The sequence below is a fragment of the Vitis vinifera genome, chromosome 15 (assembly GCF_030704535.1).
Source record: "Vitis vinifera cultivar Pinot Noir 40024 chromosome 15, ASM3070453v1".
In the NCBI taxonomy this organism is placed as follows: Eukaryota; Viridiplantae; Streptophyta; class Magnoliopsida; order Vitales; family Vitaceae; genus Vitis; species Vitis vinifera.
The window spans coordinates 21293249-21433279 of NC_081819.1; the positions used below are offsets into that span (position 1 = coordinate 21293249).

The window sequence follows — 140031 nt, forward strand, 5'->3', positions numbered from 1 at the left end:
CTGAATTATACAATCACACACAAAATTCAATGAACTTGAATGCCTTGTGTACTTAGTCCTCGAATATTTATTCATCTTTCAAACTCCATGCCCCAATTTTCATTGTCAATCACAATTCATCTCAAAATTGAAATCTTGGGCTTTTTAACAAAAGTTCAAGAAAAATCTAACCAATTAGTTCTCGATCATCATCCTATCATCTACGATATATTTTTTAAAAGATTAAGAGTGTGTTTGATAATGATTCTAATAAATATTTTTAATTTTTTTTTTTTATACTTGAAAGATAAAAAAATTTTAATATTAAAAATATTATAAACACTTTCTAAAATTATTAATATTTGATGATGATTTTAGAAAGTGTTTTTAAACTTTTATACATTTAAAAAATTTTATCTTTCAAATATTAAAAAAATTACAAATACTTATAAAATTGCTATCAAACGCACATTAAGTTTATTATAAAAACAGATAAGAAAACATGGCATTTGATAGTGATTAAAGTATCATATTTTTATATTTATTTTTAATAATATTTTTAAAAAATATTTAATTAATATAAAAACAATTATGATTGTTAAAAATCACACATATAACCTTATTTTAACCTATTAATATATAAAAGACGTAAAAAAGAATTAAAAATTTATAAACTTTAAATCTATTTTTGATATTTTTGTTAATCTTTTTTGAAATGATGTGTATTGCATTAGCATGAAAACAACAAAACTTTTACATGACCTGTACACATCTGATAAAGAAAGCTTATAAATGGCCTGTACACATCTAATGAAGAAAATGAACCCAATCTTGCAGTAGGGTTCAAAAAAATTTCTAGCTGTCTGGTTTTTCATAGGGATACAGCCATCATGGGACCATGAGGAGGACGCTCATTCGGATAAGGAACAAGTTCGATTTCGAAGTGATTCTTAGAAAGAAAAACGTTTAAAGTGTGTTTGGTAGTTTTTTTTTTATTGAATGTGTTTTTTTTTTAATAGATAGAATTACTTGTTAAATAATTTTTTAAAAATATTATAATGATTTTTGAAAATTATATTTGATTTTTTAAAATTTTAAAAATATTTTTTAATTTTATTTTTTAAAATTAAATGTTTCCTAATTGTACCCTAGGATTTGTGTGGATGGTGAGGCCCTATGCCATGTATTTGTGCCACCTCAAGTCCGGGTTTTCTTTAAGAGTAGTGTATTTTTTTAGAACTCGAAGCATAAAAATAATAATAAATTTATAATATTTTTAATTTTAAATAAAATTTGTTTTTTCAAAAGATAAGTTCGGTATAAAAATTAACTCTTCTCTCCAAAAGATGAATTCAATGTAAAAAAAAGTGAACTCAATATCTTTTTTTTTAAAAAATGATATCATCTTTTGAAAAGATGAAATCAATGTAAAAAGGGAATTCGTCTTTTCAAAAGAGAAATTTAGTTACAAAAAAAATCATTGACGGTAGTTTTGTTTTTATTTTTTAAATAATTATATTTCAATAATATTTTAAAAATAACATTTTTATTATAAAAAAAAAAAATCCCATCCTATGTACATGAAAGGGATTTTATTTCGTAACAAATTTTTAGTACATTTTTCTTCTTTTTCATTTTTATTTTCTTATGCTCCTTCAAATTAATACTCAAATATTATGGATTTTGCAGGAGAAATTAAAATAAGAATAACTGTAGACATCTCCACTGTGAAAAGCAAAAGCGTGACAAAATCAGTCATCACCAAATCATATATTGAAAATCTAGATAAACTGGGCTCGAGAGACCTCTTTCTTACTTAATAAATAGTGCATAGATCTGATTAACAATCAGTTGAGAATCGCCATACACTGTAAGAGGATCAATCTTCATCTCCAAAGCTATACCAGCTTCCTACTTTTCTGGTGAAGATTGGACTGGTTGAGCTGCAAAAATTTTCATATGCTGTGACCCAGGATTCCCCTAGAAGGGCACTCACAGGGCATACCAGGACTCTGGAAGTAGAGCAACTCTTTTGTGGTAAGTCGCTTCGGGATGAACACGTTAGAATACAATTTTATGAGGTTCCATGAGGAGAGCATCTGTGGAAGTCAAATGCATGATTCCGCAACCTGTAAACTATTTGGTATTAATCATGACCCCTCTAGCTGGTATGACGATAAACAACCAAGTCGTCACTTTCATCTACATATATAAAGTGCAATCGAGCAAGCAGTCTTTTATGTAGTATGATCAATCAAGCCTCCCGCTGATTGCACGGCCATTGATTTTTCATTTTTAAGAAGCCCCTCCAAACTAGAATTCAGGAGTTTTTCCAACTATACCCAATCTAAAAAAAAAAATTGATCATAAAATAAAAAGAAATAAATTTAAAATAACAATAATTTCTTGACTTTAAATCTTTTTTTTTTTTTTGTTCTAACAAATTTTCTGAAAACTAGACATAGCTTAAAGCTTTTTCAATCTTCCCTTACCGGCCTAGGATTGCTATTGAATCCATCAATGTGGTCATAACCAAAATGAAGTGTTGAGGTAGTGCAAGCTGATCTAATGAGCCAAATGTCACGGACTGTTTGTTTGGTGTCCGTGACTGTAGCGAGGTGCTCATCAAGACTAATATGTTGACTAGTTTGAGCTGAATGTAATGGGAATTACTCTAGGGAAAGGATGTGTATGCGATGTTAGAATGCTTCTTCAAAGTTCAGGCAGGCCGACCCAGTTGAGTTTGGGGAGTTGTCGCTAGTCAAGGACTTGACAATGAAGAGGAGCTTAGTCATCTCCTACACAAATTGGTCGGGAGCTAGTGTCATTCCCCTGATGAGTCCATGGCAGGACGAAACCAATCAGCATAGTGGCATGAAATGCATAGTGTGCAGGCTGAGCCCCTTTGATTATTGCCCATGGGGTCGTCGCATGGGTCATGTCGCTGCATTGGAACTCTAGGCCCGTGACAAGTTGGTACCAGAGCCCAGTTGCGAAGCGAGCATTGTGAAGGAAGCATGTCGGGGTCCACCGTTAAGGACACTAGTGAGCAAACCCATGGAAGGGAGACCGAGCCTACTGCACAAGACAAGGGTAGGAAGGATAAGTCTCATGATGTCGTTGCTAACATGGAGACAAGGTTAGTCAAGGTGGAGCTAGCTATGGCAAATACTCAGGAGGGGTTGGACTTAATCAAGCAAGGCATGGAGAAGGGTGTAAAGGATCTTAAGGAACATATCCAAGACTTTCGTGAGGGGATGCTAGTCTCTCAAGTTCAACCAATGTCACATGAGGAGTTTGTGTCCTTCCAAGAGAAAGTCTTGAGCATATTTGCTAGCATGGAGTCAAGGATGGAGGCCTTGACCACCCGAATAGAGTCCCGAGACCAAGAGGTTAGGCAAGAGTTGGCCATTTACAAGGTTGTTATCTTGGCGCGGGTCATGGCCACATGGGAGGCATCTAAGGTGGAGGTGTCGAAGCCACAAGGGTTTAGTGGCAAGCGAGATGCCAAGGAGTTGGATAACTTCTTATGGCATATGGAGTGATACTTCGAGGCTATCGCACTAACTAATGAGGCGAATAAGGTAAGGACTGTGACCCTCTACCTTAATGACACGGCTACTCTATGATGGCATCGGAGGTTCGTCGATATAGAGAAAGACATTTGCACCATAGAGACAGGAAGACAGGAAGACTGTAAAAGGGAAATCAAAAGGCAATTCTACCCTAAAGATGTAGCCTATCTAGCTAGAAAAAACATGAGGCGTCTCAAGCACACAAGCTCAATTCGTGACTATGTCAAGGAGTTCTCTTCGCTCATGCTTGAGACTCCTAATATGATTGAGGATGAGTTGCTATTCAACTTCATGGATAACCTGTAAGGGTGGGCCGAACAAAAATTAAGGCATTGAGGTGTTCAAGACTTAGCCACTGCTATGGCAGTAGCGGAGTCTTTGATAGATTATAAGAGGGAAGACTCCTCCAAGATTAAGTGTTCGGAGGATAGCCACGTCACGGGTGGGAGAAACAAGGTTTCGAAAGGCCACAATGCTCCTAAAACGGGATCAGGCAAGACGCCTAACGTCCGAGAAGGAAGGGGTAAGGCGGAATGAATGAGTTTACGCCTAAAATCAAATGCTTCCTATGTTATGATCCACATTGGGCACAAGATTGTCCAAAGAGAAAGGCGTTCGGTGCCATGATTGAGGAGAAATAATAGGAAGATGAAGCACATATGAGTTCAATGCAACTACTGGGTGCCCTCCAAGTCAACCCAAAGCCTAGTACGCTTAAGACCTCCCGTCTATCAGGGGTGCAAGTAAAGGAGGCAAAAGGGGAGCGAGCTGAGGTAGCCCACCCACACATAAACTAGGTCACCAAGGGAAAAGTGAACTTAATGGGCATGAGGAAGCAACACTCCAAGTGTCGAAAGCGCAGGTGCCTGCATCCATCTGAGGCCTCACGGGAAAAAGAGATGAAGGATATCCTGGTTGAATGGGTCACCAGGTGTTAAGGGGTCCCTCCTATGATAGAGTATCTAGTTCGATGGAAAGGACTACCTAAGCGAAAAGCAAACTGGGAATGTGTGGATGCCTTAAGAAAGTTCTGGAAACACATTAAGAGGTTTCAAGCTGAGGCAACGACGGGGATGTCGACGGCATGGGTGGGGGAGAGTGTCACAAGATGCTCCAAATGACCCTCCCCTATGGGCTTATATAGGGGCAGGAAGCTTCTAGAGACCCCTAGAACCATCTACACTTAGCTATAAGGTGGAAGAGTGTGGAAGCTTCTAGAAAATGCTAGAGATGTCCACACATCTCTACACTTGGCTAGGAGATCACTGGAAAAGTGTGGCGTGTAATAAAATCTTCCAAAGTCAACTTGTACATAGCCTTATACATAGACTAGTGTAGGAACTTCTAGATTATTCTTGATTTACAAGGAATCCTTCAAGGTTCTAGAAACTTCCTAAGGTGCCTATAAATAAGTAAAGGCCTCATTTGGCCAAGGCATCACCAAAATCACTTTCTAACCAAACAAGTGAGCTTCCAAGCAGTTGGAAAGCATAGCCTAACAAGCCAAGCATCGGAAGTACAGTTGACTTAGCAAGATAAAGTGTCTTAACTTATCTAAGTGTCGCACGAGCTTAGAAAAATACTAAGTCCGTGACATAAAGGCTAGAATCCTCTTATAAATTTAAGGCAAATGGAGTTGCAGCTTCTCACAACCTAAGGGTCCAAATTTGGGCAAGTTGACCCCTAACCTAAAACGATTTGGATATTTGGATGGGCTTAAACAATTATTTTTTTAATATTTGAATTGGGTTTGAGTTAGGTTCTTTGAACCAAAACTCAATTTGGATTCAATTGAAAGTTCTATATTAATCCAAATCAAATGTAATGTTTTTATAATATTTATAATCTATATTATCTTATATAATAATATTCATTTTTTTTAGTTATAGTATATCATTTTAAAAAAAAGATATATACAATTATTTTTATTATTTTATTGTTATCACAATTTTTTAAAAAGAAATATTATAAATCAATTTTGAATCACACAACCTAACCAACACAAATTTAATTTGAATTCAACCTGAGATTAGAGAAATGATGTTAGGTTGAACCTGTGTTGAGTACCCAAACCAACCCAAACTCAACCCTAGTTGAGAGAAATAATGTTTGATTGACTTTGTGTCGAGTATGTTAGATTGGGCTTTTGTTGAATACCTTGGATTAGAAGTCAAATTGAATTCGATTGGATTTAGATTGATCATTTATTAATTTGTGTTGGACTAAAAATAACTACCAATGCAACCAATCTAACCAAGTTGCAACCTTATTTCATACCAATGGTTGAGGACTGATTATTAAAAAACTTCACTCTTAATCGTATGTTACATGAAAATGGAGAATAGTTGAAAATAAATTCCCTAATTTTTTTAGAACAAAAATCTATTTAAAAACTAAAAATTCACACCTTATTTTATGAGGTTTTAAATATTTATTAAAAATAACTTTTATATATAATATTTTTAAAAACTAAAAATCCACATCTTATTTTATGAGGTTTTAAATATTTATTAAAAATAACTTCTATATATAATATTTTATTTTCCATCAGACTCCACATTTATACAATTATTTTTTTAAACATTGAAACCAATTAAAGCATGTCATCAGAAAACACCATATTTTCAAAATAGTCCTCAAAAACCTATTTTAGAAACAATTGACTTATTCTATTCTCAAAAAAAAAACAAACAAACAAACAAACAAAAACAAAAACAAAAAACATCTTGAGCACTATTTCCGAACTCTTCTATTATAGTATTTCCACAAGCTTGTATTGTTCTCCTAGTTCGAAGGAAAAGGAAAATGGTGGAAATCAAGAAAGGAGTACATTTAATTCTTATTTAGGCAATCTATGAAGAAGAAGAAAAATGTCACCATAACAAAAAGGGGAAATAAAATGGAAATGATCCAACCAATTTGAAAAAAGGCAAGCATTTGTTTTAACTTTACAATATGCCTGAGATTTTTGAATAATGATGTCTAACATCCACTGTGTAGAGAAGGCACTACGCATAAAAAAATAAAATAAAATAAATATATGAAAAACCAAGATGATGATAAAAATAAGATAACCAGCCTCCCTGTAGACATGATAATAAAAAGACAACTAAATGAATGTTCAAATGGTCTAATTTGTCAATGGCTAGAATCCAGAATTGACAGTAATTAGATGATCAATGGTTCAGTTTTCCCGTCTAGATTTTGCTCTTACATGAACCTTACCCTAGTCTAGTTATTCAAACAGAGAAGGGGTAGGCATCACCTTATTCTAGGACTTCTCCTCATCTGATTGGGCATTTGGCGGCCCTGGGACAGAATCGACAAAGAACTCCTCGACTGGAACAAAATAAAGCAATTACCATAATATCACACATCAAGATCATGAAGAGAAATTAGCATGTACTCTTAGTATGGCCGGAGTCACTCAATGAGGTTCACCAGATTTTATTTTGTAGTCTCAAAATTCCCCTTTTTTTAAAAAAAAACTCCTCTTGAATTGCTTATAACCATTCCATTTAGATACAAAATCATGTGTCTTCCCAGATGGAGAATTTGCATTGTGAGAAAGAAAATAGGACAGAGATGCAATTTCAAATTACCTATATCCTCTTGCTCCGGAGAATCAAGCAAAATGTCTGAATCAGAACCCAGAAAGGGAGAACCGGGGTAGTTTCCCAAAGCTCCTAGATCTGCAAACGATTTCACCACAAATTATCAAAACATGAGGTTGCTCATAATGGATTACAAAATAATCCATGCAGCAGCAGTGATATACCATATACCTTCTCATACACAGATTAAGTAGAAGTGTTTTTAGGAAAGTTACCCATCAAGTGCTTCTCCAAGAAGCGCTACAAGTAATTTTTCAGCTTTATAAAAGTGCTTTCTGAATTTCTCTAAACGCCTGATTTTTCTTCAGAAAATTTTTTTATACTAAAAGAAAGCCCAATCAAATAGACTCTAGATATTAACTGTTTCTACACATGTAGGATATCAGGATCATAAATCTATCATGCCACACCAGTATCAAAGCTATTTGTTGTCATAATAAAACCATAAGAATGAATTTGCCACCAATGGAAAAGCAAAGTTGGTACTGTGCTACTAAACATTTTTTGAGGATTCATATAATATATATACATACACAAAATATAATGGACATCTAATCATTTTACACAAGGGTAAAATGATGCAACATTAATAATGAGTAACATAACTTACATTGCACAAGCATGTAACTGAATATCAGATGGTAGTTTCCATTAAGAACAAGCAAAATTTACCTCCTAAGTTTGATAAATCTGCTGTTAAATCTGAAAGACTGAAATTCCATGGAATCGGAGCCAAAGCTCTGAGGGAATCTCTAGAATTCCCAGGCCCACCATCTGGAGGAAGCTGCAATCCTACTGAACTGGCCACATCAGATGTAAATGCTGTCTCAAGTGCTGATGCCTCTACTCCCATTCCTGATATATCTGATGCAGTGAAGGGGAAATGGCCACTTGATGCAACTGAAGTAGGACTAACAGGCATCTCTGACATGGATGACATGGCACTGCTTGGTGGAATAACAGGTGCTACATCTGCTGTGCTGGTGTCCCTCACCATACTTCAAAAACAAAAAAAACAATTGCCATTAGCAGAACTTCAAGGAAGCAAAACATAAAACATGTTAAGAAAAACCAGGATTACGTTTCCATTAGCAACATTTTGAACATGGACCAGCCAATGTCCCCATAGGATGCAGTTTATAAAGAAGATAACATTTAACAAACGATAACATAGAAAGTTTTTTTTTTTTTTTTTTTATTGTACAACATCACAATTTCTAATTTCTAATGGAAAACCATCATATCAGATTATCTTTTCCATAAGCTGCATGCTTCTTGTTTAATACCAAGGAACATGAGTCACACCTGGAAAGGGACTCTTAAGCAGTCTGATATATGCATCCCATGTTTACATAATTATTTCAGTGTCCAGCTGACTTTATTCATTACTTAGAAAGACTAATTTATCCATTGAGCTATTGTTGACTGCTACAACTTTGACATACAAATGAGCACTACCCTTTGCATAGGCATTTACAAGCACAAAAGAAAACATGGTTGTTTAGCAGTATTAATGCAGTTGTTAATTGAATGCAGTCACATGCTAGTCGCATGCTAGAGTACAAAGATATCTGTATATCAAGAGAGTTGGTAGACTACCAAGCCTTTCCTCTTTCAATCCCCAATTCTCAAGATCCAAAGGGTAACCCCAAGTAAACTCTATCTTTTGTTGCATCCCATTATTATTTGAGTTTTTGTGAGTTCTCTATTTCTGTATTTCATGCATGGCATTGGTGGAACTGGGAAGATTTAGGATCATCCTTGACTTCTAAGTTATGAAGTTTTTAAATAAATAAGGAATCTCTCTCTCATCCCTCTAAATAAGTAGGAATCATATGGTTAATGTGTGTAAATTTTTTTAATTGACTCTGAATTTGCCACTTTTATCATCCATAAATAGATCAATAGAAATACATAATCAAAATAGACGTCAGCTGAAAAATATAAATGGAAAGGGGATGGGAAAGCCTTCATGATTTTGGGGTAAAATATTGTTCATTAAGTGGGTACTCAGAGCAAAAGGTGAAGGATGGGTTTATTTCTGCTGCATATTTGTTTTCATCCAACACAACTTGTCTCTCTATGCACCACTAGTTATCTTATAACACAATGGTTAGGGCAAAAAACTGGAGCACTTATTAACATACCCTAAGGTCAAGATGGAAAATTTTCTTACTCATTTCCGGAATTCATCCGCATAGGGTGGAAATTGCCTGGTGCAGGGACTCCATTTACAACATGACAGCTGGATATTCCACAACCCATGGAATCAATATGAGGTTGACCAGGAGCCGGGATAGGAGGTTGTTGAAGAACGGGATATCCCATTGGTAAGTTGTTAACTGCACCGAAAACAAGCAGTCTTAAATAATAATGATAAAAATCATAAAATGATACCAAAATGCCTAATAACCATATTAAATTGGTGATCATCACCAAGAGAGTTCAGCAATACAAAAATTTCATAGATAAGAAACTTATGACAATATGATCAAAGAGCAATGTGTCCATAGTCAAGGAGAGGTTTTATTGATATTCCATAGGCTTAAGGATACACAATTCAATTAAACAAAAAGTAACATCGAACATGAGGTTAACTTATCAAACAGTACAAAGGACTAATACTACAAATTTCCCTCAAAACAAGTTGTCAAAATAACTGCAAACCAAAGATATTTTGCATGCAGGAAAACAAGTGCAAACTTTTAGAACTGGTATCAAGGAGTTTGAGTAATGAAACCATATTGGAATTGAAGGCAACATGTGCAAACTTTTAGGACCAATATGGCTGAGTTGAGTATGAACACCATATTTGAAAATCACCACCAGCTGGCCTGCATAAGTGCATGACACACTTTAAATGGTCCCGAATGAGATTGAATTTCGTAAGCACTGATCTATAAATCAAGATTACCTTGTCTAGTCCATAAATTTGCATAACTAATAAGCACTCTATCTCATGAGACATGAAAGCATCCTGCCTACCCTCCCTTGCATGACTAATGAGCACCATATCTCATGAGACATGAAGGCATCCTCCCTACCATCTCTCACAAACTGGAAAAAAATATTAGCATGCAAATGACAACAATTTATAAGAGCATCCAACTGTATTAGAATGTTTTTTTACTTCTTTAACTTGATTAGAATTTTGGAAGAGAGGTTACTGTTGAACCTCCAAAACCCCACAAAGGGATACTAAAAGGGAATATGAAGTTCTGTTATCATTTCTGTTCATCTGGTAAAAAATTTCATACATGTTAAAAAGAAATTTAGTTCATGGTTTTCTTTTCTTTTATAGGAAAATAGATAATATATTAAGAGAACAGCACCTAACAATAAGAGGTGCACCCAATGTACACTGGTGGTATACAAAGAGCTCAAAAATTACAGAAAACGTCTGATCAAGATAGCCCACAAGAAGACCTATCTATTCACATTTTAAGGCTATACAAAAAATCAAGATTTTCAAATTAAAGTCAACACAGCAATTAGTGTTTTTTTATGATGCTATGGATCATGAAAATAGTTTATATAACAGTGCTCACACAAGCATTGAAATAGTATAGGTAATTTGAGCTTTTGCATGACTATAAAATTGTAAAGTCAATACTTACCAGGCATGGGATGGATTCCATTCTGTATGGGCGCCAAAGGAACTTTTGGAGAAACATGATAATTCGTGAGATGAGCCTGATGCTCAAGCAAATGATTAAACAAAATGATTTGTTTCTTCAATTTTAATCTTATGTAATAGGCCCTGAAAAAATCAGCATTTTCTTCTTCCAACTTCTGCCATACTGAGTTAACAAAGAAAGAAGAGGACATCAGAAAACAATGCTTGCTTGGAAGCATTAGACAAACAAATATCATATTTATTAGGCAGCTAAGCTTCTCAAAAGACAAGTTTATCCTTTATAAGAAAACAAAGGATAAACTTCTTATCACGTCAAATTTAGTTTTCCATCACATCAAAGAAGACATCAGACAATATCTATATTTTTTATCACATCAAATTTAGTTTCCACTTTATTGACTCTTGGGCCAATTTCATCCAAACACTCTAATAATGGGAAACCAGCCACTAGTTACAAGGCTCCAATAAGACTAGAAGAGCCCTATCACAGTCAGATGCAATGCAACTCCACCCAGTTGGAAAAGTGCTCGCCTTCCTAAGCAAGAGTGAGGAAGAAAAGATTGACGAACCATTAATTTAATAACAAACAGAATTTCTTACATGAGCATAGATTTAAAAGAAATGGACATAATAGTTAACCAATTAAGATGATAAAATATGTGGATGTTAATGATTTTGGACTTTATGGAAAGGCCTGCCAATGCCTACCCAAAGTTGTAAATCCAGGATCTATCCTTGCACGACTCAAGAGGGTCTTCACCACTTCATCCCTGTTCATGTACAACTGTAGGCACCGTTCTATCAAATTCTGGACCTGGAGGAAAGTTTTTGCAAAAATTATTAAGCCCGACATAAGAAACAGATTTGTTGAGCTCCCTTTTGGAGATCAACACAAAAAAAAAAAAAAAAATCCATTAGTAGAAAGCAAATAATGTCTTACAAGTTCAATATCTTCACGCGAAACTTTCCTGCTATCATTGCTTGAAATGCATATTGAACCTGAGTCTGCCACAGGAGCCTCTGCTGTGTTGTTCTGGTGGTCACTTTGGGACTCATGTGAAACTTGGGTTGAGGACTGTATTTCCTGTGCACTCTGTGAATCCTATGGAAGGTTTCTTAGTGTTGGTCAAGAACACAAATGCAGATCAACAAACCATTTTAAGAAAAGGTTTTAAAAAATTATGCAAAGAATTGCACCATGACTGGGGTCAACAAGCAAAGCTTAGGAGGTTTTTTTTCCCTCCTTTTTAACCAAGGGGTCACAAATGCTAATCTTCCTAATCACATCATGTGTGTATATGAATATTATAGCCTGATGACATTCCTAAAAATGTTGAGGTCTGAGGATCATGTTCCAACTCAACTAAGTTGTTTTAAGTCCATTCATCAAGGGATAGCATCTAGACTAAATGAGTAACTGACTCCTTAACTCAATCATGTGAGAAATAAAAATGCAAAATTTGTACTAAAGACTGGAAAATATCAATGCAGAACCTGTAAGGTCTTCATTACATCTGAATGCAAGTTGAACTCATCTCTCTGTTTAGCTCAGGTATCTCCCAGCTGCAGCTAAGGTTGTCTGATTCACTAAGTTCAAAAGTTTGCATCTAAATCTCTAATACTTCATAAAGTTGAGACAGTTTTCGCCTGGAAATAAATGAATTATGAATATATATATATATATATATATATATATATATATATAGCACCATCAGGAGAGAAGCACATGGAAAAGCAAAATATGCAAGTATAAAATTATAAATAGCAAATCACAGTAAAAATCAATCATAAAATTGGAACACAGAAGAACAAAATACTTGTAAGACTAAAATAAAAGTCAACTTCAAAAACCATGCATTTAATTAGAAACTTTTGCAGGACTGAAGGAAATCAATATTATTTGTTTTGCTAATCCTCACCTGAATTCTCTTTGTGAAAAACCAAGTGAAATTATAAGCAATTAAAAGCCTTCTCCATTTTCCTACAACTTGTAGCATGAAATGCATATTTCCTTCATCTATTACAAAAATGCTTCAAAAGTACGTAAATGGGTAGATAGGGAGGGAGGGAGAGAGAGAGAGAGAGCATTTTAACATGAGAGGCAATAAAAGATAGCAAAATGTGGGGAGGTGATATGCAAGAGAAAGGGTTATCCTGTGATTGACGCATATGAGTGTGAGGTCATTCATGTTGGGTAGCTCATCCAATGAAATGTTTTTCACCCAATAAGACCAAGTAACAAGGCTCACTCATGTCGGATAAAAGTCAATTATCAAAACCATCATTATCACTATTCATCTCCTTCATCACAAATAACACTACTATTTCAAGGTGAAGAACCAATTATTTGCACAAAATCCAAGTTGCATAACAATATTTGATGATAATAATTAAATGGAAATCATGCCTAATCTTTCATAAACTCGATACTAAAAAATTTGAGAAATATAATAAAAGAACATAATGCCACACCCCAATTTAATGTACCATTGGCATCATAAAAGTTATAAAAGGTAATGAAAAAGATGAGGAAAACATTCAGGCTTATGAAAGGAATATTTCATAGCTTTTTAAGTAACAAATCAAGTTTAGAAATTTTGACAAATTCACACACTTATAAGCCCCAGGCTTATGAAAGGAATATTTCATAGCTTTTTAAGTAACAAATCAAGTTTAGAAATTTTAACAAATTCAGACACTAATAAACCAGACGATTAAAATATCCACTGATTAAAACATTCAGGCTTATGAAAGGAGTATTTCATAGCTTTTTAAGTAACAAATCAAATTTAGAAATTTTAACAAATTTAGACACTAATAAGCCAAACGAATAAAATACCCAATCAATCACTCTCACCAATTCACTTTTATAATGAATAAAGCATTCAAGCTTATGAAAGGAATATTTCATAGCTTTTTAAGTAACAAATCAAATTTAGAAATTTTAACAAATTCAGACACTAATAAACCAAACGATTAATATACCCGATCAATCATTCTTGCATGCTGCACAAAAAAATCACCAATTCAACACACCCTATGCTTCATCAACATTGAAAGACAATAATTTAACAAATAAACTGTTGCAAATATATTAAATAATTAGCATTCCGATATCCCAATTAGCAAGCACCGTCTCAAGATAATATCTCGCACTAGTTTTAAATATTAGCCAAACAAGAACAAATTATAATATAATTAAAATATATTTCCTAATAGAAAAGGGCGTGATGAGATATACCGACTGAAGAGCCTACCTAACTTTTTGCTGCCTGAGAAGACTGAGGAAGATAAAATATAATATCATATAAAATTCTGTGCTATTTTCGTCACAAATTTTTGAATACTTGTCTCAACTAACGCAACCATTTCTACTGGCGTCGGTTGAGTGGAAGGTGTTGCTTTCTTTGTTCACAAATTAAGAAAATCTAGGATTCAAATAATTAACTTCTCGGTTGATTGGGTGCTAAGAAATCGGATAAAAAAGAAAGAAAAAAAATAAATTAGTTTTTACGCTGTTTTGCATTTCAAAATTGAAAACTAAATAATTGACTCCACTAAGCTAAATAGTCGCACAAGGCTCAGATAGTCAAGGTTTTTGCTTGCACGTCTCTCAGAAAAACAAAACTGGATTCCAAACTCCAAATCTTTAATTCCTTTCATTTTCTTCCGTTTTCTCAGCAAACAAACGGCGGGTAAAATTAAAACACCAAGCGAAAACAAGAATCAACAACAATTTACCTTTCACCGTGCTTCCGAAAATCTCTAAAAACACGCTTCGTTTCGAGGGATTCCAAAACCCTAGTCCTTCAGAGCTTCGGATTCAAAAATAAATAATAACAAATGCACAACATGTTCCGAGAATCTAGAAAAGAACACAAATTCGAGGCTCAAAACATCGACAACAGCTACAAATCAAGGAACCGCAAATGAGCATGAAAGCTATATGTATAGCATTGAGGTTTCTGCGATATTTTGCGAGAAATCTGAAGATTCATACATAAAACTAAAGAGGAAAAAACAGAGATTTCGATTCGGAAGCGTTTGAGTTGAGATCAGAAACGAAAATTTGGATGAATCGAGCGAAATTTGAGTGAAATGGTTGAAAATTTTTCTCTATGCGTTGTGAGATTTGGTGTGACAAAATGGAGAGAAGCTGAAGAGAAGCTGAAGAGAAACTGAGAGATAAAAATCTCACCAAACAGACGTCTTCTTTGTTTTTGGCCTTTATACTTTTTATTTTCTCGGAATATGAAAATGAAGGAAAATGAGGTGGTTAAGGACATGTTTGGGTCGTGTGTCCGGAGAATGATTTTTCTAAATTGACAAAGGGCCCACTTTGCCAGCTTTTTTATTGCTTAAATGCCCTTTTGCACTAAAGTTTGGTTTCTATCAAAGTAAAATTTATATTTTTATTGAAAATAACATATTTATACGAGACCATTTTCAGGAAAAAAAAATTATAATTTAAAACGTAAAATTCTTTTTATAATATTTTTGGAAAATTTAAAATCGTATCTCACATGATTTTGATATTTTGTGGGAATGCATATACTTGTTTTTTAATATTTTTCTAGATATACATCCTTATGATTAAACCATTTTTATTTTGGAAAGATAATAGGTTAGCATTTTTAATATAAATTAAAATTAAAATTACTTTAAATAATTTTTTTAATTAATTTAAAAATATTTATCAAATATTAATTTTAAAAAATACTTCAAAACATTAAGGTTACGTTTGAGAATAATTTTAAAAAATATTTCTAATTTTTATAATATTTAAATAATAAAAAATTTAAAACATTAAAAATATTAGAAGCGTTTGAAAAAAGTCGAATTTGAAATAAGAAAATAGAATGAGTTTTCGCTTCCAAACAAGGCCTTGGTTATTGAATCGTATAAAATGGGACAAAAGCAGGGATAACGCCAGAACGTTCTTTTACTGTGTCCAATCCGGTTCGGGTAGCATTAGCCAATAATTTCCCAAAATTACGTGGAAATAGCAAAAAAGTAATGGGCAATACTTTAGACACGGCTCAATCGGCTTGCGGCTCTAGCCTTTCAAGCCGACTTTATTAGTCACAAGACTTTTGTCGTGTACTTTAAATCCAATTCACCACCGTCACCTTTTCAAAAAACAAATATTTAATTCACTATTATTAAATTCATTTTTCTTGAAAATAATCAATGACATACAATATTTATAAGATTATAATATTTATTATTTATAGTATTTAATTTACCATGATTAAATTCACATTTTCCTGGAAATAATCAAAGAAAAGACAAATATTTATAAGATTATAATATTTATTATGTATAACATTTGGGATATTTTTTTCGCACAATATAATATATCCTAATAGTTTTTGCTCAAATCTATAGATTTTTTTAGTGAAGCTAGTACCCAAAAAATGCAAAAGGGAAAATGTGAGGACAAATAAATAAAAAGAAATTGTATAATAAAAATAATTTTAAATTTAATAAATTATTTTTATATATTATTTTAGAGTTATTCCATATATTTTTATATACTATTTCATCCCTTGTGATAAAGATGAGTAATTTTATCCCATTTGAGATTTTGTTAACTATTTTTTCTATCTCTCCCATTTGCTAATAGTATGTTTGACAATGATTTTAGAAAGTATTTATAGTATCTCTAATATTTGAAATTTTTTATTTTTCAAGTATTAAATATGTTAGAAATGCTTCATAAAATCGCTGTCAAATACACTTTAAATTAACTCAAATTATAAGTTATTGGATGGAATTTTAAATTAATAGTAATTATATATATATATATATATATATATTAAGATACATGAGTGAAATCATCCCTACTTATTTTATATAAAATTAATAAAATATATAAATTATGTTTTATGTATTATTGAGATTAAGGATTTATTTGGTAATTATATTCAAATACAATTTTTGATAATAATTATTGAAAATTTTTCTTTAATGTTTTATAGAATAAAAGTTTATTTAAAAACTTATAATATTTTTAACATGTTTTTAATAATTTAAAATATGTCTTAAAAATTATTTGTATGTGTATTGTTTTATTTTTAATCAATTTACATGTTTATATAATTATTTTTTGAAATAACTTTAAAAAAAAAAAGTGAAAATAACATAAAACAAATGTTCTCTAAAAGCAGTCTTAAGAAAAAATTAGAAAACAATTTGGATTGTTAAACATGTTTTCATGGTATTTTATTATGAATAATATAAATAAATAAAAATGAAAATAGTTATCAAATAAATCTTAAATAATTTAAAATTTTAAATTAAATTTTTAATAAAGTAGAAAATTTGTCATTTTATCTATATATGGTGCTTATAGGAAACCAAAAGAATATTAAGAAAAAAAAATAGAAAAATTATTTTTTTTTCTATGTTTATCCATTCATCAAGCCTACCAAGAAGGTATTAAGAAACGTATAAAAAAGGCTAAAAAAATATTTTTTATTTTTTTATTTTTTTATGTTTGGTTTTATAATAAAAATAAAGTATATAATTAGTAGCGTATTATTCTATGAAAAATTTATATTTCATATAATCTCCAAAATTAGTTTCATAATATATATATATATATATATATATATATATATATATATATATATGACGTGCCAGTAAATCTATTTAACAATCTAAGGTGACATTTGTTTTTTTATTTAATTATAAATAGAACCTTACTACTTAATAGTATTAAATATTATGTTATTTATTTTTGTAGTATTTTATTTCTATTAAGTATTAAAAAGTAAAAAAAATTATTATATTATTTTTTTCTATTTAGAAAAAGTCACATATTCTGGTTTTTTCTATTTAGTAAAAAGTTTATAATAAGTCATGAAAAAGTAAAAAAATAAATAACCTAAGTTCTAAAATTAAATAGTTTTCAGCAAAAAGCCAAAAAAACAAACACCACCTAACTAAAATCCTATATTCAAAACTCGAATAATTTTCATATTTTTTTAATAATTCTTTGGGATTCCGTAACCACCATCTCATGCTTTTCCACTTAGGATTTAGGATTAATATCCTATAATTTAACCGTCGTAGAAAGAGGTTGTGGCCACGGCGGCGCCACCATCATCAGCACCTTTTTAAAGCATTTAGAATAAAAAAAAGAGAATAAAAGAGTTTTTAATTACGGGATCTGAACAAAATGACAAATAATGAATTTGATGCAATCCAAGTTGGCCATTGTTTTATTCACATTCCACACTTGCATCTACCCAAATGATTTAATATTTCTAACTTTATTCTTAAATTGTTTGATTTATTAACTTTATTGTAAATTATGATTTTATGCAATGTATATGATTTTGAGTAGTGGGGAGAAAATAATTCAAGATTGTAAGTCACCACTTGGGAATGTTTTTTAAAACAATTCTCAAATGATATTTTTTGAATAAATTTCTATTTGAAAAATCAAATATAAAAAATAATATTTTGGGTTTTATTTTTATAATTTTTTTTTTTATAAATATTCTATACATTTTCAATTGTTGTTAATATAATTCTAAAAAATAATTAAAATTTGATCCTAAAAATGATGGGTACAAATTAGATTGTTTATTTTTTTGTCAAAAGTCTATGAAACTTATTTTATGAATTTAAAAATAAATTTATATTCTAAAGAATCAAAAATTATTTTTAAAAGTAGTTTTGGAGAGGAGCCAGGGGTTGTTTGGGGTGGCATTTCACTTTTGTGTTAGCAAAAGAGAAATAGAGACAAGTTATTGGTGCTGAGTGATTGAATTTTTTGTTTGGAATCATATTTTAAAAGGGTCTTTATTAAATATAAGAATAATTTTAATATCTTAAAAGATTGTAATTAAATAAAAATATTGTTTGACAACCATTTTCAAAATTAGTTTTTTTTTTTCCATAACAAAAAATAAATGAAATTTCTTTTAACAATTCATATTCAATTGTATATATATTATATGCTCGAAGTTCAAACATTTATTGTTCACTTTAAACTAGTGTCACAACTTTAAAATATATATATTGGATTAAGAAATACTTATACTTATATAGTGTTTATAAACTTTTTTTTATTTGAATATCACAAAATATTTTAAAATAATATTTTTTAGTTATTTTTGAATGTTTTCACTAATTTTTCTGATTGTTAGATATACAAATCATTTTTAAAACATATTTTAAAATATTAAAAATATGTTAAAAATATTTTAAATTTCTAAATCAACTTTTGTTTTCTAAAACATCATAAATTAGTTTTCAAAAATTATTATTGAAAACAGTTAACAATGAGGGGTTTGACACTTTTGGCAACACTCTATATTTTTCGCTACATTTGAAACAAAATATAAAATTATTTTAATTATTAAATAGGTTCAATTATTTTAATATGTAACACGAGCACAATCTTTCAAAAATTTTATATTTCTAATATAAACTCAAATAAAGTAATTATCCTTATTAATCATTTTCTTAAATATAAAAGATCCCCCCTACATGAAATAAATTACGTCGGAATTTCATAGTGGATTGTTGATGCCTTTGTTTGGCCAAGAATATTGGATACTATTCCAAGTAACTACAAATTATACGTCATATATATATATATATATATATACTTTAATTATATTTTTATGAAGGATGATAATGAGGTGGACTTAGGACGGTTATCCAATCCAAATCCCGCACAAGAAAAAAAACATTTAAATAATTGTAGTGATTATGAGAATATTCCACATTGTTTTTTTTTCGTTTTTCTTTTCAGGTTTTTTAACTTTTAAACCTTTTAATTATATTAATATATTTATCTTTATAAGTCACAATTATAATAAATAAGGCTAAGTAACAATCAAGATTATAAAGTACTAAAGGAAATCATGATAGTAATTAAGATAAATAAGGTTAAAAATGTAAAATAAAAATATGAATTATTTTTAACTTATCATATTATTGAATTATTTTATTAAATATATATTAATTTATTTAATGATTTAAATTAAGTTATTAAATCACTTTAAGTTATTAAGTTGATTTATCACATACTTGCTTATTTTTATGTCGGTTGATTTGTATCTCAAACCCGTTTTATGGATGAGAATGTAGAATACGACAAGTATTAAAAAAAAACCCACGGATTGGATCCTAATTTCTACTTTTAGGTGTCGTCTAATGACATTGGAGGAAGACATTGATAGTTTGATACCATCCCAAAGAATATTACGATACTGGGTACCAAAGATCAAGGGTTAAAAACTTTGGATGCCATACATTACAAAGTTTAGGGCCCACCTTGGAAATCTAAAATGCCTGTCTAGCAGATCCTTGATTGTGAAATGTTATGGATTCTACTGTAGAAATATTGGGAGGACCACACCCCCACAACTAGTGGAGGTCTCTCTCCGCAATTGGGGTAGGAATGACTTTGGAGGTGTTTGGACAGTGAGAAAAAAAGGAAAGTTATTCTTATACACTGGATGACCCATTTTGATTATTCAAATATTTCTCCTTCTAGCATATAATTTATTTAATTTGAATATAAGTATACGAATGAAATCATTTCAGTTTTTTTTTTATATTTTTATTTTTTTTTAAATAGCAATTATTTTATTTTGAAATTATTTAATTTTGGATCCAAAGTCTAAAGAAATGGGTGGATTTCTTGTGAAAATTAGAAAGCTGGCTGGTGAGCCATCACGAGCCAAGAGGCAAACACACACGTGACACTAATTCAACCCACGTGGTCTTGGATTTATAAAATAAATAAATAAGAAGTAACACCAACCAATCATAGTAAGCCACGTGTGAGACGTTCATTTGTCACACCAACCAATGAGAGCACATCACATCTTGGATGAACGACAAGTCACAATCGGAGGTTTGGGCCACGTGGCAGTCGATAAGCGGCGAATCGTGGCGTAAAAATTAGCCGTTAATTAATCAAAAAATGCCAGTGATACCGAAAAGGAACGACTTCCAAATTCCAAGCCCTAAGTTTGTCTTCACCCTGTGACCCTTTCATGGTCCGATTAACCCGGGTGTGTCTCCTAAATATTTATTATATTGTGGGTGTTTTAGAAAATGTTTTTTTGGTGTGTTTGAAAGCTTTTTTTTTGTTTTTTGCTTTTAGAAAATGTTTTTAAAATTGTTTTTTTAATAAGGCTTCTCTTTTATGACTTTATCAATAAAAGCTTTTGGTTTTGAAGCGGATCATAAACTTATAATATTTTGAATTGATTTTTTCTTTGAAAAATTTTTATATAGCATAAATTTAGTATAGTTAATAAAAATTAAAATTTTTTCACGGTGTAATCTATTTGGTCAGGATGAATATTAGTAAATATGATCCTATAAGTAGCAAATGATCCCGATTCAAATCCTACCATTAATGATATCATGAAATTATGGATAGGATAGGACGATGTGACTTGATCATGGCTCCTCGTTTATAAAAAATAAAATAAATAAAATTATTTTGATTTATTAGATGAAAAAATGATATGAAATTGTGTTGGAAATTAAAAAACAATGAAATGGAAATTTAAATTCATAAAAAATAGGGTTTGTTTGGTAAGGTTTTAAAAGTAATTCTTAAGAAATAAATTTAAAAACAATCTTTAATTATTTTAAAAAAATAGAATTTTATTTGAAGTTTAAATATGAAAAATAATTCTTTTAGGCTTACATCCATAAAAGGTAGTATGTGCACTATAAAAAGAAATATTTAAAGTATTTTTATTTTTATTTTTTCCTTTTTTACTCACAATACTATAAAAAATCAATTGAAAATATCTCAAATTATTTTTTTAAACATTTATTCTAAAAAAAATTATTTTCTATTCAAAGTTTGTGAAACATTTTTTTTAAACTAAAAAATTGCTTTTAAAATAGTTTTAAAAAATGTTCTAATTATTTAAATTTTATAAAAGACTTGAAACTTATTTAATAATAATTTTAAGAAACGTTTTTAATATTTCTAATATTTACAAATTTTTATAGTTAAAAAGTTAAAAAAGTTAAAAACGCTTTTTAAAATTACTGTCAAACACTCTCTTAATAAAATAAGTAAATGTATATTATAAACTAAAGACAAAAATATATTGGAGTCAAGTATTTCATTTTTAAATTAATTAAAAAGGGAAAATACAATTTTTGAAAATGAAAGGACTCAAAATATCACAACCTTTTATGCAAAACAGGGTCCGTCAAATGAACGGTTCAGATTGATCCAACACCAAATTCATCACCAATGATCGACCTCCTCTGGTCAATTCATGGTCTTGTGGTTTCCCCAAGCCCTCCAAAAGCTCATTTAAGGTTACCTTTTCTCGGTCCCCAAAGAGCAAAATCCACTGTGGCCCCCACCACAATAATTCCCTACTCGATCGACGTGGCAGTCGAACATTGGCCAAAACGAAAAAAGTCAAAAAAGTCAAAAGGGCAAAACAATTCCTCCAATGGAATGCTGCCACGTCACGAGGGTTAGCATGGACTTGGACCAGAGTATTGTGCAGCTCATTGGATCAAACGTCTAAATCCAACTCCTTAGTATGGAACAAAATTCAAAACAAGTTACTTTGATGAACTGGTCTGCACCTTTGGGAGGGGCCAAGGTGTAGGGCAAAGCCATAAGGGGGAATTATTGGAAGGACCACATGGCATCATATCATCTTCTTCACCTCTCCTCTTCATCTATTTGTCCATACTCCCAAGACTTGAACTCTGTGAGCCACTCGACCCTTGTGTCCACCATTGGACACGCATGTAGGGTAGTCGCCACCTTCAAATCTTAGACTGATTCGTTGGGTTGATGTGACTCTGTCACTCCGCAACTTCTATTACCATTTTGGTCGGTGTTTAGTTAAATGGCGAGGCCACTTTCGATTAGTCACATTATTAGGGCCCAAGTCTTGGTCATGGGTCTCATGTTCTCGACCTCTAAGTTCGAGTTGTTGGGTTGACTTGTGTCGTGTGGGTCGATCTTAAAGTTTGATATAATTTTCGGGTTTTTAAAGATCGTGTCATAAAGAGACTTTATTTACTTGTTGATTGAAAATAGGTTTTTTTTTTTTTTTTTAAATAATAAATTAATGAGTAATAATTGAAAATATGAAAAATATTTTGAGAACTTTTATATTTCAGTGCAATACTTTCATGAAGAATATGTTGAAAAATTCGCTTTGCTTTCTAAACAAAGTTGCTTTTAAAAACTATTCCTAAAAAGCTGATTTTTGAAAATGGTGTCAAACTCTTTGATTCCGTGCTAAAAAATATGGTTGCACCCGAAGCATGGAACGGTTGTTCTCATTGGAGTGGGCTTTTTTGGGCCAAGATAGGTCAGGCCCAAAACACATGTTACCAAGCCTAGCCACAATTTCCAGCCCAATTAGTTAACTGAACAGGACCTACCGATTGTCAATGGATTATGGGGGCCAGCAATCATGGGCCCCAGTGCGTAGCCCATGGGGATTTGTTTCGCAGGCACAAGCTATTGGGTCAGATTCGAATTAGCAGCCTAGAGCTTGTTCTCATGGGCTCGAATGCCAGTTGGGCTAGGCTTGCTAATAAAACATAACCTTTGAATTTTCATGGTAGTGGGGGTTCACATCCTTCGTGTTAGGTTGGTTTTGAGTCTTTTGACTCACCACGAAAACTTAATCAAGTTCATATATTTTCATAAATTGAAACAATATCAAAACCGAAGTAGTTATAGAACCAAACACACCCAATTTGACTTTTGACTTGATTTTACAAAGAGTTGGCAATGGTTTTTATTTCAAATGTTAGAATGATTATAAACACTTTATAAAATAATTATTAAACGTATTTTTAGAGTATGTTTCATAATAATTATATGAAATAATTTTAATATTTTTAATACTAAAGATAAAATTTTTTTAAGCATTAGAAAGTCCAAAAACACTTTTTAAAATCACTATTAAACACATTTTTAGAGTATATTTGGTAGTAATTTTAGGAAACGTTTTTCTCATTTTTAATACTTGAATAATAAAAGTTTTTAGGTGTTAAAAATATTAGAAATATTTTCTAAAATTACTATCAAACAAGCTCTTAGTATGATTTTTCGTTTGATTAAACTTATTCCATTTGAAGCCAAAATTGGACTCATATATTTTCTAGAAAAATGAAAACCAATAACCCTATATTTATATTAAGTGATAAATATAAATAAAATAATTTAATAAAAAAAGTATAACAATATGATATAAAACATCACACATAATATAATTTATCTAAAACATCACAACCATTGTTAAAACAAATTTAATTTGAAAGACCTACATAAATCATCGTTCAAGAGTTCCATTGTAAATGAACAAATTCAACTTTTGTCGGTAATCCATATATTTTTGTATTAACTTTTAAAATGTCGTTCATACGTGTTTTTTTTACCAGCCTTTAATTAAAAAAAAAAAAAAAAGCACTTTTGCATTTTGAGTGTCTTATACTTTAAAAGTAGCTTTTGGGTTGCAATAAAGCAAACATAAATACATACCGGAATTCAAGTGGCATTCCACTAAAAGTCACTAAAATAATAACCATCACCTCCTAAAAACAAACCTTTAAAACTATAAGATAAGTGCATGGGAGTATCAATGATTGTACCATTTCCATCTATGCCACTAAACTGAAGACACTTAATTCCTCTAAACCCTTAATGGATAACGACTTTTTATTATTCTAATCACATTCACAATCAAAAAGCAAGATGGGCCCAAGAAGCCATTAACATTCCACTTATTCCCTAAACGATCTCATTATTGGTGTCGAAAATCGACCATGTGTGATCCCAAGAAGCCACCACATGGAAAGGTTGATAGATTAAAGGGGAGGCGATTAGTTTAATAAAGATTAGGGAGCAAAAAAGGGGTTTTGAGCACTAAATGATTATGCATTGGGTTAAAAAAGATGGCTTGGAGTCTATAATTTTATTGAGGAAAATGTTGGAGGGAGATTGTGGGGGGGGTGTTTGGAAAAGTTCTCATTGGCCACTTGGAAACCCAATAGCAATGGTCGGCTACCACACTTTTGAAGAGCCACAATTGGCTTTTTCTCTAAGGAACTAAAAAAATTGCATGGCTTTTGCTTTCTAGCGTTGGGGACCCCCTTTTGTTGGAACCAATAATTTTGGTGTTGGAGATCCAAACAACTCATGTTATGTCCATTCATTAAAAGGATAATAGTATATAAATAAGTAAAGGAAAATGCTATTGTGGAGTTCATTAATATATTTTAATATGTTTAGTATGTTAATTATTTTAAAAAAATATTAGGGTGTGTTTGGTAATTGTATTCGATAATAGTTTTTTGTTTTCCAAAATAAAAAAATAAGAAAATATGTTTAATAATATAATCTTTTTATTTTATTTTATTTTTCTTACAAATAAAAAATAGACTGTTTTCTAATAACATTTTTTTAATTATTTTAAGTTATTCTCACTTATTTTTAAAATTATTTTAAAAGATAATTATATAAACATATAATATGATTAAAAATAAAGTATTGATCATAAAAAATTATTTTTAAAACATACTTAAAAATATATTAGGTTTTCAAATAAATTTTTATTCTATAAAACATTTTCAAAAATTGTTTTCAAAACTGCTTTTAAAAACAATGACTAAATATGCTATTAATGTTATATTTGGTTATTGTTTTACTTCTTTTTTTTTTTTTTTCTATTTGAGAAATGTGAACTTGATATTTTATTTATGCTGTCTTGTTTATTTTTTCTTTTATTTTTGAATTTGAAACAATGAAGAAGATGTGATGGAAGGGTATTAAGGTAATTTTAAATGTCCTTTTCCTATTTTGGAAAAAAAAAATTGTGGGTTGTTCAAATAAAATTCCAAGTTTGTTTTCAATTGTATTTTAACCTTTTATAAGTATTAAACACTTTTATTAATTTTAGTTTCATTTTTTATACTAAAAACAAAAAAAAATCAAAATCATTTTTTAGCTGGAATTTTCAATGAATTGTTTGATAATTTTTGGAAATTATTTTTTAGGTGCTTGTTGCTCTTTTGATAGAAAAAAAAAAGTTAGAGATTGAATCCCAATTATTAATTCTTCACTTAAAATTTTAATAAAAAAAATTGGGAATAAAAAATGATACTTTTATTTATTTTTTATTTCTCCAATCAAATTTTAAAAATAAAAGGCAAAAATAGGTTATTAAAGGCGACTTTTTATTTTTATTTTTTTATTTTAAAATAAAAATTTGAAAATAGAAGTGAAATCAGACTCATCATAACAATTTAATTCATGGAGTAAGATTTACATAATTGTAAATTAATTGGTAGATAATTATTGGGAGAATTATCTTTTGGGGGTAGATGAGCCCCCAAATTAACAAAAGGTCCATATAACTCTTCAAATTGAGTTGAAGGATATGAAATAGTAATGGACAAATATATCCTTTAAGAACATATATAAAATATTTTATAAAATTAAGTTAAATAATTTTTTTTTTCAAAAATACTAAATTAAATAAAAGTAGTTTTCAAAAATATTAAATTAAATATTTTTTTAAATATTAAATTAAATTAATTTTTTTTCAAAAATATTAAATTAATTTTTTTTTCAAAAATATTACATTAAATTAAAGTATTTAAAAAATATTAAATTAAATATTAAATTAAATTATTTTATTTTAAAAAAATATTAAATTAAATAAATTTATTTTAAAAAATATTAAATTACATAAAAGTATTTTTTAAAAATATTAAATTAAATAAAAGTATTTTTCAAAAATATTAATTTTTTTCTCAAAATCAACGAAGGGCATTTTTGGAAATACTGAAGGATGATATCCTTCAACTCAATTTCCATACTTTCATTGGGTTTTGGGCTCAATTTGAAGAGTTACATGGAACTTTTGTTAATTTGGGGGCCCATCTACCCCCAAAACATAATTCTCCCATAATTATTTTGGGTTACCATTGAGGTGGGCCTAGGCCTTTGCTCCGGCCCACCTAAATTTGGGCCGACAGGACCCACCAGTAGTGGTTGACAGTCGGCATGATCGGCTGGACAAAAACGGTTTCTGCGGTCAGCCGACTTACCTGTTAACGGTTGCTGCCGAGTTTCTAGAAACTTAAGGTTAATTAGTATTTATTTTTAGCCACTTAAATATTACCATATCTCTTTGGTGACCCTTAGAAAATCACTATTTTCACCCATGTGGTTCAATTGAAAGGTTCAAACTGCAAAACTTAAATAAAAAGTATTTTAATATCTTATAAAAAGTGTATAAATCAAAAATGAAAAGAATGTTTTAATCAAGTTCTCTTATATTTTATGCCTAGTATTAGAATTAACCGATTATACATTATAGTTAAATACTTATAATTGGATCAGAAAAAAATTGCGATGTCTCATATCATTTTAAATTAGTATTAATAGTTTTTATGAAGTCATTGGCCCTTAAAGCGGCACGACACATGTTCCATTAGTTTTCAATACTAGAATGAATACATCAATTTATATTAAATATTTATATGACTCGATTTAGAGTCCTAATTTTTAATTATGGAAATCTATTCAAGTATGATATTCGTCAAATTATGGCCGTCGATTTCTATAGTTAACTTAAATATATGAAAACAAAACTTTTTTTTCGATAATTATACGTCATGGAATTAGCATATTTTATTATTTTTGCACTAAACGCCCTACCTAGCAAAATATTCTACTAACTATACAAAATAGGAAAGAAATAATTTCTTTGTTATATTTGGAAAACCAAAATATGCATATAATACCTTTTAAAGAAAAACTCTAGAACAACTGCGAATCATTATTAATTGAATTTTCCTTATAATTATTTTTAAAAATTCTTTTTATTTCCAAAAACAAATATGTACAAATTCCTTTAAGTTTCAAAAATTTTGAATTTTGAGGCATCCTTTTAAATGATAAATATATTTTTAAAGTACTTTACAATAGTGACTTATAAATCCATGGCTTTCCCATTGGTTCCTTGTCTTTTTCAATAGAGGGCAATTATTACAAAACCTTTTCAATTATTTTAATTATATAATTAATTAAATACATTCAAAAAATTTTTTAATACCCTACTTTTTTTTTTAATGAAACAACCATTCTAGAAATAAATATTCCCCTTGAAAAGGTTTCCACGTTTTCCACAAAATTGTCATTTTATTGTATTTATTACATTTTCTATCATAAACTTGCCAAATTAGTCATGATAGCCACCTACTTCGTATCAAAACAATTTAGACCCTAAAACTATTTACTCAAAGTTGAAATATTTTTAACAAAATAAATCAATATTTCCCCTTTTAAGCATTACACATTTTCTAAAAATATTAATATTTTTTTCTAATTTTTCTAATATCTATATATATAAGACAAGTCATAAATTTCATCAACTCTTTGCTTAAACCCTAAAAAAATCTAATTAGATTCTTAAAATAATCATAATGAAATCATGTTTTTTTTTTTTTTTTTTGCCTTTTAAAGCTGAATTATAATAAAAAATAAAAATATTATTACATTCATTTTTAAAATTAAAAATAAGAGACACAGGTGTCATTTTGGCAAATAAGGTAAATTTTGGGGAAGGTTAAAACCTCTTACCATTTCATAAATACCCAAAGTTTAGGGGTATCATGGATTACTGTTTTGTAAATATGGAAAATCCAGGCCGTGAATTTCGAGTTTTCCATAATCTCTTACCAGCTCTTTAAATAAACCCTCTTCTTCTTCATTTCCACTTCTTTTCTCCATCTCTCCATAGCTTTTGAAAAAGCTCCATTTTTTCCATTGAAGCCAAAGCCTTTTCTGCGTATTGGTACGTTTTTCTTCCCTACAATTCCTCCTTTTATATACAAATTCAAACATCTATATCCATTTATGTATATGCATTTGCGTATGAAATCATTTCTCTTTGTGTTATTTCTGTGATCTCCGCCAACTCTTGTAAACCCACTTTTTTTTTTTTGTTTTTTTTTTATCGAAACCCATTTTCAGAAATCGGTTTTCCGAGCACCCATTTCTCGTTTCAATTCAATTTTTGCTGGAATATTTATATTCTGAGATGGTTTTTTTCCTGGAAAATGTCATGGGTTGGTCCTTTCTTGGTGGGTTTTGGTCCTTGTTTGGCTTCGCTCTGCATGCTTTTTTATTCTCCGGTCGTCATGCAGAGACTTCGACGACGACCGCGACCGACCATTGATGATCGGATGAGAAAGAGAGAGAAATTTTTTTCCTTAATTTTCACGGTGAGATTTTGCTAACATGAGCCGTGGTGGCAGGATTGCTAGAAATGAATAAATTTTCCGGTGATCGTGATTCGTGAACTTAACGGAGCTGAATCTTGAGAATCTGAATATCTGATTCTGTTTGATTATTTATTTACGCTTTTTAAAACTATTTTACAAAATTTTCAGTGCAATCTTCTTCATAAAATTTGCCGGGTTCCGCCTCCTACTTGATGTGAGTAGGTGAATTATTAGGATTTTTTTAATAATAATTCGAATGCATTATTTTTTTCTTCACGGTGCATGTTAGCAAACATGATGACGTGGCACCTCTAATTAGAAGAAGACAATAATACCATTGCCATGGAATGAGTTTCAAGTTTCAACGGTTTTGCTGCCTTCCTGGGAAAGGGTGCTAGAGTCATTGCAAGAGGATTTCCGTTTTCTTTATTTCTATTTTTATTTATATTTTTTTTTTTGAGGTTTTCGATTTCCCTTATAATTAAGCTTCTTTGGTGTACGTTTCTTTACGATACTATTTTTATTTTTATTTTTATGAAAAACACTTTTTATTTCAAATTTAGAAAAAGATAATTTGAGCCATGAAATATAATTGATAATTATTTTTTGTTAAGTTAATAGATTTGAGATTAATTATTAATCATTGATTTGTTTTCTTCATTATAGCTTCTATCATTATCTCGATTTGTTTGTATTAGTACGGTATCCAATGTTTTATGAAAGTAATATGGTTAGCATTTGTTGATGTCATTTCATCGTATAATTCATTGACCCTAATATTGTCCTTTTCTTTAGCTTCTTTAGTTATGGATCACTAATTCAAAACTAAAAACTTTATTCTTTTTTATAGTCAAAAAGTAGTTTGATAAAAATATAGTTTTTCGTTTTTTTTGTTTTCTAACAGAAAACGACTTTAGAAATGGTAATTCCTAAAAATGTCATTATCAAGGTATGTTATAAGAAGGATTTTTTATGGTGACAAGATAAAATTTCTCCTATTTATATCTAATTAATTGGAGCAAGATCTCTCTTACGTACATAAAGAAATTGAAAAAAACATATATTATCCGTCGTTAGCTAACAATAATGCACATTATACTTGGTTTGAAGCTATAAATAGATGCTAACTACATCGTATTGGATTGTTTACATAATATTTACTATACCCTTCGAGCTAACAAACATTAGAAGGTTATGACTAATATAGATTCTCAAAAACAAAGTTTCAAATCTCACTTTTTAAGCACCAAACCCTAACATAAAACTAGTTTATTTTTATGATAGATCACATCGATCCTTCTCATTTTTGTTGAATCTTTCATTACGTTGAAGAAAATAATGTTTCGTGTAGGCTCATATACAATATTCTATGTCGCCATATGGTTAACTTTTTTCAATGTATTGAATCAATTCCTAGTTTGATGCTGAAGGCTTTGTTCTTAGCTAGAAAATGGTAAATCGGACACGTACTAGACGTCTTTTAATTTGTGTGCTGTTTGATTTAGGGAAGATCATAAATGTGTGGCTTGAATGAGGCCTAAGGCTTGTTGTCTTTGTTATTAGTCCTCCACCTTTATAATGTGAGTTTCTTGATTGCAACTTGCACATAGTCTTAGATAAGATGATGTTCTTTCTTTTGGTTGGAGGATAAGGTTCTATGTACCTTCTTTGTGGTTCCCTTGAAGAAAAGTATTTTAAGTTGCTATCAGTACCCAAAAGCCATGCTTTAAGCTATGATTTTATGAACCTTTTGCATGATTCAGATAATGTTACTCAACTGTCAACTATTAGTATCAAATATGTCAATTAACAAGGCTAGGGTTTGACCAACTAGATTAACAATTTGACATTTTGCCTAATCAAAATAACCGGTATTTAGTCAATTTGTGACTGTTTTATTAATGGGGTACGTGACTATGATTATATTGAATATAGATTGATATTAATGCTCATACGATATTTGATAGTTTAATTAATTAACATGACTCTATGGTGACAAATTGAGCACTTGACCTTGCAGGCTACATACCATTTCAAGAAGAAAGATTTGGTACATTTCAGGAGGAACAAATCCAACTCTTGAGGGATCTATCTCAATGGGGTTTGTACACCTACCATCACAAACTCTGGACATGGACAGGGAACCCATCCCAAAAACAAAGTTTGATGAGAGGGAGGATGTGATTTGGGATTCATACAACTCTTGGATTGTAAGCTCCCCATCATCATTTATGCCTACCTCAAGTAGTACTTAATATTTGTCTAAATTTGACTTCCTTTACTCATTTTCATAATAAAACAAAATACGAGAGAATAATTTTTCTTAGTATTTTTTTATTTCTTTAACACTTTCTTAGAATTAAACATTACTTAGGGGTTAAGGTTTTGTTATCAATATTATCTACGATTTCTCATGCGATCATAGTCTACTAAAACCATCTTCTACACATTCTACTAATTGTAATAAGTTTAGTTGTGTTTGTTGGCCATTTCCTTTCTTACATTTTGTTATACCATCATGATGAGATTGGCTTATTCTTTGGTGGCTCATGAACAGATGGAGCACCCTTCTGCATTGGATGAATTTGAGCAGATAATGAGTGCAATACAGCATAAGAAAATTGTTGTGTTTCTTGATTATGATGGGACTCTCTCAGACATTGTAGACGATCCCGACAAGGCTTTCATGACTGAAACGGTACCTTTAATACAAAAATTTGCATATCATCACGATAATAATCATGTTGAGCTAGAATTTGGTTTCCTTTAACTATTTAGATCATTGCTCCATTATAATTCAAGTATAGAAAATTTTTAGGGTTATGCTTTTCAACATTAGCCAACAGCTGCAGCCCTACTTATGGAGATATTGGAAATGAATTGCAGATGCGATCAGCGGTTCGTGAAGTGGCTGAATGTTACCCTACCGCCATCATCAGTGGAAGGCGTCGGGAGAAGGTGAATAACAGATGATTAATTGATGGAAAAGTCATGTTATATTCATAAACTTAATGCATTTGCTTAAGCATATTAACATTGTTTTGTACTTCTGTTGTTTGTATTATACCGTTTCTCTCAATTCTAGGTTCAGGACTTTGTCAAATTGGACGATATTTACTATGCAGGAAGCCATGGAATGGACATCATCTCTCCGGTATGCTCGAATAGGTTTGGAGGTCAAGAACACCATCGCAGGGTTGTCGATGAAAAGGTCAGATTGATCTTTACTTACATTTAACTCTTATTGACATGCAAAACCCTTGAATTAATACAATTTTTGGAAACAAAGTACTTTCGAAAAATGTTTTCTTATGTTTGATATGCTGATAATAAGTTTCATTTCTTTGTAGGGTAATGAGATTGTCCTCTTCCAACCTGCTGCAGACTTCTTACCTAAAGTTGAAGGGGTAAGAACATTCCCCTATGTGATTTAATACAAGGCGTTATTAAAAGAGACTCTACAATGCTTTTGTGTGTTTTTTTTTTTGGCAGATTTTCAGGCTGCTGACTACACGAACCAAGAACATAAAAGGCTCGAGGGTTGAGGACAACAAGTTCTGCGTGTCGGTTCATTTCCGATGCGTCCATGAAAAGGTAATTAGACCGGTGTGCTACCCTTGGTGGATGTGTGACTCATAGACTTGAATTTAAGCTTTGTCAAACAGTATCCATTCATATGTGTTAAACTTGATCAGGACACCAACGCCCTTAAAGAAGTGGTAGAATCTGTGCTGGAAGATTATCCAGATTTTCGGGTTACTAGGGGGAAAAAGGTTTAGTAATGATCAGCCATTTCCAATGTGACAAAATTCTAAGCTAGCTATCAGAATTTTTATTTTATTTTATTATATTTTTTTTCTGATTTTGAGAGGTTTTTTGAACAGGTCCTTGAGGTTCGCCCTCTTATAGAATGGGACAAGGGTCATGCCCTTGAGTATCTTCTCGATACGCTTGGTTTTGATAGCTCAGATGTTGTCCCTATATACTTAGGCGATGACCGTACTGATGAAGATGCATTTAAGGTATAGAATCAACAATTATTTCCTAATTTCTTGATCTGCTGTTCTTCAGGATTCATTTTTTATATTCTTCCAATATAAATGCTTCCAGATGATAACAACTCGAGGAGAGGGGTACCCGATAATTGTTTCGTCCATCCCCAAAGAGACAAAGGCTTCCTACTCTCTGCGCGACACCAAGGAGGTGATGCAGTTCCTTCAAAATCTTGCAAGGTGGAGCACCAACTCTTCGCTGGGAAATTCATGAGTTTCAACTTAGTCCAGAAAGGATATAGATTAGAGCTGCCTGTAGGGCTGGTGGAGATGAGCTAATACAGAAGTAGTTCAGTAATTTTAACCTTCTCTTTGTCAGAACTTTGGGGAAGTAGGGGACATTGTCCGCCCATGTTCTAATGGTGACACATTTTTTTCTGTGGTCACTAGTAGGACTTGGGAGATGAAAACTGAACAAAAACTGAAACTTTAGACTTTTGAGTATTTACAGAATCATGAAAAGAAAAGAAAGAATAGAGAAAATGGGGGAGAGGGAAAGGTATAGGGCCTTTTGTTTTTTGAGGGGTGGCCTCCATTTTTCTCCCCATACAGGACTTGGTTATAATTTCTTCAAGGACTGCAACTTTGTTTCTGAACTACTAATTTTTCTGTATATTTTTTTTTTCATGGGAATCCTTTTATTTCTCTGTGATGTATGGCTCATTCGCCTGGAAAATTTGACTTGTTTCTGGGGCCTGAAGTTGTGCTTTCAATGGAGCTGTAAGCTCAAGAATTTTTGGTGGCCATGTCATATGTTCATGTTTAGTTTTAAAAAGTATTAAGGAAAACAAAAGAGCAATATAATTCATTCTTTTTTGACTTCACGAGACTAAAAGTATTCAAGGAGGGAACTCCTTCCCCTTGGAAACGCCTTAATACATAGAAAAGTATATATACATGTGGATGTGATTCGACTCATGTGCAAATGCATCATAGTTTAATTAGATTCAATCTTAGTTGATCAATTTATAACAAATATAGATTAAAAGTAGTCTTGACTAACTAAATATGAACCAAACAGTGAGCTTTGGTTTTTGATCCCACTTGGATTGAATGGTTGATTAATTTGAGTACTAGAAACCATGCTAGGTTCATAGTCTTGTATTAAAGCTGAAAGGACTTAATTTTCTTATTGAGGTGGAAGAATGCTCTACATTACAACTTCTTTTTCAAACATCAATGGTAAATGCTAGGTTCATAGTCTAGCTCAGACATTGTCCCTATATATATATGAGAGAAGTGAAAAATTATTGTACTGGTTAATTTGATTATGATAATTCATATTATTAAATTGCAATCTCATGTCATATTAGTAAACATCTCTTGGAAGTTGTGTTGTTTGAAATGCTAAATGTCTCTTTCAACTTAATCAATAATAACTTCCATAATTATTAGCTTGATGCTATTTCTTTCTTAGTCTTCGGTATTTTTCTCCATACACACTTAACAAATCAATCTCTTTCTTACACACTCTTTCTCTAGGGGCTAGAAGGGAGAGTACATAGGAATAATAATTATTATCACAATCATCTCAATTTCGTTACTTTAGTCACCATTAACTCGTGATGATGTTGTCTACTACAATCACCGTTAGGTTTCTGTCATGTAAGATCTGACCTCTCTCTTTTTCTCGTTTTACTTAGAAGCGAGAGTACATAGGAATAACAATTATTATCACAATCATCTCAATTTCATTACTTTACTCACCATTAACCCGTGATAATGTTATCCACTACAATCACTGTTAGGTTTCTGTTATGTAAGCTCCGACTTCTCTTTTTTTTTCTTTTTACTTAGAAACGAGAGTACATAGGAATAACAATTATTATCACAATCATCTCAATTTCGTTGCTTTACTCACCATTAACTCGTGATGATGTTGCCCACTACAATCATCGTTAGGTTTCTGTCATGTAAGCTCTGACCTCTTTTTTTTTTTTTTCTCTTTTTACTTTTGTCTCCAATATTGTGGAAGAAGAAAAAGAATAGGGGTCTTCTCCTCGCTTTTCTCTTATAAAGGTCTCCTCTCAAGTATCCTCCTTTTTTTCTTTTTTCCTAATTAATCATTCTCTTATAAAATCTATTTTATACCATTTCTAAAATTAAATTTTATACTTTCATAGTTATTCCATTTTTGTTTTTAAATAAAATTTCAGGGTTCATGAGTTTTTGAATAAAGTTCTATATTATTTTTTTCTTTTTACATTAACTTTGTTTTTCCTTCCTTGAACCAAACAAAGGAAAATAAATTCTTTAATAATTTAATTTTTTTTCCATCAATTTTTCATGGACAACCAAAGAAAATAAAAAATTTATATTTTCTTTCTTATCTTTTTCATTTTTCTTCTACCACTAACATGGATTAAAGGCAAATCGAAAATAAGAAATTAATCTCTAAACATATTAACCATCCCAAAGATGGGAACTTTTATTTGTATATTTTCCAAATCAACCAATCAAGAAGAGATATCCAAATCAAGTAAGAAACTTTGGAAATATTTTTTTTAACTTTTACAAACCATTGTTCTTAGCATAAGATGAATAATGTTAAAGAAAAATGATTGAAAAATTGAATTGATAATTTTATACCTTATATATATATATATTATAAAATTAAGAATATTTGTATTGTAAATTTAGTGAGATAAAACATTTAGACAAAATCATTTGATTTTGTACAACATTATTCATCAATCAATCAAATCCTCACATGGGAGAGGAAGGGAACATTGGATTGGATTTGAGTAATTCGACTTGTTTGATGGACATTTGGGCCTACACCTGGCCCATAGACCCACCATTCAAGAGGGCTTAGGCTCAAATCCAACTTCTTTTGACTACACAACCCATCAAATGAGGCTTTTAAGATGTCTTTCTGAAAAGATAAATACGACGTCGTTCCATGTGCATTATATCACTTTTCTTCTTTCCCCTTAAACCCTCTCCGTGGCAGTCACACGACTACCTTAAACCCTAAACCCTATCCTCTCTACTCCATTCCCTCACCAAAGCCTCCGGCAAACCTTCAACTCTGGTCACATTCACCATATAAGCCAACCGGAAAACGGGAAAATCCGGCACTGGTGACTCTGCCATGCCTGTGAAAATCCTCCCACCATTCCGTTTCCTCAATCCTTGTCTTCCGGTGTCTCGTTTCCAATCCATGAACCTCAAACCCGCCAACCAATATTCTCGGACATTACCCATTTTCGGTCGGGTTTTCCCATTTAAGCTTAAATACCTAGGGCTTGCTCCGCCGCCGAGTCACCATTTCGGTCCCCGGAGGCTCTCGACTCGCTCATCCCGACCAAGACCAAGTTCCACATCCGGATTCAGAGGAGAGGTTAAGGTTTCGAAGAGTCTCATGGAGGACGAGGCTGAACTCAGTGACTGGGTCAGCGGGTTGAAGGATGACTCGTTTCGTACTCGCTTTAACGACGATGACTCGGAGGGAGAGCGCGGTACAGGTAGAAGTGGTAGAGATTCAATGAAGAGGACGAGAGAGATTGAATCTGACGAGTTCGGTGATTTTAACAGGAGAAGAGGTCGGAGCTCAGCTGAGTCATTTTCTAGGAGTTCGAGGAAGAATGGGCCTAACTCGGTTGCCAGAACGCGATATGAGAGTGAATCAGGTATAGAGGATGATGACGACGACGATGAAATGCATTCTCGAAAGCAAATTCGCAGTTTTAGAGGTGGGAATTCGACATTGTCGAAGAGAGGTGGGAGAGATTCGGATTTGGGTTATAGGAGAGATTTTGATTCGGGGTATAGGGGTGACCGAGGAGGTTTTGGGGGTTTGAGGAGAGGTGAAAATGAAAGAGGTGGTGGGGGTTTGAGGAGAGGTGAAAATGAAAGAGGTGGTGGGGGTTTAAGGAGAGGTGCAAATGGAAGAGGTGGTGGGGGTTTAAGGAGAGGTGAAAATGGAAGAGGTGGTGGGGGTTTAAGGAGAGGTGAAAATGGAAGAGGTGGTGGGGGTTTAAGGAGAGGTGACAGAGGGCCCCAAAAACAAGCACATTTGGTCTCGGAAGGTGAGGATGAGGATGAGGATGAGGAATTGAAGGGTAGTTTTAAAGGTTTGCTGAGTGAGGAAGATAGTGAAGAAGAAGAAGAAGAGGATGATGATGATGACGACCATGATGAAGTTTTGAAGAAGAATGCAAGTTCTTTGTTTGGGGCAGCTGCCAAGGAAGCGGTACCTAGGAGTTCGACTGGAAAAAGTGACTCTTACCTAAGTGAGACCAGGTATGTCTACTCAAAACACTTCTTTTCGGTTTTTGATTAATTGTATTGAAATAGGAAAGAACGCAGAATTATGGAGAAATGGTGGTTAGAATGCAAACCAATTGAGCAAAGGTTTAACTTCTATGGGAATTATGGTTACAAAGGTTTAAGGGTTGTTGCCTAAACATCTGACTTCCATGAATATTGGCAGGTTTGATCAATGTCCAATCTCTCCATTGTCATTAAAAGCAATCAAAGATGCAGGGTATGAGAAGATGACTGTGGTTCAGGAGGCAACCCTTCCTGTCATCCTCAAAGGTTTGTTTGTCTATGACCTTCGGAGAAGGGTTTCTGAATTGAAGCTATATCTTGTTTGTATTCACAGGTTTTTTTCAGATTGAGTACTAACACAGCAGTGGAAGGAAATTCTGAATTAAAATTTTCATCCCAACTTAGAAACTTGGGAATGAATGTTTTAGTTAAAGTTGCTTCTTAAGATTTATGGTTGAATGATGATGTTTGTTGATTTTCATGACTCATGAGAGATATCAAAGCTTTGTCCTTGAAGAAATGCTATGAAACATAAGTGGAATTGCATGAACTAACTGCAAATGCAACCAAGAGATACCAAAAGATTATATATTTCTATTTTACCGTTGTTTATGTTCCCATTTATTCTATTTAGTATGTTTCTTTAATTCTCAGATTTCTGTGGGGCTTACTCTGGTGAGTTGTGTTTTTATAGGTAAGGATGTTCTAGCCAAAGCTAAAACAGGCACTGGGAAAACTGTCGCATTTTTGGTAAAACACTTAACTGTTATTTATGATTGAGTGCATATATGCCTATGACTGAAGGAAAGATGATCCACAGATCTTCCATCTATAATTTAGGATTTTCATGCTCCCTTTGAGTTTTTGAATGATTCCATACTCCATTTCTTTTGGCATTTTCATTTTCAAAATTATTTGTTAAAAAAACAAAAAAAAAACTTTTTGTGTGAAGAAAGATTCATGATTGGTTGCTTATCATGGTTGCTCAAGTGGTAAAGCACATTTCTTTGTGGAAAATTCCAGATTCGAGCCCCAATGGGAATGAAAAATTTACCTATCGATAAAAAAAAGGCTGTGCTCTATTTTCTATTGTTAACTTTTTCTTTTATTTTAGATATTATTTATTCTTTTTATTTTGGAAGAATTATTGACTCTAAAAGAAGAAAAAAACAATAAACTAGGAAAATTTTGTTATTTTTATGAATTTGGATATCCCTGGTAAATAACAAAAAGAACGAAAGAAAGAACATGGGATTTGCCATTGTCAAGTCCGTAGAAGATTCCTAGGGTGCTGAAATTCCCTGAGCTATAAATGATGGAGATGGATGTACCTTGCCCCTATATCAGTTGTCTCTGATTAATGCCTCTGATGACACTAATTTTTTAAGTTCTTGGTTTCAGCTTCCATCAATTGAAATTCTTGTAAAATCACCTCCCATTAGCCGCGATCAAAAGCGACCCCCAATTGTTGTGCTAGTAATTTGCCCAACTCGAGAGCTTGCAAGTCAAGCTGCTGCAGAGGCTAATACCCTGTTGAAGTATCATCCCTCGCTTGGTGTTCAAGTTGTGATAGGGGGTACAAGGCTTGCTCTAGAACAGAAACGCATGCAAGCAAATCCATGCCAGGTTAGTTTTTCTTGCCATTGAAAGAGAACAAGTTTCATGCATCAGGTGGCCATGCCCCTAGTTATTTCTTTTGTTTGGTTGGAAGCTGAGAACGGTAAAGACTGAACCCAGAAAATAGGAGGAAAAAGGAAGAAAAATAATTCCTTGATACAACCAATCAAAAGCAGGGTCTTTGCCAATTGCATGTGCTGCACATATGCTCTGCAATCTGAAAACCTCAATAAAAGCAAATTAATTTTCATCTTGAAATTGTTAATTGGGAAATATTTTATTTGTGGGCCTTGTGATATTTACAGATTCTTGTAGCTACCCCTGGACGGCTAAAGGACCATATTGAGAATACAGCAGGATTTGCAACTCGTCTGATGGGTGTCAAAGTCCTTGTACTTGATGAAGCTGACCATTTATTAGACATGGGATTTCGTAAAGACATTGAGAAGATCATTGCTGCTGTTCCAAAACAGCGACAAACACTGCTGTTCTCTGCCACAGTCCCAGAAGAGGTTTCTTTCTGTATTTTAGTGTGTGAAATTTGTCTCTTATTGATTTAATTGAAATTCTGAAGATCCTTTTTGGTATTTAGGTTCGTCAAATCTGTCATATTGCTTTGAAAAGAGATCATGAGTTTATCAATACAGTTCAAGAGGGTAGTGAAGAGACACACTCACAGGTAGATCACTTATCAACTGTATTTGTTGTGTCGTTTTTGTACTCTTTAAATTCTATTAGTATCTCAATTCTTAAGATTTTACATGATTTCAGGTCAGGCAGACCCACATAATTGCTCCACTGGACAAGCATTTTTTACTACTGTATGCTCTTCTAAAAGATCATATTGCAGATGATGTTGACTATAAGGTACAGCTTCGTAGGCCAAAAGTTTGTTTCCTATTATCTTCACTAAAGAGGGTTTTTCTTTTTTTGGGTTAAAGAAATGCAAAAATACATCTGCAAAAAAAAAACGTAAATTGTTCTCAAAAAATTAAGGTAGTTCAGAAAGGTTTAAGGATGGATGTTAGATACTGCTGTTCCAGTCAAGACGTGATTGAACCTTTCGTGATTGAACCTTTCTACTTGCCATGAGTATCGATACAGGATTTGGAATCCATACATCGTGGTTTTTCCTAACAAATTTTGAGACACTGAGATGTTTCTTGTGTGCATGATTTTTGTTCTCTTGACACCTATCTGAACTGTATGACCAAGTATCAGGTTTATGCAGGTTCTTGTGTTCTGCACTACTGCAATGGTCACAAGACTTGTTGCTGACCTTCTCGGTGAGCTAAACTTGAATGTTCGAGAAATCCATTCTAGAAAGCCACAGGGTTATAGAACCAGGGTGTCTGATGAATTTCGGAAGTCAAAAGGCCTTATTTTAGTGACTTCTGATGTATCAGCACGTGGAGTTGATTACCCAGATGTTACCCTTGTTATTCAGGTAATATGATGGTAATTTCTTATATTTTTCTTAATAACAATTTCTGAAAATATCTTTTCTCATGCAAATTGGCTGCATTTTATTCTTGAATCTTGGTTCATTTAGAGCATTTCTGTTCCCAAGTTTGCAATGAAGGACCCCGACTCTTTTAGTCTTTGTTTTCTCATTCTTTTATATTCAAACTAGATTTGAACTTGCTTTATACTGTGGATTTAGTATAAAGATTTGAGAATATTTCTTCAGACCGCTATGGGCTTGAACCTAGAAAATATATTTCTGTAATTTCAGGTCGGTTTGCCATCTGATAAAGAACAGTATATACATCGACTTGGTAGAACTGGGCGTAAGGGTAAAGAAGGGCAAGGCATATTGTTACTGGCACCTTGGGAGGAATTCTTCTTGTCTACTGCCAAGGATTTGCCGATAACAAAGGCTGAAGCACCTTTAGTTGATCCCGACACAAGGAAAAAGGTGAGTGTAGGCCATCTTTCTGCTCTTGTTTTTTCATTTTCTTCCTTTTTCCCCAGGAAGGATTCAAGAATACTTGAATAAAAATAATCCAAAACGCATATTGCATTTGGCATGGAAAACACAGCTTTATCTCGTAAAGCAAATTCTCAGTATTGAAATGACATACAAGATTGATCTGTGTTATGACACTTGCGTGTATATGTTGCAGGTGGAGCGGGCACTGTCCCAAGTGGAGATGAAGAGCAAAGAAGCAGCATACCAAGCATGGCTTGGATACTACAATTCGAATAAGAAGGTGGGTCGGGACAAGGTCAGGCTTGTGGAGCTTGCGAATGAGTTCAGCCGAACCATGGGCCTTGACAACCCTCCAGCCATTCCGAAGCTCATTCTCGGCAAGATGGGTCTCAGGAATGTCCCTGGGTTGCGCTCCAAATAGAGAGAGACTCAGCTGGTGGGTGAATCTGTATTTCCCAACTATTAGTAGCTGAATGTCTAGGAGAATACCAATTCACAATTCCTACTGGAGTTCATAGGAAATTAATTTCAGAGTTTTGAAACATCCAGTGGTTTCCAAATTTTAATTTTGATTCTGTGAGCTCTGTGAAAATGTTATCCCAGAAGCTCGTAAAACATGATGCTATTATTTGAACCAATGCTTCCTTACACCATAGAAAATTAACCCTGCTTGTTAGAAATGTCATCTCAAGAGAACCTTGAGCCACTTCATTTCCGGTATGGGTGCAATGGGTGCAATTTGGCCGGCTTGGACCGGTCAAATTTCTGTCAATGAAGATCATGATGTACTTCTTTTGGTTAGGTACAAGAAAGACATAATGAATTTATGGCCTCACTTTCCCTCGTGTTTGAGTTGAATATATTTAGTCCTCATTGGTGTGAAATTTGGTTAAAAATCTTTCTTATGTTTCTTATTATTTAATTTCATTCATTTCCTATTTAATTAAAAATAAGGGAGGTTTTGGGTAAAATTTCAAATTAATGGGGCTTAAATGGATTTTATCCAAATCTTAGGGGAGGTGAGTAAAAGTAATTCTTTAAATTTTGGTATAAATACATAAATAAATTTAATTTCTTTTTTTAATTCATTACTCGATTAACTTGAATTCAATCCAAGATTACAAAAATAAGGTTGAATTGAATTGAACTTGGATTAAAGATTGGTTGAGATCAAATTTACATTAATTATTTCTTAATTAAGATTGACCATCAAACTAACGCAATCCACCCAAAGTGGAGGCATTTTCTTGTATTTTGAAGAGGACAGTGAAAAGGGGTTCTTTAGAGGGCTTCTTAGCCAAATGGGAGAGGAGGTGTGGGAGAGTGTCTCTTGATTCTATGTAACTCAATCCCCCTTGTGTATTTTTTTTTGGCCTTTTTAAGTGCTGCGTATGTTCCATAGGGCTGCTTGGCCATCTCAATAAGGAATCTATAGAATCAACTGCCAATATCAAAAGCGTAGCCTTCTAACTCCATCAATGAAATGGAGATTGCTATGCTGTTAAAATTTTTGAACAAGAATGTAATACAGAGCTAGTACACAGTGGAGAATATGAAACAAAAATGCCTAATGGTACAAACCCTGTACGAGAATTCAAACCTAAAGTTCAAAAAAGGGATCCTTAATACTGCAAAGAGGAAAGGTTGGAAGACAATTTTGCATGATTGTACACTGGTGCATACAGTAAGCCAGTAGAGGAAGGACGCCATTTGTGGAGCAAAATTTTCAGAAACCGTCACATCAGAAGTGAGGGGAGAGCGGCAAGGCCCGTTACTGGAGGGTTTCCAATTATAGTTTCTCTTGTTAAGGGTTTTCCTCACGTCTGGAATTGCAAGAGGCAGAAAATCCTCATTTTTCAACTGATAATTCCTCTGAGCCACTGATCTGGCAAAATAATCAAATCCTCCTGTTAAGATGGTACATTAAAAAGCATCACAAAATGATCCCAGTGGAAAAATGGAAACCATATGATAAAGTATAAAAGAAACAGCTTGCAAAAAACTAATAAGCGAAACTAGAGTTAAAATTCACCAATGGCATCAAATGTGTAATGCACGAGCCATCCAAAGTATAGATACCAACCATTCGCCTTGGAGCAATGACACACTAAGCCATACTAAGTATGATAATGACAACATTCAAAATGGTTAAGCACCCACAGAAAATTTAGGATGAATCTAAAGATCCAGTTCTAACTGAAATAAACATGAGAAACCCTTTAAGCACAAAAGCAGGATAAGGGGCTGCCATTCGGTTAACAAACACTACTATTGAGCATGATAAAAACGAGCTATTGACTCCTCACATGTCTCCATGATAACCTTGTTAATTAACAATGGCAGAGCAGCAAAGTATGTCAAGCCTGGCATTAAAACTACATTGCTCATCCAATGAAAGGAAGAGATGGAAAAGCACTTGAATCCGAAGGGGTCTTGGGGCAAAGGTCCATTCAGGAGGATTCAGTACATCGACTCAAGAATCAAAGAAGACAAGAGTACATTGACTTGAGAATCAAAGAGGACTAGGGTAAATCAACTAGAGAAGCAAACAGTTAGCAAGAATCATGATCAACAAAGAGGCCACATGCAACTTTGTATCAAAGAAGCAGGACCTGCAAGCTTGGACACATTGATACTGTAGCCATATTATCGAGGTAAAAAGAAGATAGGGGATGCCATATGTACCCAAAGCCCCACTCCACACACACCAGCAACTTCCAGTTACACAATTAGAACCTAGTTTTTCTTCTCAAATAACTTATTCAGTAGAGAGTACAAATTGCAACAGCAGAGGGAAACCAATTACCTTTGGCAGTGAGGTGAAGAAGGCTGGTCTGATGGAGACTGTTGACTAACGCCACCATGAAACCTTTGTTCCTCAAACGCACCTGTTCCCTCATTCAGCAGAGCTTCTTCGTTCATACCTGAGAAACCTGCAGTTCCAATGGACCCAAACTCAGGCTGTTCAGCCTGTGAACCATAATTGGTGTTATGTTCATATGGATAGACCATGACTACAGATGGAACATTTGGTCCATTGGATGACACTTCATTGGGGTTCACTGTTGGGATTGGATACATGCCATAAGCCACACTGGCAGAACCACTCCGAGGGGAGTTCACATGCAATGGACCATTCTGGGAATGGTAGGAGGGAAATGAGTCATGTCTGTATGAGCCCCTTGGCCTGTCAGCTCGGCTCTCACTTGCTGCCAACCTATCCAGTCTTGAGCTTGATTTGTCAGCTTGGTTACGACTATGATTGCGGCCAGCAGTTCTTGATTTTGAGTTGATATTCCAGTTCCCTTCTCTGTCACCATTGTGGTTACCCCTATCATAATGATAATTCCCCCTTCTGGAATTTGAAGCATGTCGTTCCCTAGCAGACACCTTCTGAAGAAAACCAAAATAAAATTGCAGCATATTAGAAGTCAAACGCGTCCAAGCTTAAACATTGGAAGAAAAAATATGTGCATGACTCAGATGAAATGAAATACATGGGTTTGAGATATGTGCCAACCATGCTTGCTGTCAGATACATAAACAACAGTTGACTGAGACACTAATGTTATACAGAAATTTTTAAAATGAGTGAATACTTTGTCATAACCAAGGGTGCAGAAGAAGATATATGATACATTAGAACTTCAACAATTAAATCATTTACCCACATCATAAGATTTGGAAATGCATGGCTCATACAACTAAAACACACCTGAGCCAGCATGTCCACCCAGATCCTTGAAAGATTTACAACAGAATACAATTGATGTACAGGCTAATATTGATGGAAAGAATTAGGTGTGAGAAACATGCAAACCAACCCTAGGAAAACCCTATTTTCCAATCAAATAGTACTTGGACTCTCTAGTAGCATAAAAGATAAGCACCAACATATTCAACAGTGAATATACAAGAAATAAAACTGATGAACAACAAAATCTTGTGCAAGACTATCTTACAGGATTTGGTAGGTATGTCCCAGTTCCAGTACGATATCTTGTTGCTTCATCACCATAATGTTGATAAACATTGGCAGGTCTATTAGAAACAGACTGCAGAGGAGCAACAGGAACAAAGCGAGGACCATAATTCATAAGATGAGTGAAGAGGTTCATGTTGGATGAAAGAGGTCTTCCAGGACCATCCCATGGGAAATGACCCTGTAAATACATGGGGGGTACCATAATAGGTGAAGGATAAGAAAGTGGACCATGAGAGTGTGGGCTTTGGCAATACCTCCCATATTGCAAATTCTGCCAATGGCTGGCAAAATCACTGTTAAGAATATCGGACTTTGGCACCTCTGAGGGTTCAACAGGAACTGCCCTTCTCATACAACCTGAAGTGTTTAAATTCCCAGACTGATCAAGCCCCTCAGATGAATCAAAGTTTTGACTAGAATCACTGTTATCCACCCCATTGTCCCCTCCAAAATGGCTTGTCGTTGCATCAGTAGCTCCTGGCTCAGTTGGGAAATTGTAAACTGGCAGCATTGTAAGAAACGTAATAGGCGGACCTGTTGGATAAAAGGCAAAGGGAACCACCCCAGAATTATCCACTGCCCTTTGCTGTGAACCAGAACCTAGAAACACCGGAGAAATGGGTATTAGCGAATCCGATCCGCTCACATGAGCTGGTTCAAAGCCTGGTATGTTATGCCTTGGGACATGCAAAGGAGCCAGAGATTGAGAGGCCATGCTTCTTTCAGCCCTTTCAGAACCCATGGTTGAAGGTGGTTTCCAGTCTTTGTCGTCATCATCTACATGAGAAGGCACATGTTCAGACACAATCTTGCCTTTTCCATACACAGTTGAAGCCTCTGCAGAAGAACTTGTTTTTCTTCCCCGTCTTTCCCTCGTTGGCTTTGAAACCTTTGCTGATGATCCATCCCAGGAACTCTCGGAAGAGGTTTTGCTTCTCAAGGGGCTAGTGGGCCTAGAAGGCGAAAACCTTGAACTTGCAGTTCTGCCATCAGAATGAACTTCATTTTGTCTATTATCTTGATGGTGGAAAGCATCAACATGATCTTCCCCAGCTGATCCTAGGTTTTCTTTAATGAACTTTGGTTGAACTCCCATTGAGCCACTAGAGCCACCCACCTTAGATGCAGGCAGAAAGTTAAAACCTGATGAAGTTGGCTGTTGCTTATTATCTAACTGAAGCACCTCAAAACCTCCATTGTCAGGATCAAACCCTGCAGTAGATCCCCCATCCTGCTCATGCCAGAGATCATGATCAGCCTCCCCTGAGATAATTTCCAAAGAACCAAAATTTTCATTGCCAGTTTCAATCAACTCTTCAGAATTCAAGTTCAATCCAATGCCAGGGAAGTAATGAGTTAATGATGAAGAAACCAAACCTTGAGGAAATTGCATATTTGAGGCCCCCCAAGCAGGCTCGATCAAGGGAACATTTGTAGGAACCATGCCAGTCAAATTTCTCTGACAATATCCCATTGAAGCTAGAATGGAAGGTGAGAATGGAAGAGGTAGGTGAGCTGGACCTAAATTTAGCGGCAGATGGACCTGTACATTGAAATTATGAAGTGTAGAAGATGCCATCATGTTCACAAGATCTTGCTCTTCCTGATGCATCCCCTGAGTACCCATGACAGAAGAAAGTTGATCACCCATGGCACCCAAGGCTGAGCCATGATAATAACTATTTAAAGTAGTGTTTGAATCAGCTGATCCGTCAAGACTTTGATGGGATGAGACATGCCTGACAGATGAAGTATCATCAGTTGATATGGTACTATTGCTCACAAAAATTTCTGAGCCCAGGTTCTTCCTCCTGCTATTGTCCAGTCTTGTAGAAGTAATCTGGTCTTTTCCATTTTCTGGAGCTCTGTTATGCCTGCCTCGAGAAGAGCCCTTGGTATATGTGTCAGTAAGCTCGGGACTAGAGTGTGTCCTGGCAAACAGATACCTTCCCTGAAGGTCATTGACCAATTGATCAGGCTTGAAACTTCCCTGATCTCTATCAGTATGTACCCCCTGATTAGAATTGATTTCTGGACTGATCTGATCAGGGATCCTTGAACTGTTCAGGGTCCCATGATTCTTTTGGCTTTGAGCAGGAGAAACTGCAGAAATATCACTGTTTCTAGACAGGTTTTCCCAGGAAACACCATGTGAAGCATGTGTCCTCTCAACCTCAGCTTCATGATCAGAGTTACTGTTCAATCTTTTGTTGCTTGAAATGTTCACCCAATTTTCAGACCCATGGAGTTGATTTGAATTTGAGAATCTCAAGCGCCACAAATCAGTCCTTGGAGTATCAGGACGATGACCACTGCCATGCCTTTCCCATGTGTTCATGAAAAGCTGATTTACTTCAAAAATTATGTTCTCTTTGGGATCAAGTAGCCTTGCCAGCCTTTTGGCGCCAAATGCAAATGCACTTCGTATCCTGAAGAAATTTCCTGGGATAAAGATATGCAATATAGTTTCATAAAAATACATACAGCCCAATAGAATATTAAGCTAATAAACTATAGCCACAAAAAAATTAATCAGAAAGTTTTTAACAGACAGGATTTAGATGATCATAAAGGCTTAATAGAAAGGAAAAGATATCAAGCATGTAAACAAGTTTGTGCCATCATGTCTTCTTGTGAGTGCTTGCTTGCAAGTGCAAAAAAAGTTTAGAAAGCAAAGAGAACAAGAAATCCATATAGAAGGCCTCTAGATTATAACATTGCCAAGTGGAATCCAACTGAGTGATGGGAATGCCCTCAGTCTAATATGACAAGTGCTGAAGTTGAAAATCCTGGATGCCCTATGTACCCCAAAGGAGGCGACTAATAACTAATTTGAATAAAGAAATTGTAACATATGAAATGGATTCTGATAAGCACTAGTCTAAAACATTTGCCAAGCTGAATAATGCGTATGCTAAAATGTAATTAGTTAAGATAGAGGGAATGAGGCAGCACCTGGTGTAACACCAAATGATGAAAGTAATAGGAGCAGAAGTATGTACTATACATGAAGCATTTTAGCAAGCCTAAGACAGATCTATGACAACATCCAGGTTTATGATGGTGCTAACAAAAATATCAAACATATATCATAAGCTTTGCATATATACCACTTAAAAATTCATCAAGAATCACCATATGGATGCTAAATAAACAAAAGCCTCATTAATTTCTTACTAATATTACACATTACAATACATGCAAATTCAGTCTGATATTCCTGTCCTCTTAAATGCCAAAAATAGATGACATGTCACGCAAGTGAGAAAATGCACGCATTTTTTTTATCAAGATTTTTAAATTTTCATTTATTTTCCTTTTCTGTTTAATTTTCTCTTTTCTCTTGAAGGATTAAAAAATATATATATTTTGATAAAAACCAACATAGTGACAACTTATCAAGGAACAACACAATGGTTGCTTAAAACCAATAAGAGATCATCCCTTGCTCGGCAACTACAATCCAGGCCATACCAGAAGAACAAGATAAGCAAAAGAAATTTAGAGGGGCAAAATTTATTTGATGCGCCAGTATCAACTTATAACCAACAAAACCATGCAAATGCACCAGAGTACCAAAGACATAACATAGCTGGTTAGGAAATAAAGATGAATGACTCAAAAGACTACGACAAAGGTTGAATACCAATTAGATAGAGTTTGAATACCTTTACTAACACTACGACCAAGGTTGTTGTTTACACGTAAAGGATCAATAACATTGAAATGCTTGGAAATGAAGGATTGTCCCTGTTTTTCTTGGCCATGCGGGAAAACAGCATATACTGAGCTACAGGCATCTAGAAACAATTTACTAAGTAGTAGCTCTCCACTATCTTGCCGAGGAGGTTCCGCTGTAAAATATTTCCAATAAGAAAACATTAAAACTAGAAAATTGGCCAATAATTTCTGTGATGGATCAAATGATGAAGTCTTAAAACAACAATTTTGTAGCAAATTACCTGTTACATCTGGAAGTGAACTAATAGGTACAGGACCCCATAGACTAACACAAAAGTTGTCCCAGTCAAAGCTACTAAAGAACTCCAAAAAACGATAAAGGACCTGCAAGTGCAGAGAAAAGACCTCTCCAGAAGTAGGCCAAAGAAATACAACAATACCTACAGAGCAAGATTATTAAAGCACCTCAAGTGGTCCAGTAAAGGAATTGTTGAAGACGTGAAATATGTAGAGAACCAAGGTCTCCAAAGCATAAGTCGAAATAAGTCCATGGTGAGCACCCAGTATTCGGCTCTCATAATAACACCAGGCCTTGATCAATATAATGCTACGCTTGAATAAATGATTTTGATTTATCAAATGATCAACCTACATCATCAGGATTGTGTTTGGTAAAGATGAAGAAACACAATCATAGTTCCCTGTTTCAGACATGAATATTGAGTGCAAGGTGTTCAGAATATATGGCTCACCTCCTCAAGGAAACAAAGAGTGCATAACCCACCAAGCTGGTTGAATGATATGTCTACCACAATGTTTTCAACAAGACATTTTATTATCTTCACCTGTAAATGGATGAGAAACCAAGAGAACTATAATTTTTGGGTAAAAAAGTGTTAGCCTCAAAACAAAAGGTGAAGAGGAAAATTTGAGATAGATTTTTTTTTTATTGAATAAAAGGCGGGCATCATTTTAGGTAAGTAAGTTTAAAACTTGCATAGGCAAATATCAGTATAGCACCTTCTCAGTACAAATACAACCACAGCTAAAAAATATGCTGGCTAGTTTATTCAAAGATCTAGGTTAAGGAAACTGCTCAATAGCATGCAGAAAAGTAATGCAAGAACTTAATGTGTGGACATCAGAACCAAAGGAATCCTAGCAAAGAGAACAGGTAACAAGCAATATAGTTCTCAAATATATTCTTGAGATGGGCTTATAGAAGCACGGTTAAAAATAGGTGCAGAGGCAAATAATCTAAACATATGTATATATATACCATAATAAGCATAGCATGCTTTTATTGCATTGAGACATTTGCTCAAACAAATCAAAAGAAATGCCAGAAATTTAGCAGAAGCGTAACACAGCAGTTTAACAGCAGGAAAATATAAGAATTTAGTATCCCATTCCAGTAGACTAAAAATCCAGTCCAGTCAATCCTATTAAAGTAGAAATATGATTGTAGCAGTTCCTTTAAGCAGCATTGAATAAACAGAAAAAGAGTCGAGGGAACAAGAGAAGGACCTACTTCTGCTTGAATGTACTGAACCTCTTTTACACGAAATTCAGCATTCTCGTTCTTTTCCTCACTCTGTAGCATGTCACGGACCTGATTAGCCCATGTGTCCTTCAAATTTTGATTGTTACTGAAGGCTGTCAAGTCAATATCTCCATCAGGCAAATAAGTCTTGAGGGGAACAGACCCAAAAGTGAACACCTGTAGACAACAAAGAATATCAGTGTATAATGAGGAGCTAAAAAATAACACCATTGAACATGTATATGCATAAATGATGGTGACAAATGACCTCTAGCATGAGGACAGAAAGCATTGTCCAACTTCACTACCATGCAAGAAATGTCCATACCAACTAAGCCTAATTCCAACTATGGGTACTTTCTTAGCTCTTGCACCAGAAATCACACCCTTTCTGCTTTTTCTGTTACCCTTGTAGCACATTTGACTTCAACTTGAGGGTTCAAACAAGCACTCCATCTTTGTGCCACAAAACAAATCACTTTAAACAACTCTAATTTCATCACCTATCAGCGCTTTCTCAAAGTTCTCGCACATACATCTGATCATCCATCCCAGCATTTGCATTAACAATGTGCATTCTATCCTAATGTTGCTTCTTAATTATTCAGCATTCTGTGTTGTGTCGTGTGTGTGGGAACCATAACTTATCATTTCATATGGGACATCCATACAGTCACCACATTCCTTACCTTTTAGACTTCTTTCATGGCTCTTCAAATTCTTCTTCAGCCTATTACACCATCCTACACAATTTTGTCCACAAATTATATTTATAATCAATTTCTTTTTCCACCGATTACATCATCATCCAAATAGCACGTGTACACATCCAATGATGGTAATAAATTTATCTTCTATCCAACTTTTCATCATCAACAATAACTATGCTCCATTTCCTCCATAGTTCAAGCTAAAAGAGCAATATATGTTCAAAAACAAAGGGATAGAAGAATCCATGAAGACAAAAATGTGTTCAGACAAACCTAATTCAAAACAAATAGTGCATATTACTGAGTCATAATCAGATGCATTTAGTGCATTATATTATCAAAGAATGCCACAATCCTCGACAACTATAGCACCATTGTTAACTTGCTACCATAAACAACCATACATAATTATCACAATAAATTTTATCAAACAGTAACAATAGTATCAATAAGTCAGTAACAATAATAACACAATAACACCAACAGTGACAAAATTATTTTTGTAAAACAAAAAATGGAATGAAATAAAATGGTAAATAAACAATAATGGGCACAGAAAGTTACATTCGCAATTTCCTTTTAAAATTCTTTAACAACTTCAAATTCTTCTTTCACCCTTTACACCTCTACAATCAACTTCTTCCATGTATTACATCCCCATTTGCAAAAAGAGCGTGCACAAGTCCAATAATGCCAATAAATTTACCTTTTGCCTAACTTTTCACCTCAACATTATTTTTATTTTTATTTTTGATAGGTAAAGAAAAGTTGTATAAAAAGTAAAGAGGAGACACCAAAAATAGTGCTCTCAGAGTATACAGGAAGTATACCAAAAAAGCCTAAAGGCTTAAACCAGATGGGGAGGGAAAGAAGCAAAAAACATCACCTACCCTTACTTAGAACCTAACCAATCAATGAAACTTATAAGAGAAATAGGGTTCATATCTATAGACACCTTAGACCAAGACCATAGGTTACATACAAAAGAATTTTTCAATATTTGGAATGATAACTCCTCATTGTCAAACGCTATCAAATTCCTTTCCTTCCACATTGTCCAAAATATACATAAAGGGGCGACTTGCCAAGCCTTTTTACGAGCTTTACCCACAAACAACTCATGCCACCCAAGAAGAGTTTTCTTCACTAAACAAGAAAGAATCCAAGATACACTAAAGAGGGAGAAAAGAAAACTCCAAAGAACCCAAGTCTTTGCATAGTGAAGAAGAAGGTGTTTGCACGGTGAAGAAGAAGGTGATCAACCGTCTTTGCTTCAAAGAGGCAAAGAAAACACCTATTTGCCAAAAAGTACCTCTCATTTGAAGTTGGTCCAAAGTTAAAACTCCCCCCAAGAAGCCTCCCAGGCAAAGAAAGCCACCTTAGGAGGTGCACTCGATCTCCACATACTACTACTAGGGAAAAAATGGGGATCTCCAGGTTTCAAGATAGAATAGAGAGATTTGACCAAAAAGGTCCCACACCTCGAAGCTATCCAAATCATTCTATCTTCCACATCTCTAAGAATCCTAATTACTTGAATCTTTTGCAAAAAAAACACTCCACCAAATCTAACTCTCAATCATTAAAGGCCCTAGAGAAAAAAGGGATCCATCCACTCCCTTCTCCTTCAGGGTTCCAAACATCCACCACCCAAGCTTTCTTAGACAAAGAAACGGCAAATAAGGAAGGGAAGAATTCACAAAGTGGCTCATCTACACACCACTTGTCCATCCAAAATCTCACTCTCTGCCCATTGCCCACTTGGAAGGTCAACCTGCCACTCAAATAATTCTACTCCTTCCTAATAGATTCCACAACCCACACCAAACCTCTCACTCACCTCACAGGAACGCCACCTCCCATCATCTTCACATGCTTCCAAAGTGCTTCATTTTCATTGGCATACCGCCAACTCCACTTGCATAAGAGGGTTATATTCATCAAAGAGAGATTTCTCACACCTAAACCATCTTTCATTTTCTCCAAACAAACCATTTTACACCTCACAAGATGCGGTTTCTGCACAAGAGCCCCACCACCCCAAAGAAAATCCCTTTGTATCTTCTCCAATCTCAACCTCTCTTTTCTTGGCATGCAAAAGAGAGACATGAAATAAATAGACATGCTAGACAAAGTGCTTCGAATTAAAGTGAGTCCCCCTCCTTTTGAGATATATTATTTTTTCCACATGGCTAACCTTTTTCGAAATCTCTCTTCAACACCATCCCAAACCGCCACAAATTTGAAATAGGCTCCCCAAGGAAGACCCAAATAGCGGGAAGGAAGGTTGCCCACTTTACACCCCAACTCCAAGGCCAAGTCCTCTATATTATGCACCATACCCACCAGAATTAGCTCACTTTTATCCAAATTGAATCTCAAACCCAAACAAGCCTCAAACCACGTACGAAGCCAACTTAGATAAGTCATGTGGTCTTGAGATGCCACACAAAACACCAAAGTATCATCAGAAAATAACAAGTGCGATAATAGAATCTCATCACCACGCCTACCCCTCACCCACCAACTAGATAAGAAGCCCCCATTAATACCCCTCCTCAAGAGACAACAAAACCCTTCCATGGCTATCACGAATAAATAAGGGGAGAGGGAATCTCCTTGTCTCAAACCCCTCAAACTTTGGAAAAAACCATGAGGAGATCCATTTACTCAAACAAAAAATTTCCCAATAGAGATGCACCATTCTACCCAATTAATTCATCTCTCCTCAAAGCCCATCTTTCTTAGTACTGCAAACAAGAACTTCCAATTCACATGATCATACACTTTCTCTATATCCAACTTGCACAACACACCACCTTCATTACTTTTCAACCTTGAGTCCACAACCTCATTTGCAATCAAAACTGTAACTAAAATCTGTCTGCCCTCCACAAAAATATTTTGGGACTCCATCATCACTTTGCCCATTACCTTTTTAAGTATATTGGCCAACACCTTAGCTAGCAACTTATAGAGGTTGCCCACAAGGCTAACCGGCCTAAAATCTTTCAAGTCTTCTGCACCTCCCTTCATTGGAACAAGAGTCAGGAAAGTAGCATTCGAAGACTTGACAAATTTGCCACCCTCATGGAATTCCTTAAAAAAAATCCAAAACCTCTGCCTTCAAACCATCCCTACAAAAAGGTCAAAACGCCATGGTGTAACCGTCTAGACCAAGAGCTTTGTCCTTGCCTAGATCCAAGAGAGCAACAAACACTTCTTCTTCCGAAAAAAGAAGCTCTAGCCTCTCTACCTCATTGCTATCTAAGCCCGCAAAGGACAACCCTTTAATACTAGGACAACACCCCTCTCTTCTAAAACTGAAAAGAGGTTATGAAACGCCCCAACCACACTAGCTTTTAATTCATTCTCCTTGGTATACCAGCAACTATTCACTTTTACCTTGGATAGCCAGTTCCTTCTACTCTGAGCATTCACCATCCTGTGGAAGAATCTGGTGTTATTATCCCCCTCCTTCAACCACACTTCCCTTGATTTTTGTCTCCAAGAGATTTCCTCACTCATAACCCAATTCTTATAAGACTCCCTAGCCTTTTTTCTAGCTTCAGACTTCTCCAAATTTAGGGCAGAACCTTTCTCCTTCTCATCCCAATACACAATCTAGCTGAGAGCTTTTCCCTTTCTAGCCTCAATGAAACCAAACATTTCTTTATTCCAAGTCTTCAAAACTACTTTTAAGGCCCTCAATTTTGCATCTAAAACAAAGTTGAAAGTCCCAGTAAAATTAAAGCTCACCCACCAATTCTTAACCTGATCCTTGAACCCTTCTTCCTCCAACCACACATTCTCAAATTTGAAAGGGGAGGGTACCTTTCTCAGGCCTTCTCCATCGAGCAAAATGGGAAAGTGATCAGAGACCAGTCTTGGCAAAACAACCTACACAAACCCATTAAACAGGTTGTCCCAATTATCTGACACTATAAACCTGTTGAGCCTAGATTAGGGTTGGTTGTTCATCCCACCCCTCCAAGTGAATGGACCTCCCTATAAAGGAATGTCCCTTAGCTCCAACTCCTCTAATACTTTTAAAAATCTCCTCATTGTTGAAGATAACCCTCCTCCCCTACTACACTCCCTAGGAAATCTTATCATGTTGAAATCCCCACCTACACACCAAGGTCGCTCCATAAACCTCCTACTGCCTCCAACTCATCATAGAAGTTTTCCATTTCCCTTCTGCACACAGGACCATATACACCAGTAAACACCCATGAAACACCATCCTCACAGTTTTTGAATCGGCACAAAATTGAGAACTCCCCTCTTTCCAAGCCAACCAATTCAAACACCCTATTATCCCAAAACACCAGAATGCCACTAACTGCTCCCCTTGAATTGACTGCACTCCAGCCTAAACAACTTCCCATCCCAAGGCTACGCACAAGCCCAGTAGTCATTTCTTTAATTTTGGTTTCCTACTAACACACCATGTCCACTCTTTGAGATTTAATTACCGACTTTATTATCTTCCTTTTATCCCTATCGTTTGCCCATTTAACATTCTATGGAATGTCATCTTCATTTGCACCCTGACATAGAAACCCTATCAAGTTTACCTAATCCAATATCAACCCTGGCCTTTTTGTAGCTCACTATCCACTCCAACTTCTTAAGTTCCTTATCAGATTTTGAAGACAGTGATTTCGCCTTTCTATACGCCCCATCCTACCCTTTTTGGCCAATTATCCTCTTCAAATCCTTCTATCGGCATACCAAGGCACTAACTAAACTTCATGAGGCAACTAGAGTTCCACCCTTCATCCCCCCCCCCCCCCCCCCCCCCCCCCCCCCCTCCCTCCCCCCCTCCCCACACCACTTGCACTTGAAAATCAGTTGACTCCAGCAGAGCCTCACGAAATCCGACCCAACCGGGACAATCGTAAGCTCAGCCACACCATCACTATCTATCAAGAACAAGAAAGCTCCTTCCAGCCATCAAGGGCCAAAGCATCTACTGACAACACTACTTGTAGAGGGACCCAGCCCATTGCCACTGCCTCTGGGCTTTCCAACCCACCAGAATCCCCCTCCCGCACCACCAGAACTTCGTCGGGCCCCAAGAAAGTAGTAGAAGAAGAATTACTGTGCAACCCTAAAGAAAATAGAGATTTAGAGTGAGAAACGGGGTACCTAGAGGCTCCCACCTACAGTGCCTTGTCAGTGTGCATTGGTCGGCCTGAGAGTGACCCCCCGGCAGGCAAGTCTTCGTCGACCAACACCACCAGCTCCTTCCCCGTTGCTTTAGTGACAATCTCTAGGGGAGCCTTAGGAGAAAAAAGCCACCCAAAGAAGATAGATGGGTAGTGGGCCTCTTTAAACTCAGGCCCAATAGGCCACTTAAAGCCCTTAGCACGACCCACACCCATAGGACTCAAGGAGTTAGAGCCCACTGCCCAGCCTGCTCCACCCATGGGCTTTTTCTGCACCCACACACTTGAACCCAAAACCTCTTTTCTCTTTTTCTCCACACAGCCAGCTGGCCTAGGCCCAAGCCCAAGAACCTCTGACTCCATAACAGTACCCTTAGCCAGCCTACCAGCTGCACCATTTGCACCCCTATTCCTTCCACCATACTCTAGCTGCTCCTCTGACCCTAGTTTTTGAACAATAGGCTGACTCTCCCTCACACTTTCACCAATGCATGAACTACTCACAAATTCATCCTTGACCTCTCGCCCTACGCTTCTACACAACTCAAACATTGGCACCACCTGAGAAACCCATGGAGGGGCTTCCCACCACAAACAAACCGCAAAACAGGTGTGATCGGCCACCACCTGTAGTGACCTTGGTAGGTCCTTCCCAGTGGCTCTCACCAAGATTCGGGCCCATTGCAGCTAAGAAAAAAGAGTTATTTCCTCATCTACAGCCACAAAACCCCCACAATTATCCCCAATCCTCTTAAAAATATCTTTGCCCTAAAGGAGGAGTCCTACTATCCTCACCCAAACTTCCTTGGCATGGCTACCATTCCAAAAGCAACCTACTTCAGGTCCCCATCTTTGCAGCTGAAACTCTCTCTCCTTAAACCATTTGTTGCCCCTTAAAAGCACCATATCAACCTCACATTTATTCTCGAACTCGAACAGCAAAAAGGCCCCACCCAACTTGGAGATTCTTAAGCCCCCTTCAAAGCCCACTGGGCCTGCACCAACCCCTTCAAGGATGATAAAGGAGGAACCGAGTCTGGACTGTCACCAAAACATCCAACCAAGCAGTGACTTAATTGCTCTTCCTTGCTAATAAATTCTCAATCCCCTAAATGCAACCATAAAGACTCTCTCGGTTCCCCTGTCTTCACCTTTGTAGCATCTGCATAAGTTCCTTTCACTTTCTCATTGAGACTACACCCAACCTTTTCAGAGGTGGGAATACCAGGGTCAAAGAAAACTTTGCTCATTGTTGGAGTGGAGACTCCTAGGGCCCTTAACTTCTTAGCCAACAAAAACCACCCCCCAACTAAACCTTTGCCCTTTGGAAAAACAAGACAATACTTCTTAGCTTCCACATCTCGCACAAAGTAGAGTAAAAACCTTCCAACTTCATTCAATCGACACTTCAACCTGAACTTTCTTCCCCCATCTTCCCAAACTTTTAAACACCTCGAACGTGACTATCCTCTACACCAGGCTTCCACACCTTCCAGCAAGTAGCTCAAACTACTTTCTCTAAATCTTATCCAAGAAGAGAAGCCTCTACTCCTTTCCAAAACAATCCCTCTAGGTTTTCCTCGAACTACTTCAATGGAGATTTGAAAGGTCTTAGACTCCAATGCAAACCAACATTTACCACCTCTCAAACCTCCTCTCACCTTCAAAGTCACCCCTATCTCACAGTTTACTCGGAAATGCTTCAATAAGTTGTTCACCTCAACATTAATTATTCTCTACTTCCCTCCCCAATTCAAACTAGAAGAAAAATATATCTCCAAAAACTAAGGGGAAAAAGTGTTGATCAACACAATAATGGGTTTATAGGAATCTTTGAAAAAACAAAAAAAGAGGACACATTGTACTATCATAATCATATGCACTTAATGCATTAAATTATCAAACAATGCAGCTTTCTTTGGTAACTATAATGTGATCCATTAACTTGCTACCATAAACAACAATAACATCCTCACTCACATGCACCCGCACATGGAGAAACACATAGCACAATAACAACTATAATAACTGTTAGACAACCAACTTCCCTAAAATCTTAGGCATGTAGGATTTGGACCCACAATATATATATATTGATAAGTAAAGACCCACAATATATATTATGCACTCCAACACCCTAATCCCACCCATGGAGAGTAACATAGCACACACAAGCCCGCACAATAAACAAACCACAAACAACCTCCATTGGGTTTAATAAAGTCATGAAATAAACATGTCGTGAGGTTCAAGCATATGACCTTCTGCCAACCAAGGCTCTGATACCATATTAAACTACCAATCAATTTTCCTAAAAGTTTAAGCTTGTAGGATTTAGCCCATAATGTATATCATGCACTCCAACAATAATAACAGTATTAATAATGAAACAAAGAAATGGTCTCACCTAACAGTGGAATTAACAATCAAAATTAGACACACTTAGTGTATTTTACACTATCAAGCAATATCGCATTCCTCAATAACTATAATACAGATATTAACTTGCCACCAGAAATTACGATAGTATCATTATCAGAACTAATGTGAATGAAAAATGACAATAGTCACAATGCAATAATAACACTGTAAGTGTAAATACTGGAACAGATAAATGGCCTCACCTGACAGGGGAAGCATTGCACAACGATTCGCTGAACATAATCAGCAACTGCATTTCGGAGCTCTTCAGAGGGTTGGTTGGGCTGAATGCAGGCGATGAGCTCTGCAGTTCTCTCCTCTGCTATTAACCATCTTTCCGTGTCGAGGACTCGAATAGCAGAAGACCCTTCATTGGGCAATAGGCCATTCGGCAATAGCCCAGTTGGCTGCGCCCAGCCCTCATGTTGGCCCATGCACTCCACAACAAACTATATCTTCTTGCACCCAGAACAGCCACAGCAACAAAAAAACAAAGAATAAGGAAACTAAAACACTGAAATGGTCATTGTCCAAATGGGTTTTTTTTTTTTTTTGTTGGGGGGTGGGGGGATGGGGTGGGTTGGGTTCAATAGGAACTCAATTTCCACAGTTTTCCCGGAAAAAGGGAAAAATTTTCAAATGGCTTCAACTTTAATATTGAAAATACAACCCCAGAAAAAGATTATATAATTTGAAGTTTCAAATGAAAATTACAGAAAAAGCTACAAAAAAATCTGAGCATTTGCGATAAAAGAGGAAACGCAGAACCCTAAACAACATTGAAAACGCACAATCTATTTTTCAAAGACTTTTTTTTAAAGTTTCTCAACCTGAACAAGCACGAAAAAAGGAAAGAAAAAAAAAATTGATACCCTAGAAATCAAAAAGAAAACCCAGGTGAGGAATGGGCCAATTGTGATTATACAGGCGGTAAGAGAGCCAAAGCCCTCGAGAATTGGGGGTGAGAGCAAGGATACTTTCGGAAATGGGCGAAATATCGGAGAATAGGAAACGAGAAATCGGGGTGGGGTTTGAAATTCTGGAATGAGAAGCAGAGAATTATGGCATTGATGAAATGGGGAATACGAACTTTACGAAGAACGAAAGGAGAATTGCAGAATCAAAACGAAGAGAAAGAGAGGGATAACCGTTTAAATGAACAAAATTCCCATATAATAGCCTCAAAAGTGACCCGTACCCCTCAACCCAGCCCATTGTCCCTTCAACTATTTATATTTTTTTCACATTTTTTTCTTTCATTTTTTTATTTATTGAATATTTTCAAACCTTTAATGAGATGTAATAAATATTTAAATAAGTTGGAAATTGTTTTAATTTTTTGATATCATTTACAACAATGAAAAAAGGAGTTAGAAGAAGGAAACGATCAAATAAACTCGATACCAATGCATCTATACAAAATAAATTCGATACTTATTAAGTTAAGATAAAATATGATAACTATGAAATAGTATTAGATTTAACATCTTTCGTGTTTGTTCACAGTTAACTTGATAGTAGTTACGTTCAAGTGTTTTGTGAAGATTATGGACTTAACTACCTTCAAATTTATATACAAAATGATTTAACAATAATTAAGTTCATATTAAAATGTCAACTATAGAGATAACTTCATATAAGTCTATACAAAATCAACTTGATATTTGTTAAGTCTAGATTAAATATGATACATTGAATAGACTTAGACTTAATAACTTTTAAGTTTGTTCATAGTTATCTTGATAATAGTTACGTTTAGGTATTTTGTGAATAGTATTGACTTAATTACTTTCAAGTTTGTGCATAAAACAACTTGATGACAATTAAGTTAAGTTTAAATTATCAACTATGGACATAACTTCCAATGATTTTATACAAAATCAACTTAATACATGTTAAAATCATATTAAGTTTGATAAGTTTAGAATGAACACAACTTATTTCAAGTATGTCCACAAATAATTTGTTGCCTAAAAAGTCCACAATAATATTATTGATAACTTTAGAATAACATTGTCATTCAATTAGAAACCTACTATCATGAGGCTACGTTTAAATTTATATTGACATATGTCAAAATGTCTAATTACATATATCACAATGTCCAATTACATTAGTATAATTAATAAGAAGGTCATCATTCTCTAGTAATTTAAATTGGTTCAATTTCTAGTCATGTTTAATTCATCTTACTTGAGCATTTTGCCACATAGATTACAGTTAACATACATGAATAAATAACCAAGACCATGAAATTCATTATTACAAAAAATAAAAAATGATAACAAAAAGTCAAACAACTTCTCAACTGAGAAGCAAGTTTGGAATATGAAAATTGCATTTCCAACCATTAAACCATACACTCAAAATTATAAGCATCCAAGAAAACTACTACCAAGAGCCTATCAATCAAGATGGTCTAATTTCCTCAAAACTTCCATCGAAGGTGTTTCACTTGCATTACCATCTTATCATCTATGCGGATGGCAAGGAAAGGGTTGTCTACACCGATTGTGTCACATTCAATTGATAGATTATGGTTTTGGGCATTGTCATGAAATTGAGCCTTAGTGTTATACAACTTATTTCCAAAAATGTGTCCCTTCTTAGTAACAAAAATGACATTGTAAAAACCAAGGGCGACATTAGTCTTTTTGAATGCTTCTTTCCTATTATCCTTAAGAAGTAGAACCATCTATCCATTAAACACTACTGCTAAGTAGAAACCCTTTAATGGCTCATGCCCATATTTGAATTTTGCCAAAGAGAGGTCCTAATACGTGTCAACTTGAATGGAAGTAATCTCAAAACTCTTAGACCATTTTCTTTTGGCAAACAACCATGACTTTATATCAAATTTACAAATACACTAATTCATCCAATCATTGATTTCAATATAAAGGCACTGACTCACCAAGCTTTTACTCCATGTTATTATTATCAAGTAAGATTTGGTTCTTAATTTACATGAACAAACGCACGTGACCAATTTTTTAAGTAGTACTTATAGAGACACCTAAAGAAGTAAAATAAACTACTTGAACCCTATTTTCACAAAAACAAGATAGGAAGTCTCTAACACTAACACAAGAGGAAAAGCCAAAGATCTTCATGTTTCTTAGCACATTGAATGACTATTTGGTCCTTCTTCTGTTGCTGCAACATCAACTCTTTGTTTGGTTGCCCAAAAAATTGAGAAAAAGAAAGGGAAAATCAACTTTGGGTACTGTTTTTTTCTTCTATTTGAAAACTGAAAAAAGAAAAAAAAAAGAAAACCTATGGTTTCCTAACAAATAAAAGGAATCTAATGAAATAAAAAAGGGAAAAAAACTTAATAAAGAAAATAAAAATAGTGTATCGTATGGAATGGAAATCAAAAGAGAAGTGATGAATCCCATGTTGTGTTCCAAATGACCAAGAAAGAATCTGGTAATGGTCTCAAGTCTCGAGTAAGGGTTTGGCTTGATGGAGAAGAAAGATGAGCATTTGTGATAGAAGAAATAATAAAAATAAAAAAGTGAAAAAAGGGAAATAAAATTAGAATAAGAGGGAAAAAGGGGCCGAAGTAATTCAGGAGTATTTGTGTCCAAGTTGAGTCATTTTTTAGGGTATTAAAAATAGGGGGTTGGTTTTGCAATGTGAGGGAATTTTATCCCTTTTAATAAGTTATCCCTTTTTCAAAATGTTGTGCTGAGGAAGGATGATAGAATCACCCAAAAGTAAAATTAATATATATATATATATATATATATATATGAGAAAATTTAAAAAAAATAAAAAATGCCATTATTTAAGTAAAATAATACAATATGAGAAAATTTAATAAAATGGCAATTGCAAACTAGAGTGATCCCATTTCTGGGGTAGTTGCCATGGGGAAAAATGTATATTTTTATATTTAATGTTTGGGATTAATTTTTAAAGATTTAATATTCAACGTTAAAAAGAATAAATAAATCAATATCTTGGCAATTTTTTTTTTCAATGAGTCAAGCTAATTATTATAATAATTGTATAATATCTATTTCTATTTTTGGAAATGAGTCAATTTTCCTTTTTCTTTTCCTTTTTTCATACGGTTGAGTTTAGAGTAGATAAATTAATTATGTCAAATATTTGAAAAAATTACTAGTAATTTTATAAATCAAAACATTTATAACAATAACATAAAAATAGATATAAAATTTAATTTTTCACGGGAAATACAAAAATTATTAGGGTTAATTCTATAGTCATTGACAATTACTTTCACAAGTGAATAACATGTTCTATTTCAATGAAATTAGAATTAATTTTATTATCACATGATCATGGAAAAACGTGTTTTCGTATACCCAAAAAAATTATAAGTTTAAAACTCGTGTGATTTAAAAATAGTATTTTATTTTTAAAAATGGAAAATTATTTTTAAATTTTGATAGTGGATGGTTGTTCTCCATTTTTAAAAGTTATAAAAGCAAATAAAATTAAATATGATATCTTTATTTTTCTCTCTCTAAGATGTCAAAAATCTATATTTCATTGAATTTCCTTTTAACTTTTTTAAAATTTTCGTTAAATAAATAAATCTCAAATCAAGCGATATTGGGTATATAAAATTTATTAATTTTAAAAATAATTTAAAATTCAATAATCAATTTAATTAGTATTAAAAAAAACCATAAAATTCAATGTTTATAACAAAAAAACTTTAAAACATTTTATATGAAAAAAAAGTAATTGAAAGTATTTTAAAATTTAATGAAGAAAAACTTTTTTTTAAATAAGAAAACAAGATATCTTGTACTTTGTACACAAGATTATTATTATTTAAAAAAAAAAATAGAAAACATATGGAAATACCATCTCCCTAATGTTGGCCACCACTAGAATTGCTTTCTTATGGCTACCAAAACTCTTTTTTTCTTTGAATAATTGTTTCTATATAAATTAAAAGAAAATCTAAACTCAAAAAATATTGTTTTTCTATATGAAAGATACCATTTCAAGAGATGTATAAATTTAATTGTATCTATAAATTTTTAAAAAATATTTTATTATATTTAGACTAATGTTGTTTTTTCTTTTTTCTTTTTAAATTTTCTTATTAAAAATAAATTACTTTCAGATTTAGATCTTTTGGTTTTTTTGGAAATAATAATAATAATAATAAATATAATATTTGAATAAAGTTTTCCACAAAGTTTTATTAATCATACTTTGTTTTTACTGTGCATCATATTCATCTTCTCTTTCATCTTCTTCTTGAAAGTTTAAGTACTTTTTAGAATCTCTATCTAAGTTATCTGGGTTTTAAGTGAGACCACTGTGACTCCTCCAGATTTAACTGGGAGATTTCTTCAAAGGAACTTATTGAATTTCAATTTGAAGTGTTTATTTTCTGTTCATTTTCTTTTGTTTAGATTTCTTGTAGTAGGGATCTTCTTTCTGTTTTGAATATTTTTTATTTGAATCTCTTCTCTTTGACTTATGAAAATTTTCATGTCTAGAAGGAGGGGTAAGAGTATCATACCCGTATTGGGCACATAATGATTCTAACTCTTTTTTGGCATATTTGAAGTCCTTTTTTATAGTGGCATTAACTTTGGCAAGGGAACAAAGGTTCAATGCTTTTTGATTGACAAAATTTGCCAGTTGTCCATATGTTAAAGAATCATAAGGAATTATAACATTGTACATTTCTTTGATTCTCAACTGAACTCTTTGACTAAAGACTTTGGGTAACCCATTTAAAAACCTCTCTTTCCAATAGGGTTGGTTACAATCTGTTCTTGAGTGTACTTTGGCAAAGTATACTTCCTTATACCATCTGTAATCACTCAATTTGTCACAGTGTAAATTTTGAAGAATCTCAGAACTTTGAGGTTGAAAAGAAAGGGGGTCTCCTAGGAAGTGTTTGGTTATAGCATAGATTAAAGTATGGATCACATTAGGGTTTCCACTTTCATCTATACTTTTCTGGATGAATCTCCTTTCTTCCTCAGTGAGAGCATTATCCCACCATCCTTTGAGTTGTCCAGTAAATCCTGCTATCAAATGAAAGCAGATTGCTGGATCAAGGTTTTCTCTTGACTTATAGGCTGTGGAGGCCATAATCATTTCTTGGAGGATGTTTAAGACCTGATGGTCACTAACTCCATCTATGTTCCATTCATAGATGACATCTCCATCATACTTTGATTGGACTATTTGACTTCTTTCTTCATACTGAAGATCAGGAGGTGTGGGTCTAGGATGGAAATTCCTAGTCCTACTTTGTTGTTGGAATTTATGAACAATCTTATTTATCTGAGGATCCTTATCCTTAAACATAGCTTGTATCTCATCTACATTCTCAGGAGTGATCTCTTCTATTACATTAATTGTTTTTGTGTTTGAAGATGAGGCTTTGTTTGAAAGATCTAATTGTGCAATTTTACTTGTTAAAGTTTGAAGTAAATCTTGTTGATCATTTGAAAATTTTAACTTATTCCCTACCTCCGCGGGTTTGAAAATTGGACAATTTTTATCTAGATTTCTATCTAGAAAATGTGGAGTAACTATTTGACGAGAAGGTTGATGGTCTTCTAATTTATCTTCCATTCTATCAAGTTGGGATAAGATAGTTTCTAACATTTGATTTGTAAAATTATTCTGTTGTTGAAGATTTTTACAATCTTTTAGAGTTACGGATCTTTTTTCATCATCTTTAGGGTTTATGATTTTGAACGGAGAAGCTATTACTTCCATATTTTGAGTGGTTATGGTTATTTCTTCTAAAAGATGATGGTTTGCTAAAATGTTTTTGGACGCAGTTTTCCAAACTTGTCCTTTATGAAGCATGTTGACTTCACCAAAGGGATAATCAAGGCTATTATTTGAAGCATAAAGTTCCAAATAAGTGAACATAGGAATATTTATTCCATTTCGTTCCATACTCCTATACCATTCTTCTCTAAACTTATGTCTAGTTTGGGTGGTAAGCTTTGTAGAGAAAAACCATTCTCTTTTTTCCCTATGCTTTGAAAGATGTAACTCTTTGTTTAGATAATCCTTATCTATTTGAAAAGGTTTTGTAATATCATCAATTACCATTAATTGATGAGGTTCATCAGGTGGCAACATTTGCGAGGGTGTTGGAGAGGTTGGAGGAGAAAACTCTTGCTTAACATACCTAGGATAAGGAATGTTAGGAGCAAAGTCTACGTTATCCAATTTGACAGGTGGTCTTCTAGAATCCAAAGAATATCTTGGAGGGGAAGAAGTTGTACTCCCTTGAGCTGACTCCTGGACAGAGATTCTACTACTTTGTCCAGTTTCTTTTGGAGGGAATTGGATTACAACATCTCCTTTGTCATCCTGAGTGATATAGAGCGGCTTCCTATGTTTAATAGGTTTTGGAGCGCTTATCTGTTTGAAATTCCAAGTATTTGAATGAGTTAGAGATGCCCAAGGAATCTCTAAGGGTGTCATAACAGAGGAATGTTTTTCATTTGCTTGGAACAAAAGGGTCATTCCCTTTTTTGGTTTTACTAGACACTTTGCATCAATGGCAGTAGTCATTGCCTTATAGTATATTCGATATACTATAAAAATTGTCCAATTTTCAAACCCGCGGAGATAGGGAATCATAAGTTAAAATTTTCAAATGATCAACAAGATTTACTTCAAACTTTAACAAGTAAAATTGCACAATTAGATCTTTCAAACAAAGCCTCATCTTCAAACACAAAAACAATTAATGTAATAGAAGAGATCACTCCTGAGAATGTAGATGAGATACAAGCTATGTTTGAGGATAAGGATCCTCAAATAAATAAGATTGTTCATAAGTTCAAACAACAAAGTAGGACTAGGAATTTCTATCCTAGACCCACACCTCCTGATCTTCAGTATGAAGAAAGAAGTCAAATAGTCCAATCAAAGTATGATGGAGATGTCATCTATGAATGGAACATAGATGGAGTTAGTGACCATTAGGTCCTAAACATCCTCCAAGAAATGATTATGGCCTCCACGGCCTATAAGTCAAGAGGAAACCTTGATCCAACAATCTGCTTTCATTTGATAGCAGGATTTACTAGACAACTCAAAGGATGGTGGGATAATGCTCTCACTGAGGAAGAAAGAAGATTCATCCAGAAAAGTATAGATGAGAGTGGAAACCCTAATGCGGTCCATACTTTAATCTGTGCTATAACCAAACACTTCCTAGGAGACCCCCTTTCTTTTCAATCTCGAAGTTATAAGATTCTTCAAAATTTACACTATGACAAATTGAGTGATTACAGATGGTATAAGGAAGTATACTTTGCTAAAGTACACACAAGAACAGATTGTAACCAACCCTATTGGAAAGAGAGGTTTTTAAATGGGTTACCCAAAGTCTTTAGTCAAAGAGTTCAGTTGAGAATCAAAGAAATGTACAATGGTATAATTCCTTATGATTCTTTAACATATGGACAATTGGCAAATTTTGTCAGTCAAGAAGCATTGAACCTTTGTTCCCTTGCCAAAGTTAATGCCACTATAAAAAAGGAATTCAAATCTGCCAAAAAAGAGTTAGAATCATTCTGTGCCTAATACGGGTATGATACTCTTACCCCTCCTTCTAGACATGAAAAATTTCGTAAGTCAAAGAGAAGAGATTCAAATAAAAAATATTCAAAACAGAAAGAAGATCCCTACTACAAGAAATCTAAACAAAAGAAACATCCAAATAAAAAATATCAAAAACATTCCTCTAAAAAGAAGAATAAAGATGATGTCAAATGTTTCAAGTGTGGAAATAAGGGGCACATAGCTCCTAATTGCAAAGTCAAAGAAATCATAGCAAATTTAGACATAGGAAAACGTCTTAAGAAACAAATGATAAATCTTATCAAATCAGATACTGATTCATCTAGCCGGTCCTCTGAGTCTAGTGATAATCAGTTCTTTCTCCTTGAAGATAGCACATCCAGTGATTCAAATAACTCATCCTCCCAATCCTCATGTGATTGTGTAGGAAATTGTCTTTGTCAAATACACCAGGTTAATATGATCTCTAGTGAAAACAATTTTCTCATAGAAATCATAGAAAACATTCCTGATCAAAATCTTCAAAAAGAATACTTTAAAAAATTCTTAGAAATTCAAAAGCAAAGTAACCAAAAAAAGTTAGAAAATAATCATGACTACAGCCTGAAAACTGTGTTAGATAAATTCTCTAACAAACCAAAGACTGTAGGAATACAAGATTTACAACATGAGATAAGTGAAATCAAACTTCAAATTAAAACAATGCTTGAACATAAAACATATGGAAATACCATCTCCCTAATGTTGGCCACCACTAGAATTGCTTTCTTATGGCTACCAAAACTCTTTTTTTCTTTGAATAATTGTTTCTATATAAATTAAAAGAAAATCTAAACTCAAAAAATATTGTTTTTCTATATGAAAGATACTGTTTCAAGAGATGTATAAATTTAATTGTATCTATAAATTTTTTAAAAATATTTTATTATATTTAGACTAATGTTGTTTTTTCTTTTTCTTTTTTTAAATTTTCTTATTAAAAATAAATTACTTTCAGATTTAGATCTTTTGGTTTTTTTGGAAATAATAATAATAATAATAATAAATATAATATTTGAATAAAGTTTTCCTCAAAGTTTTGTTAATCACACTTATTTCTTTTCTTTTTTTAAATGGTATGAAACTCTAAATCCTAGGTGGATTAAAATGAGGTGAAATTAAATTAAATTACATATAAATTTTTATTGAAAATTTATACCGAAATATATCGTTTTTAAAAAAAATTATAAAACAGAAAAGGGACTATTAAATATAAATCTATACGAATTCTTAAATAGCTAACTTTGCCAATATTTTTTAATTTGTGGGTGTGTGTTTTTTTAAATAATGTAAATAATAATAATAATAATTTTTTAATAAGTGGGTTTTCGATAAATTAATTTGATGATTTAATATGATTTAATGGATTAAATTAAGTCATTAAGTTGCTTAATAATATGACTTAAAATAAAAACCAACAACTGAAAACAACAATTACCTTGCTCTTGATCCCGTATCTTCTTTATACCATTTCCCCCCCCCCCCTATTTGCCCAATTCACCTCCTCCGCATCCACAACGTCCATTGTTACTCGACCTCAGCTACCGCTCCACCTCCACTGCTGCTTCAAATCTCCTTGGCTCTAAGATCTCGCCAGCACGATCACAGCTTCGTCAAGAGGTTAAATTCATTTGTCATTTTTCAATTGAAGTCCTAGATGTGAAAATTGCTTCTCATATTTTTAGATTCTGCTTGATTGTTTTTCTTTCTTCTCTTTTTGGGGTTGATTTTGAGGTCATGTTTGCTGACCGAGAAAGCTACAAGAAAAAAAAAAAAAAAAACTGTGTTTGGTGGCTGAGAAAAATGAAAAACTCGAGACTCTGATAGAAGTGCTTTCAGTGTTTGTTTTAGGGTTTTTTTTGTACTGGTTATTGTTAAAAAATTTTGAAATACACCTCAAATACTCTCTCCTACAAAACATGATGCACAATAGATAAGCGAGAGGGGAAAAAAATCTGTTTACTACGATTACTGTACTTCAATAATTTGATTATTTCTTTTACGACTATTTCCATCTGTTTGAATCCCTATTAACATTCGTAATTTAACGGTTCTTGTTTTTATTTTTATTTTCCTACAATCATGCTAGTTATTTTTTAAAATAATACTTTGGATTTATGTTCTTAAATTCTTTTAATTTATAAAATAAAAATAAAAATCTGTTAGCGGATAGATTTGGAATTTGGGAGATAAGGGTTATAGTGAAGCACATCAAGATTGGTGAAGATGTGGCGGTGTTAGCTTTTGGGTTTCAGGATGCTTTGTTTGACAATTCTGATCGTTGCCTTGAGTTTTCTGGCAACAACTATGGAGCTTTGTGGCCAGGGGATGGCAAGCCTGGGTTGTGGTTGAATGCAATATCAAGAATGGGTACGGTTTAATTGTTGCTAGTGAGGGAGGAGGAGATTTGCATGGAAGAGGGTAAAAAGGGTTTGTGGGGTGTAGAGAAGCAAGTAGAAACCAGAGATTTTGTAAGTTACATTATAAATATTGTTTGATTTTTTTAATATTAATTTTAATATAATATGTTGTGTATTTATTTAATAGTTAGTGCTTTTTACGATTTATGGTTTATTTTGTTATTAGGATTTTGTGGTTTGTTTGATTGTTGTGATTTTTGTGGTTTGTTGGATTATTATGATTTTATGGTTTGTTTGATTGTTGAAACCTAAAGGAAAATATAAGAAAATTTTGGGTTTAATCTTATTGATTTCATATTATAGTTTGTTGGGTAGAGCATTTGCGCTCAAACTGTTTGTTAGGATGCCCATGAGAGTTCTTAGACCTTGTGGAGACCTATCTATAAAAAATAATCTTGCCCATGTTCCTGGAGACCCAACTTTTATTTTCTCTTTGTTGTAAATGGTCAGGGAATCAGAACTTATGTTCCGGGTGGAAAGAGCAGGGAATATGTGATGAGAATTTTCAATTGTTTGATTGCTTCTTGTTTCCTAAATAAACAGGTTCTTTAGGGTATACATGATGGAAAATACATTCTCATTTCCACATGAATGGGAAATCTTTTTCCTCTTTTTTTTTTTCATTGCCACATTTATGTTATTTTGAAATTTCTATTTTATTTATTTGAAACCTGGAGTTTGAAAATTTTGAACCTTGTTATTGAATCCAAGCTGTCTCAAAACTCAATAGGGTTTGACCTTAATGCCCAATTTTTGGTTCTGTGGCGCTGTCAACAAAGCAGAGCTTGCCCCCTTCCACTTTCCCCTCTCTCCAATCACACACATATACCCAGTCATTAACCCACAACAGGTTTCTTCCTAATTTTCACCTTGTTTTTCTAGTTATCCATATTTGTAAAAACATCCAACAGTCCATGCCTATTTGTATTATAAGAGAACCTTTTATTTGTAGGCATGGGAATGGAGCCCATCAGGGTAAAAATAGGAAGGTTTCCAATGAATAGTTTATAGATTCATGGCTACTCTTCTTCCTTGTAGAGAATAGATAGAAGTATACCACCTTGAAGATCTCTGCAGAGCATGCATGATTTTCAAAAGCATGGTGGCAAACTCAACTTTCTGACAGTAGTATGGAGGGTATTGGCATTTTTTTGATCTTTGGAAATGAAGTTAAAAGGCATTTTCCTCTATGGCATATCAGTATGGAAGTTAAGAACCTCCTATGTCTCACTGCTGGTTGCCTCTATGGCAATGTGAAACTATATGGAGTAGCTACTAGTTTTAATGCAATTTCATGAATTCAACTGCTTGTTTGGCATATCAGGTTCTGAAACCACCCACAACCCCTAACAGTTACTCGGATAGTAACAGTACTTGAAATTATTCCAGTCATTGGCCAAACTTTAGGCTACCTGTTGGAAATTTGCAAAAAGTGACTGAGGTCTGCAGCCCCACATACAATAAAAACCAAAAACTCTCCTGGATGTCCTTTCTTCACCAAAGAGGCAATGCAGTCATCTAACATCTCCTGGATGGTCTTGAACTTGAACCCCTAGCTCTTCAACTTTGAAGTGTTGAACTCATAGTATTGTTTGTCCAGGACATCAAACCTGATATTCCCATACAGATAGATGTCCTCAGCATGATAATGGTTTATAGAAACTCCAGCAACCCCAAGAACCCCACATAGTATCTGGTTATATACAAAACAGAAAATTGATACAGAGAATCCTAACCACATGAATATTAATAATTTTTATGTAAAATATAGGAAGTATTTACTAGTCTTATGTGTTTAAAAAAAATTTTTAATTTGAAAAGTAAAAAAATTTAATACCTCAAAATTTTTAACAAATTTTAAAATCTACTATATTTTTTTAAGGTAAATCTCAAAAAATTATTATATTTTATGTAAAAAATTTTGTCAAATTAAAAAATAGAAAATATGAAATATATCCAAATTATTTTATCTTCCTCGCCCCATTTTCAGCCAATCAAATAAAATGCTTGTGTTTTTTTGTTTCTAAAATCAAACGTAAAAATGAATTTGTGTAGGACTAGGATGCATAACCTGTTGGGACTTCACATAAAATGTCTTGTTATTGTATTATTAGCGTGTTTCATCTTTTATCAGATTTTAAAAAAATGATAATGCAACCTTCCATTGGACCCATTAACATAAAAAAGCCATAGATTTGCTAAAAAAACATGTCTTTAGGGCCTGTCAAAGTAAAACCATGTTTTTCATGTATTTATGGGTTTAGTTGAAACATGAAAATCATCCTGCGTTGCTGCTTGAGTTTTTGCAATTTCTAAGTTTCATCCAAAGCTAAAAGCCCGAAATATCAAAACCCATGGTATCTAAAAATCCAACAATAACAGTTCCAACTTTGAACCCAGAAACAACAATTTATTCCATTGCCATAAGTATGTATTATACTCAAAAGTCTTTTTAAGAGCTGTTGGATGCTTCAGTGCTTTTCCTCAACCCATGTTTTTGAGAGTTAGGACAGGAGACCATATCCCATCTTGGTTTATGTTGTAAGGTCCAGCCAGTGTCTTTAAATTCCGTCTGTGTTCTAAAATTTCCAGCTTTTAATGGAAAACCTCTTCCATATTTGTTTCTACAAGTTTTAGAGAGGAGATGATACATTTGGAGGAGGTGGTTTCAGTTGTTTCTATTTAGGATTTGTAGGCTTTGTATGTATCTTCAGTTTCTACCAATGAATATGCTGTTATTGTCATATCTCCAGTAAAACAAAATGAATGCTTCAGTATTCATTTCATTGGACCCAATCAAATATTTAAATTGATGTTGAAATAATGTATGTTCTTTCTGCTTCTTTTTTAGCTTAAAATATTTTTTCTCTTTTGGTGGGCTTTGTTTCCTTTCTTTTGGAATTGGGGTATCAATGTCTCAAAATTTGGTGGGTTGTTCTTGGTGGTTGAAATGGTCTCTGATTTGCTTATTTTCATGTGGACTTTTCATCATCACCGACCGATAGATAGAAGGCATCATCTGATATCATTCTGGGCACTATTTGTTTTTGCAGTGATATACTGTGCTTATTGATGGCAGATTCGGGTGAAATTCAGCCTACTGAACCAGTGGACACAGGAGAAAAGCAGCAGTCCGAGCCAGGTTTGAATCTCTCTTTTTGTGAAGTGATTTGTGAAATTGGGATTTCATTTTTGTTTTTTCATTTGCTTTTCATATATTTATTTGCTTCTTTTTTTGGTGTTCAACAGTATGCAATTTCTTTAGAAAGCCAACAAAAAACAAGAACATTAGGAAAAGGACGCACGACGAAGATGAAAATGAAGACTCAAAAACTGGGACTTCAGTGCTGCATCAGCAGAAGAAGCCTCCCAAACCTGATAATAAGCTGTATTTTTCAACTGGGTCATCTAGAAAATCGACAATGGATGAACCCAACAAAGAATCTGAGCCAATTTTTCAATTTGAGTCTTCAAAGGAGATTCAAGTCCAACATGATAGTAGGGCAACGGCAACTCTTGAGACTGAGACTGATTTTTCAAGAGATGCTCGAGCAATTCGAGAGAGAGTTCTTAAGCAATCACAAGACGCATTAAAGGGGAAAAACAAGAGTGATGAAAAGTTGTATAAAGGGATTCATGGATATACCGATTACAAGGCGGGATTCCGAAGAGAGCAAACAGTTGCCAGTGAGAAAGCTGGTGGGGCACATGGTCCTCTAAGGGCTTCTGCTCACATTAGGGCATCTGCAAGGTTTGATTATCAGCCCGACATTTGTAAGGATTATAAAGAAACGGGGTACTGTGGGTTTGGAGATGCTTGTAAATTTATGCATGACCGGGGGGATTACAAGTCAGGGTGGCAGATGGAGAAAGAGTGGGAAGAAGCAGAGAAAGCAAGGAAGAGAAATTTGGCTATGGGAGGAGATGATGCAGATGAGGGAGGTGGAGGACAGAGCGATGAAGATGACGATGATGCATTGCCATTTGCCTGTTTCATTTGCAGGCAGCCTTTCGTAGATCCTGTTGTAACCAAGTGCAAGCACTTTTTCTGCGAGCATTGTGCTTTAAGGGTAAGCCTTTTTGCACTTTGATCAATCATCAATATAGTAAGCATGATTATGTTTTGACTGTTTATTTTCCATCTCACCTTAGCATCATTATCTGTTAATAATTTTAAACATATAGATTTTTGGAATACTATTGGTTAAAAAAAAAAAAGGCTCCCAGAAATGGTTTACTCTTGAAAGATAATAAAATTGGTCTTTTGCTTGTCCCTGCTCGCCTACCCAGGGAAAGAAACATGACACACATGATATGTGATTCTGGAAATAACAGAAGCTTACTAATGACATAAAAGGTTATACTGTCAGGTCTAGTAATTGATTACATCCACTGATGGCTGCTTATCATTAAGGGATTTTAGAAACAAAGCTTGTCGGTTGTACAATTGCCTAGCCGATGAATAAAATGAGCAAGAAAACTAGGATTGTTTAGAAGTTGACCAGGATCTGTTGGGAAAATCTTATGTTTATTTTGCTTTCTGTTATTGGGTTCTTCAACAAATGGAAATGGCTGAGGTGTTGAAATAGAATGAGGTGGAAGCAATGGTGTTGCTTTTCAGAAATGTGCATTATTCCTAATAATGTTTGTTCAAAGTTTATTGTTTTGTGGGTGGATGATGGCAGGGGTTGTCACACCCTCTAGTGTCAAATATTCGTGCATTTAGTGTCATATATTCGTGTTTCTTATTTTTTGCTCTCCCTTACCTGCCTCTCACTGGATGGCCAGGAGTAGAAACATCAACAATTGAAAACGATTTGATGTGAGAGATCATACTGCTGATACCATGGAAAGCTTATCATTCACTTAGTTCAATTAAATAGAAGAATGAGCTTATATTTTCTTTTATGAAGTATTTGAAATGATTTGTTTCAATACTAGTCCAAGATCATTCTTACAATTTCAAGAAATAAATCTGAAGTTTATGTTATCATTTTTGGTTATGATTCTGTTTCTCCCCTTTTTTTCCTTTACTTCTCTAGAAATTTTCAGTTTGAAGTATGGATTTGTCCATTTACATGTATTAACGGAAGGACATGGAGTCATTTCATTTCCTTCTGGTTGTTGATTGCCTTCTAATGTGATCAATCTATTATTGCCATAGCATCTTTGAGATGGAACCGAGTAGTGGACAATCGTCGTCTCAAGCTCGTTTCCCAGATGATATTGTTGCCTTCTCGTCCCTAGCAATTGATCTTGTATTTTAATTTTGTTTTTGTGTTCAGCAATGCTTTAAATCACAATATTACGCTTCGAAAGCTGAATTCATGCTGTCTTATCATCACGTTGCATAAGTTTCTTCCTGATTTAAGCTTAATCCAACTTAATCCTTTTGGTCCACAGCACCATTCTAAGAACAAGAAGTGCTTTGTCTGCAACCAGCCCACCCTTGGCATGTTCAACACGGCGCATGAGATACGGAAGAAGATGGCTGCAGAGAGAAAATGACAGGTCTGTGAGTTTTGTTTTATCACCTCCTCTTAACCGCGTTTTCTTGGCTACTGTTGCATTATAGGTTAAAGTTTTTTAGTTTTCCTTGAAGTTCTGTAATTGGAATTTAGAAATGTAGAACACTTTTGTTGAGCTGGAGGATATCAAATCAACACATTGATGAGCTCCGTCTGTTAATATGGGCATGCAGCTTGGTCTCAGAAACCATTTTAATTATTTTCGTTCGACTTTTCTGATCAAATAGAAAGAGAAAGATGGATATGATGCTATGGTTACTGCATTATAATATACATTGAGGGTCCAAATTCAAACATCTTCAGTTTTTAGGAAAGTTAGGGGTTAGGGGTCGGTTTGATCATGTTTTTTGAAACTTATTTTTAAAAACTGTTTTTAAGTTAAAGAACAAAAAACCGTTTTTTACTATTTTTTATAAAAGTTACTTTTGGGATAGCTTCTTATTTTTTACTTTTAATTAAAAGCTAAAGTTAAATTTATAATTTTTAAGGGATAAAAGTTTTATTACATATAAAATAGTTTCTTGTATCGAAATAGAACTTTTACAATAAATACTATGTCCTATTTTCACAGATTCGACTTTGACATTAGAAGCCCGAAGGCAATTACCTATCTGATTGTTTCCAAGTTGCTTTGTTCAATGGTTAATGCTAGTTATGTTGTTTGGGTTGGGTTGTTTGTTCCTTGATCTCATAAGGTGCTGCGTTTAAAGTTGAAGTATGCTTGTGATGGGGCATGTTAGGACTATAAAGATCCCCTTGATTTATCTTCTGTGAGGGAAATAAGCATTTTATATAGAGCATCGGAAAATGTACCATAATGGATTGAATATCGAGTGAATACATGGATACAAAGATGATTAATAAGATACAAGTAAATGTACATAAAACAGATGAAAGAACCTAGCCCTATTGTGAGCATCTTCTATGTTTTCCTGTGGAGTAGACTTCAAGCCCCTGTTGTTAACTCTTTCCTTGTATTGTCCAAACTTTCTTCGTGATTCCATGCATGTGGGGAGGGTGAAGTCAGCAGTGGCCACATAAGGTTCCCCTGTCTTCTCACTCTCCGAAGAACCGTCTTTGTATGTTGCCTCAGAACCCCGTTAACTGCCTTGAGATAGTTGCTTGAGTCATGGTCTCTGAGAATTGTACCTTCTGAACCATAGGCTGTAGGATCGCTTAGGGTTTCCAGTGGGTGGGGACAATTAATAAAAGCCCTGATGGCACTTGCAGGACAAGCACATTGGGTCTTGTCGAATGCATAGAGTGCATTCCCTGAAGGGAGTAACGGGTGAGAAGGAGATGACTTCTCATCAGGTTGAAGAATGAAGATTTTGCCCATTGGAGAATACAACAGTTTCTGCACAGGAGGAAGACAATGAGATGAGAAATGACCTAAATATACCATTCCATTAAATTAGGGGGAGGAGGACAGGGGAGTTGGAATTGGAGCCACAACCCCATTATTTTGAGCCTGTAAAGCTCGATAAATAGTGTCAATGATTTTGAATGGGGAAAGGGGGATCAAGAAGATACTTACATTTTTATTTAGGCAAGGGTGGGATCGGAAAGCTCCACTCAAGCTCTTGAGGACTTGGGCCACATGGTTAGGATAGTTGCAGGAGAAGGCTCTGGGCACAATATCCCTATGCATCATCACACAATGGACATGATTGTCATCCAATCCCAACTCCCCAAGGATCCTTTCGCCTCCACAGAACACAAATGGTGATCCAAATGTGACAACTGGTAGAAGATTGGAGGGCTTGACGACCTTCCTAGACAGTAGCATCAAGTTGACTAAAAGAGAGAGACTACCCCCAAGGGAATGACCAGTGAATTGAAGTTTAGCACGATCCCCATATCTGTTAAGATGGTATATAATTTCTGGCATGAATTGCTCGAATATTCCCTTTGCAGCTTCATAAATTCCTCTATGAACAATCACGTCTGTCCCCTAGAACAAACAACAATTCTCGTTGATTTTAGCTTTTTTTCTCTTTCCAGTAACGTTCCAAAGTTTTGCATTTACACATACCTCAAATTGAGTTGGATCAAAGAAGAGGTTTGCCTGCCAAGACGCCAGGGAGTCTGAACCCTGCAAACCATGAACTATGATTTTAAGCATTTTAGAAGGCTCTAACATCATGCATGATTACTTGATCTGGTGCGATATTATTTGCTTGTGATGTAAATTGGATGAAGGTATGATGATTGATTACCTGGATGACAAAGCAGCGAGTATATGTACTTGAATCATCACAAACAAACCATTCACAAGGTGCAGAATGGAGTGATTGAAGGTCCTTTGCTGCCTCCTGCTTTTCCTTCTCCCCTGCGGCAACCACTGCAGTCATAGTAGATGCTGCCACAAATGCGGCCACCTCAGACTTATAAACACGAGAGGGAGACCTCTCTCCCTCATCTCGAATTTGATCTTCACTCTCACATCCATGCACATCATCAGCCTCCTGCTGGGGCTCAGACTCGGGTGATAGAAGGTCCTTAGTGCAAGAATGGACATAAGAGGCAGCAGAAGCAGCTATCTCATAAGCAACAGATGGGCGGAACAGAGGTTTCTGCTCAGAGTCCATGGCTTTCTCTGAACTGGATCCAGTATCTGCAGGGTCAGATATGGGCACACGAGTGGAATCATGATCAAGTTTCGCTTTTATAGCAGCTGCCTCTGCTTTCTTCTCTAGGGAAGATGTCACGAACTTTAGGCCATAATGCCTTCTTAAATCTTGAGCCTACATAGTAATAGGATGGAGTCACTCTTTCTGCTGGAAATACTCAGCAGAGAACCAAAAAGTAGTGCTATTTACCAAAGATTCTTGTCAGTACCTGATCTCAATATCTGGGAAGGTCAAGCTAAAAGTAAAACTTGGCCCTAAAAAATCTGGGCAAATAATGAAATTAAACCAAAAGCGCATCTTGGAAAAATGCCCATATTTTTTACTGATCCAGGTCGAAATTGTTTGAAGACTGCTTGAATACAAAGAAACTCATGGGAAAAGGAATGGAAAATTAAGTAATTTATCCGCCTTAAACTAGGGTGATAGGCTGCAATTAATCACAAAACTATGGATCCATAAAAGAATAAAAGAACAGCATTAAAGGAACTCCATGGATGACCCATTTCATACAAAGCCCATGTGATATTGAACATGATGCATGCAGAATTAAGAAAATAAAACATACCTTGATTTCTGGGATCACGTAAGCCATGTTGCACAAGAAAGCCAGCTGAGAAAAAAATTTAGTATCGGACCATGCCACTGGAGACAATAACCTCGAAAACGTCTCTCGATTGTAGTTCTCTCTTGCTTCAACTTCATCGTAATCCACTTCACAACCTCCCTCATCGCCATCACTGTCAGCAGCACCATCTTCATCTCCATTTAAATTTTCTCTCTGTGGTTTGTTCCTCCAACGACTTCTTAGTTCCAATAACCGCACCACCCAATTAGCTCTCTTCTCTACATCCTTGTTATCAATATCCACCCCGTTCTCCACTATGTTCATATCCTTGCTCGTCTCTGGGTCAAACAAGAATGATCGGAGGCCACTAGGAAGTATGGAGCCTGGTAACTGGAACATTGGGAAGATCTTGACTGAAGAAGAGCTGCTCTTTAGTTTTGGGTGTGCTGATGAAGCCCGAATACGGTTGATGGAGTAACAGAGGTGGGTATCTGAATAAGACCTTCTCAAACCAGCTCGAGCGCATAAGTCCTTGCCGGAGTGTGAACGGTGAAGACTTTTGTGGGATATCTCCTTTGCCACCGAGCCAGTCGGGGAGGCGGGAATGGTTACTGAGGTGCATGCCATGGTCTGTATATAATCCTAGAAACAACCTTGCTAGTGGAGAGGTCTGAGAAAAAATGAAGACCCTCTTGTTAAAAATTCTGGGGTTTGTAGCGGAGTTCTTGGAACCGAAACAATGTAAAGCAAAGGCCCTTATAAGGAACAATAGATGCAACTATGTGGACCTTGTTTACAACGAAAATCAACATCAATATGTCACATGCAGACTTGCAGTAGTAAACAAGGTACAAGAATAATCAAACAGTAAGGATTATAAGAATAATCAAACAGTAAGGATTATTCCAAGGTCCGTATAGAGGTTGTAAGGTACTATGCATTATAGATTTTTTTATATAGTACATAGCTAACAGGCGGCAGAGAACAAACAATTCAGAATCCACCAACCAATTTATTGCAATTTTAACTTTGACCTTATGCTTATGGAATTTTGGACACCATATGTTTTGGCCTCTTAACCTTTTTATGTATCTGTATTCATCTGTAAATAAATTACTCATGGGTTCAGTGTTCTAGATCCTTCCAAGAATTTACAAAAAATATCAGACTGGGGGAAGAACTGTCAATGGGCAATTCTAATTTCATACAAAAAGAAAATGGAGACAGGTAAATGTACCAAATGGCTTCTCTCAGCAAACACATGAGATAAATGGACTTAATAGATGTCAATTATCATACCATATGGAAGGAACACTTAATGGAATTGCTAAAAACGAATTGGAGGGCAGTTTTTGATAAGGATTGCAAGGATTTTCACCCTTAGGAAGAAAAAATTCTTGTCTTGTCCCCACAAGCAGAAAAAATGTACTTGCCGTAGATCACAACGAGAGCCCTCACCTTTGGCGTTCTAAACTAAAAATCTGTAGACCTTGGAGATATCGTCTGCACTATACCTGCCACAAATTACCCATATAAAAAATCACAATAAAGAACAAGTTCACCTACAATCTCAATCTACCTACCACAAATAACAGATATAAAATCAAGAAACGCAAAGAGTTCGTCCACGCACTTGGGTTAAAGCACGTAATTTTCTATTAAATAATTATAAATCACCTAATCAAAATAGGATGTATGGAGATTAATGCTATTAGAATAAATTCTTTACGAAGTTTTAGTTTTAAAAACTACATTATTATCCAACTGTTCCCAGAAAATGATTTATGTTTTGAAAATGTTTTCGCCACAAATTTGATGACATTTCGGATAATAATTTTGTGAAACCTAAATCACATTTCTTCACTCTTGAAAAGTATACCGGGGAGCCTTTTCAATTTTCAGCCATTTTAATTAAAGGTTTAATTCAAAGCTCACACGCGTATATCGGTGAAACACACGCCCTGTAGGGGCAAGTGGCGTTGAAATTTTGTGACAATGTCTCTTTCTTCATCTCTTGGAGTTGCCGGAATGTTGTTGGAATACTAATCTCCCTCAAACTCAAATACTCTGAAATCAACATATTGAAAATCTCAATAAATAATTAGCAATTATCTTCCCTATTAAAAATTGAAAAACAAAAAAACACTCGCACACAGAGATTGAAAATCAGTACCAACACTTTGAATGAAGGCACTTGCATGCTTGCCACGTGGAATCCCCCTAGCAACATTTTTCTGTGTTTCCGCTCTTTTTTCTTCTTTTCCTCTGCCTGAACCAAAACTTCACAGCCTTTTCATGTCCAAAAGCGTCGCCAACTCACTGCTCTTAATTAATTCTTTTTTTTTTCTTTTTCAAAATTACAATCTCCACCGAAAATCTTGCTCTCTGATCCTCCACTTCCGCAACAGGTTTCTCTCTGGAAGAAACCAGAAGATTTCAATTAAACCACAAAACAACTGAAATTCATCCTTCAAGAATAAAAACCTTAATATCCAAAAAAAAATTGAAATGAAACGAAACAAACAGGCATGTCACAAAAACCTGAAAGCATTGGACGGAAGAGATCTCACCGGCGAGCAAAAGGCCGGAGAAATCTACGGATGCCACAACAATCAACCAGGCTGATGACGCAGCTCCATTACGACTCACATTCTCCGGTGAATCGCCGAAGCTGAGAACCGCACTTCCCCTCCGTTAAACGAAAATCGATCCCACCGAATTGTATGAGATCCAAACGATAACGCAATTAATAAAAAATATAAATGAATGTGAGGACTGATTTGCAGCTGATTGTATAAGAAGATTCTAATTATACTTTGGAAAATGCTTGAAATTTTCTCTCGTTTTCTCGCACTTTCTCTCAGTTTTTCTTGCTCTCATGCAGACGCAGATAGTGAGATCTGTCCGAAAAATACTGTTTATATACGGGGAAAAAGTGATTCACAGGAATCTAATCACGTGGAATTTGAGGTTGGGCACATTCAAACATTATTTTCCATTGACGAAAATGCCCTAGCACTTTTATGTATTATCCATTTAGTCCTCTCATACTTTTTCTCTCCTATGCCGCCAAACCCACTTGACTACGATACAAGAAGAAGGAATACTTGCCCTTTTTCATGCAAGAAGTAAATATTGATACCTTATAAATGCAATATATAATGGAATTTAGTTTGTTTTTTTTTTTTAATTCCGAAATGGGGATAAGGGCAATTTGGTCAGGAGGGGTAAAAAAGGAAGGCAGGGGAGGGGAGGGGAGGTGGGGGTGGGGGTGGCCAAATGTGCGGTTGCATGGAGGGGCAAGTGCCTGTAGCCTCCACATTTCGCCACCCTTGTGGTGCGGTCTCACTGCCACCGGCCACCACCTCCTGTTTTCTCCTCAATTCCAGCGGCCTCCAAATCCAATGCTCCTAAAACCAATGGCCCCCCTCGCCATGCAACCACCGCTTCTCCTCCCACTGCCACCCCGCTCCATCCAACGTCCCTGCTTTCTTCATCTATCTCAAATCCATGCGTATAACTGAAAAAAAAAAAAAAAAAAAAATTATTTGATTAAAAGGGTGGTCCAAGATCCAATTTAAAATTTTTAACCCATCATCATTTTTTATATAAAAATAATTTAAAATATGAATTATTTTTCAAATAAAAATATAGAAAAAATTAAATTTATAATTTTTAGAGTTATTTTATTCATGTCAACTAATTAATTTAAAAATTATAATTCAATTTAAAATTAATCGATTAAAAAAGATGAAATAATCCTCAAATATAAATATGCAATGGTTCCATGTTTTTATTTGAAAAATAACTATATTTTTACCATTTAAAATATTTAATTTTTAGAAAAATAAATAGTTTTATGGAAAAAATAGTAAGTATGATTTTGTTAAAATTATGCCAAAAAAGATTGGGATTAAATTTTCAAAATTAGGTTTTTAATGGCACTTGAAAGTGGTCAAATTATTCTAACAACTATAACCATTAAGTTTGGCTCAATTTGGTAATAGTGAAAATAGAATTAGTTTTTGCTTCCCTTAAACAATGTGTGGCAGCTATTCACAACAACAAATTTTTGGTTTTAAGAATAAAAAAATATAAGAACATTGTTTGTTGTTAATTATTTATAAACAAAAAAAAAGATTTTTGAGAATTATTACGACAACATCACTTGTTTTATGAAGTATGTTTTATAAAATTGAAAATAAAATATTATAAATAAAAGTATTTTTTTAAAAATAAATTAAAAACATGTAATATTGATTGAGATGTTTTAAGTCCCCCAAAATAGATTTTTATTTTAAAAAACATTACAAAAATATCTAAATTGATGTGCATTTAATTCATTTTGTAAATTGAATCAAATTTAATTTGATTTGATTTTTACGTCATTAAAAATTCCATCTAATTTTGATTCAAGCGTAAATCTACCATTTGAATATATTTTGAATGTAATGCAATTGTTTTTTTTTTCTTTTTTTTTAAATAAATCTTAAGGTATGTGTGTACCCATAAGAAGCCACAACCTCAGAGTTGATGCGGATTTAGAATTTGAGCTTGGAGTCAACTCCAAACCGCTTGGGTATGAACCCGAAATCTGCAGTATTCCGTTACTGTCATCATCCGTAAGACAGGAGCTTTAAGTCATTTGGATACCTACCACGCACGCGGTTTATCGGCTTCTGATGAATAAAGCAGGTGGGAAAACCAGTGTAGAATCATCTATTTTGGCCTGGACTCCAGATTTTCATCTTCCAATATGAAATCCTCAACTTCTGTAACGAGACAAGTAACATCTGGTTCTTTTCCATCGAGAATTGTGGTGACTTGATGCACCAAACCATGGGACGACTCTTCGTGTTGAGTGGAAGTAACATCATGCGTGGACGCGTCTACCAGCTAGACTGTGGCTACGGGTATATCGGGGTCGTCTTGGGCGATGATGATGGGTATCGTAGGTTAGAAAGATGGGAAGGTGAGTATGGTATGCGAGATGAGCTGAACGGGTAAGTATGGTGTGGCGATCGGGTTCAGTGGATATGAAGAATGGAGGTGGTGAGCTTGCCATGAAGTGACAAGCTGAAAGTAATGCACATGGTATGGAAGATGAATGGTGAGGCAAATAGGAAGTGGGCGGTGACTCGAATGTAGAGGAAGCTTAGCAGCAAGCTAGAGAACGGGAAAGGAATTGGCCAGGTGCCCATGCATGATGATCACATGTGCATGGGGTTCAAATTTGATGGAGGAAGACTTCAAGGGGTTGTGATGGAGAGTATGGCAAAGGCTTTGGGTGGCCGTGTACGCATAGTTCTCATGCGCATGGGTAGGAATGGGAAGGAGTTTATGTTTTCTGAGAAGGTTTTCTTCTGGATTGTAGGCCCCAACATTTATGCAATCAATCATAATTAATTCATCTCTCAAATGATTCAGCTCAAACCCATCTGAGTTTAAACATTGGCAGGGCTTCTTTGCAAGCGTCCCAGACCTTCCTATTTTCATCATTCAGTGTCAAACTTGGGATGTGTGCAGCTGAATGCCACTCCCACACATTAATTTCAGACTTTTTTTTTTAATCCAGAGATGAAGCGAATGCTTCAGCAATTCGAGTCAAGCAAACAGAAGCATGTTCTAACACCTTAGTATCATGATACTTTCGTCAACAGAGGGACAGCCTCCATCACAAAGTCAGCTGCATCTGAAGGGAGTTTCTTGCGCATATTAATTTGCAGCAGTCGACAAGGCCACTCTTTGGACCTCCATGAAGAAGAAATCCAGATATCAAAGCACTGCCATGAGTGCCCCAGCTCGCAAGCAGACAGTCAGGTGTTCCTGAGATATCTTCCTAAGAGCTTGTAAAGACTGTTCAGCCAAATCCATATACTCAGTTGTGAGCAACATAGCACAGAAGCATGAGACTGCACCAAAATGCACTACTGCTACACATGAAGAAAGCAGTACATCACATTAATGGGTCAATGCCTGGGCGCAAGAAGCATAATATCGAGATTGCTCTCATGATTGAGTAAACCCACAAGCACTAGCACGAAGGAATCCAATGAAAATGTACTGAGTGACTCCTCAGTATCAATAGAAAGCATCCCAGAAAGCTGTATCAAGGCCTCTACCTGCCTTCTCTCTTCACTGTTTACCTCCAGAGTATATTTAGATTCAACAACCGATCCAGACCAGGCAAACTACCCAGGCTCAACAGTGCTCATAACCTCCTTCCTTGTGGCTCATGTATTTGAATAAAAACCAGAAACAGAGGAAAACCATAGCAAAGAAACGTCACCAGAAAGAGAGCATAACAAAACAAAAGCACAGGACATCAATCGAAGCTCCACTGCATGGATTATCAGTGAGCTGGCTGATCGAGTGGGGGAGACTAGATCGAATATGAACAAAACATGATTTTCGAGCACTTAGCAGTAAAGACAAAACATAGTGAAATCATCTTTTAGCAAAATCAAAAGGAATAGCAGATATGAAACAATAACAAGCAGCCTAAAATCATCTCAAAGATCAACAAGTAAATCAAAAGTATACACTTAGTCCAAACAATGCAAAGAAACCAGTGAAGAGCAAGGTAAGGTAATGAAGAAAACAGAGACGTAGAGCTCACACTCACCTTTTGATCCTCCTTTCGAACAAGTGTCCGTTTGATTTTGAGCTATATGTGTCTACTCCCAGAAGCGAGTGAGGAAAGCTCAGGAACTCCACCCGCTCTGGTTCACACCCTTTCTCTCAAGAACATTTACTCTTCATCCTCTGCAACTCCGATTCCTCTCTAAAAAAAAGCTCTCTCCTCTCTCACGAACACTCAGCCCCGAATTCTATTCTCTCTGGTTCCCCTTTTCTCTGTTCCCTCTCTCCCCGTTTCTAGCCCCTCAAGAAATATCCACAGACCCACAACTCTCCTGTTTTGTCCTCAACCACCACCATGGCAAGGTGATGGTTTCTTTTGCCACACGTCCATGCAGCCCGCTCCTATGGAAGCCGTCCCCCACTCCAACATGCTGCCATATGCTAACATCTCCTCTAACTGCAGCACGTGCTCTCCAAAAAAAACTTCACCATTTGGCAAAAGCAAATGGGAGCAAAAGAATGGTTTTCCAAATAGGGGTTTTATTTTTTATTTTTTTATTTTTTTCTTTGTTAGAATAGAAAATGGTTTTTAATTCAAAAAATATATTTGATAAATTTTTAAAAAAAAATTAATTTTTTGAAAATTTGTTCTAAAAATATGCATATTTTTTAAAACAAATTTGAGGCTTTTAGGGGTGATTCGAATTTCAAAGCCTTTGAATATTGTATGATGTTATACTATTGGCTGCAATAAAAATAATTCTTTTGAATATTGGTTTTTGCAATTCTGAGTGGGCTTAATGAAGCCCATACCATTTTCTTCCCTCACTAAAGTTTCTACTGTGTTACCAGGCCCAGAAAGGAGGTTCTGGATCACCAAGGCCTGGCCCAGATATAAATGGGTTTGACAAAATTGGTGAGTGGAAAGCCCAAAAGTTTCTTCCATCTTAAATAAACTTTGAATATTTTTTTATTTTTTATTTCTTTTATGGCAATTATTGCACTTGGGTCTTCTCCATAATAATTTGAAAGTATCCACCTAATATATCAAAACAAAAAAATAAAAATAAAAATCCGATATTTGATTTGGAGGGTTGTATTCTTTGCTTTTGCTATTCAAGTAGAAATATGTTTGAGAATAAATTTTCAAATGCGGACTTATCAACATCAAATTCCAAAAGGAATTCGGTTCTTCTTGACAATTATGTATGATAAAAATAAATTCAATTTTTCTTGACAATTATGTACGATAAAAATAAATTGTGAAAAGTTTTGACTAATAATAAATTTTCAAATGTAACAATTATATATGATAAAAATATTTCTAGAAAAGGATTTTCAAGAACTGAATAACATTATATAATGTTTTTTAAAATAAAAATCTATTTAAAAATTATGTTTTTAACCTATTTTTTTATTTTTAATTATTATTAATATTTGTATAATTAGTTTTTTTAAAGCATCTTTGCAAGAACAACATAAAATAATTTAAAGATATTATCATTTAATACATATTTTCTATTTTTAAGAACAAAAAATTATTTTTTATTTTATGATTATTTAATCTATGTTCACAATGGGTTATATTTTTATATCTTATATGATCTTATTTATTCTTAATTATATTTTTGTTTAAACTAAAATCAAAATCAAGTTTATAACCCTACATAATTGAGGCCCTAGAATTTTCAGTATCCAAACTCTAAAAAAATCACACACTTCATCCTTAAATCAACCAAAATTGAATTTGAGAAGCATTTGAATCTACCAATCATTTTCCACTCCGCCAACCATAAAAATCATCACAGGTGGCACCCAAAGGTAACACATACTGTTGACCCCCCTCCAAGAGCCATGTGCTCAAACACAAAGCCCATATAATGGACGCAAGATTCTTCTGACACCTCTCATCAGGATAAGAGGGATAAGACGGACGGACAACTACACTCCATACCCCAGATTCAGTCATTCAGCAACAATTGAAAGTGACCCACTTTACCAAAAACCAGAAAAAAGTGACCCATTTCCATTCTTTTCATGTCTTTCAATTGCCCTCTTTGTTAAGGTATCTATGGCCTGAGTTTACATGATCAAGGGCAACCCACTTCTCTTTTTAGGTCCCTTTTCCATTCCCAAAAGCTCAAAAGTGGTTTGAGGATATCCACACCATAATGGAGGGGTTTATCCAGATGGGTCAGACAGGATAAGTCTGATTTTTTTTTTTCCAGAAATTTTTGGGGATGGTTTCCATTTATGAACATCTTTGTTTGGTCACAAATTTGGGGAGAAAGTGAATGTTGGGAAAGCAAAGGGAACCAATTGGATTTTGTGGAGTTTGGAAATGGAAAATATGGACTAGGTTATACCTTCATAGTTTTCTTCTTTACTTTTTTCTTTGAATGAATGGTGCCTTTAGGAATGGAAAAATGTGGTCTACTGCAAGGGGGAGAAATGGGTATTTTTGTGTTGGAGCCAACTAAGAGTCCATATTTCATAAAATTTAAACAAATTATTAAATAAAAAGGGCAAGCAAAAAAGGAAAAATTGACAAATTAGATAATTTGATGAGTGCATTTAATAATTGTGTTGTTGTTCTAAGCATAAACCATATTATTGAATGTAGACTTTACAACTTATTTATGAATTTTTTAATTTAAAAAATAAAAATGATTGCATATGTCATTATTTTTTATTACTATCCTAAAAAAAAGTGTTTCATTTTTTAAATAATATTGATTTGTATTATTTTTAATTATATATATATATATTATATTTTATAATTATTTTTATTTTAATAATATATAAATTATATAATATAAAATTTATATTAGAGTTTTACTATAATCAAATTAATCATTAGTGAGTGATAATTATTTTTAATAAATAATTTTTTCGATTCAATGATAGATTTTAAAGAGAAGAGGAAAACAAAATCAATCCACCCCTAGAAATTTATTTATTTATTTATTTTTTTTCTCTCATGATATCAATTGTCTGAATGAGTAGTGTTTGCCTAGTTAAAGTCAAGCAAGAAAAAGCTAAGAGAAGTAATCTCTTTTTTCTCTCTTAAGTGGTTTTGTTGGGGCTTAATGTACCCACTTTAGCATCTTCACTTTTTATTCTTCTTTTAAAAAAGGCAATTGGGTTTTTCTTACATGCCAAACACCACTCAAAAATGTTCCTAGGATGTGATGTAGGGGTCCTTGGGAGGTTGGGTTTTAGTCCTAGAAAAGGTGATATGAGAATATATAATCACCACAAACCCACACCTTTCCCATGTGTTGCCCAATTGCCTTCAATCATCCAATGAATGAAATGAAAACCCTCTTGAAATTTTCAATTATAGTGGTGAAACTTCTTTGAAAATGATGGTGACCCACAAATTTAGGGTATGTGAATTGAATTTGAAGTGCAGTTCCCCACCATTGGGAAATCTAGGTGGACCACTTGAGAGAAAGTGAGTACTTTTGCTTCTTGTGTTATAACTTCATTGGTTTGAACCTACCCTCTTCCTAAGCATTGAAGGTCATCTCTTTTTTATTTTTTATTTCCAACATGGGCCCTAGTGACATAAATACCTAACATGTGTGAAATGAGGGCACATTAGGTAAGTGTCATGTTGTATAGGTAACTTAGTTTTCTTCCTTAGTAATTTAGGTTTCTTAATTTAAGCATCAAAATAAAGGTTAGGTAATTATCATCAATCCGATTTTGTTCCTCAATTGTTGTTTTATGGTCGGGAGTGGAAGTCACTTTAGCTTTGACAATTTATCTTACCATGATGAGGATTTGTTGTTTAGTGTCGACATTATCTTTAACAAAATGATTTATAATAAAATCTATATGAAGTTTGATGTAGCTATCAATTAATCAAAATTGTTTCGATTTAATACTAACTTTTTGTCTTCTAGTGTTGGACATTAAAATGACTTACAATGAAATTTGTATTAAGTTTAATGTGCTTATTAATTAATTAAAATTATTTTGACTTAATGTTAACTTTTGTCTAAGAGTACTGAATTGACACGCGAATGCGATAAAATTAAATAATTATGATTGAAACCTAATGTTTACTTTATAAAATCGACTTATCCCTTAAATTTGAATTATACATTATGAAATCAGATCTATTTGATTGAGAAAATATCTAATTAAACATTCACTATTTATGTATTATTTGCACATGTTAAATTATCATTCAACAAAAAAATTTAAATTATTAAATAATGAGACAATAAAATATTTAAGTGGATTTAAAATAAAAGAAATGAACAATGCAAACCCCACCATGACCACCTTTATGTTCTAAGCTCTAGCATGGCCGGTTGGATAATAGCTTTAACCATGTGAAAGAGGTTGTAAAGTAACTTTGAGAGGACCATTGGCTTGCTATGAAATCCCTATCTCTTAACAAGATTTATCCAAAACAATATTAAAACTTTTTTTTTTTTTTTTTGTGAAGACTTAAGAGAGATTTGGCCTTTTAAGGTAAGAATTTATTTTCCAAGGCATTCAATGATATATTTGAAAAATTATCTATAAATTTTTAAATGATGATTTAAATGATAACATATTAAACCAATTTAATTCAAAATTTTACATCCTAAAAGAATAAATATGGAAGAATGTTTTTGCACACTTCTAATGAGTTGGGTTTATCTTGTTTGTTTGGGGGAAGACATCATCATATGCATCACAAAGGTCTTTTCAATGAAAAAGCAAGAAAATAAACATAGACAAAGAGACAAATAAAGCAAATTGCAACTCATTAGAAGCATGTAAACTTGAACTCATTAGAAGCAAACAAACCAACACAACCCAAACTCATTTTAAGAATTTGAGGGTCAAACAAAATGAAGACCCACCAGGACCACCTAGGCAGTTGGGTTATAACTTAGGCATGTGAGGGTGATTCCAAAGCAAATTTAGGAGGAACATTGAACATGGCACAATGGGTTTACTCTGAAATTACCTGATCTTTGAATGGAATATAGCCAAAATAGTGTTGCCTTTTCTTAAAGGGACTTGGTCCATAGGTTTCTCAATAATAAGACAAAGAAAAGATGCCTTCTACACCATGCAAGAATAAAATCATGGTGGATGTGGGGGTGGGCATGGGACAAATTTCTAGTACCTTGCTGCTTTAAATTTCATTTATTGAATTTTCTCTCACTCCACCACTCTGCCCTATGGGTTTTGGACCTTTCTCATTGAGCTTTCTAAGTCCTTATCCACCAAGGTTCCACTCTTTTCTTTGTATTACTTCTATGTTAAGTTTTTCCTTTTCAAATTTTGCCATTCTAAATGTTTTTATAATAACCTTTTTGGGATAAGTATTGAGAAAATCAAGGAATTGTTTAAGATGATAAGGTAGTCTCCATTCTAAAAATAGTGAAAAGAAAATAGTAATCATATTTCTAAAAATATCACTTCTACTTTTATTATTATATATAAAACTTGCCTTCTAACTAATGTGTTACGCGACGTTGACACACTTTTTATCTGGTAACTTTTCCTCGTAAAATCAAAACCATTAATTTAATTTTTTTTTAATTTTATAATGGTCAAATTTTGAGTGTCGCTTTGAGACCAACACCTAAAGTTGATATGTGATGTCTCATCATAATTCCCGTCGATTTAGGGATTTGAGAACATTTGTTGTATTCAACCTTTTTAATTAAGGATCCTAGATGACTCTACACCAAATCGATTATGACATTAACATGATTTGTGTTTTTCTATGGATAATGACAATTCTTTTTTTGATAATGTTGTGAGATTGAGCAAAAAATGTCATATACAAAACCATCGACTTCAAATATAGATATTGATATAGTTAAAATGATATTAGGTCTTTGTGTTATTCATATTAAAAGGTGAATTTTTTTATTTTTTTTATTTTATCATATGACTATTTTTTCCAAAATTTTCCTATAACAAATAATTATCAAATTTATGATATCCATATAACTATTGGATAAAAAATTAAACTGAGTAAAATAATAAAATAATACAAATGTGTAACGACTTTCTCTCTCTATAAAAATATTTTTCACTACACATGTTTAAAAAGAGTTCATTCGTATATAATATAAATCGTTGTAAGATGTCATAGTCATCATCATATCTCATAAAATTATGTCCCGAAGACTAAGTTAGACCCAAGAAGACAATCAAACCTAGAAATTCATTAATAAAAAGTAGGGTAGAAAAGGTGGTATGGAGATCAAACAAAGTGAAACGCATATTATTATAACGAGAATTGGTTCTAATATTATTTATAATATTTGATTCTTATATAGATATTATAAACTTTGAATCCAATGGATGTCGAGAATTTAAAATGGTTATATATAATTAAATGGAGTACTTAGGAATGTCTTTTTTTCGATAACAAATGTAATATAAGACAAAGGAGTAGGTGAATGTTTACGTGGTCCTATTAAAATTCAAACCCTAAATTTGGGCAGATATTCATCCACTGTGGAGTTGACAAGTGGGTGTGGCTACACCCTTCATGTCATTCTAATGAAAACCCCAAAAGTTGATGCTTCAATCTTGGATCTTGGCTTGGGAGGAGTCAGTGGTGGAGTTTGAATGATGGCCCAAAGGAGGCTAAAGAGCATAATTTAAGATAAGATAAAAACTCTTATTTTTTTGTTGGGTGGAGAATGTGGTGGGAAATGGTGAAGATCCCAATACATGGAATAAAAATTATTATTATTGGAATATTTTATTTTGTACTTCATTCTAAGGGTATATTTAATGATATTTTAGATTTTAATTATATTTAATTTTATAAATACTTCTAAAATTTAACTTGGTGATTCGAATTCTATTTGCTTCAACTTAAAAAACTTGCAGTGTAATATATGTGATGAAAAAATTTTAAAAGATTTTTTGGAGAGTTTGCAATAGGCTATAGAATCGGGCTTGGTGTAGGGGTTTGTCCCTACGATATGAACCTGTTTTATGTCTATGTAGTGTTTATTCACTTTTTTTCTTTCTTGTACCAATTTTTGATATAACGAATTTTCTTCTCCTCTCTACTCATAGTTTTTTCCGTTTAAGATTTTCAATGTAAATTTATATGCTCTTACTTTTCACGTGGTCTATTCTCATTTTTTTTTCATAAAATAAGTAATACTCAACTTTTCTTTCTTTTTTATTTTTATTTTAATCTTTTTTTACTGATAAAGAAATCACCGTAAAAAAAATATATATATTAAGTGGAAGTATCATCTTCAAGCCAAGGAACTCTATTAATACATTTAAAAAAAATAAAAAAAATATGTGATGGTGGTGGGAATAGAAGGTCGGCCAGTATCAATCTTATCTCACACGTTAGCAAACATTTAAATAAATATTAAATTATATTTCAATTTTGTCCGTATTTGTTCCATGTTTTTATAAACTATACTTTATGCTTCTTTATTAATTTATGAGATCAATTGAGTGTGACACAAATCTAAACATATTTAGGGTTTAAAGAAAAACCCTAAGTCAAGGATAGAGACCCTTTACAAAGACTTTATTATACAGGTAAAAATTTGACTTAAAAGTTCAAATTATTTGAAATTGACTAATAGTATATATTAAGTTCATTAAAAAAAATCAGAATATATTAATGTGAACATAAATTTCTCTAAAAATATATCACAAAATAAGATTTTAAAATATTTGAAATTAAGTCATAATTTAATTTATATTTTATAAAACCAAAAAGAGTTCTTATATGAGCATTATTTTTTTAAATTGTCAAATATGATTTAAACAAGACTTAATTTATCGTATCGAATCTATATGGTAAGGTTTAGTGAGTGTTTGATAAATCAACTTAATAATTTAATAACTTAATTTAAATCATTAAGTAAATTAAATATGTTGCTTAAAATAACTTAATGGGCATGAGTTAAAGTAAAAAATAACTTTAAGTCATAAGTAAAAATAATTAACTTATTTTTAAATTTATATTTTTATTTTAGTTTTTTATCATTATTTTCCTTAATTATCTTCCTAATCTCTTTTACTGTCCCATAACCTTCATTATTATTAGACTTTTTTTACTTATAATTTATGAGGATGAATATGTTAATTTGATGATTTAAAATAAAATTTAAGTTAATTTTATCGAATAACCTTAATACTTAAAATGAGAATTAAATTATAACTTTTAATTTAAGAACTTAAATATAATTTAACTTAAATTCAATTTAAATCGTTAAGTAATAAGTATTAAGTTATACCAAACAGTTAGTAGTAATTTGATCGAGTGATGTGATGTTGCTAGTTGTTAATAGGATTTGACATATTTTTTATAATTGTTAATAGGATTTGAGATATTTTCAATAATTCTAAAAAATTTAAATTATTTTTTTCAAAAATAAAAGATGCTAGCTCCTATTTTCTTGAAAGGTGCTTAGATATTATATAAAAATAAGATAAGTTAATGGCATAATGCTATACACGATATTACCATAAGTTATTAAAAATAATATAATTTATTTAGTCCCCATCTCACAACCTCTACTGAATCACGGTTTGACTCGCACACCAAAGTAAACTGCAAGCCATGTGATGTGTGACCCATCACCCAGATCAAGGGCCCAAAATGACCCTTGGCAAACCCACTTGTAACCCTAACAAACCCATCAAGATAGACATCAACCCATTAAAAATGAACTCATTTGTCAAGCATACGGTCCCATTTAAGGGCAGGTTTAGGCCTTTTTTTTAGGTCATTTGTCGGTGGTCTCACATAGATATTTTCCCCATATAAAAATGAGCCCATTTTCTTAGTTCGTCACAAGGTTCCTTGGAAATTATAAAGAAAAATAGAGCTTATAACAAAGTGGGTTCATTCTCAGAGTTGTGGAACACTCCTGAATTGTTTCATTTCTGTGTTTTTCTCCAAGGCTTCTTGGGAAACTAATTGCAGAGGTGGGTTGAGCTGATTTTTTATGGCTTTGGGGGGAATAGACGGCTGTGATGGGTGCAACGCCATGATGGAGGCGCAGGTCATTTGTAGACATCATGCGCACGAGCCCCGGGAGAACCAGTGCAGTTCAGTTCTTGTTAGGCACGTCAAAGCTCCTGCTAATCTGGTAAGTTCATTTCTGGGCCGTTGGATGGGTTGACTGAGCTTATCTGGGTGTTCTTTGCTGTAGTCGCCGTTGATCTGTCTGACTTTGGTTTTGTGACGATTTTGACCCGGTTTTTTCGTGTAGATCTGAGCTTTTCTCGAACTTTTTCCTGGCAATTATTTTTCTCTAGAAAATTGGGTTTTGGATGGGAAATTTTATTCTCTTAATGAAGTGTCAGGGAAAATGGTGTGCTGGGAATTTTATTTTTTTTCCCTTTTTTTGATGGATTGGGTTGGAGGATTTGGATTACGTGAAGGGCGTGGATGTTTACAGTCTGTTTGGTTCTTGAGAAAATTTGAGGGAAATGAGAAGGAATGCTAGAAAGTGGGTTGACTTTTTCTTAGTTTTGCTTCTTTCTACGGGACCGGGTGTTAGAGAGAATTCGCAATAAATTAAAGAAAAAAAAGGGAATTGTGATTTTGAAATGGAATGATTGAGCTGTTTGAAAATTGATTTGATTTAAAAAAAGTTTGTATCTTCTTTGTTTGGCAGCTGAGAAAAAAAAGGGGGGCCAAGGGGCCTAAACAAGCATTTCACTGAAACCCCCCAACAACATAAATCATGTGATTCAAAATTTTATTTTCTTTCCTTTTCCATCATTTTCTCAGCCACCAGTCAGGCCAGCTCATTGTGTATTGGTTATGATTAATTATAGTTAATTGTGTTGGCATAAAGAAAAAAAAATGCTTTGCTTGCCCAAATGCTTAGCCGGTTTGCTTCAATGAATCTCTGATGCTCAAAATGGCATCTGATGTAAATTTTTACAAAATTGAGGGCATTTATTGTTCTTTATGTCCATCCAGATGCAAAGAAGCAAACTGCAAAGCTGTTCACTGTATATAGCATTATACAAACTTGAATTGTTGATTTTCAGGTTGGATGAATTTTTTGTTTAATGAATCAGGTTTGGTCACTGGTAAGGAGATTTGATCAACCCCAGAAGTACAAGCCCTTTGTTAGTAGGTGTGTGGTGCAAGGGGACCTCAGGATTGGGAGTGTCCGGGAAGTGAACGTCAAGACCGGTCTTCCGGCGACAACCAGCACGGAAAGGCTAGAGCTGTTTGATGACGATGAGCACGTACTTGGCATCAAAATCCTCGATGGGGATCACAGACTAAGGGTATGAGCTTATTCCCTCTCAGTTTGTTTCATTGCATCATCATGGCCTTTGTACATATCCTTTTCCTTATCGGTTGGTGTTCTATGGCTCATTCCATGAACTGAAAAATTATCTGATATGTAGTTTGGCAAAACCTCAAAAGCTAGGTTGGGTTTTCTAAGATGAAAGTGTCTTTTCTTGTGCTTGCGAACAATTTTCGTGTTACTCTCTTGAAGTGTATTAGTGTTGTTTTGAGACTTGAATGATTTAATGTGTCGGTTGTTGCTAAAATCGTCTTGGGTATACTTCCTTTTCTTGGTCTTGGTTCTTGACTTGGTTTTTTTCAATGCTTTAAAATTGGTGGGATTGCCTTGGATTTGTCTTCAATGAATAGATTAATGGGTTGTGTAGTTCAGTAATTAATCCGTGTTCTCATAGTGTCGTCTAGAAGTAGGTACTTGTCATTTTCCAATTGCCGTCTGACTTGTTTCTTAAACCATTAAGAGATTGCATTTAACCGCTTGCGAGTAGTTCTATCGTGATGGGGGATCTCCATTTTCTATTGAAAAATAGTACTTTTTCCAAACAGTTCACAGTGCCCATATGGCCATGAGTCCTTGCTGAATATGAGCAAAAGGTAAAATGTCCGTGATGGGCATGGTGTGGACACCATTGGACCTCCAGGGCACTGATATCCGCCATTCTGCATATTATGCCCTTGGAGTATTTGTACTATTTCCGATTGACGAATTACCGTTCAGTCCGCCAAAAGCATTCATACCCCTTCTTTATTTTGTTCTTGAATGTGCAGAACTACTCCTCTGTTATTACTGTTCATCCAGAAATAATTGATGGGAGACCAGGGACACTGGTGATTGAGTCCTTTGTGGTGGACGTGCCTGAGGGGAACACCAAGGATGACACATGCTACTTTGTTCGGGCTCTCATCAACTGCAACCTCAAATGTCTGGCTGAAGTCTCAGAGAGGATGGCCATGCTGGGCCGAGTTGAACCTGCCAATGCAGTCTGAGCTGGGTTTAGAGAATGGGCCTGCTGAGGCTTATCATAGAAGATTTGAAGATAGGAGAGTTTCCTCTGTCAGCTCAAGAGTTTTGCATAGATGGTCCGGCAGCTTTTTTCCATCTTATATTTGCTTTTACCACTTAATTTCCTCAAGTGGCCGGAGAACCAGATTCTCCAACAGGTTTCTGTAAAAGTTCTTAGGTTCTCTCTCATCTCTTTCTGGGTTTTGTCCATGGTGGTATATCAATCTGGTGGTTGTCTGTAAATAGTTTTGTTAAAGAAAGTTTCAGGCTTTAATGTTGTAGTTGCAGGTGGAATATGGGAACTGAACCTTTGAGGCTCTGCTGCTTCACTGTCTTGTATATATTGCACAACCTCTTCAGTTCATTAATGTTATTGCAAAAATTTCTGTTTATACATGTTTTCTCCTTCAGCTTTCCACAATTTATTTTTTTCTCAGATTCGATGCGTGAATAGTTACTATACTGCAAAACAAGTTCACTGCAGTGATGAAAACCTAGATTTATAGGAGAATTGAATAAGCTTCATTCCTTTTCTTTTGTATAATTTAACAAGTATTTTCAGGTTAGAACAACCTCAACTATCAGTAATGGAACTGTACATTGATCCTCTTCAGGTTGAATTCTCTCAACACATTCTCTTCCAACACTTGCTTATCACCAGAAATCATTACAGGAACACTTCCCTTCCCTGAAATGGTGAAACCGAACACCATCCCGGAGGAAAAGCTCCCGGGCTTTTACCAGTGATATGTATTTTGCAGCCGAGTGACAGTCGGAACATATTCTTGTGTTCTTGATTACCCTTATGGGTTCACCTGCTTTCATCTTGATCAGTCCATAGGTGATGGCCAGTTTCTCAGTGTGGCTTAACAGAATCTTCTGCTTCTCTACCTCATCCATGTTTTGATATACACAGTTGACATCAGGCACATATCCCAGTTTCTTCATTTCTGAAACTAACTGGTACAGCTCAAAATATATTTTCCCTGCATCTGGATGGGGTTTCTCATCAGAAGAGAACACATGAACCCTCTGGTTAATTTGTATCCAGCTCCACACCTGCCGGTTCCTCACCCCTGCAGCGCCCATCAATTCTCTAAGATGATCCATGTCTTCCCATCTGTTGAAAATTGAGTATAAGTTCATCATTAAGATGTAATTAGCAGAGTTATTAGGTTCCAACTTGAAGAGATTCTTTGCTGCAGTCTCTGCAAACTTGAGGTTTTTATGGATTCGACAGGATCCAAGAAGAGCACCCCAGATGGTAGCATCAGGTTTTAGTGGCATAGTATGAATTAAATCCCAAGCTTCATCAAGATAGCCAGCTCTACCCAGAAGATCAACCATGCAGCAGTAATGTTCAAGCCTAGGGACTATTCTATAATCTGTTATCATACTGTCAAAGTATTTCCATCCTTCCCCAATCAAACCTGAATTTTTGCAAGCAGAGAGGAGAGCAGTGAAGGTTATGGCATCAGGGCCGACACCCACTTTCTGCATTTCATTAAAAACAGATATAGCCTCTTTCCCAAGCCCAAAAATGGCAAACCCCATGATCATACAGTTCCAGGAGGCTAATGTTTTGTTCTGAATCCTCCTGAAAACCTTGTGAGCATTCTTTAAGCTGCTGGACTTGCTGTACATGTCAATGAGAGCTGTTGCTACAAAAACATCTTCAATGAAACCGTTTCTTATACTGAGACAGTGTATCTCTTTGCCCTTCTGCAGCAAAGACAGGCTGGCACAAGCGCGAAGCAAGCATGTGATGCTAGCTGAATTAGGCATGACGCCTTCTTGCTGCATTTGGGCAAAAAACTTGAGGGAATCTCTATTGTTTCCCGCCTGTGAGGATCCTGATATCAGAGCAGTCCATGAGACCACATTAGGGGTCAATCCCAGACTTTTGGTTTGATGGAGCACAGCCAACGCTTCCTTACCACAGCCCCACATTGCATACCCTGAAATCATACCATTCCATGTCACCAAATCGGGTTTGATTCCTTCCTTTTCCATCTGATTCAATAGCCTTAGAGCATCTTCAAACATGCCCTTGAAGGAATATCCTGAAACCAAAGAGTTCCAAGCAAAGATGTTTCTGTTCTTCATGTTGTCAAAAACTGCTTGAGCACTGGTTAAGCTATGATTCTTCACGTACATGTCTATTAGTGAAGTTCCTACATATACATCACAGTCAAACCCATTTCTCAACACATATCCATGAGTTTCCTTCCCCATATTCAAGAAACCCAGTTCACTAATAGCTTGAAGAACACTAGTCATGGAGCTTGAGTTAGGCTTGAAGCCCTCACCTTGCATTCTCTGTAAAATATTCAGTACTTCTTCCTTATAACCATGAAGAAAATGACCTGATAAAAGGCAATTCCAAGTTACAATGTCTGGTTTCATATCAGAGGATTCTAACTCATAGAAAAGACTCCATGCATCATTCAAAAAACCAAGTGCAGCATAACTGGAAATCATTGAGTTCCATGAAGATGTGTTCCTGTTTTCCATTGAATCAAAAACTCTTCTAGCTAGTTCAAGTTTGCCATTTTTGGAGTACATGCTAATCAGAGGATTGCATAAGGATACATCTGAGTCTAATCCAAATCTAAAAACATACCCATGAATCTGCTTTGCTGCATTGAGAGCCCCCATTTTTCCACAAGCTTGGAGGACTCTCACAATTGTAGCAGTCTCAGCTTTCAAAAATGAAAATTGCATTTTTCGAAACAGCTCTACACCCTTCTGCAATTTCTCACTCTGTAAATTCAGTATAATTGCCTCATTCCACAATAGAGCTTCTGGGTTTGGCATTTCATGAAACACTTGGTTTGCTTTCTCTAAACCCCAACACCTCCCATAGAAATTCATCAGAGCACACCTCAGATACACATCCAAATCAAAACCCCTTTTGATTAAACATCCATGGATCTCCATTCCAAGCCATATATCCATTACCCTAGTGCAAGTTTTCAAAGCAACACTATAAACTTCACTATCAAATACCACTCCTTTACCATGCAGCTCCTTGAAAACCTCAAGAACAATATGTAAACTCCCTGCAGAACTCTTGAATTCCTCCACAAAAGAGTTCCATTTAAGATAGTTTCTTGGCAAGCCCACATAGAAAACCATGGCAGCAGACCAAAAATCACCAAATCCCAAGTAACTGGAGATCAAATTTTTGGCTGCAGCATCAGGATTCCACTTTTGGGGCAATTTTATCATCTGGGCGTGCATCATTTTGACTGAAGTAAGAGAAGTGATTACATTGGAATCATCTGAAGAATGAGAATCCAAGTAAAGCTTGGAGGTTGGGGTTTTGATTGGCTTGTGGGTGAGTGGATTTTGAAGAGGTGGGTGGAGGTGGTGCAATGGAACTAGTTTTTCCATGGAAGTTTTTGAGTCTTAGACAGTTACGAATGTAGACACTGTAGAGGATGTTGAATGTGGAGAGATAGCTGGGATTCCATTGGAAAAGTACAACGAAGTTAAAAGAGCTTCTAGATTTTCAGTGGATAAGGTTATCCTTCCATTAAATGTTGGCAAAAAACACTCCTGAAAATCTATAACATTGTAGCAAATATCTGTTGCTGGAAAAATGGAATAAGATCTCTGAAATGCTTTTCCAATAGATAAATTATAAAAATAATACTTAAGTTCTTATTAAACCTAACCAAAAAAAAAAAATGTAAATTTTTTGAAAGCCAACTGAATACCACCTTCTTAGCATATAAGCTTACTGTTTAAATTTTCTGCTTGGAAATGTATTTTAAAATAATATTTTTTAGAATAATTTAAAAATAATAGTTTTACAATGTTTTTTAAACAAAAAAATCTGTTTATAACTTGAAATATTCTTAACATAATTTTTATATTTTTAAATGTTTATTAAAATTAGTTTTTATTTATAATTTCTGTTTTCAATCATTCTTCATGTATAATTATGTTATAAAATGATTTTTTAAAAATAATTAAAAACAATTAAAATCTATAATCCTATGTTGTTAAAAATTGTCAAACATGCTTTCGGTTCAAAAAAAGTTCCTAAATAGGCTATCAAACTCTTTTCTCAACTTTTAAAAAGTACATATTTTTATAAATGATTTCAGATTTTAATTATAACAACTTTTTAATTTGTTTTTATAACCAACCAAACCTTGGACTCTCCATGAGAAACCAAATCTCGGGGTATTAATCTCGCCCACAACAACCAATAGACTCTTCATGAGAAATCAAATCTCGGGGTACTAATCTCGCCACAACAACCAATACCAAACAAACTAGGGTATTATTAATGATAAGATTCGAACAAAGCATCTTTTAATTATACTTTCTTATTGCTTGTTGTTTGATCAAGCTGTTTAAAACCAAAGAACCCTTTTTTGATAAAGCTCAAACTCAAATCCTTTTCAAGAGAACTTGGGAATGAAGCTTTAGAATTTGATTATTCCTTTGGATGTTCATAATAATGCTAAACAAATATGCTCGAATATTTAGGGATGCTGAGTACAAAAGAAATGTCAAAATTTACACGTGTGCCTCATATCATTGCCAATTAATAACTTTTAATTTTCAATTTTAGCATTAGTAGAATTCGAAATAATTATTATTGCTGTGAGTGTAAATTTATGCTTGAAAATTTGATTAAATAAAAATCAACTTCTAGCATTGTGTCAGATAAAAAGTATGATTTTTCCTGCTGTTTTGAAGGCGGATATGTGAAAGTGCGAGACATGCACTTGGGAATTCTATCCATTCATGTTTGAAAAATCACAACTCTTATCTGCCTCCTCTGAGTCCTCTCTCACTTTTCTGCAAACATGGGTTCCGTAAGTGGAATTAGAATGAAGAAGACGTGATAAAGTCAGATGGGTATTCTGCAAGCCCTTTGGTTTGAACAGTCTTGGACCTTGGGAATTCCATGTCTAGGCATATCAGCCTCCTTCCCAACTCAAGAACAAAATATTTGAAATGGAAAAACCAACTTATGGGAAGGACATGGGAGAAATACCATTAAGGCAAAGGAAAACTTCTAATTGATAGGCAAAGGTTACATATAAGGTGAAGATCTCCTCCCATTCAGATAGAGAACCCAGAATCAGTTGAGTTTGAGCTGCCTATTTGTAGAACACTTTGTTTCAGGACAAAGTATTAACAGCTATCAAGAGAAGGGTACCTGCCACCCAGGGTGTAGCTCACAATGAAATCATAAACAACACAAAATCATGCAAGGAAGAAAAAAAAAAAAGGAAAAAAAGTTGTCCCCTCTCTTCAAGGATTGTTTGGCCATGGAAAGCAGTGGACAATGCCTGTCTCAGACAGCAGATACGAAATCCAGCAGGCAAGACACAGGTTGTGGGCTTCTCACAACAAGGGCTCCTAGCATGCCACAGGTGGTATTGAATCGGAAAACATCAACACCAGCAGAGATGGCACCAGTAGAAGCCCTTGAGGGAGAATCAACAACCAGTGCCTTGATTATCAAAACTTCCATGGCTCTGCTCATTCTGGTGTTGGATACAGCCCCCTTATAGGCCACATAAGATTCCAGCACAGTGAGGTCTCACTATCCTGGCACTTGACTTGAGTGGCAAAACCGGATCCTTTCGACTCCTGAAAAGTCAATATGAGGTCAACCCACATGCAGAAAGAATAAAGCTGCTTGAGCATCTTACCCTCATCGGTTTAATAGGCTTAGGTACCTGCAAGAATAATTCCCTCTTTCTTTTGTTCCAAATCAATATCCATGATCGACAGGAACATACTACTAGTTGGTATGCTTTGTACTATTCATATCACAAGAGAATGTGGTAAAAAAAGAAGGAAAAACACTCAACACTAAGCACAAACTATTACATAATTCAACAACGAAGCCGAATCTCGTATCATTCACACAAACTTTTTTGTTTAGTGCTGTCAAAGGCCATCAATAGCACATTGTACTAACAAATGGGAACAAACTGTTACATACTAACAAAAATAAGCTAAACTTGTTTATCATTCTCATAACCTTTCAGCTTAAAGCTTTCATAAATATGGAAGTAAGGTCTTGAGTTCTCTTACATTGTTGTTGAAGTGAAGAAATCTGTCTTCAAAGTTCTCATTTTTCTGATGCACTTCATTGGAGTTTAAAATGTGAGAATGAAGACCCAGGAGTCATACTGTTAAAGGATGCAGTGGCTCATAAAGGAATAAAACTTCATTCTTCAACCCCCCTTGCATATCATAAAAAGGCATTCAGGTCTCACTAAGTCTAGGCTGTGGCAATTTTATAAGGTTTTTTTACCAGCGTTCTCTGGGTCGACCATCAGGGAACATGGGAACAAGCACTTTCTCTTCATCCTTCCCCAAGTTATCAACCTGCTTAACTTCTTTGTTCAATTCAAACTTCATGGTTCCATCATCTTCATCAAAATCAGGAGGTGTATTATCATCTTCATCACTCCAGTCATCTTCTTCATCGTCGTCGTCATCATCATCATCATCATCTAATCCATCACCCATTAAATTATCAACATCTGACCATTCTTCTCCCTCCTCACCACTTCCATGTTCCTGTTCATCAGTTCCCTCCACCACATCTGCATCGCTTCTGGGAGCACCCCTCCTTCGAAATCTGGGAACAGAAACAAGAGCACGGAGCTTCTCCTTGATAACCAACAACCGATCCTTCTCTATCAACTGAGAATCACTGTAAGCTTCCCTGAGGAAAACTGAGTCCCTGTCCCCTTTCAAAGAAACATAGAACATGTCGGGGTGCCTTATCAACATCCCCCTCAGCTGCTGGGAGAATCTAAACTCCTCCCTAAAATGGGTAAGGTGATCCACAAGAGTTCTCTTTTCAACTGTAAGACTCAACATCTCATGAACCACCCCACATGCATGCTTCTCTTTCTCAGGCGAACCAGACCTCAGTCCTGAGAAATCAGAATATGGGGATATATAAGGCATGTCTCTAAACCTAGAAAGCCTTCTCATCTCACCCTTGGAAAGACTAAGACCTTTTGGTAGCTTTACTCTATTAAACTTTGGTGGCCTATCTATAATTAAGTCTCTTTCTTCAAGCTCTCTAACTCGCTTCTCTTCCTCCCAAATCTCTGCAGCCGAAACTGCAAGCTCAGGATCCCAATGAGTCAATTCCAATGCTGGCCCTCTTTCAGTCTGCACAACCTTAAAATATTGCGGGTACCGTTGACAAATTGTGTCACGGAATTCTGAAGGAAGCCCAAGATCAGTCTTCAAATGAGCAATCTTTTCCAATAAAATCCGCTTCTCCATCGACATCATCAACAACTTCCTCAACTTGACAACCAACAAATCCTCCATCTCATTCCTAATCTTCAACTCCTCCAAGTAAAGTCTCTCCGCTTCTGGCGTCAACTTGAACTTAAGTGAATAAACCCCTTCTTCCACAATCTCAAATATTGCAGGGAATTTCTTCAACAGAGCAATAAATCTTCTCTTTTTCGTGAGACCCAATTCTCTTCTATACTTACCCAACTGCCTAAGAGACATAACTCGGTCTGGTTGACTCACTAAAAGCTTCCTAATCTTCAAAACCAGTTTCAGCTTCTTGTCCCTTTGAACCACATTATCGAATGGAAGCTCTTTTCTTCTCTTCACTGCAGCTCTTATTGGCCCAACAGGAACGTGGGTTTTTCTCAAATTTCTCAAACAATCAACCCTCTCTCGCAAAACCAAACTTCCACCCAAAAATGGCGTCTTTTGTGTGTGATTTGGAGTAAATGAAAGATGGGATTTTACAGAAACTTTAGGCTTCTCAAAGAAAGATGACTTGCATGAGAGAAAGAATGGTAAAACAGTGGATGGTGAGGCTTTGGATGAAGATATCAAGAGCTTGGTGTCCATGACAAGATTGTTTATAGGATTACAGAAGGAAAATATAGAGAAAAATGTCAAAGAAATATGAGATAAAGGTATATGAGAGTGAAGAATATGACTCACCTGGTTTAATTGGGCTGAGATTTAGAGGCCGAAGACGGTGTTAGGGTTTTGGGAGAACGAGGGTTTATGGGAGAAAAACCCATTTCTGAGGATATTTCTGTGGCATTTTTGTTATCTTCTTAATGGGGACTTGAGCGTAATTCTGAAGAAGCGTAAGGGTGTAACTGTCCGGATAAGTGAGCTATGATTGTTCGGGGCTGTTTGTGTTTGGTTGCAAAGAAAATGCGGAGTTATGCCCAAATTGAAAATTATCATGTTAATTATAATAAAAATTATGTCTATAAATTTATCATTTTCTTACAAACCAAACATCAGTTAAAAATATTTGCAAAATACATATTCTTACCCAATCATACCTCGGCTCGTGTACAAAATAGAAAAGTCAAACATTTGACTGCAACCGTGAGTCTGATTGGTCAAGAGTCAAGACCACCTTGTCTTCAGTGCTCTCGCGCACATAGCATCCTCACGGTTACCGATTCAGTCAGAAATTCACAGCTTCGTTCACTCCCCTCGTATTAGAACCCTCCTGACTCGGCCGTGACCCGGTGAGTTCGAAATGGCTAAGAGACGCGAAGGGCGAGTGCCGTCGAGTTCGGATCGGCGTGAAGACCGAGTCGAAGCGTCGAAGCGGGCAATCCGACGCGGTGGCGACTCAGCTTCGAGCCCCAAAATCAACATCGTCCTCTTCCTCTTCGTCGTCATAGCTCCTGCCATTGCCGTATTAGTATACCGTATAAGGTACGCTCCTCGTACGAATCGCGCTCTCTCCTCGTATGTACACCAGCAAGGTCTCGTCAAAGCTGATGTGAATTACCAAGAGATCCTCACTGTAAGTGTCGGTTTTTTTCTTTCTTTATTCTGTTTTCTCAGTAGCCAAACAGGATATATTTGCTCCGTTTTTTTGGCTATTTTTAATTTGTAAGGAACTCAAGAGATGTCCAAGGTTTTGGAAAATACCTCTGCATGCCTTTGTTTAGTTGCTGAGAAAATGTGGGAAGTAAAACTTGATTAAAGTTTTCAATTGCATTGACCATATGTAAGAATTTTAGTCCTCACTCTGTAAAGCACCAAAGCCTAATCAAATTATTAGATTCAATGTCTTACTTTTCACCCTCAGCTCTCCAATCAATCTGCTTTAATTTCATTTTGCAAAAGAGAAGTTTTAGATTTCTTCCATTTTGCTTGCTAATTTGTAAGAAATTCAGGAGAATTCCAAGGTGTCCAAGAACATGTCTCAGCGGCATTATACATATCCTGTACTGGCCTACATAACTCCCTGGTATGCTTTCCTTTTAGCCTGAATGCATTTGGAACATTGAGATATGGAATACTACAATTATGGTTTAATGGTTCTGATTAAAGCAAGGTTCTCAAATTTTTGAATTTGGGTCTTGCTTTCTTGCTTTTGGTTATTGCCTTTTTATTTTGTTTATTTTAATCAGGATGATATCGAACAATGAAATCAGTAGATTTAATAAAATATCAATATTCAAAATTACATTAAGGTTTTGAAATTTAGTAGAATGAACATAAAAAATATTATCTAAATTAGACATGAAGCAGCATTGGAATCTAAATTGAAGTTTTTAATCAGTTTCTTGCAGTAGAGCAGTTCATCAATTTCATTCCAATGTTGATTTCAATGATAGGGTTATATTTGGATGTGAGGGTAATATTGATGAAAAATTTCCGTGGCTCGCTAAACTCTGCAGGAATAACAAAGGCTATGATCTGGCAAAAAGTTTCAACTCCAAGTTCACGCATTTATCACCTATCTGGTATGATCTGAGGAGGTATGCACAATCACAGTTCCTTAAATTGTAAACATCTAAATGTTGAGATTCATTGCTTCAAACCTGTATTTCGCTTCCATAATCCTCTATTTACCAGCTTGTAAGAACCTTTGTTGCCCAAAAATAGCCAGGAAGTATCAGAGAATTCCTGTGAAATTTTTTGAAAATATATTCTAGAGGTGTCTGGAATTTATATGTTTTCCTTGTAATGGTAGTCAGCTAGATGGGGTTATCAGTAGTGAGTATGAAGTTGTGTTCTTTCCCTCAAACTTATGCTACATCTGTTAGTTTTGAGATAAATAAATGACATATTAACTTATAGTTAAGCTGCTCAACAACTAGAATTTTGTTGGAGTTAATCGGTGATGAAAAAAAAAAAAAAAAAATTCTGATGATATTTCAGAAATCTAGTTGGACTTTCTGATTTTCACTCTAATATTAACTAAGGTGGTGTTTGTTTTTTTGGATTTTTATTGAAAGCAATTTGTTTTTAGAATTTAGGTTGTTTGTTTTTCTACTTTTTCATGACTTATTATAAACTTCTTATTAAATAGAAAAAATAACATATTGATTTTTTTTACTTTTTAATACTTAATGGAAATAAAATACTATAAAAACAAACAACCTAATATTTAACACTATTAAGCATTAAGGTTCTATTTAGAATTAAGTAAAAAAACAAACACCACCTAAGAGAGAAACAAATTGTGTTTATTCTAGACTACTATTGTTCAAAGTCTTCTTCGTTTTCTCGTTTTCCAGCCAGGGGACCAACTTGGTTCTGGAGGGGAGACATAATGCTGATATAGGATGGATCACAGAGCTTAGAATGAAAGGAGATGCTTGGGTATGTCTTGGATCTTCCTTTTTTTCCCTTTTTTTTTTTATTGTTTTTTATCCTGTTGCCAAAACAAAAGTTTATGTCATTGCCAAGTGATTGAAAATTTTCAGATCAATCTAAAAATGTTGCTGTATTTCCATTTACAGTTTAATCACAATCACTGTTAGTCTTGTGCAGATCTGCACCAACAATATATTTTATGTTACTAAGCTACTCTCTTTATTTATAGGTGATTCCTAGAGTTGTTCTGGAAGCCATTCCTAAGGAGTTGCTTCGAAAGAAAAAGCAGAGGGATAAAGCAATTGAAATGATAATAACAGAGTGCAAGTAAGCTTAAACCGCAGAGACATGACTAGGCTCTTATTGATATAGATCTTGAATGGATTTTATCTCTAAATGCCATGCAATATCATTAAATGGAAATTGATTCTGTGTGAATGCGGTGCTCGTGTCAATAAGGGCGATAAGTGGAGATCTGCTACATATTAGATGCCTATGATATCCCATTAAAATATGGGGTGCTTGTAGGGTGATTAGAGGAGATTTGCTACATATAGCATATGCATAATATTCCTAAAAATGGAGCTTCAGGTTGTACTGTTTGGGTTGAGTTCAGCTTATGCTGAAACTACACAACTGACTCCATTCCTCAACTTGATACATATAAATATATTTAAGAAATTAAGCTTATTTTGGAAAAGCAAATAATATTATTAATTATGTAAGAGAGCTGCCTCTTTCCTTCTCATTCTCCACCAAATCAGGGGGAAAAAAAGAGAAAAAGAACAGAAGACAATGGATTTCCAGAATCCAAAGCAGAGGAAATAGCACAAATGTTCCAGATTCTGGTTATCCTTAAATATATGTGTACAAAATGTGACCTACCATGTGGTTTGGAATGAATAAACAGTTTGTGCTGCCGTTTAATCTGATTCAATGAACCCTTTTCTATATTTTATTGGATTCTCTTATTGATTATAGGGAAATGGATTATGATGGTATAGTGCTAGAATCTTGGTCGAGGTGGGCAGCCTATGGTATCTTGCATGATCCAGTGATGAGGAACATGGTAAATACTATCTTCTCTAATGGCTTTTATTTTTCTTCTGGCTTTCCCTTCTCTCTTAATTTCTTTTAGTAAATTTTTGCTATTGCTAATTTCAGTTGTTAAGTTTAGATACTTTCTTGAACAACTTTGCAGCAAGACACTATGGTCATGTTTGGTACGTGGAAATAGGAAATAGGAATGAATATTTTGTTCTCATTCCTATTTCTCCTTGAATAGAAACGAATTTGGTCATTCAAATTCTTGTATTTTTAGATACACCTAGGAATGTAAGGTTGGAATGATGATTTATTTCCATTTCAATGTTTGGTAACAATGAGAATGAGAATAGAAAAAGAAATGACTTGACCATAATATCCTTACATATAGTTTACAGTAATTTTTTAATTTCATTTTAAAAGAACATCTTTTGAGAGTTTTTTTTACTAAAATAATAAGAGTAAGAAAAATAATATTTAATAAATAAAAGCCAGCCAAAAAAAGTCATACAAACAAATGGAGATGAAGGGGTAAAATAGCAATTTAGCATTTGCAAATCTTTGGACATATTCATCTCCTTTCCCCATTCCGCCCCCAATCCCACCCACAAAAGGCATAGATGATTCCTTGTATATTTCTTACATTGTAGCATTTCAATATTTCAAATTGTGTTTGCTAGGAGATGAAACTATCAGCCTTTTCTTTCACTTGGAAATGTGTGAGATTTGTTGGATCTTTCTTTTTTGCAAGTTTAGGCTTTGCAGTTCATAAAACAGCTTGGACAAGCGCTGCATTCTGTGAGCTCAGAGAAGAATGGTAAACAAGGTTTGCAGCTGATTTATGTTATAGGTCCACCACGCTCAGAGAAGCTTCAAGAGCATGATTTTGGGCCAGCAGATCTTCGAAGTTTGAGTGATTATGTAGATGGATTCTCCCTTATGACTTATGACTTCTCAGGTCCTCATAATCCTGGGCCCAATGCACCTTTGAAGTGGATTCATTCCACCCTGCAGCTTCTCCTTGGCAGTGTGGGTAAAAGTGATCAGAGCCTGGCACGGAAGATACTTCTTGGCATTAATTTCTATGGGAATGATTTTGCCCTTTCGAAAGGTATGTTGAGTTTACATACATTTCAATTTTTCTCTAGATGATTGGAGTTTCCTGTTCCTTCATGAAACAGTCATTTGGACTGAGCTCAAACACTTCCGTCCCTAGAGTGAAAATTCTGATTAGTTGTGCAGACAGTCTCCTAATGGGGGAATTCTGGGTTTTCATTTAGCCCAGTTTGATCTGATCTCTCTTGCCTTGGATTGGAAAGGACTTGAGCTTTTTGGGCTATGTTTGGTTTATGGAAAATTTGAGGGAAAATGTGAGGAAAAGAAAATAAAGAAAAAAAGTAAAGAAAGATTAAAAATAGATTTAAGACCAATAAATTATTTTTATATATTACTACAAACTCATTTTTTCTATTTTACCATGTCTATATAAAGAGTAAATAATTTTAAAATGCATAAATTATTATTATTTTTAATTATATTTTATTTTCTTTTGTATTTTCTATAGTAAAACTAAACGTGAAAATACCATTTTCCTTGGTTTTTTTCTTTACTTATGTAATGTTTGGTTGTTGGAAAAATTGAAAGAAAATTCAAGGGAAAGAAAATAAATAAAGATAGAAAGTTAATAGATTATTTTTATGTATTTTAAACTCATTTCACTTATTTTTCTCTTCTGACAAACCAAAAATGAGAAATAATTTTTTTAGCATTTTTTTTTTCTTTTCTTAATGCTTGGCCGAACCAAACATAGCCATAGAGATATAAATGAGAGACAATCCTTCTGATACAACCCCTAAGCAAAACACTTCATGGGTCCAGACCTGTTCAATGATCAAAAGATCAAATGTTCAATCAATCTTGACCTTCTGCTGGTTGACACATCTGTGGAGTCATTTGAGGTGACTGGTAGTAAATCCCAGTTTACTAGAAATTAGAGGACTCTCCTGTTAAAAATTGATCTTCAGGAACTGCAGGTGGAGGTGGTGGAGCAATCACAGGAAGGGATTATCTATCCTTATTGGACAAGCACAAACCGGTATTGCAGTGGGAGAAGAACAGTGGGGAGCATTTGTTCTTTTATTCTGATGATCACCATGCCAAGCATGCAGTGTTCTACCCATCACTAATGTCGATTTTTCTCAGGCTAGAGGAAGCTCGTTCATGGGGTGTTGGCATCTCAATCTGGGAAATCGGCCAAGGTTTGGATTACTTTTTTGATCTTCTGTGAAGATTACATCTCTTCTCTTCTGGGTCATGTATTATAATTCTGTTTATTCGTTCTTAGCTCTTTTAAGTTGTAGCACAGTTTTGACATGCAGCTTCTTAGGTTGTGCTGCAGTTGCTTCCAGGCAAGGTCCTTTCCATAAAAAATAAAAAATTAAAATTAAAAATTAAAAAATTAAAAAAGAATCTACTTAAAACTTTTATTTTTGGGTTAAAGAATTTATTTATTTATTTTCTAAAATTTCTTTTGTACAAGTATATATTAGATTAGACACAATTCAGAACTTTGAGTGAACTTAGGCAATCATAGTTGAGGTTTTTGGATTTTTTTTTTCATGCATTTTTGGCTAAATAACTTTTTAAAGTAAATTTTGCTAAAAGAAACCTTAAAATTTTCCAAAATTTTGAGATTTTTGGGTAATTTTTTTTTTAGAACAATTTTTAAAAATGGTTTTTGAGAATGGTTTTTAAAAATTTTATTTAATATTTTGTAGAAAAAAATATTATTTTTGGGAATTTGAAAATTTTTAACTTGTTTTATATATTTTTTAAAAATATGTTTTAAAAATAATTTTTATATATAGTTTTTATTTTAATTATTTTTTGTGTATAATTATTATTTTTAAATAGTCATAAAAATAAATAAAAATAATTAAAATAATATTATGTTTTTTATTTTTAAGAATAAAAAGTTGTTTTTATTTTTTATCTTTTTTTTTAAATAAAAAAAAAGTGCTTTCAAAAATAATTACCAATGACTTAAATATCTAATGTTGAAAATATATCTGAAAAAGATGGCAGAATAAAAAAAAATATTTTGAAAATTTTCATAGTTATTTTATAATTTTGAAATTTAGTTGGATACATCATACAATGAGAATCATTAATTTGACAGGACTGTTACATAATTTTTGGTGACAAAGATAGTAATAGGTCCAAAAAGGTTGGAAGATATTGTAGCGTTGTTCCACTCATGGAGAGTGGGATCACGTGATATGGTTCACAAGACGCACCACATCACATAACTCCAATTATCTATCTTTCTTCAAATCAAAAAAGCCAAATTTTATTAAAATTGATTAAAAAATTAATACATAAATGGTTCCCTTTTTTTTATCATGAGAATTCATGAGAGAAATTTCTTTTATGTCGGTAAAGTAAATTCTAATATTAGATTCTAATAATTATAATTTTAAAAAGATTTATGATTGATTGCAACATCAGTCCTTTTTCTCGATTTACATTACATATTGAAACAAATGAATATATACCACAAATGAATATATACCACAGAGAATATGTTTTATTTTTAAGGGAATTTATTATTTTTATTTTTTAAAATATAGGATTAATTTTATTTGTCTTTTTTAAAGTTTTGATTAAATATGTTTAAATTTATTGGTTTAAAATTTTATTAGATACTTTTTCTATTTTTTTTTATATGTTATTTTCAATAATTTTTTCTCACTTATAATAAAAAAAAGTTTAATAAAATTATATAAATATTTTAAATATTTATTTATTTTTATAACGAGAATTATTTTTTATAAAAAAATATTATATTAGATTTCTAAAATTAGGTTTCAATGGCTTTTAATCAAATAACTTTCTCTCTTTTTTTTTTTTTTTTTGTCTTTTCCTCTGTACTGCTCTAAAGTACAGTGTACTGTAGGAGGCCATTGCGTTTTTATTGTAGAATTTTCATGGTCGACGTATCTCAAAACATTTTCTAGCCACACAAACACAAGAGCATGACCATCAACCCATCAACCCATCATGATCAGAGGTCACCAACTCTCATCCTCAATAGCCACGTGGACAAATTCCCATCGTTCTTTCCAGCCCCATCGAAGAACAGGCCAGCCAGATTGCACCCTCTCAAGCTAAACCTCTTCATCATCTTCCACAAGAAAAGAAACCCAAAATCCTCATATTTTTTTACTTTATCAAATCTTCCCATCAATTATTCTGAAAACCCATATACCAATTTGTTGTATTGAGGTCTTAGAATTATGCCATGGAGGCCCTTAATTTAGCTGGCTTGACTCCACTGTCAGTTCTTCGTGATAGAAGAACAGAACCCAGAAAAATCTCATCACTCCCCGCAGTTTCTGCGCTGAAAATCTCAAGTTCTGCCACTTTTAACACCACCCCACCAGCTCTACAAGAGTGCTTCACTAGGAGTTTTCATGGTGGTCTGGTGCTACTTTCATCTGTACTCGGCCCTGGGGCTGCCGCAGCTTTGACATATGAAGAAGCTCTGGACCAATCAGTGACCACCTCCACTTCTGGGGGCATTATTGAGTTTGATGCCAATGGGTTTCTTGACAGAGTGATCAGCTTTGGGGTTGAGAACCCTGCAGTTGTGGCTGGTGGGGCTTTGATTTTGGTGGTGCCATTGGTGTTGTCTCAGCTTCTGAAGAAGCCTAAGCCATGGGGGGTTGAGTCTGCAAGGAATGCTTATGCAAAATTGGGGGATGATGCCACTGCTCAGTTGCTTGATATAAGAGAACCGGTGGAGTTTAGGCAAGTGGGAAGTCCGGATATCAGGGGTTTGAGGAAGAAACCGGTGGCGATTCCATGTAAAGGTGGAGATAAGCAGGCGTTCTTGAAGAAGCTTTCTTTGAAGTTCAAGGAACCAGAGAATACCACATTGTTGATTCTTGACAAGTAAGGCTCTGGATCCAAATTGCATCATTTTTCACTCATTCAATGTGAAGAAATTGTTCATCCTGCCAGTTATTTGATGTTTAGGCATTTGGATCGTTCTTTGGTTGTGTTTGGTTGCATGTAATTGGGATCGGGATTGGGATTGTGGCCTCGATTCCATATCCACATTTTGGTTGTTTTAAATGGCAGTGGATATGGAATTGAATTTAAGTTCCATAGAATCCAAATCCAAGAAAATCAATTCCACACTCCCAAGATAAAGCAGGATAAGAATTGGAATTCCAAATTAAATCCAGTTGTTTACAAACACAAGCAGTCTTATGTTTGTGGCTAAGAAATTTTTAGGCTTGTTCTGGCCATGCAGATATTGCTTCTGGTTAATTCTCAAATGTACTGTAATTTATTTACCGTTCTATCTCCGACACGAGAAATTCCAGAATCTTCATGTAAATTTGGCATAGCATTTCTTTCTTGGATGTGGACATTTTAGATATTCCAATTCCTGTATGAGTGACTGAGTGAGAAATCCATGCAATTTCCTAATTTATCAGTTTCCACAGATAGAAAAACACAAAAGCCAATGCATGAATAAAATCAAGGACAATTCATAATACTGCAAAGTCATGAAGGCTTCATTTTTTGTCCCTATTTTCTTTTGAAAATTTCCCTTTTCTGAAAATGTTATATCTCATCAAAGCCTATTTCAAATATTCATGGTCTGTGACATGGATGCTGCTTGACCAGTTCAGCATGTGGATGCCATGTCTTCAATTAACCATGGGATTAAACCAACAGTTTATAAAAGTAATGAATAAATAAAATAAAATAAAATCATGGTAGCATTACATTTACCATGACCTGGAACCAATTTTAAATTTTCATTTTATCCTGGTCCTAATGTTCAGTAATTTCACTAGTAGATCAGGTAATGAAGCTTGAGTTTTGGGTTAGTTCTTTGTTTCCTAGAGCTAACATGTGAAGCTTTGGTTGCTGTCTTTATACTGTATGTCAGATTTGATGGGAATTCTGAAATGGTTGCTGAGTTGGCCGCTGTTAATGGATTCAAAGCTGCTTATGCAATAAAAGATGGTGCAGAAGGACCCCGAGGATGGATGGTCTTTACCATTCTCATTTCTGTTTTATTATGTTTTCATTCTTTACAGCAATCTATTGCTACTCGAAATTGTCATTGATGCATTTATAATAGTCAGAAACTCTGAGATGCATTGTATTATTGCAGAATAGCAGCCTTCCCTGGATACTGCCAAAGAAAACATTGAGTCTTGACCTTGGAAACTTTGCTGAGTCTATCAGTGATGCACTTGGAGTATGTATCTCAGTCTTTTGATTGCTTATTGACTCTAATTTTTTCTTTTTTATCTTCATGGATTTGTTAAGAACTATGGTTAGATTGAAATATTAAAGTACCTATCTGGGTTTTTTCTCTTACTGTGCTAAAGCCAGCTATTTCATCATAGATAATGTGATGAACAATAATGCTGGATTGGTATTTCTTAAATGAGGATGAGAAGCAAGTTGCAATTCAAGGAATGGGTTTATAAGAAATGAAAGAATTCATTAGATGAACGAGGCATCCCCCTGATGGCACAAAGTTATCTAAAGTCAGCTAAGACAACTTGTTGTATAAAAGGAATAACAGTAACTGAATTTGAAATGACAAATATTGTTTGTACTGAAAGGGCCATAAGGATAAGAGAAAGATGAAAAGAGCATGGGAAAATTGATATGATGACTATGCTTGAACAATCAAATAGGTATTAAATAGATTAGACTGTCGAAACGAGCCTCACATGACTGACCACAAATTGGACTTGGTTTGTCGAGTTAAGTCGATCTCTGGAGTCTGACCAAGTGTCCTCAGTTTTTAGGTGTGAAAAAATGCATGTCTATCTCAGGTTATGAATGATTTTATTTCTTCAGTTTCTTTTGCATGAAACTCCCTGCCTCTATACTAATGTATCCACTTCAAGTTGTATTTGTATGAGTTATAACTCTTAATATCATCAAATGAACTTAGGATTGAGTGGGTATGTTGGCTTTCTGAGGTTCATGTGACTAATAAATAATAGTCTATGCTCTTGTACTAGGATCACAGCTTTTTTAAAAATTAGGGTTTAGTAGTGAGCTTTTCTATGTGATTTACGATAAAAATAAATGTGCAGGAGGGAATAGATGGCCTGTCTCTTACTGTTGGACTGGCAGCAGCTACTGGATTGGGTTTATTGGCATTTTCAGAGGTTGGGGTTGTTTGGCTTTTGTGTCTCTTGCTTATTGATATTTATTTAACATAAAGCTTGCAATGAGAAATTCAACATTGGTGCCTTTGGTTGACCTTTTCAGGTAGAAACACTACTCCAACTTTTAGGCTCGGCTGCAATTGTGCAGTTTGTCGGCAAGAAATTCCTATTTGCTGAGGTTTGTCTGCAGTACTTTTCTGAACTTTAAGATTTTCTATTTTCTTGAAATTCTTTAAAGGAAGGTGCCTTGTGGCCGTGGAAAATGTTCATAATGTGCACCATCCAACTACAATTCAGTGGAACTGTTTTATTGTGAGGGTCACCCTTTTCACAGGATCGAAAGGAAACTCTGCAACAAGTTGATGAGTTCTTGACCACCAAGATTGCCCCTAAAGATTTTGTCGATGAGATAAAGGTATTCACACTTGTTGGAAACTATATAACATTTCTATTCCTCATTCGAGAACCCCAAAAGTCTCCATCAAATATTTCTAAATTCACTCTTTCTGTTCTAATTTACCTGGGTAATTCAGGATATTGGAAAGGCTCTTCTACCATCACCCGCGTATGGCAACTCTCTTCCCGCACCTGCAGTGGCAACCCCAGAACCTCCCACGAGCACCGAGCCTAAAGTAGAGGCAGCTGCACCACCAGAAATCAATTCAGTCCCCAAACCAGAAGTTCAAGCAGAATCAATTCCCAGCCTTTCAAGACCTTTATCTCCATACCCATATGTAAGCATTCTATAAATTCTTTGATTTTCTTTTTCCCCTTTCATGCAGTTGAGGAATTTGAAGTTCATTAGCCACCTACAAGTGGCTAATACATTTTTGCTGCTTGGTGAAGATCACTGAGCTACCATTGCTAGTTCTTTTCCATGTGATATAGTAATGAACTTGCCCAGATAATTGAAGGCTTGTTATGCTGATAATCCAAGAATCCCATGGAAAGAACAGAAAAAGGGGGGAAAAAAACCCCTTGGCAATATCCTCATCCTGAAGCAGACATTAGCTTTTGGGCAAAATAACTTATCCTTTCCATCTATGTTCTGATCAAACTGTTTCCTTTCTCTTGGTCCTTTTGGCTGCAGTATCCCGATTTCAAGCCACCGACATCTCCTACACCTTCACAACCATAGAGTTTCAGTTGCACTGGAATCTCCAACAGTAGACATTTCCACAATAATCAGCTATTTGCGGGAATCTCCAAACCGTCTTTGTGAGTAATGCAACTTGTGTTCATGTTATGTGACATTCTCAAGCTTAGCTGTACCTCTTGAACCGAAAACAATATTACACTGCCAAGAGTTTGAATGCTTACTAGTGTGTGCTTCCTATGCTATTCATTTTGCTTAATGTAGTTTTTGGAGATTTTGTAAATCCGGATATTGTACTGCCTTTGTTTCTAAATAGTAATATAAATACGATTTCTTTCCCAGTCATGGATCAATCCATCTGAAAATTCAGTATATCAGTAGAAGTTACAACTCTTTTGTTTAGGGTGGATTTGATTTTGAAGTTGGCATGCAGGCCATGGAGGAAACTTAAATGAAAAACTCCAAGTTTGTAAAGTTGTTTTTGTTATAATGGAGTGATAACTGATAAATATGGATTAATTCAGCGGATTATCTTGGAGAAGGCAACCCTTTTCCGGGAAAATTATTGCAGACATTGATGCTGATGAAGTTTTTCTCCCATTTTGATTACAGACTTCATCATGGTTGTTTTCTTTGAGCTTGTAGCTTCAGAAAAGTGCATGAAACCTGGGTTCAAAATAATCTCATCAGTGCGATCTTGCTTTCACATTTTCTCTTGCTAGTTGGAGCTGTTTGGTTTGCAAGAATATTTTCATAAGAAAACAAAATCAAGTGAATACTTTCTATACATGCACTTGCCATGGGTCCATAATGGTCTCTGAATTCGTTGTTCTATATCTTGGGGATTTTTTTTTCTTCACTTTCTCCCTAAAATTTGCAAAAATAATTTTGATCACAAAAGAATTCATGGGAGTTCATCAAAATGATTAAAATCATCAAAATAAAAATCACGAAAGGGATTAAAAAAATTTGAGAAGCAAAAATATTATTTCCTTGAATTTTTGTAACTCGTTTAATAGATCTTTTTTATATTTCTAAAATATAATTTGCTCGAATGTGTAGACACTTTACTCTATAGTTTCTTTCCATAATATATATATATATATATATATATATATATATGAATATAAAAATAGAATCGAGGGAAAAAAAATCTAACAGCCATTTTATATATGTACGTAATTTAAGGAAGGTAGGAAAAGAAAAGACAAAAATATAATTGGAAAAATAAGAATAAAATTTGAATTAATTTTATTGAGGCCGATGGGTACTACCCGAAATAGCTATTTATGATACTGTGCAATTTGTGCCACCAGAGGTACATACAATATGCTTGGGATTAGCCACTTCAATGGGTTCTACCCCGTGGAAATGCTCTTTAATGGAACTTTAGCTTTAGCTGATCATGACCAAGAAACCACTGGTTTCGCTTGGTGAGGGTTATTGTGTAACAAGTGCATAATGTCCACTGCAACGTCTATGGATTTTATCATCACCTTGAATGATACATAAAAATCCTATGTTTTTGTTCAAAATCCATTTTTTTTTTAGATCCTTGAGGTTTAGTGTAAATAAACTCAACCATCATTAATTTTAAATTTTATAAATTAGTACCCCTATAAATTTATTTTACTTATCAAATTTATTTTTTTGAGAGATTTTAAGTAAAAATATTTAAATACTAGTATTTAAAAATTAAATTTATATATGAAATACATTTATAGGGATGTTAACTCATTAAATTTGAAATATGGGGTGGTTTAGTATATTGATACCGAAGATTAGGGTGTCAATGAAAATAACCCAAAATTTTTTATCTTTCCATGAAACGACGTCGTTTTATCTAGGCCGAGTGGTCACAAAGCAGCGTTTCACTGCGGACGCCACATCAAAATGAAATCGAGCGGGAAAATTTTAGTAAGAATTTGTTTTCCAATGTCAAAAATCTGAAAATCATCAGGGGGAATCTCAGATTCCGAAACCATGACGAGAACCAAACACCTCGCCCGTAAAAGCCGAAACCGCCGGCGGCAATTTGGTTAGTTCTTTCTCTAGAACGTTCTGGAACTTTTCACTGTGTAAACCCTAACTTTCTCTCTCTATGATTGCAGCTGCAACACCTGCTTCGCCAGCATCGGCTGGACCGAGTTCGGTACCTATCTCTCTTGTCTTCTTTTTCTTTCTTTTTGGTTTTCTTCTGTTTGGAAGCTGAGAAAATTTAGGAATAGGAGAGAAACTGTGATATGACGACGTGTGTGTGTTGTTCTATTTGTGTTCCATTTCCCTCTGTTTGGAAGCTGAGGAAATTTAGGAAAAGGAGAGCAACTGGTTGTTTTTTTTTTCTTTGGTCCTTTTCAATTTGGTTGGTTGATGAAAAGGGAGTCATCTCATTTGAGCATAATAATTGTGATTCGCTTTACTATTTTGGAGCTTAAATAGTGGAGGATAAAAACGGACATTGTGGGTTTTTTTTTTCTTTTTTCTTATTTTCTTTGATGGCCCTACATTTGATCGGACTGGTGTTTTGCTCAATTTATTTTCTTTATTATCAGAGCATGATTTTGGTGGTGAAAACATCACTAAAATGTGTATGATTCGGTAATTATAATGAATTGCAGGCACCACCCAGAAGGCCAACAAGGACTGCAACGGATGCTTCACCAAGTGAGTTCTTATAATTTTATTACTGTTTATATGTATGTATGTGTGTGTGTGTGTGTTTTTGTTTAAATTTTTGGGTTGTTGTTACTGATAATGATGATTATGATGGTGAGGTTTAGTTTGGAATGATTTGATTCATATTTAGGTACAGCAGGGAGTCAGGGACAAAGGAAGCCTTTTCGCTATAGGCCAGGAACTGTGGCTCTTCGGGAGATTCGGCGATTTCAGAAGACCACGCATCTACTAATCCCAGCTGCTCCTTTCATTAGAACTGTACTCCTCTTCCTCTTTCTTCTCTCCCTCTATATAGATTTGAAGTAGTTGACTGTGCCTTCCAGGTGTTTCTTTTTTCTTTTTTAAAGTATACATGAATCATGAAGTGAACATAGTGACCAAGTGGTAATGTTGTCCATACATTAGGTGCACACACTAATATGGGTTATGGGTTTGGATGTTTGATAGGTATTAGCAAGCTTGGTATGCATTGCTGACTTATTACTTAACTATTTAATCTTTTAGGCTAATTAATAATTTAACTCGATATCAGAGATTTGATTTTTGGAGGCCTTTAATTCAGACCTTTATTTCCCGTTTGTTGAACTCTCTTGCGAAAAGATGTTGCACATAAGGCATGGTGTCAAGTGCGAATAAGCTTGATATACATCTTTTTAGGTTGTGTACAATTTTGTTCTATAAAAGAACCATATGAATTGATGAATTTGTTATGGCTTATGGTTATATGATTTGGGATTTATGAGCTGTTATTTGATAACTAATTAGTTAAAGAAAAATTGATGGAACCTCTACATTTCCAATATTTTCTTTGGACAAAAGAAGGAATGGCTAAAGGGGATTTATTTCCTTCTTTGGAGGTTTTTAAATGAATTTGTTTGCCTTGTCACAGATATATTCATTAATTTGTACCTGTTATTTCTTTTATTATTTGGAGTGTTGTACATGCCTCACTTTTTTATTTGGAAAAACAACTGGAGTTTGTATACACTCAGGTTCATCATGTTTATGTGGATAATCAAATCAAGAAAAGAAATGCATTCATGTTGATAGGTGAGGCTATAGATTTTTTAGATTGTTGGACATAACCTGAGTTGAATGGTGCTGATATTCCAGCCTATTTGCTGGAAAATGGCATACTAAAGAGAAACAAAAAGAATTCATTTTCCATGATTTTCGAGAATAGCATTATTTATTGAATATGCAAAAATCACTGTTGATAAGTGCATTGTTGTTGTCCAGAAACTAAGAGTTATGGTTCTGGGTTTTCCAAATATGAATTTTTTTAAGGTCTATTTTTTCTACATTGTGCCCCAATCCTTAAATAATTTCCAATTTATTACAATTAGTATTAAGAAAGAACCAGGATCCATGAATTGGGGGTTAGCAAAGCTTTACACTAGTTCAAAGTACTTACCTATGCACACTGCCTATAGTGCAGCAGTGGTAGAATTTATCAAATGCTCCAGGGACTTAAAACATGGATTGTATTTTTTGTTCCTTGTTGAAGTTGCTGTTTGTGCCATTCCTTACTTGTTTGCTTGTTCCCATCTGATCTGTAGAGAGGTTTAGATCACATGGTCCTAACAGTTCTGATCATTTGTCATAGGTTAGAGAGATTAGCTACTTTTTTGCTCCAGAAATTTCTCGTTGGACAGCCGAAGCTTTAGTAGCACTTCAGGAGGTATCATAACTTCCATTTTAATGTGACTGGATAGAGTTGTTTGTTTGAATGCATGAATGCAATTAGGTCTGATCATGTTTTATTTTTGTAGATTTGGGCATGCATGCATCTGTATATTTTTGCAAGTTTTTGCTCTTCTTCAAATTATTTATTAAGCTTATCTCTGATGGTCTATAGCTATACAATTCTTATACTTGCTGAACCTATTTTCAATTCTTCAGAATTAAATTTTCAAATGTACTTGTGTTTCTACATGGTATGTTTGAGATTGTTCTAATTGCAGCATATGTTTTTGAATGGGTGTTGGGATTGCTCTGATCTGTTTAGTTCCGTTGTATATGACTGCATAAGTTTGGTTTGGGATCATATATTTCATTTGAGAAAGTGGCACTGTTGTTCGTCACCCCACAGGTGTTTAAAAGTTTTACTTACTTGGACTGGTGAATTTATTTTTTTAATAGGCAAATAGGATGTATTACTAAAAGTGCCAAACAAAAAAGAAGTGGAACCTATATACAAACACTGTAAACAAGCTGCACACATACAAAATCTAGACCTTTGACAAGCTAACCTATATCCAAACTGTCTACAAAATCCAGAAAGAGCAGATTGGCTTAAGCCCATTCCTTCATATGACCACAAGAACTAGGTGTTTGGAAGCAAATCTTTCACCACCAAGCAGCAGCGCCCCACACCTTCAAAAGTCCTAATGTTGCACTGCTTCCAGGTGGTCCAAAGTAGACATAATGGCATCAACCTCCAAAACTACCTTGCGGTTGGCTCCTGCAAAAGCATGATGCCAGCTGAGCAAAACCTTTCTAATCAAGCAGGGGAGAACCCATGAAACAGTAAAACACCAATGAAGAGAAGGCCAACAGCCAAGCTCAGGAATCCATTTGTAGTGGATGCAAATATGGTCCACATACCCAAGGTCTTCCATGCAAATGCAGCAACGATTGACCAAACTCTAGTTTCTCCTCATAAGTTGTTCAAAACTCCTGATTTTCTTCCATGCTGCTTCCCACACAATAGAACTGGACTGGTAAGTCTTAATAGAAGATTTTTAAATGTTGACACAAGTTTGAGGTAGCTCATCAAAACTAGTTGGTTCCAGGCACTTAAACGGTAGTTCTGCTACTAAGCATCCGAGATAATTATCTTGTAAATAGTTGATCGTTAACTGATAATCATTAGTACATTTACAAAATCCATTTTTGGGCTCAAATTTCAGACAAATTGTTGCGAGTATTGAATACTTGGATGATTTTATATTACATTACATTTTCTTCAAGCTTACTGGAATCATCTTCGATTGTCGGATATAGGCCCACTGCCCACCGGATTAGGAATCGTTGAAAGCCATTAGCATGTCATTCAGATATTCTTATTCTTGACAACAGACTACCTTTTGACAGAATTATGGAAGTTTTATGGCCTTGCCTTTCACATTGTCAAGTTTTTATGTAGGGGAAATCCACTAGCTTGCTTTTCATGACTAAACAAATCTTGTGCTCATCCCAATATGCCATTTTATCTGCAGTGAATTTGAGAGTTAACCAGCAAAGAAAACTCAATCACATGTCAGATGGTTCTAAATGTAGTGAAATTAGAAGACATGATCTATGCATCTGACATGAAATGTTAGAATGAAATTTCTATAGCATTCACCATTTCTGAAAAAGGCAATTTGTGGAATCAATTCCTGCTTTTTGTGTGGTTCATTTTGATTAGACATGGGAAGATTGATATAATCAATATTTCAGTAAAAGGTTTTTCATTTTTCTTTTTGTAGGCAGCAGAGGATTATCTGGTTCATTTGTTTGAAGATGCAATGCTTTGTGCAATTCATGCAAAACGCGTAACACTAAGTAAGTTAATGGAACTTGCATGTTTTCACTTTGCATAATCATCTTGGTCAGGAAAAAAATCTTCCCTCCTTTCATTTGTTGCATGAATGAAATAATATTGAAAACATAACGAAATACTCTTTTTTTTCTTTTCTTTTGGGAATGCTAATTTCACATGTTTGTTATTTGGGTCTAAATGCATATGAAATCTTCTATTTTTTTCTTACTAGCTTTGGCATTGAACTATTTGTGAGTCCTGGCTATTTGAGTTCTTGCCTTGTTGGAGTTCATGCTGCTCCTATCTGCAGAAGGGAACAACATATTTCATACACCATGGTTTTACTTTAAAAGCATGGCCCCAAGATCCTCATTTACTACATGGCTATTTCATAAACTTCCCCACTCACATTATTACCGTTATGAGACTTATGTATGTAATTTCTATTCATTTGGACACAAAATTTCTTATCTCATTTCATCAATGTCATGGCATACCTTTTTATTTTCAATCTGTATAGAACTTTTGCCAAATTGCTAATCAGATTTGTCTTCTTTTAGGATCATTAAAAGTAGAACTTTCATCTGTTTTATTATGTCTTCTTCTAGGATCATTAAAGTAAAACTTTCATCTGTTTTGTTGTTTCTCAGTGAAAAAGGACTGGGAGTTGGCACGTCGGATTGGAGGGAAAGGACAGCCTTGGTGAAAGCATTACACCGCTCCACACCAATAGTCAATACCGTTGTCACTGATTGTACCATTCAGAAAATGGAATCTGTAATTGTTTCTTTTATGGCAATTGCCTTTCCTGTTGTAATATGGAATTAAGAATTAGGAAGCAGGTTGCATTCTCAACTCTCAAGCTATATACCATCACTAGAGTTCTCACTACCACAAAAATTTGCAGGTCATTTGTAAAGAAGTTCAAATCATCTGTTACTGAATTTATCTTTGAAGTGAAGGTGAATCTCTATGTGGGATGTTTGTAAAATTTTATGCAAATATAAACGTTCGGTATACTTCCATAGGGGCAGGTTTATTGAAATGGCATTTAAAATATCATCATAAATAATATCAAGTGATTAACAAAACAAAGTGGACAGCCTAACTGAGTGATTAACAAAAATGAAAGACATTCCCTCCTTTCAGATGAGCAAAATTTTTAACCAACAAAATGTTGTAGAATTAGTCACATAAAACACGGCTTTCATTTTGACTTCCCTTTCTTCGAAGATCCTCCTTTCTTTAACGACTTCTTCTGGAGCTGCTTCTTCGGTTTCAACTTGCTTGAAGTTGATGAATCCTTCCCCCTCTGATTCTTTCTTTTCTTCTCTTTCTTCACATTGTACATGTTAATAGCCTAGTTTCCAAACAATTTAATTCAAGTGATTAGCAAAAATTATATTTGTTGAATTTAAAAAGAAAAAAAGAAAAAATATATTATTCATTGGCAAAAGCTAATGCAAACTTTAATCTTTGAGAGGGAAGAAAGGGAAAGAAAGGATATAGAATGGCTCATTCTTACCTTGTCAACATTGAGTATCTCATGGGAATTCTTGGAGATTAGCCTATTCAAAACTTTTTCAGTTTGCTGCTTCTCTTGTGATCCAATTCCTGTTCCTTCCACTACTGGCAGGAACTAAACAAAAACAAGGGGGAAAGGTGAAGTCAGTGATTCCTTAAGATTTAGGAAGAAAAAGAACTGAAGAATTCACGGTAACAGAGTTATGTGCACAGACCTTGCGATACTTTCCTTTATGTTTTTCAGGTTTTTCTCCAACCAACTTCTTGTCAAATTTCCCACCACTGGCTGTTGCGGCAGCAGCCATGCTTGCTATGTCCTGAAGTTCATTTTTGCTGGCTTTCTTTGGGGCAGCTTGGGTTCCAGTAATAGGTAAGGCTGTGGCAGCAAGTTGAATGTGGCTGGGAAAAGACTTCCAATCAGTTCGAGTTGCAGCACAAGATGCCACATTTGCAATATGCTTGTAGTGTGCTTTCTTAACATGTGGATTTTACACACACACAGATATAGCATAAGCTCTAAACAACAAAAATAAGAGTTGATGCCTTGTAAAATCCTAAGAATGGGACCTCAAAAAGCGGGGAAAAGGACCTTCAAATAAGAGCACCAAAACAAGACTAAACAAACAATGAATTTATCCAGCCCTCTATTATCATTCTATATCATCCAGCTGATGGGCCCCCACCAGAAATTATAAGAACTCTGAGATCAGGAAAATAGAGAAGGGGTTGCAAGCCCATCACTAGTTAAAAATAAAAACTACCAAGACTTTTGGAATTATACAGGGAACAAAAATAGAGAAGGGGTTGCATGCCCATTGCTAGTAAAAAAAGGCATACACAGCCATCTAGAGTAATCTAAATTAATATTCAGATGATTGGTGTTCTCTCATCATACTGACATATTATTTGATATATGCAATGGAATTAGAACCATGTATGACAAGGTTATATCCTGCACACACAGCTTCAACCACATAATTCAGGGGCTGTTCAAACTTCAGGATTTTCATCTCAACAGGGGATGCTAAATAGTCTAAATGCCTATATATTATGTTTGTGTTGCAGAAAAACAAGATCAGATGTAAAAGTTAAAAGAAAAGGCCGACCATCCATAACAAAGGGATCTTCAAGGATATCATACAGTTGTAAGCTCTGGATGTGATGATATGTATCACAATGGATTGACAGTGTTTTAAATAGACAAAAGCTACAGAAAGATTCATGGAATGGATTCCTAGCAATGAATGACTAAATTTGATGCTTATGAGTGATAAAACTAGGAAAAATTTCCTGCTCTATCCACCATGTCAACAGTAAAAGAGAAAAACCTTGGCAAAGCACCAACTTTTGCAGCTTGTTTCAGATTCTGTAATCGATTCTTCTCATGTTTTTCAACACGTTTCTTCTTTTCTGCTTGTCTCTTAACAAAAGGATCCTCTCCTGGCTCTGCAACAAAAAATTTTAAATTAATTATTTACCTTTATTATCTTTTGGGAAACACTTACATGTTTTTCCCTGAGAACAAGCAGACAGAATTCCAATAATTGGAATTTTTAACTAGGAACAGGAAAAAAGAGGGCACTAATGGTAAAATCAATTATGTACCATCGGTCATCTTGGCCTCGATAATGGGTATATCTTTGTCATCATTTACACGATCATATCCATGGCGACGCTTCCAAGTACCAGTTTGCTCATCATAAACAATCTTATCTTTTTTGCGGTTCTTTATACCTGCAATACATTTCAAAGCAATACAACCAAGCTCATTAACCTTATATCAATGAAAACTATGACGGAAAGCACAACTATATTGCTGATTAGGGCCTCGACACAATCCAGAAAGCCCAGATATAAAAAAATTTAAATACAGAGTTCAAGAAAAACACTTTTAAAAATGAAATATTTAACTGCCCATAGAGGAGACAAAAATAACAAAGATGAACTGACCTTTAGCTTTGGCAAACAACTCCCATTTTGTAGGTGGTTTAGGCTTAGGCAGCTGACAAAGCATTGTTTCAAATAAGAAATCAAGAATATATAATAAAATAAACTAAAAACAGCTTCATTAACTTTTTTTTTTATATATAGGTATAAAAAAATAAAAAAAATAAAAAACCTGCTTTTCTCCTCTTTTTACCAACAAAGGACCCATGCCAACTTAGAAGGGTCTCTCTAACTAAAGAGTGCATCACTCATTGAATACCGAAAAGCGCAAAGATCAACAGCTACAAAAGAAGAGCTTTCGGACAATGAATGAGGATATGGTCACTTGTTCTTCTTCTTCCTTACACAAGTAGCATCTATTAGAAATCCTCCAACCCCTCTTTTTAAGCTGATCTAGAGACAAAATTTTGACCCAAGTTGCTTCATAAGCAAAAAAGCTAATTCTCGGACGCACCTAAGAATTCCAAACTATGTCATAAGGGAACAACTCCATTCTCTTATTTTTCAAAGAGAAGTAGAAGGACATAACAAAAAAAGTATCATCCTTTGTAGGTAACCAAACCATAATGTCATTAGTCTCCAAAGAGATGGGGTGTGCAGGCAACCTCCTAAAGAAGGCTTCCACCTCTAGTTCCTAGTCATGCAACTGCCTAGTAAACCTGGGACTCCAACTACCATTCTCCCAAAGGTCACTCACCCAAGCATCTTTTAAGGTAGCTATGGAATATAGCTTCGAAAATGATTCCCTCAAAAATGAACCCCCACATCAATTGTCCTTCTAGAACTTCACCCTATTCCTAGACCCAACCTTAAGCTTAGTTCTAATCTTAAAAACTTCTCAGCTACCTCTGATTTGACTTCCACACCCCCACACTGTGCCCTTCTCTCACTTCTTAAGTGCTCCACCCCCCCTCAACTTGTCCATACTTGCCCACAATTACTCGTGTCCAGAGAGGGTTCCTTTCAATTGCAAATCTTCAAGACCATTTGCCCAAAAAAGCCTCATTCAGGATGGATAAATCTCTGATACCCAAGCCCCTTTTTTGTTTCTTCAAGCGAACAATAGATCAATTCACCAAGTGCGGCCTTTGTTCCAAAGCCCTTCCTCCCCACAAAAAGTTCCTTTGAATCTTTTCCAATCTAGTAGCTACCCTATGTAGGATGACACAAAGAGACATGAAGTCAATCAACAAATTGGACAAAGTGCTCTTTACCATAGTCAACCTTCCACCTTTTGAAAAATATTGTCTCTTCCACAATGCTAATCTTTTTTTGGATTCTTTCCCTAGAGGACTTTAAAGGGGCTCCCAACAAAAGCACTAAATAGGTGGTTGGGAGGGCACCCACCTTACAACCTAAAGCCCCAACAAGATCCTCTAAGTTCAAAACTTCACTAATAGGGATGAGCTCACTTTTCTCCAAGTTAATCTTTAATCCTAACATAGCCTCAAACCACATAAGAATCCAACTCAAGTACTCAAGGTTTTTCTTCCTAACATCACAAAAAATGAGGGTATTGTTTGCAAACAACAAGTGGGAAGCCTCCACCCCCTCTCCATCTCTTCCCCTTACTAGAAAGCCATCGATAAACCCTCCCTTATTTGCCTTCATAAGAATGAGGGAAAGAACCTCCATTGCCAAGATGAATATGTAAAGGGACAAAAGATCTTCTTGTCTTAAACCCGTAGAACTTTGAAAGAAGCCTAAAGGGGACCCATTGACCAAGACAGAGAAATAAACTGTAGAGATGCACCATATAATCCAACTAATTTACTTGGAGCCAAAACCTATTTTTTCCAACACTGCAAGAATAAAACTCTAGTTTACATGGTCATAGGTCTTTTCAATATCCAACTTATAAATGACCCCTCTCAAGTTGGGTCTAACTCTAGAATCAATGGCTTCATTTGCGATCAAAACAACATCCCCAAAATTTGTTTCCTTGCCACAAAGGCATGCTGAAAATCCAACACTAAGTTACCCACCACCTTCTTGAGGCAGTTGGCAAGAACCTTAGCTAGGAGCTTATATAAGCCTCCTACAAAGCTAATTGGCCTGAAGTCCTTAAGGTCTTCTATCCCCCCTTTCTTTGGAACCAAGACAATAAAAGTGGCATTTAAACTCCTCTAGAAAGTCTGAAACTCATGGAATTCTGCAAAAAATCCAATCACTTCCCTTTTCACCACATTCCAACAAAACTACCAAAAGGTCATGGAAAAGTCATCCGATCGGGAGCTTTATCCCCTTTCAAGCTTGATAGAGCAGAAGGGGATCTCCAAGGCATGAGAGTCTATGCTAGGCAATGAGGCAAAGGCCAGCCCGCTAATGGTTGGTTTCCAATCCCTCGACTCAAAAAGGATCATCCAAAAAGCATTTGTCACACCTTCTTTAATCTTTGCCTCCTCAATTAACACCATTCACCCTTAACTTGGCCAAAAAATTTCTTCTTCTTCAAGCATTGGCCACTTTGTGAAAAAAAAAAAAAATTGGCGTTCTTATCCCCCTCTTTTAGCCAAAGTTCTCTTTTTTATTTTCTATTTTTATTTTTTTGATAATTGCCAAAGTTCTCTTGACTTTTGTCTCCAAGAGATTTCCTCCAAAGCTGCCCAATTTTTAAAGTCCTCCACCACCCTCCTTCTAACCTCCCTTTCCTCCATAGAGAGAGACTTTTCCCTTTTCTTTGCATCCCAAAAACCTAGTTGAAATAAAGCAGCAAGTTTCTTGGTAGAGACATTACCAAAAACCTCTGTATTCCAAACTCTAAGGTCCTGCTTTAGAGCTCTAAGTTTAACTGCCAAAATGTGGCTAAAGGACCTCTTTGTTCCAAACTCTAAGGTCTTGTTTACCCTTTATTTTTTTGCTTACCTTTTATAAGTAAAAGGTAAGCAAGCATACATTGGTTAGAAAGAATTCGCTAAAAGTGCTGAGGGGGTGTAGCCACTCATAAAAAGGATATGGACAAGAACATCCAACAAGATTATAAAGTAAGATGTATGATAACAAGATTGCCTAACACAACACTCTTATACTCAGGCAAGACAACAACCAATTAGCGACCAACCCTCAAGTAAAATCCTGGATTTGCAGCCAGTGCAAGAAAAGTATTCACATAGTTTGTATGCTAGGGCAATAAATAGTTTTGGGCAGATTAGGAAGCAGAAAAAGCAGCCCCCACACAATTAAATTTCAATATAAAAATCAAATAAAAAGAATAAAGTTCCAATGAGCCAGTTATAAGCTATCCTTCCTTACAATTCTGCAGAGTAACACATCTTGCAGGAATCAAGGACAAATGCAAGTGGTATTAGCAACATAGTTCTGATTCTCTGAAGCAATATAAACAAAAGAAACAACATATGTGGAATAACATATTAAAACAAGCAAAGGCTTACATGCTTTTCTCTAGGCAATCTTGTCATCGGTGGAGGCAACTTGACTAAGGGTCCGTCTATGTCTTCAGTCGAAGGTAAGTTGAAAAGGGCATCTGCAATTAACTGGACTAGCACAGTGCCCTTTTGTAAACACTCCTTCACAAGCTCTTCCCTAGCAATATTGAAAAACTATATACAGTAAGCTCCACTAAAACCAACCACATTCACAAGGAGTCTTGAATAGCCAAAAACCCAACAAAGAACATATAGGTTTAGGGACATAGAAGCAGTAAACTCATCTCAATATATGTAACAACAACAATCACAAAGATCCTTTGAACAAAAGAGCACCCATAAAACTTGATCCAAAATGCAAAGCTATACACTTGGATCATAATCAAGCTAATAGGATGTTATGCACACTTTTTTTTTTTTTGCATGGCCGATTATACAAAATAGTTTAAATCAGCCACGAAGTTACAATGAGTTATTCAGATAGAAGCACCAAGTGGACTTGGTGGAGAAACTTAGAAATGGTTTGCCAAATATAACTGTTCAGTCATTTGCCTAAAGGGTTACAATTAGTCTTCTCGACTTATCTTTTAGAGCATCTTCTAATGCACTCCAAGACCCCCAGAGAAAAGCTCTATTATAAGAAGCCCTAATCCAACTAGCCAGCATACACTCCAAATAGCATTGACCTAATAGCCTTATTTCCCTTCCTAACAACATTAACCACACAAAACAGCAGCTTTGCCCCCATAGAAGGTCCTAAGCAGCAGTGGGCAGCCAGAATTGGACTGGAACTGGAACCCCAATCCTGTGTAATCCATAATTATTGCTTATTTGTAAACTTGAGGCCCACTATCATTCAAATTCAGTTCCAGCAACTGCGGTTTTGAGATTAGGGTTTCTATTCCATGAAACCCCACAAATCCTACAGCGAACCTAAATCACTCTAGGAACCAAGCAATTGCAAGAAAATGAAAGAAAAAATGGAAAAATAAAAATAAAAACAAAACCAAAACCGCCAATCCAGAGTCCAGAAGTAGGTGTAAACAGGGAAAACCCTAACCTGGAAGTGGGGGGAGAAGGGAAGTGGTGAAGTGGGTCGAAGGCCATAAGGTGACCTAAGTCAATCTGATGCTCTTGTGTATCCATCCCAGTCATTCCAGCACCTCCTCTCTGCCTTTGGATTAGGCTTTGTTCAACCCCCAAGAAGAAGAAGAAGAAAGGAAGGAGCAACAACGCTGGGGTTTTAGGGGTTTAATGGTTGGGTTATTTGGTTGAAAGGCCCACAACGACACCCATATGTGTACAACTACGAATAACTCCTCTCCTCTCAAAACATCAAATATAACCAACCATCTTCGACTCTTCGACTGAAATACCCCCAAATAAAGAGAGAGAAAAGTGAAATGTTGCTTTACATATTTTTTTTATCAATATTGAGAGGTTGCATATGGTATTGCTTGTGGTTGTTTACAATCTTGTTAATTAAACTCTTGTTGCAAACAACTATTGGTACTAATTTATTTCTTAATTCTAATTTGATATTGAATTATTTGAACTATTATTTTTAATATATCTTTTCCTTTTTTATTTTTTATTTTTTCTGGCAACTTGGTTTATTTATTTATTTTTTATTTATAACGGCCCTGAAGTTAACGACTGGGTCTTGAACTGGTGATCATTGGAGAGCAAACCCAAGGTCGAACCAACTGAGCTACCCCTCAGGGTTTGACAACTTGGTTTATGAATTGAAAATTTTACTCTCCATGACAATTGCAATGTAAAAGCGTTAGGTTTTACTTTATGATACAATGATATGTTTTTGTATATTTATTTTAATCATAAGTCGAACATATAGTTTAATGCATAGAAATTATAATATGTACATTTATATGATATTATTATTTTGTTGTTACTTTGTCGTCATGTTTAAATTGTGTTACTGGTTTTAAAATTTGTTTATGTTAAATCAATGATTTTAGAATTAATTCTTTTTAGGTTTTAACTAGAAAAATATGACATGATTCACCCTTTACTTTATTTATTAGTACATTAAATATGAATTTATGTAATTTAATTGCTTCATCTTATGCTTGTATTTATCAAACACTTTTGGAGTACTTGCAAATACTATACATTTGAATGACAATGATCTTGCTTATATTATATAGAATAGTTCTTAAGTTGATTTGTTATTATAATATTGAATTTTCTTATTCAATAAGGGAAGTTGTTAGGAATATTTTTATAAATATTTTGGATTATGATAATAAAAAGTTATAAGGTGGAGATAAGCTTGTAGGTAGTGAATGGAAATATGAGGAAGAATGAGAAATACCTAATGGAGCAAGAGGCTCTGAAGGATAAATGAAATGTTTCGAGAACCCAATAATTTAGTTTTATCATTTGTAATATTTTTTTAATAATATAATTGAATGACTTTTTTTCATCTGTAAATGTAGATATAGTTGGTTGAATTATGTTAAAACCTCATATATTATTGTATTGATTATTTTATCTTTGTATTTTTTTATCTAACATTGTTTAGATTAAAACTTCTATTAGTATAATAAACCGACACCAAAGCTTAGGTTGAAGATTTATGGAAGAACAAAATATTACAGAACATACAAAAGGAAGACAAAAGGAGTTCCTATTAAAAGTGAGGTCAATTGCTCTCTCGTAAGGATGTGATACAATAGTATAAATATTACAAAAATATTAAATCATTTTTTGGTTAGAGTCGATTATCCTAATATTGGCTCAAGTCTAGTTCAAATTAAGTTCAAGATTTTAAATAATTTAATTCAATTCCAATCCAAATATTAAAAATAATTATTTTAATAAATAATTTGCATACTACTGTAGATTTGCACCAATATAAAGTGATGTGACATATGGCTTCATATGCCCCTACACTATGATGAATCAGAGAGAAATGAGGGTGGGCATCCAATCAATATGTCGATTTGATTCTGATGGGTTGTAGGTATATGGATATAGAGTAATAATGAAGTTGCATCACTGAAAAGTTGTCTTTTTTTGTGCTAATAATAATTGCAAGATATATAAATATATTTTGGTAATAGGATGTGTCAATTAATTTTTCTAAACGGATTTATTGATAATTGACACATAATATAAACTCAAATCCATTAAAAATAATTTAAAATATTTTGTATATTTCAAATTCAACTTATTCTATATACAAATTATTTATTATTTTTTAATTTCAAAAATAAAAATCATAAAATGTATTAGATGGGAAATTGGAAAAAAAGATTAAATGGGTAGATTGCAATTAAAATTCTATCTCTCTTAGACCCTTTCTGAATTCAAGAAGAGTCCGACTCTTTGGTGAAGAGCCCATTGATGACTCCTCTATAAGCAAAGAGGCATTTTTCCTTGGAATCAGACAGCAAAATCCAAACACAAGTACACCCCACATCCCCTTTTGGATGCCAAGAAAATGAAGGAAATCAGAGCCAAGAATCCAAACACCCCTTTTTTTGAACTTATTTTTCATCAACCCTTCCACCAACTTTCAAGCCACCAAAAAGAATTAAAAAAAAACCAAGCCATTTTGTTCTTTTGCATTTCTTAATTTGTAGTGGCCTTGAGAAATGAGCTCCACAGCTACCTTTAAATAAGGAGACAAAAAATTTGGGTAAAAACTCAACTACACACACCCTCAAAAGATGATCTTTTTTTCAACTTTCAAGTAAAGTCTCAAAAAAGCAGCTTTTCAACTTTCCAAAAAGCTGCAAATATTTTTTGAACTTGAAGTTCTTTTTCCCTTCTTTCTTTACTAAGAGAGAAAAAAAAAAAAAAAAAATTTAAAAACTATTAGTCAGAAAAATGGGGAAAAAATCTATAGAATAGTGGGTGAATTTCTTGGAAAGGGTGAAGCCAATGGAATATATGTCTTGAGAGGTATAGGATAAGAAGGAAAAAGGTAAGATTTTTTTTTTTTGCCTATTTCTTACCAAACATTCTTCAACCTCTTGTCCAAAAAGCAACCATGAGAGAACTATATCCCATCTTTAGTGGGTTGTCTATAATTTACCCAAAGATGACTACAAAAGTATTCAAAATTTTCTTTATTGTATGTTCCTTTCTCTCCCCACTAGGTTGGGTGATAATGAGTTATCATATATATTATTTTTGAAAAATATTAATTTTATTGATATTTTTATAGTTTTCCTTCTCATGTAGTTAGTGAGTGTTATTTTTATTTTTTAAAATATTTCATAAATTTTAACTACTTTTTTTATTACATTCAATTATTGCCCACCAACCATGTGAATAAGTGATGAAAAAATAATACAAATAACACTAATTAAAGTATTATTTAATATTGTTTAGGATTAATAATTTTGCTAAGACCAAGTTGCCTTTTGACCTAATTGCCTAATCACAAAGTTGATCTTTGACTACAAGAATCTTTTAAGCTAAATAAAAAACCCAATCAGCCCACATTCAAAAATGGGAACACCATCCCATGTAGAAGAGTATTTTATTTTTGTAATGATGGAAAGAGGTTAAAAAAAAATATTAATTTCAACTAACAAAAAAAAAAAGGACAAATAATAGAAAATGGTTAAGTATTATAACGGCACCTATTAAACAAAACATTCGAACTACTGAATATGTATGATGAGATCGATATTGTTTTGTTGAATTAAAGTACAAACTAATGAGATTAAAATCCAATGATATAAAAAATAAGATTAAAATATAAATAATAAAATCTAAAAATTTGCATGTTACATCATCATGATACTTTTTCAATAGAAATTGAAAAAATACACTTATATACTACACTCATGACAAGTGTTTTTTTATAAAAAATATTATTAAAAATGGGATATTATAAATTTGATTCCATAAAGAAAAAGGTGCATGATACATGTTATTGCGTACTATTCTATTTTTAAAAAATATATTTAATTTAAAAAAAATAAAAATAAAGAATGCATATGAAAGAAAAATTTCAAAATGCATACAAAAAAAAAAAGAAAACAAAAAGTCAAAAAAGTAATATCTTTCTCCACACCCTTACCTAACTCAACCACCAAATTATTGGAATTCCATCTCAATCATTGAGTTAGTAAAAGGAAAAGGTGGAAAGTATTTACATATCTTTTATATATATATATATTTGGGTTTGGCCAAAAAGGTATAGAGTGATACTTATAACATTTATGAAAATTTTAAACCTTACTTTGATAAAAATTTGTGCTTATGACATTGTTGAAGAAAATGACCATCAAAAAGAGATTAATGCTTAAAAAAAGTAAAATAAATAAATAAAAACATCAAATCTCTTAGTTCTAAGAGAAAAATAATAGTGTTCTTCTTCTCTTTGAAATGATGATAAATTTGGATAAGGAAGGATACTTTAATCATTATTTTTGTTTGCAACTTGGAAATTTTCTCAAGTACATGGAACCTTCATGTTTTGTTTTTTTCTTTCAAAATGTTTTTACTAGTAGACAAGATTTCAAATAGGTCCAAATGGTAATTCAAATAATAATAATAATAATAATAATAATAATAATTGTTGACATATTTTTTTTATTAATAGTGCAAGAAATCAATAATAAAATAATTTATTTTTGCATGAATAAATATACTAATTAAAAAGTATATTTAAAAATAGTTGGAGCCTACCACCTCTAGAAGTAATTAAGTTAATTCCATTTTTACCAATAAATTATTTTGAAAAATTTGTCTTTTCAATGAGTTAGGTAAAAATATATTCTTAAAATATGCCTAAGCAAAATAAAAATAATAAAAATAAAAACAAACTCTCATTCAATAAAAGTAAAAAGTTGATATGATACATAAAGTTTCCTTTTCCACAATGCATTAAACACATGTTAGGATTTTGTGAGGATAAAAAAAATTAATTTTTAATAAATTTGTAGGTTGGTATGTTCTATTAAATAAAAATATCTCAATTTTCTTAAAATTTTTAATTCAACGTATTCAATTTTTTTTTGTTTTTTTTTGTTTTTTTTTGTTTTGCATTAAATCTATATAAATTAATTGTATCAATATATAAACCCATATTTATTTGTATTATTAATAAATACATAGAATCCATGGCTAGGTGGACCCTTTAGAACCAGTGAATACTCCAAAATTAATGAACCTATACATTCAATATTTCAATGATTATTGAATCCGGAACTAAAGATTCAATTCTCACAATGATTTCGGATATTGATATTTCAAAAACCATCATAGCATACCAAGCCTAAATATATAGATTTGATAATTGATTAGAACTTTAAAAAAAATTGATGAAATATTTTTTCCAATATATGGTGAATATTATTTATGAAGTACATTTTACCTTTTAATATTATAGGGGATATCAACATACTACAATTTTTTTGTTATCTCGATTTGCTTTCTTCTATTTGGATAGATTTGGGTAAGCCATTTTCGATGTAGGGGTAGGTTTAGGAAGAAATGGAAGCGGGTCGGATTTTATATTGTCCCATCCTACTTAAATTTTTAACAATTATTTTTGTCCTTACTCTTTATAAATTATAAATTCCAATTTTTTTAAACATGCATATTATAAAAATCATTTTCCCCAATATCTTTTCGATTTTCTTTTTAGTCTTATATCCTAGCAACCCTAACTTCATCTTAGTCGCGTGAGAGTCGCCGGTCTTTCTGTCATCTCCTTCAACATACTCTTATCATCAACTCTATAATCATCTTAAATCTTGTAAGTTGTGTTTATTAAATTTGTTCTTATTTTGAATCTTCGTCTTATATTGTTTATGAATCGATCTTTGTTTTCTTGGCCTTTTTCATTTTTCTAAATTTATAATGAATGTTCTGATATTTGATTTTGATTCAAATTGTATTAGCGAATATAGGATTGAACATAGAGAAAGATCTAATTATACTAACTCGATTAATACCATCGGATCGAGGATAGGAAAAGATCTAATTATACTAGCTCGATCAATACTTGATTGTGTTTTTGAATTAGGGATAAGAAAATCCCTTCACTTTAGAGGCAAATTTGGGATTAGAGTTTTTTGTCATAAACTAACCCTTTTGACGTCACTACCAGTATAATTTAAATACCTGTAATTTAATGGATTAAATCAATCGATATTTGCTAATTCATTCAATAATTAGACTTGTTCATTGGTTCATAGAGTATAGTAAAACCAACAAACTAAAGACTAAAAAATTACATTAATCAAGATATTTAATATTACACAAAGATCATCATAGCATATCAAACCTAAATATATTACAAATGACAATGACTTCGAAAAAGTAGAATAAAGTTTGATAAATATTATTTACTATAGCATTTATCTTTAGTATAAATAACACTTTTCTATATGCTTTTGATCAATTTCATTTGAATGCATATATATAAGATCCGAACCATGCTTCTTTCTTATTATCAATTTCTTCAAAGTAGTTGATATTCTCTTCTACCCTTCTTGACCATGGACCTAAAACAAACCTTTTCAGTGCCTCAAACTTTTCCCAAACAATAAAGGTTGTTGCTAAGGGGATGAGAGAATTATTGCCCACTAAAAGTTAAAAGAAGACTGAAAAATCTGATTCAGGGATGTTGATTACTAGGGTTTTTCCTTTTTGAAAACTTCAGCTGTTTTTTATATTAGCAATCTTCTATATCTAAACATCATCTACTCAACTAAAGTGGCTAACTAATTTTGATCTAATCTACATTAAAAAAAGCTTCTTAATTTCAACTAACAGTGTCAACTCAAGTACTAATCCTAGGTATAGTATTATAGTAGTGATTAAAATCCATCTTTTGGGTACTTCATGTTCTGAGATTCCATCCCAGGCTAGTGGCCATGACTAGTCGCCAACTCACATATTCCTAGAGGACATGGTACAACATTTTAATAAAAAGGCCACCTTATCAAAAATAGCTTTTAGGATAAGTCTATTTGTTTTTTACCTCTTTTTTTTTTTTTTTTAATACAAATATTAAAAAAATATGTAAAAATTATTCATCTATCATCATTTTCTTCTTTTGCTTAAACCCCGATTAAAAGCTTAAAGCTCCCACCCTTTTTCTAGTCTCCATCTCCCCCCACCTTTCTCTATCCCATTTTAGTTTCTTCTTTATGTCTTTATCCTACTAGGGTGGGAAAAAGTAAGAAAATGAATAGAAAAGAAGAGAATGAAGGTGAGAAAAAGTAGGAAAAGGGATTAGAGGTTTTAGATGCATACTGATGAAGGAAAAATATAAGGGCTAACGACAAAAAGTTTAGCATGTTTAATAAATTAAAAAAATTAAATGAAATTAGGGGTTTGAGGAGAGGGAAAAAAAATAAAATAAAAGGAGAAAAATACAAATAAGAGCAGTAAGTTTTATTTGGATTTAAGCATAGGCATTAGGGGCATTATGGGTAAGTGCCCTAGGATCAACTCTTTGACCTCAACGACACCTACAAGTCAACCAATTTTATTTTGCTTGTTTGGTAGGACCTGCCGTTCCAGCTCTTTTGTTTCCCGGGCCGTGACATTTTACTCCAGAGTTGAATTCCCATGACTCCATATTTTCCGATTCCATTTTGGGAAACTATTAAATGTCAATCAACCCCTTCGCATCCGTGAATTTTCCTGGGATTTTCCCACCCTTTCTTCTCTGATCTCATGCCTTTCACTTACTCTTAGCAAAAAGGAGGAAAAATATAACTATGGACAGACGCCGCCGGAAGCAAGCCAAGACCCACAGTTCATGCTGCTCAGAGGGTGAGTTTTCTCTTTCCCTTTTCTTTCTGGGTTCTGGGGTTTTGTTTTCTCTCCCATCATTTCCCTGTTCTTAGCTCACCACCTCTTCTGGGTCATCCTTCTTTTCCTTGGTTTCTCAGAGGTCAGCAGCATTGCATGGGAGTTCATAAACATGACAGAACAAGAGGAAGATCTCATCTATAGAATGTACAAGCTGGTGGGAGACAGGTAAAATTGATAGCGATGATGCTCGGATCCTCATTCTTTCATTAATTTTTTGGGTAACCCATGTCGGAATTGAGCTCCTGAAATGATTTCTCCAGGTGGGCTTTGATCGCCGGCCGGATTCCGGGCCGGAAAGCTGAAGAAATCGAGAGGTTTTGGATAATGAGACATGGAGAAGGATTTGCAGGTATAAGAAAAGAGCTCAAGAGATACAAATTCTAATGTTCTCTCTGTGTCTCTGTGTCTCTCTGTCTCTCTCTTTGCCATTTTCTATTGTATGTCTCTCTCCTTTTTTGTATTCCTTTTTTTTTTTTTTTTTTTTTTTAGCCCTTTTGAGATTTACTTAGGTTTGAATTGAAATGAGGTTGGTTGAGACTTCTCTGTTGATTGTCTGACTTTGGTTTTCATTTATGAGGCTTAACCTTTGAGCGAGCTTGCATAAGATGAAGGTGGTTGAGACACCATCTCTCTCTCTCTCTCTCTCTCTCTCTCTCTCTCTCTCTCTATATATATATATATATATATATCCTCTCTCTCTCTCTCTCTCTATATATATATATATATATATATGTGTGTGTATGCTTCTTCTCTCGTCTCTCTCAAGAAAAAAAATCAAAAACCAAATGGAAGATGCATGCCTCTGGTTTTTCTTTTGTTTCCCTTGAAATCTCAACAACTTTTCTTGGGTATTAGAAACTTGGAATTGCTTATCTGCATCCTTGCTTGGAAGTTGAGCTTTTGGGTAAAGTTTCTGGTCGATCACGGGCCAACAGAATGGGAAACGGAGCTTTTTATACTAATAGAGTAATCGTCTTAGAATGGCTTAGAGAGGAGAGATTAATTATATGTCTACCAAGAGAAGATTATTTAGTGGAAATAATAAATTTTTTTAATCTTAAAATAGCTTTTTTCTTACATATTCAATGTCGATTAGTGTAATTTTATGTAGGGTTTTAAGGGTATTTTGTTCACATGTATAATTAGCAAAGTAAATCTGAAGTGTTTATTGAACAAAGTAATTTAATAGAAGCTGTTTTCGATGAATTGAACAATTTCATACTTGTTTGAATTCATAATAGGCATGTATTTTAACTTCATTTCATGAAGATTGAGAGAAAAGATCGAAGAAAGAAAGAGAATGAAAAAGAATATAATTCATCGTAAGAATTTATCATGGTTAAATGGATTAAATAATTTCATATGGTATAATTTGACAATAAAATAAGGATAATTCCCGTCAATTCTTTGTTAGAAAAAAATGAATTCCAATCATATTCTATATTGATGAATTAATAAAAATAATTTTGATCTTAAAATATGTTAACCAAAATAATTATTTTCAATGGTTTAATTTTATTGACTTATAAATGTCTTAAACCAAAAACCACTAAATTTATTTTATATTTACATCTCCAAAACCTTATCCTTAGAAACATTTTTGTAGCATACGATCAAATTTCTTTCTCCACTCTATTTAAGAAACATTACGAAGGGCTAAAAACAAATCTTAGTCTGATATAAGAAAAATATTGTATTTTATTAGTATTTACTGAACTGTTTATTTTGATTGTTGAATTCATGTAGTGAAATCTTTGTCATTGGATGAAAATACAAACGATGAAATTAAGGTATAAAGATATAAATAAATAAAATATAGGTATAAATTCACGAGATTTGATGGTGTACACATTGTACCATTGATTTGAATACAAAATCATAAAAGTTGAAAGTGTACATGTGATAACACCTTACCATTTTCATAATGTAGGAGGATCTTTTATATAAGAGAACCTTTTAAAAGCTAAAAAACAACTTTAGCAAATGAAATATAACTTTTAAGATACATGTTTGCATAACATTTTGAAACATGAGTTTCACTCTTTCTAACATGACACTCCTATTTTTCGTCGTACATGCATAGAAAGTTTGAAAATATTTAATTTATCCTTATATTTTG

General features: G+C 34.3%; 14 protein-coding genes across 35 annotated transcripts; 8 read left to right on the forward strand and 6 right to left on the reverse strand.

The window, feature by feature from the left end:
• Positions 1 to 1707: 1707 nt before the first annotated feature.
• LOC100265382 (uncharacterized) lies at positions 1708 to 15141 on the reverse strand. Of its 9 annotated transcripts, none has more exons than XM_010663616.2 (10): positions 14547 to 15141; positions 12300 to 12452; positions 11746 to 11907; positions 11514 to 11619; positions 10786 to 10968; positions 9345 to 9510; positions 7841 to 8166; positions 7157 to 7246; positions 6820 to 6893; positions 1708 to 2108 (listed from the first exon to the last, which is right to left on the reverse strand). In XM_010663616.2, the coding sequence occupies exons 2-9, from the start codon at positions 12312 to 12314 to the stop codon at positions 6826 to 6828; spliced, it is 1116 nt and encodes a 371-aa protein (XP_010661918.1). In that variant the 5' UTR covers positions 12315 to 12452; positions 14547 to 15141; the 3' UTR covers positions 1708 to 2108; positions 6820 to 6825. The 9 variants fall into 9 exon arrangements, with proteins under 9 accessions (XP_010661918.1, XP_059599252.1, XP_059599254.1 ...); XM_059743269.1 differs by having other exon boundaries at positions 11746 to 11898; positions 14547 to 15053; XM_059743271.1 differs by lacking the exon at positions 1708 to 2108 and adding an exon at positions 6291 to 6338 and having other exon boundaries at positions 11746 to 11898; positions 14547 to 15053.
• A 13429-nt stretch (positions 15142 to 28570) lies between these two features.
• LOC100248172 (probable trehalose-phosphate phosphatase I) lies at positions 28571 to 33862 on the forward strand. The gene is made up of 10 exons (XM_002277126.4): positions 28571 to 28645; positions 31096 to 31285; positions 31633 to 31773; positions 31962 to 32033; positions 32161 to 32286; positions 32426 to 32482; positions 32568 to 32669; positions 32771 to 32848; positions 32960 to 33097; positions 33186 to 33862. Exons 2-10 carry the CDS (start codon positions 31172 to 31174, stop codon positions 33339 to 33341), a joined length of 984 nt encoding a protein of 327 aa, XP_002277162.3. The 5' UTR covers positions 28571 to 28645; positions 31096 to 31171; the 3' UTR covers positions 33342 to 33862.
• Positions 33863 to 36043: 2181 nt separating this feature from the next.
• Positions 36044 to 41836, forward strand: LOC100258444 (DEAD-box ATP-dependent RNA helicase 31). Its single transcript, XM_010663613.3, has 10 exons — positions 36044 to 37372; positions 37563 to 37669; positions 38097 to 38152; positions 38804 to 39028; positions 39325 to 39531; positions 39612 to 39698; positions 39791 to 39886; positions 40251 to 40466; positions 40755 to 40937; positions 41146 to 41836. The coding sequence occupies exons 1-10, from the start codon at positions 36222 to 36224 to the stop codon at positions 41371 to 41373; spliced, it is 2556 nt and encodes an 851-aa protein (XP_010661915.1). The 5' UTR covers positions 36044 to 36221; the 3' UTR covers positions 41374 to 41836.
• A 564-nt stretch (positions 41837 to 42400) lies between these two features.
• LOC100241322 (uncharacterized) lies at positions 42401 to 59641 on the reverse strand. Of its 7 annotated transcripts, none has more exons than XM_010663607.3 (10): positions 58670 to 59640; positions 50150 to 50338; positions 49371 to 49463; positions 49084 to 49266; positions 48900 to 49002; positions 48606 to 48791; positions 46315 to 47379; positions 44915 to 46200; positions 43759 to 44345; positions 42401 to 42837 (listed from the first exon to the last, which is right to left on the reverse strand). In XM_010663607.3, exons 1-10 carry the CDS (start codon positions 58898 to 58900, stop codon positions 42486 to 42488), a joined length of 4275 nt encoding a protein of 1424 aa, XP_010661909.1. In that variant the 5' UTR covers positions 58901 to 59640; the 3' UTR covers positions 42401 to 42485. The 7 variants fall into 7 exon arrangements, with proteins under 7 accessions (XP_010661909.1, XP_059599069.1, XP_010661907.1 ...); XM_059743086.1 differs by having other exon boundaries at positions 42401 to 42859; positions 58670 to 59639; XM_010663605.3 differs by having other exon boundaries at positions 44915 to 47379; positions 58670 to 59641.
• Positions 59642 to 68493: 8852 nt separating this feature from the next.
• LOC100251778 (zinc finger CCCH domain-containing protein 1) lies at positions 68494 to 75158 on the forward strand. The gene is made up of 4 exons (XM_002276998.5): positions 68494 to 68684; positions 72538 to 72626; positions 72734 to 73554; positions 74888 to 75158. Exons 2-4 carry the CDS (start codon positions 72557 to 72559, stop codon positions 74990 to 74992), a joined length of 996 nt encoding a protein of 331 aa, XP_002277034.2. The 5' UTR covers positions 68494 to 68684; positions 72538 to 72556; the 3' UTR covers positions 74993 to 75158.
• A 640-nt stretch (positions 75159 to 75798) lies between these two features.
• On the reverse strand, positions 75799 to 81331 carry LOC100256908 (phospholipase A1 PLIP1, chloroplastic). 4 transcript variants are annotated; one of them, XM_010663602.3, is made up of 9 exons: positions 80752 to 81331; positions 80384 to 80626; positions 80146 to 80277; positions 79669 to 79724; positions 78211 to 78880; positions 77232 to 77759; positions 77048 to 77107; positions 76550 to 76966; positions 75799 to 76369 (listed from the first exon to the last, which is right to left on the reverse strand). In XM_010663602.3, the coding sequence occupies exons 5-9, from the start codon at positions 78835 to 78837 to the stop codon at positions 75959 to 75961; spliced, it is 2043 nt and encodes a 680-aa protein (XP_010661904.1). In that variant the 5' UTR covers positions 78838 to 78880; positions 79669 to 79724; positions 80146 to 80277; positions 80384 to 80626; positions 80752 to 81331; the 3' UTR covers positions 75799 to 75958. The 4 variants fall into 4 exon arrangements, with proteins under 4 accessions (XP_010661904.1, XP_010661906.1, XP_019081014.1 ...); XM_010663604.3 differs by having other exon boundaries at positions 79589 to 79724; XM_019225469.2 differs by having other exon boundaries at positions 80781 to 81327.
• A 12182-nt stretch (positions 81332 to 93513) lies between these two features.
• On the forward strand, positions 93514 to 96472 carry LOC100243084 (abscisic acid receptor PYL9). Its single transcript, XM_002281164.5, has 3 exons — positions 93514 to 93896; positions 94840 to 95055; positions 95846 to 96472. The coding sequence occupies exons 1-3, from the start codon at positions 93753 to 93755 to the stop codon at positions 96062 to 96064; spliced, it is 579 nt and encodes a 192-aa protein (XP_002281200.1). The 5' UTR covers positions 93514 to 93752; the 3' UTR covers positions 96065 to 96472.
• A 107-nt stretch (positions 96473 to 96579) lies between these two features.
• LOC100244866 (pentatricopeptide repeat-containing protein At4g01030, mitochondrial) lies at positions 96580 to 99668 on the reverse strand. The gene has a single exon (XM_002276912.4). The coding sequence runs from the start codon at positions 99474 to 99476 to the stop codon at positions 96735 to 96737; it is 2742 nt and encodes a 913-aa protein (XP_002276948.1). The 5' UTR covers positions 99477 to 99668; the 3' UTR covers positions 96580 to 96734.
• A 2275-nt stretch (positions 99669 to 101943) lies between these two features.
• Positions 101944 to 104229, reverse strand: LOC100248200 (protein WHAT'S THIS FACTOR 1 homolog, chloroplastic). Its single transcript, XM_002281121.4, has one exon. It carries the CDS (start codon positions 103953 to 103955, stop codon positions 102369 to 102371), a length of 1587 nt encoding a protein of 528 aa, XP_002281157.1. The 5' UTR covers positions 103956 to 104229; the 3' UTR covers positions 101944 to 102368.
• Positions 104230 to 104501: 272 nt separating this feature from the next.
• On the forward strand, positions 104502 to 110198 carry LOC104877308 (uncharacterized). 2 transcript variants are annotated; one of them, XM_010663600.3, is made up of 8 exons: positions 104502 to 104883; positions 105260 to 105333; positions 105767 to 105847; positions 106610 to 106694; positions 106918 to 107015; positions 107670 to 107757; positions 108489 to 108843; positions 109757 to 110198. In XM_010663600.3, the coding sequence occupies exons 1-8, from the start codon at positions 104611 to 104613 to the stop codon at positions 110017 to 110019; spliced, it is 1317 nt and encodes a 438-aa protein (XP_010661902.1). In that variant the 5' UTR covers positions 104502 to 104610; the 3' UTR covers positions 110020 to 110198. The 2 variants fall into 2 exon arrangements, with proteins under 2 accessions (XP_010661902.1, XP_010661903.1); XM_010663601.3 differs by having other exon boundaries at positions 104505 to 104883; positions 109766 to 110198.
• Positions 110199 to 111627: 1429 nt separating this feature from the next.
• On the forward strand, positions 111628 to 116380 carry LOC100255153 (rhodanese-like domain-containing protein 4, chloroplastic). The gene is made up of 8 exons (XM_010663599.3): positions 111628 to 112685; positions 113698 to 113800; positions 113926 to 114012; positions 114869 to 114943; positions 115047 to 115121; positions 115278 to 115358; positions 115477 to 115677; positions 116034 to 116380. The coding sequence occupies exons 1-8, from the start codon at positions 112033 to 112035 to the stop codon at positions 116079 to 116081; spliced, it is 1323 nt and encodes a 440-aa protein (XP_010661901.1). The 5' UTR covers positions 111628 to 112032; the 3' UTR covers positions 116082 to 116380.
• Positions 116381 to 117875: 1495 nt separating this feature from the next.
• LOC100260234 (histone H3-like centromeric protein CENH3) lies at positions 117876 to 123202 on the forward strand. Of its 3 annotated transcripts, none has more exons than XM_010663597.3 (7): positions 117876 to 118077; positions 118151 to 118191; positions 118658 to 118703; positions 118846 to 118973; positions 120322 to 120396; positions 122189 to 122264; positions 122892 to 123202. In XM_010663597.3, the coding sequence occupies exons 1-7, from the start codon at positions 118023 to 118025 to the stop codon at positions 122945 to 122947; spliced, it is 477 nt and encodes a 158-aa protein (XP_010661899.1). In that variant the 5' UTR covers positions 117876 to 118022; the 3' UTR covers positions 122948 to 123202. The 3 variants fall into 3 exon arrangements, with proteins under 3 accessions (XP_010661899.1, XP_002281073.1, XP_010661900.1); XM_002281037.4 differs by having other exon boundaries at positions 117906 to 118077; positions 118852 to 118973; XM_010663598.3 differs by having other exon boundaries at positions 117906 to 118077; positions 118855 to 118973.
• A 74-nt stretch (positions 123203 to 123276) lies between these two features.
• On the reverse strand, positions 123277 to 130590 carry LOC100253336 (ribosome biogenesis regulatory protein homolog). The gene is made up of 8 exons (XM_002281029.5): positions 130159 to 130590; positions 129105 to 129255; positions 125716 to 125767; positions 125371 to 125499; positions 125094 to 125211; positions 123981 to 124164; positions 123767 to 123880; positions 123277 to 123601 (listed from the first exon to the last, which is right to left on the reverse strand). Exons 1-8 carry the CDS (start codon positions 130251 to 130253, stop codon positions 123449 to 123451), a joined length of 996 nt encoding a protein of 331 aa, XP_002281065.1. The 5' UTR covers positions 130254 to 130590; the 3' UTR covers positions 123277 to 123448.
• A 5132-nt stretch (positions 130591 to 135722) lies between these two features.
• On the forward strand, positions 135723 to 138538 carry LOC100258469 (transcription factor TRY-like). Of its 2 annotated transcripts, XM_010663596.3 has the most exons (4): positions 135723 to 135840; positions 137793 to 137870; positions 137990 to 138077; positions 138173 to 138538. In XM_010663596.3, the coding sequence occupies exons 2-4, from the start codon at positions 137816 to 137818 to the stop codon at positions 138294 to 138296; spliced, it is 267 nt and encodes an 88-aa protein (XP_010661898.1). In that variant the 5' UTR covers positions 135723 to 135840; positions 137793 to 137815; the 3' UTR covers positions 138297 to 138538. The 2 variants fall into 2 exon arrangements, with proteins under 2 accessions (XP_010661898.1, XP_002281055.1); XM_002281019.4 differs by lacking the exon at positions 135723 to 135840 and having other exon boundaries at positions 137566 to 137870.
• Positions 138539 to 140031: the final 1493 nt, after the last annotated feature.

What these genes read in the sequence shown, in the direction of transcription:
- LOC100241322 (XM_010663605.3), bottom strand. Translation starts at nt 58,900, where the DNA reads ATGGGCCAACATGAGGGCTGGGCGCAGCCAACTGGGCTATTGCCGAAT. An exon ending in GGACATACCTACCAAATCCT is followed by an intron (nt 44,346 to 44,914) that starts GTAAGATAGTCT and finishes GGTTTTCTTCAG; the next exon opens with AAGGTGTCTGCTAGGGAACG. An exon ending in TCTTCACCTCACTGCCAAAG is followed by an intron (nt 42,838 to 43,758) that starts GTAATTGGTTTC and finishes TTATTTTGCCAG; the next exon opens with ATCAGTGGCTCAGAGGAATT.
- LOC100243084 (XM_002281164.5), top strand. Translation starts at nt 93,753, where the DNA reads ATGGCTTTGGGGGGAATAGACGGCTGTGATGGGTGCAACGCCATGATG. An exon ending in TCAAAGCTCCTGCTAATCTG is followed by an intron (nt 93,897 to 94,839) that starts GTAAGTTCATTT and finishes TTAATGAATCAG; the next exon opens with GTTTGGTCACTGGTAAGGAG. An exon ending in ATGGGGATCACAGACTAAGG is followed by an intron (nt 95,056 to 95,845) that starts GTATGAGCTTAT and finishes TTGAATGTGCAG; the next exon opens with AACTACTCCTCTGTTATTAC.
- LOC100244866 (XM_002276912.4), bottom strand. Translation starts at nt 99,476, where the DNA reads ATGGAAAAACTAGTTCCATTGCACCACCTCCACCCACCTCTTCAAAAT.
- LOC100255153 (XM_010663599.3), top strand. Translation starts at nt 112,033, where the DNA reads ATGGAGGCCCTTAATTTAGCTGGCTTGACTCCACTGTCAGTTCTTCGT. An exon ending in AAGGACCCCGAGGATGGATG is followed by an intron (nt 113,801 to 113,925) that starts GTCTTTACCATT and finishes GTATTATTGCAG; the next exon opens with AATAGCAGCCTTCCCTGGAT. An exon ending in GTTTATTGGCATTTTCAGAG is followed by an intron (nt 114,944 to 115,046) that starts GTTGGGGTTGTT and finishes TGACCTTTTCAG; the next exon opens with GTAGAAACACTACTCCAACT.
- LOC100258444 (XM_010663613.3), top strand. Translation starts at nt 36,222, where the DNA reads ATGCCTGTGAAAATCCTCCCACCATTCCGTTTCCTCAATCCTTGTCTT. An exon ending in GGAAAACTGTCGCATTTTTG is followed by an intron (nt 38,153 to 38,803) that starts GTAAAACACTTA and finishes TCTTGGTTTCAG; the next exon opens with CTTCCATCAATTGAAATTCT. An exon ending in ATCCCGACACAAGGAAAAAG is followed by an intron (nt 40,938 to 41,145) that starts GTGAGTGTAGGC and finishes TATATGTTGCAG; the next exon opens with GTGGAGCGGGCACTGTCCCA.
- LOC100251778 (XM_002276998.5), top strand. Translation starts at nt 72,557, where the DNA reads ATGGCAGATTCGGGTGAAATTCAGCCTACTGAACCAGTGGACACAGGA. An exon ending in AAAGCAGCAGTCCGAGCCAG is followed by an intron (nt 72,627 to 72,733) that starts GTTTGAATCTCT and finishes GGTGTTCAACAG; the next exon opens with TATGCAATTTCTTTAGAAAG. An exon ending in GCGAGCATTGTGCTTTAAGG is followed by an intron (nt 73,555 to 74,887) that starts GTAAGCCTTTTT and finishes TTTGGTCCACAG; the next exon opens with CACCATTCTAAGAACAAGAA.
- LOC100258469 (XM_010663596.3), top strand. Translation starts at nt 137,816, where the DNA reads ATGGACAGACGCCGCCGGAAGCAAGCCAAGACCCACAGTTCATGCTGC. An exon ending in CAGTTCATGCTGCTCAGAGG is followed by an intron (nt 137,871 to 137,989) that starts GTGAGTTTTCTC and finishes TTGGTTTCTCAG; the next exon opens with AGGTCAGCAGCATTGCATGG. An exon ending in TACAAGCTGGTGGGAGACAG is followed by an intron (nt 138,078 to 138,172) that starts GTAAAATTGATA and finishes TGATTTCTCCAG; the next exon opens with GTGGGCTTTGATCGCCGGCC.
- LOC100256908 (XM_010663602.3), bottom strand. Translation starts at nt 78,837, where the DNA reads ATGGCATGCACCTCAGTAACCATTCCCGCCTCCCCGACTGGCTCGGTG. An exon ending in ACGTGATCCCAGAAATCAAG is followed by an intron (nt 77,760 to 78,210) that starts GTATGTTTTATT and finishes ATTACTATGTAG; the next exon opens with GCTCAAGATTTAAGAAGGCA. An exon ending in TTGATCCAACTCAATTTGAG is followed by an intron (nt 76,967 to 77,047) that starts GTATGTGTAAAT and finishes TGTTTGTTCTAG; the next exon opens with GGGACAGACGTGATTGTTCA.
- LOC104877308 (XM_010663600.3), top strand. Translation starts at nt 104,611, where the DNA reads ATGGCTAAGAGACGCGAAGGGCGAGTGCCGTCGAGTTCGGATCGGCGT. An exon ending in ATCTGGTATGATCTGAGGAG is followed by an intron (nt 105,848 to 106,609) that starts GTATGCACAATC and finishes CTCGTTTTCCAG; the next exon opens with CCAGGGGACCAACTTGGTTC. An exon ending in ATGATAATAACAGAGTGCAA is followed by an intron (nt 107,016 to 107,669) that starts GTAAGCTTAAAC and finishes TATTGATTATAG; the next exon opens with GGAAATGGATTATGATGGTA.
- LOC100265382 (XM_010663616.2), bottom strand. An exon ending in AGATTTATCAAACTTAGGAG is followed by an intron (nt 7,247 to 7,840) that starts GTAAATTTTGCT and finishes AATCGTTTGCAG; the next exon opens with ATCTAGGAGCTTTGGGAAAC. An exon ending in TCCGGAGCAAGAGGATATAG is followed by an intron (nt 6,894 to 7,156) that starts GTAATTTGAAAT and finishes ATTTTGTTCCAG; the next exon opens with TCGAGGAGTTCTTTGTCGAT.
- LOC100248172 (XM_002277126.4), top strand. Translation starts at nt 31,172, where the DNA reads ATGGGGTTTGTACACCTACCATCACAAACTCTGGACATGGACAGGGAA. An exon ending in ATTCATACAACTCTTGGATT is followed by an intron (nt 31,286 to 31,632) that starts GTAAGCTCCCCA and finishes GCTCATGAACAG; the next exon opens with ATGGAGCACCCTTCTGCATT. An exon ending in GGGTTACTAGGGGGAAAAAG is followed by an intron (nt 32,849 to 32,959) that starts GTTTAGTAATGA and finishes TTTTTTGAACAG; the next exon opens with GTCCTTGAGGTTCGCCCTCT.
- LOC100248200 (XM_002281121.4), bottom strand. Translation starts at nt 103,955, where the DNA reads ATGGACACCAAGCTCTTGATATCTTCATCCAAAGCCTCACCATCCACT.
- LOC100253336 (XM_002281029.5), bottom strand. Translation starts at nt 130,253, where the DNA reads ATGACTGGGATGGATACACAAGAGCATCAGATTGACTTAGGTCACCTT. An exon ending in CCTTCTCCCCCCACTTCCAG is followed by an intron (nt 129,256 to 130,158) that starts GTTAGGGTTTTC and finishes CAATATTGCTAG; the next exon opens with GGAAGAGCTTGTGAAGGAGT. An exon ending in AGATACTCAATGTTGACAAG is followed by an intron (nt 123,602 to 123,766) that starts GTAAGAATGAGC and finishes TTTGGAAACTAG; the next exon opens with GCTATTAACATGTACAATGT.
- LOC100260234 (XM_010663597.3), top strand. Translation starts at nt 118,023, where the DNA reads ATGACGAGAACCAAACACCTCGCCCGTAAAAGCCGAAACCGCCGGCGG. An exon ending in AAACCGCCGGCGGCAATTTG is followed by an intron (nt 118,078 to 118,150) that starts GTTAGTTCTTTC and finishes CTATGATTGCAG; the next exon opens with CTGCAACACCTGCTTCGCCA. An exon ending in CTGCTCCTTTCATTAGAACT is followed by an intron (nt 118,974 to 120,321) that starts GTACTCCTCTTC and finishes CATTTGTCATAG; the next exon opens with GTTAGAGAGATTAGCTACTT.